Source organism: Vidua macroura, chromosome 11 (assembly GCF_024509145.1).
Source record: "Vidua macroura isolate BioBank_ID:100142 chromosome 11, ASM2450914v1, whole genome shotgun sequence".
Taxonomy (NCBI): Eukaryota; Metazoa; Chordata; class Aves; order Passeriformes; family Viduidae; genus Vidua; species Vidua macroura.
The window spans coordinates 3,945,831-4,089,489 of record NC_071581.1 but is presented as its reverse complement, the minus strand read 5'-3'; the positions used below and the strand labels follow the sequence as shown (position 1 = coordinate 4,089,489).

The following is a 143,659-nucleotide window of genomic DNA, read 5'->3' as shown; positions in this document are numbered from 1 at the left end:
CACATCCTGGCCCTGATGCCGTGTGGAGTAAGTGATGGCTCTGATCACACAGCAGCCTTGAACAGGAAACCCCAATTGCCCAGGGATCTTGAAGGTTACCAGGAACTGGCCTGAGGGTGAAAATTTCAGGTTAGCATCATAAGAGGAGGAGAAGGTGACGTGCTGAGGAGGCCCCACCATGTACTCAGCTGCCAGAAAAGGAACGGCGATGCGCTCCCTTCACTGCTGTGCCACAGAGATAACTGAGAATGGAAAGCTGCTGCATGCAGTCCTACACCATGAGCCACAAAAGCTCTTGAGGGACGAGGTGGATCCAGTCAGGCTGCAGAGCTCCAGATGGCCTTGGATATCACTGAAAGAGAGGAGTGGCCAACACTACCTCTAGACTGGCTCGTGGGTGGTGGGAAATGGCCCGTGGGGGTGGCTGGACTGGTGGGAAAAGAGCAGTTGGCAGCAGAGAGGGGAAGCCCATGAGGGCTGCTGAACTGTGGCAAAACATCAGCGCTGGGTAGAGAACGTGGCTGCCAAAGCCCTTCCTGTAGGGCTGCTGGAGGACATCACAGCAGCAGACAGGTGGATTGGGCTGCCAGGTGAAAGGGTCTCAGGTGGATCTGGACTGGTAAGGCTGAGTTATTTCTGGCTTGGTGGGCCCATGACACCTCAGGTCATCAGGGAAAAGATGCAACATCCAGATGGGTTTGTGATCGAGGGGTGGCTTTAACCACAGACTCCATCTCCCAGGTTATCCATGACTGAAAGGTGCACTGCAGCCAAGCAGGGCCAAAGGGGTAAAGCCTCTGTGGTGAGAGGGACAGTGGTGGGAATATAAATAAGGGGAGGCCTGGCAAATTGATGGCATCATGCTCCTGCCAGAGCCACCAAGGCAAGCTCTGCGTGCTGATAAGGGTGGAAACACCACTGGATGGCTGGAGATGAATCCTGTGCCTCACACCACTGCCTGAGGCAGAGTCCTTGAAAAACAAGTCCTGTGGTGACATGGCACCCCAGAAAGAGCTGAGTCAGGCAGTGGGACTCATTTCTGAAATGTGGCCAGAGAGCCCAGGACTGGGTGGGTGTTTCATATTCCCTGTCACAGACCTGCCTCTGGCAAAGTGGAACGCTGCAATGGACTGTTCCAAACCACACTGAAGGCAGTGGGTGTGGGACCTTTGCACACTGGGACCCACATGTAGCAGAGGCTGCCTGGTTAGTTTTCACTAGAGGCTCTGCCAGTGGAGCTGGCCCTGCTCAGTCCTTAGCTCCACGTACCTTAGCAGGGGATAAAGTCCCTGTGATGCTTATGAGAAATGTGTCAGGGAAGGCAGCGTGGATTTGTCCTGCCTCAGGCAGAGGCAAACCCATGTGTGGGACTGCTTTTGCTCAAGGACCTGGGTGCACTTGGTGGGTGATGAGGAGGGATGGGGAAACATGATGTTCACCTTGAGGGGATTTGATTTTTGGGTGAGAACAGTTTGTAATGTTGAATTGTATAATATTGATTGCTGAATGACACTGTCACTGTGTGCCATTACTAACAAGGACAGTGAGCATGGATTGCTCCCAGTTGTGAGCTCCTGGTGCAACTTGCAACCACCGTCTCTCTCTCTCTCTCCCTCCCTCTCTCTTTCCCCCCCACATATATATGCATGTAAGTATTTAACTGCGCACACACACACACACACACACACACAGAGTTGGAAGGTGTAGCATCTGAGCATGATGTACATGCTGAAGAAAATGTCCTGGTTCCAGCCAGGATGGCTTAACTTTTGCAGCAGCCAGGAGGGGCATGGCCAGGACCCTGGGGTTATCCAATACCACCTCACACCATCTGCAGTGGTGTTGTGTCTCTCTGGTTTTCTGGAGTGTGTGGTTGGGTGGCACAAGGTCCTGCATGGTAAGTGACTGTGTGTGAATAGTTCATCTGTTTTGTCTGTGCTCTTATTGGTGTTCTTGTTACTGTTCATTTTCCCATTTCATTGCTCTTTCTAGTAAATAATTCTTATCCCAACGCATGCTTCTTCTGTGCCTGCAGTTCTCCTCTCTGTCCCACTGCATGGGGACGGAGAAGTGAGGGAATGGCACATGGTCTGGGGTGTTTCATTGGGAACACTAAATCATTCCTAAACCATGACACAGGGCCTCCTACATGTAGCATTCCTGTTTGACCAAAGAACCTTTCAATCCACAAATGAGTTTAAATTTAGTATATTTTGAAGGCATTTATTAATGGCTGTGGTCTCTCTGCAGTCTCTGTACAACTCTTTCATTATGATAAAGGTCGAGAGGTGCAGACGGACTTGTGGAACCTGCAGCACAACTCTTGCAGGTTCAGGGCTTTTTTCTAATCCTGGAGGTGTGACATTGCACAGATTGCAGGGGCATACATGTGTGAGGGGTTGTGGGAAGTTCTGTTTCACATACTGGAAAGCATGCATGCATGTTTCCATGCATTCTGCAACTATCGGAAAGCCAGCAGCTTCTCTCTTCTACATCATTTGAAAGATGACACCTGGGGGAGGCATCTGTCTTTTGTGGTTTTGCAACAGGAATTTTCTTTCTTTCAGAAAACTGCAGTTAAGCTATGATTAAGGTTTAAATATACAAAGTTATTTTTAATATTATTTGGAGAGGTAGTCAAGCAGTGACTTGACGTCGATGGCAAAACTCCCACTGACTGTGCCATAGTGAGGTTTTCATTCAATGAAAAGGCAATAAAGAATCTGATTCATAATGAAGGGAGGAAAAAATGAATCCATTCAAGCTGTGTGGGTAGAGCCTTTCCTGTGCTGTTAACTGTGCAATGCCATCAAAACAACAAGGTCTGTCCTTATCTCCTGTAGTATTTATGGTTATTCTTTACTTACAAATGACTAAACATAATTAGCCCCTACAATTAGCTGTTTGTTGTCTATGGAAACTGTTGAGTGATGGCTTTTTCTGAAAAAACTCTTGTTAATATTTTAACATGAGAAATACTTTGAAATTGTCTGAATTATGGCATTTAAAAAATGATGTAAGGGTTGGCCAGGTATTATTTGTAGACCTTTTTTTAAATAAATGTGGTTTTTAATATGTATACTATATACATCAGAAATATTTCTCTCTTTTTGTCGAGTGATAAAATAATAGTTAAAAATATCATAAGAGTTATAACTACCATAAGAGCAAATAATATGACCATTTATACATATTATTTCATTTGACATATCTTGCTGAATGAAGATGCTAGAGTGTTATAGCTCAGAAGTAATTTATTATAGTATCCCTAATTACTATGAGTATGGCTTAATATTTGAAACAATTACTGATATAAACTATTCAATTAGCTCTGCATGTTTATTTCTGATTAATTATACTACATATAGTGCTTCTCTATTAAAATAAATACTGTCAGTACCAAAAATTGTCAAATAACATGCTAACTCAGGTCTGTTTAGCCAGCCCTGAGTGGCTATTTTTTTCAGTACTAGACTTAATTTTTTTTAATTAACATTTTAATTTGCATGTCATTTTCAGGCAGAACAGAATCACTCTTTTTTTTTTTTCCTTCTTATGGGTTATGCTCTTTTATTATGTGCTTCTCAAGGTAGTTTGAGTTATCTTTATGTAATAAATATATATTGATGCACTATCTTAATTGATCAGGGTACCAATATCCTGTTATTTCCCTACCCTTAAAGCAAACCAAACTCAATCCTTATTCCATATTATCTATACTGGCTGAGTTTAAAGTTTGTATATTGAATGAAAAAACCCTCAAGACTTTTACTTCTCGACTCTAACCAGCTGAAAAGATATGCAGGTCTCTCGTCTGCAGTTCTTTGACTTCTTTGAAAACTAAAGCATTGCGTAAACAGCTGACTTGGGACACCAAGTCTGGTTAAAATGAATAAACTTGGTTGCCATGGCCAGAACCTGCTGCCCTTCTAAGAGCAGGGTGAACTTCATGTGCTCCTTAATATTGTTTCCCATAATGCCAATTGTGATTTCTTCTGGCATTCTCTCTGGCTGTGGTCTGTGGAAACAAAACCAGAAGATTAATGGAGAATTAATGAATTAGTAGTTGCAAACACAAATTTGGAATTATTAGAGCCCAAGGCTGTTATGAGGTGGCACATCTCTCAAAAAAGGTGCTAAAACCTAAGGCATCATTTATCTCCATAACACTGTTGTTTAGATCTTGTGGTCCAAAGTCAGTGTCACATGACTGTAAGTAAGAGAAGGATTTAGTCACTTCTTTTGATATTGTTGTGTTGAATCTCTGACTCAATAGTTTCCAAATGTTTTCACATGAACTGATTATGCAACTGCTGCTGGTTTCTGTATTTCAGCAGCTCTAAATGTGGGGCCCTTAGGAGAGCATAAAAATAGATTTGGGGCTGCGTTGGCACTATTGGTTTTAGGCCTGCCTGGCAGTGATCACAGCTAAAATGTGGCTGCAGAGCTCTTGGTTGGTACTGTACAATCTGAAATTGATCCACATATTTGCTCTGCATCTGCTCTTCCCTGTGAAGAACTTCTGGAATAGTATTAGTAATGACCACGGGAGTGAAAATTGCCCATAAGGAAGAGGAGCGTATATTACACAGTAAATACAAATATTTCCGAAACAAAGTTACATTGTGGGAATATTAAGATGGTAAATGCTTGCACATCAAGATTTACATATCACTGATGGGTTTTGTGTTAACTTTTTGTGCCCTTGAGAGGCTTTGCAGAAATCTGAGCCCTTCTGTGCTGGGATGCATCAAGTAAATTACCAGCATAAACAGTGAGATTGGTGCCAAGCTAAATGTGGGCACTGCAACGGATATTTGTGTTTCCAGCTGGGATTAATGTACTTTTAGTAGATGTATAGACACAGGATGAAATATTTAAAATTGCTTGACATTAATTGACAGTTAAATATTTGCTAGTGTGGCTTGCTTTTGAGAAGTAGGAAGCCCTTGTGATTTTCCCTTCTGTGCCACTGTAATCAATGGACACTGCTTTGCCATTAAGTTCAGCAAATGTAGGACTGAGAACAAATTAACTCATCACTATACACCAGTTCTTTACAGTAGGGGAGGCAGGAAGAGTTGGATTTGTGATTGCTGCACCTGTGGCCGTGGAAAAGGATCAATGCCATGTTGGCTAATGAAATAATGGCATTAAATATTATCTCTTTGAATCACTGTCTTTGCTCAAGCTAGTACAATGTCATTTTTCTGGACATAACTACTCCTATTTTTTCATAGTTAGATGAGAAGAGCATGGAATAAGTAAGATTAAAAAACAACAATTGTTGTAATTACTGTCATTTCTGAAAGCAAATTACTATAGTAAAGGAATAGTTTAAAAGGAGTATGCTTTCCTAAATTACATGACAATTATATGTGGGCTGCCATATTTTTTGTAGTCAACAAAACAAATGCATACACATAGTTTTGTTCATTTGTTCCAAGAGGGTCTGTGAATAATGATAGATTCATAAAAGCTAATTACAGTTAACTCCCAAAACAACTGGTTGTGTGAGACAGTAACTGAAAAATTTATAAACATCTCAAAAGTCTGTGAGTCTGACAATGTGAATACAAATTTAAGTATAAATGTATACTTGGGTATTTTATTCAAATAAGTTTTAAAACTGGTTTAATCTTTACAGCACCTCCCCTGACATGGACAGAACAATCACTATGCTGCCATGGGAAGAAGTGCCCTAAAGAAGGGTATTTAACGCTGACTGCTGTAGATGTATACACCAATCTGGGGATCATGGGATTTTCTGTGCTATGTATACTGTGTTACCCTGGAGTCCTCTCAAATCTGTACAAGATCAAAGAACTTTTCTGTTAGCTACTTTTAATTTAGGATTTGTGACCCCAGTGGTTCTATCAGCTTGATTGCTTCCTGTTTAAAAGAATTCATAAATGTGTAATATACAAATATAGAGCAACATGTGCAGCAACGTATGTATAAATTGATTTTATTATTGTTGCCTGCTGTAGGATTCTCCCCTATGCCCTCTGAAATATGATTGGGTCTGAGATTTCCCAGAGTGAGAACTCTGTACAGAAATTATTTATTGAGAAAAGTTGTAGTTACCTTCATGTAATTCTGATTTTAAGTAGGTACCTTTTTGCAACAGTCCTGTTCATCTCCCACTACAGGCACCTGTGGATACTATCCTATGTGGGTTTACTGCAGTTTTCTTTGATTTTACTTCCTAATTTTTATTAAAATAATATTTTTCATTAATTTAGCTGGCTGCTCTATCTGGCACCTTTATCTTCAACCGAGGAAGTAGCTGGAATGTTTGACAGCCACATGGATATCCTGGGAGGGGATGCCCTCCTGGGGAGTTCTGGTGCAGCCGTGCCACTGCTGCCCTCAGGGGTAAATGAATGAATGTCAGCTCAGGGGAGTCCACTGATCCCGTGTGAGAGCTTGATGAGTATGAAAGGGGATCTCAGATGACTCAACCGTCACAAACATGGAAGAGCACAGGCAGAAATTTTCTCAACATTGTCTTTCAGTTTTTGACAAATATCTCACTGCCTCAGGCATCAGGTTTGCAGATGATGTTGTAGCCTAAGAATATGTATGGTTAAAGCTTTGTCAAAATAAGTACCAATGTGCTCTTAAAACAGTTTTGATCATCTAAATCACTGATTATCCTCATACTCATTGTCTTTTTTTTTTTCTTTCCTTCTCTCTAGGCATACTTACAGCCTATGTGTGTATGAATCCACAGGGCTGACAGTCTTGTTCACTCATTGTTCAGTTGTTGAAATGATTTTCCCTTCTCATTCTTCAACCCATTTATCACAGGCTCTCCTTTTATTTTCATGCTTTGGTTGCAACACACAACTAGGATCCACAGCTCTGCTGCACAGACTGTGTCATAGTTAAAGGATATATTGGATTACAGGGTTTTCTTCATGCACAAGAAAATCTGACTTTTCATGGTTTTAAACTCCTTTGAATGTTGAAGTAGCTTTGATTATTCTACAAATCTCTGACAGTAGTTTTGTTCTATGGTTTATGATTATCCTTTTTTTTTCCTCCTCTCTGTAATGTGGTCTGAATTAGCATGCTGATTTGTGAAAACATTACTGGGTTTTATATTAATCAGATTTCACTTGTACGCTTCAGATAGATATTACTTTTAGAAATTTTACACAGTGTGCAATAATAAGAACAGCCTAGGCAGCATGGTACAGATATGAAAACAGTACACCTTCAGGGCAGGTGTAATTTCCTATCTCCAGCTGCAAGCCCACCATCCTTGATGACATGCTACCAGTTTTTTACCACTCTAGCTGTTACTGTCAGTAGCTGGCAGGATCACAGAGGATCCAGAAAGACAGTGCTCGTTGATCCAGTGGACAAACCAAAGAGAGCAGAGCATTTTGTGTCATGGAAATCCATCTCATGACTTAGTAGAGATGGACTTGACGTGTTCTGTGTCCTCTTCCTGGTAGGTGTTGGCTCAGCCTGTGTAAAGATCAGACATCCACACTTTAGCACGGGTTGGCATTTCTTCTTTCCTAGTGCTTTAAACTTATTTTATCTTTTAGTGAACTTAGCTAAACAGATTATTTTCCTTAAATACTAATACATTGTCTTTCCTTTTATTTACTTTTATTTCCTATTTATTTCCTTATATTTCCATTTATATCCTTTTTCACTCTCTCTGTGGAATAGTTTCACTGAGGCACAGTTCCAAATTCTTGCTATGTTCTCAGTCTACTCATGTTAAGAAGACCTTTAGGAAATAAGATGTAATTTGCCCTTTTATGAACACAAAAACCACTGTGCTATGAATATGTATTTAGAACATCGAGAAGAAAATTTAACATTGTCAGTAATAATTATTCTAGTTGATTCCAAGGATACTTTCATACTTTAAAATCGTTAGGACTTTTAAAACTATGTGGGGTATTGCAGTGAATAAGAAGTGCACATTTCATGCAGAATGGGTGTAAGAGAAAAACACACCATTGGAACTTTAAAAATATAACTATAGTAGAAAAATAAAGGCAACAAAGCCATACATCAATCTTAGTGACAATCCCTGAGACAGGTGAAACACAAATTGCATTTTCTAGGACCAAATAAAACCTTTAAGGAAGTATCTGGGCCAAATTTTCATGAAGACCAGCCAGAGACGCTAAATTTTAGTTATTGGTAACACAAGTAGTAGGAAATAAAAAAATTAAAATATATTTGTCAATGAAACAGGAGAAACCTGGTTATCCTTACCCTCTACTGTGCTTTTCCTGTTCAACTGGTAATTGGGTGCAAGTAAAATGGCAGTCTATAATAAGTATACTGTGTAGTATAGACTGCAACTATTATTCAGTTTACAGCAGAATTGCTGCAGTGCTTGTAGTCTGGTTCAGAACTGTTCTGTCAGTATTGCTGTGATTTTTAACCCCGTGCTTCTTGGTGAAATGGCAGAGCAGCAGCTCTGAGTTACTTGCTGCACCATTCCTCAGATGGCAGCTTGCTGAACAGCATGCTCTGGCTAACTTGTAAGTTTTTGCACAAGTTTCCCAGTTGTAAGAATGGATGGAAGACAGGTCTAAAAATTATTAGTGTTCCCAGCTAATGGGTAACATTACACCAGAAAGCATTTTCTGGGCTGGTAGGGGGAATGCTACAGGGTGGTGTGACAGGGGAGCTGCTCTGCAGCCTCTGCATCTGCACTGCAGTGGTTTACAACCCTTCTCCACAGTACAAAAACCAGTCACTGAACTGATCTGAAGTGTCTGTTCAGTCCTAATTATATGTTTTGCTTTTCTGTGCATGCTCCATTTTAGATAAGCCTGATTGTATGTAACACTTTAATTAATTTCTATTTTTTTTTTCTTTCTTTTTAACAGAATTGGAGGCTGGGAGCACATTGCTGAGCAACCTCAGGTGGCTATTTTCATCTGCTCTGGTAACAATATTTATTCTGAGCAAAGATATTTGTTCTCTCCCTAGGAGATAGCTTTAATGTGCATTCATTGTGTGAGTTAGAGGAGCTTTCATGCTTCTAATTCCAATCTGTTTGATCTCCTACTTAAATTCTAAAATAAGTCTAGTAACTCATGCAGCTAGTATATGTTGACTAAGAATGTATTGATAGTTTGTTCCATTTCCTTCTATAGAAAAGAAGTAAAGTAATAAAGACAACCTCAGGCCCTGCTGAGCCTGTTATTTCTGTGAATTTTTGCAGGTAAAGGGGAATCTGAAAACACATTAATTCACCTCAAATGTGATTCAGCCTTATTTTGGTACTACTCTTCTATCATTTACAAGCAGAAAGGACTTACTTCTTGAGTTATTAAGCCCTCATTTACCAAACATTTTGTATGTCAAGGAAAATAGTAAATCCTTTAAGACTTCAGCTACCAGAGAGAGTAAGCCCCTAATATAACCAAAGCACAAAAGGAATTATCATAAACTAAACTAAATCATCCAAACTCATGTCATCATATGAAGGAACTGGCAGAAGAGAGAAAACAGTTTAGCATCTTAGTAGATATGGGGTCTCACTATTGTCTTGCAGTGCTTTTCTACTGAGTAGATAATAAAACCCAGCATCACCGCAGTTTACATCAATCCAGATCCAGTTATTAAAAGATAAAGTCACCAGGGAGGTAGGAGTTACGGTGTGATGTTGAAATAGCCTTTCACAAGTGAAATCAAGGTGTAGGAACTCACTGTCCTCGTGAAAATGCAGAATGGCTGTGCTGTGCAGCAGCACTGGGCAAGTGCTCAGAAGATTCCAGGGCACAGATGTGAGTGTGCTGCAGGGAATGAGCGTGTGTGTGTGTTGGCCTCTGATGGATGGCAGCCTCCTGAAACAGCTGACATAATTGCTGACATAAAGCAGCAACTTGAGATTATACTTTAAAAACCGAATCACAGTGAACATATTTAAAGCCACAAAGAAGAGAGAAATAAAACAGTGCTGGTTGTGGCCTGGCTTTTCCTTTCAGGTGTCTGGAATGACTTGTAGTCCAGTGAAGCTTATTGATAAAGTGCAGCTTAAAAAACTTGTCAAGGAACCCTGATAAACTCCCTCCAATTATTTCTGTAAGTATTTGAAACGCAGACAATTCTAATCCTCCTCTGTAATTATGCTGCATGTTTCAAAAATCTGATCTTAGTAACACAATTAAACACAAATAAGACATAATTTACTTAATGGAGAGGTTGTGTGGACTTCCAGTTTTGTTAAGAGAGCTAAGTTACAAGTATAAAAAAACCCTAATATGCAATTAAAGCTGCCTTGATAGTAGTTACAAAGACAACTGAACCCTTTCAAGAGAGAATAATTTTATTTTGTTTTTCAAGCAATTACCCTAATGTAATTGCTGCTCATAATCTGGTCTGCTTGATACAAACTCAGGATTTCATAGAATGTTCAGAGTGTCATAGAGGAATATCACAGCTTTGCACTCTCTATGGAAAAATCCCTATATATTGGTGATGTTCTTACAGTATTTCTTCATCAAACACTATTTATTTGCCTTCCTGTGATACCAAATTGCTCATATTTATTTCCATCACATTTTATAAAATGAATGTGAATTATAACAGGGTTTTTTCAGCTCTACACAGAATTCATGAATAACAAATTCCTAAAGAAGAGGAAGGAAGATAGATCACTGTGAGGTTTAGTAATGATCTATAATGGATCAAGGCAGAAATAGTGTTAAAGTTGGTACAGCAAAGTACCCTTGAGAATTTTCTTCTCTTTCAGGGAGAGTGTAGTTGTCACTAAATGTAAACCTTATTAAATGCAGTTAGATAGTGCTGTGTAGTGATACAATAAAACCAGAGATGAACAGTGTGGGGCTGAGACAAATAATGTCTTACCACACCTAATGTTTTCTACCCAACTTTTCTTTAATGCCAGCTGTCAAAAGAGAACAGTGGTGATTATATGGGATCACAGTTTTGCTGATCTGCACAAATCTGTACATGCATTGAAACTGATACATGCTGAAAATGAGATAAATGCATATAAATTACTTGTGGAACTGGTAAAATTATAGTCTTAGTTTAAAGAAATCTCAACCAAATTAATCCATAGATAGAAATGCCTGTAAAAGAAGGCTAAGCTTTTATTAATTACAAAAACTAGATACAGGGGAAACTGATGTGAATAAAGTAATAAAATGACATGTAATCAGAAAAAGACAAGTATTACACACATGGACAGGCTAAGGTTCCAAGCTATTTTAATGTTTTTAGTATGGATATTGACAGAATCCATAATCTTTGTTCTATGTCTTTATTTTTTCTACTGCATATTTTAAAAAATTGTAGTATCAGTAAAACTTTATCAAAACTTTATTTTGGTGGTATTACGTGACTTTTTTGTGATCCAGTTCTGTCAAAAGCATTAAAATGAATGACTGTACCTATAGATCCAGCATACATAATGTATAACATCTACTCCTAGAGCCATCTCTGTATCATGTTTTGGAATGGGATATGAAGACTTGACACTTGGCTTGAGCAGTGATTCAGTTTGGTGTGACTCTTTTAAAGTGATTTTAGAATAGTCTGCAAATCACCCTGAAGTAGAGCACCTAGGATGGGTTCTGCTGGTTGTGTTTTCAAGGTGGACGTTGTGATGTGATAACTAATTCCCCTAGGCCAGCAGATGCTGGAGCATACACATATGTACCTTCATATATAATTTTCTAAAATATATTTATGTGAACACAAAAGTGTGTGACTGAAAATCAGGCGTCAAAATTTTAAATTAGTCCTGTGTGAACATCAAAGTATAACTCTAAACTGAGTGGATTTTATCTTAACAAGTTAGTGGCATGGACACAATCTGTTAAAAGAGTCTGTATCCATAATTTTGCTTTCAATCCTATACAGTCCACTGTTTTGGTGAGAGGCAAGGGTGTTATTTAATGGAAATGAGAGATGCAATTTACTCATAATTATCATAAAAAGGGTTAAATCATAATGCAGAGGTGGCTATATATGTTTTTTATATTACAGTAATAGACTCACCAAGGAAAAATTCTTTTATGAAACATTCCATTATTGCTTTTACAGACCCATAATTTGAGAATTACTGCTCAAAACCCCAGATGAAATGATTTTACAATCATAGGTCCATTAGAGGTTTAAGAATTATCTAGTTAGATTACAAAGAATTTAGTTGTGAATAATTGTTGTGTGATTTATTATGCTATTTAGAATTGAACAGACACATGTGAAGTAGGCTGTATCTGCAGAATAGGCAGCTCACCGCTGTGCTGAATGTGGGGCCTTCTCATCTACACGTAAACTTTTACTGATCCACTTACTATTTCTGCATCTTTAGCACAGTAGATTTATTATGACATCCATTTCTCTCATTTCAGGTACACCTGACATGATACTATTGATCCTCAGGCCCATCATCCATTAGGCATTCATTAATGACAGAGTGATGGGCAAATGGGAATTACAGTTATAATAATTCCAACAAAGGAGTTGATAAGGATAAAGGTAAGGCACAGATCTGTAGCTCAGCGAGGGTAAGGATCTCAACCCAACACAGTACTATAGTCACTCTTTATATTGTTGAAATAAAAAGGCCTAAAGCACTGGTACGGGTTCTCAGCAGCAGTATGTGAGCATCTGCAAACGGGAAAACAAGGAAAAGTTCAGCACACATGAGGTAGAGCTGCTTCACTGTAGCTGTTAGGGCAACCTGAGCAGGGGTACCTGTCCACTTGCACTGTTTTGCAATTCTCTTCATGAAGTTTCCAGTTAACTTCTGCCGTCTTGCTGCTTGCTAACACATTAAGCTTTATCCATTTTCCGTGGGAGAGGAGGGGTTTAAGTCGTTTATAGTAATCCAAATTGGCTGCCTTGCTGTGGATACGCTACCTGTTTGATGACCAGATGACTTGTTTCACGGTCAGCAGGGCCCGGGAGGATTCGGGCCTGGCTCCCAGCACTTGGTAGGGGTGAAGCGACTGTGCGAGCTCTAAGGACAGCCGGGCTCCTGGGGAGGCTTTTCTGCACTCGCCCATCACCGATCACAGCGTTCACTCGCGGGAGCTGCAGCGGAGCCAACTCAGCGTAGCTCCGGAGGAAACTGCCGGGAAAAGGCATCCGGGTGACCCGCTGGGCCGAGGCAGCTCCCGGCTGGGGGGCCGGCGGCGGCGCTGGGCGCGGCCTCCCGGCATGGGCCCGCGGCTCCGCGCACCCGCCCGGCACAGGGGCGGCCCCCGCGGGGCGCCGCGCCGGGCCCGGCCCGGCCCGCGGGCTGGCTGCGCCATGGCCGCGGGCGCGGGGGCGCGGCGAGAGCGGGGAGACCCGTGCCTGACAGGAAGCGCGGCGGCCGGCGCTGCGCGGGCGGGCTCGGCCCTCGCCGTCCCTTCCGCCCCCGGCCGCGCGCCGCCCGGCTGTTGGCAGCGGCCCCCCAGGTGTGCGCGGAGCGGAGCGGGGCGGCGCTGCGCTCCCCTCGCTGTCTGGCCCGGCCGCCGCAGCTGCTCGGCGGGCCTGTCACGTGGGGCAGCGGCGGCGGCGCTGCGGTCTGTTCTCTGCCACCTGCCCCGGAGCGGGAGCGCGGGCCGGCCATGGGGCCGCCGCCGCGGCCGGCGCCCGCTCCACTCCCGGCTCCCCGGCGGGCGGGGGCACCGCGGGCCGGCGGCGCCGCCGCCGACTCCTGCAGCTCGGCGTAGCGGCTCGGCGGGTGCGGAGCCGCCGCGGTTCCCCCGCGCTGAAGGGCAGGCGACAGCGACCCGCCATGGAGAAGGCAGCGGCCGCGGAGCTCCGTCAGGGCGCGCTGGCGCCGCTCACTGCCATCTGCCTGGGTGAGTGCGGCCCGGCCGCTCCCTGGCGGCGGGGCACGTCCGGGCACGGCATCGGCTCTGGGGACTGCTGGGCCCCCTCCTCCCTTACGGGAAGCGACCGCGGGCGGGGGGGCGCGGGATGGGACGAGGCTGCATCACACCGAACCGTGCCGGCGGAGCCCCCTCCCGTCACTCCGCTTCTGAACGAAGGGGGGCGAGGGCCGGCGCGGCCACGGCTCGCTCGGGCTCCCGCTCGGGCTGCCATGCCCGGCCGCTGCCCGGCGGTGTTGGGGTCGCGCGGAGCGCTGCCAGATCCAGCGGCACAGATCCATCGCCTTGCCCTTGGCTCTGGAAGCGCTGCCATAACCTCGCACAGCACTGAAAAAAAAAAAAGTTTGGGAGGCATCGCAGGTTCTTCCGTTGGCCGTGAGCTTGTGCGGAGTGCGGTGCGGGCAGCGGCGCCGGGGCTCGGCTGGGGACTGCCCGGCGCTTGGCCCCGCTGCGCGCCTGCCCGGCCCTTCTCCTGAGTGGCAGCGGGAAGAAACCTTTTCTCTCCCTCCGTGTCTCTGCCATATTCTGCTCCCTTCCCTCCCTTCTGCTTGAAGCCGTTGCTTTCCGCTCTGCTTCTCAGCAGGTGTTAATTTATGGCAACGTGATGAAGCGTATTACTGGTTTCCAGTCTGTCAGCCCGTTCAGTCAGGGGAGATGGTTTTTGTTAGAAGCGTTGGCGCCTAGCTGTGACTGGAAGGAGCGAACGACAGGCCCCGCGTCTGTTACAGGGGCACGTGAAGTTAGGAGCTGCTGGAGCTGACTGCTCCGTTCCTGCGCCCTGCCAGAGGATTCTGGTGGGGCAGCGTAGTCAGGAGCAGCTGAGCACTGCTGGGGCTGCACTGAGCCCTCCAGACACTCACTTGGTAAACTGTCACAGCTCCTTGATCCAGAATGCTTTAACCCACATCTCATTGCTAATGAAGTGGATTAGAGTTAATTTTTAATAATCCCGAGTGACAGTTACTATTCGTTATGCAAACGATCAGAAAAGGATATCTTGTGGCCAGACTGGTGGTTCTGTAAAACAGACTGCTTGTTTTTGTAAAAGTGCTTCCTTTAACATCAGTGCTTACCTAGAAAAATCTAGGAAGTTGAACTTTAAAGGTTGCTGTGGTTATTTCAAATGTATCTATTTTAATTAACGTAAGTACAATGTAAAAAGCTAGCTAAACTACAAAACAGTTTGAACATCCAGGTCGTACAACTCTTCTTTTTTAGAGAGTCTTAACGGGATTTCAGAGATGTGCACAGCATGAGGGTAATATCTGCTACACTGCTTATTTAAAGTTAGAGAAAGATACATATTTTCCCTGTATCTTTGAATTTCTTATTGTTTTTTGGGGGGTGTTTTGGGTTTTTAAAATTTTGTTTAGGCTTTTTTTTTTGTGGCCCAGTCAGACCTTTGTTAAACCTTTTATTAGTTGACATAAATAGCATGGTTATTGTTAAAATGACTAATGAGGTAATAAAAGGTTATGTAAACTCCAGAGCTGAAGTGAGAACACTTCTTGTGTTTAGGTGTGGGTGATGTCAAGCTGAAAGTTTAGTAGATTTCTGCTTTCTATGACTTCTAGAATTTCACTGTCTGGCTCTTCTTTTCAGCTGGAATGTTTTATTCCTATTCCTTGCACAACTGACAGTAGTGGAAGTTGAGAAACATGAGAGGTGGGAAGCTTGTAAGGTATTTTGCTTCAGTGAACCCATAAGAATATAATGCTGCTACTTAACTATTTTTGTATTTTACTTCCTGCTTGTCTGTACCTTCCTTTCATCCTTGTTTTTGGTTCTTGCTTCTTGCCATTCTTTCCTTGTTTTCCCATGGCCTGTGTGTGGGTGTTTGGTGTCTGTATCAATGCACTGCCACTGACCATTGCTGTGTGACCTCATCTGTAAACTGCTGCTCCAAAGACTGGAATTGGGTTTGTTTCAACTGTTCTTTTGTGAAGCCATTTTGTTTATCATTCCTGAGAAATTCTGGAGGACATAGAAAGTTATCAAATAAGAAGGACTCAGTAAAGTTGGTGTCTCTCCTTCTGGCTGTGGGGGAAGCCTGGTAGCTGTCATTTGGTTTGGAGGTGCCAAACCAAATTTCCCTTTTGATCCAAATAGCCACTTTCTAAGCTGAAAACCTCTCCCTGAGAATTATTTAGCAATCCAGATGAATGGCACAGTAAGTTTCCTACATGGAGTTCAAGCCAACTGAACCGCTTCAGGGATTTTTTTCTGGCTTTCCCATAACTGCTCAACAGTTAAGAAAAAGGGCATCTAGGAAACTTCCAAATACTCTTGTCTCTCACCTGTTTTTATTTTGACAAGAGACAAGAAAATCAGCAGGGAATGGCTGTTCTTTCTTATGGGCCTCTGACAGTTTTGAGAGCTAGGTGCTGGTTTAACAGTGCTCTTGTGGTTTGATTTGATGGTCTTGAGTGAGCAAAATGGGTATTGGAAACTGTAAGCTTATTCAGTTGCTTGGGAAAATATCTGCTGTGAGACTTAGATTTTATTTTAAAGAACTATTTTTGCTGACTTCTTGGTATAAAAGGGTTTGAAAATGAGAGTGAAGAACTTGCAGCTGCAGCCAGTAAAAGTTTTTTTCAGAAATAAATTAGTATTTTTGGGGGTTCTTTTTTGTAGGTATCTGCCAGGTGTGGTGTGCAAGGCTGCCTATAACTGCATTTGTGGTAGTAAACTAGGGCTCTCTGTTTAAGAGTCCTCAGTAATGTGGCTCTGAGTTGGCTAATTCCACTCTATTATGCCCCTTGTCTTTATCCTACTTATTTCCATTTAAAGGGAATAGGGGCCTCTTACAAGCTGTGTGAGGGAACCTCAGCTTCAGAGCTTGTTTCTCTTAGGGCAGTTGGGAGTGTTCGGGTAGGAAACATAAAGATTACAATGGTAGTACAGACCCAGACTCATCCATACAGTGTATCCTCAAACAGTGCTTTCAGTTGTGCTGATACTAGTCATGCAGAGTATATTCATGTACTTTCTTCGGAGCAAAACCTAGTATTTTACTTCTCATGAATATATATTTGTGACATAATCATGGATTAATTTCATCTCAGTCTTTAGGACTATATTACTATGGTTACAGATAGTGGCACTTTAATATTGGATGAGGAAATGTTGTGTTGCTGTTACTGCTGTGACCCAGAGTTTGTCACAAACGGATGTGCTGCTTTGCCAGAGTTAACAGGGCTGTGTTGTTTCCTGGTACAGGATAGTATTTTTGCTCCTAGGTACTCTTACTCACCTAACAGAGCAAACTAGCACTGTGAAAGGACAAATAATTACGTGGCACATTGTTATTATCATATAACAAATGTTACTAATGGTAGCTAGTGCTGTTAGGGTCCTTTGAACATCATAATAATGCTTATTAATACCAATCTACGGCTCAGGTGTGTTTCTCCTCAACCTGTAGCATTACATACAGTGCCATTTAGTTGCCCTCCTGGTTTTGTGTATTCGTAAGAAGTCAGTCCCAAGACTGCCTAGAAGGAGGGGGAAGTCACTGCCCTGAGGTAGAGCCCTGAAGTCTGTGAGGAGTGACCCCAGGAGCAGTTTTCTCTCTGTTTTGCAGGGCCTGGCCTCAGCCTGAGGCCTGTAGCAGTCCTCCCAAAAGGAGAATATTCAAACTGTGGATAGCCAGATACAAGTCATGGAGGGACAGCTGTAGGCACCTGGGCTGCTGCAGTGTGGTGACTGAAAACCATGACTGGGCCTGAGCTGGAAAGCTAAGGGTCTGTTTTTTATTTCCACCCCTTTAGTACTTTTTGTACCTCTTGTGCTGGTTTAAGTTATAACAGAAGGTAGTCAGGGCAAGGGTCATTGTTTTGGGATGTGTTTAGACAGTGTAGAAGACAATGGGGGCCCACACTCTGAGCCATAAATAGTGTTAATTGTCAGCTGCTTCCTAGTGACTGTTGGGAACAGGGACGGTTTCTCTTCCTCTCTTCTCCTATTGTTGATTTTTAAATGATGTTTTTAACTAAATTCGTGCCAAGAGATTACCTATTAAAAGATTTAGGATTTAACATATGCAAAATAAAGCCAAAGTAAGTGCTTGGGCTCAGATGTTGTAAATTAAGTTTTTTGTAACATTTTAAACCTTTTAAATTTTTTAAAGCATTTGTCATTCTATTAATAGGCCATCTTTGTAGATTACAGATTACTGTTGAAATGAGAGCAGTCAGTGGGACACTGTAATTTTGAAAGAATATGTGGGGAAACTAATAGGGAACTATGAGTTGATGCTGACTTCTGGAGCAACAATGACACAGGACAAATTTTCTTTGGCAATAACTACTCTTTCCAGATCACTTTAATGGTATACACTGTGAGAGAAGACTTTTGAGAAAGTGAAGAGTCTTTTGGAACTTAATTTGCAAGTCAGATATGTATTGCAAGTACTGCCTCATCCTGTTTTGATTGTATTAGTGGACCTTGTTGAAAACTTCATTGCTTTTGCTTAGTCAAGGCAATCATGTTAGCTTTAGCAGCTGATTTTCAAGGTGACATTTACCTGGGAGGAACAAACTTTGCTTTATTCAGAAAAGTATTTAAGGATAATAATCGCCTTTTAGTGTGATTGTTCTTCTGTGTTCCACAGTTAAAATTAATTCTATGGAAGATAATTTAAAATAGATTGGCAGTTGTTTCTTTTGGTAGCATGTTTCAGAGATACTAAACTTACATTGTGTATTGACTTGTTTTAGCTACAGTGAAGGATAATAGTTGATTACATGACTTGCCTGTGCAGATAAGCAAAGTTCTTGTTGGGAAGCTGCAATGCATTTTTGCTAACACCCCAGCAAACACCTAGGAATGGTTAACTATTGACTGCCACCCTGTACCACTAGAATTTGTTTGAACATTGTTTTTCTGTCTTTACACAGTGAATCTCTTCCTGACTGGGAAAATAGAAAGTGCTGTTACCTCATTAGGTAAGACATACTTTTCTAACCTGTATTTACTGTTCATTTGAGCTGTTACTGTTTCTTCCCCATACAGAGAGATGTTCTAATGAAAGAGTGACTTTTTAAATGACGTTTGTTTAAGACAGACTAACAATGACATCTTAGGAAGTTCAGGACTTTTAAGTCTTCCTGGGCTTTGTCGTGGTGCCAGCCAAGGCCAGGGATCTCTGCCCTACTGTCCCCATGCCAGCCAAGGCCAGGGATCTCTGCCTTACTGTCCCCGTGCCAGCCAAGGCCAGGGTGGCTGTCCCCAAGGCCAGGGATCACTGTCCTGCTGTCCCCAAGGCCAGGGATCACTGTCCTGCTGTCCCCAAGGCCAGGGTGGCTGTCCCCAAGGCCAGGGTGGCTGTCCCCAAGGCCAGGGTGGCTGTCCCCAAGGCCAGGGTGGCTGTCCCTGTGCCTGGGCTGTCCCCATGTGGGCCCGGCGGTGGGGACAAGGCCAAGGTGGGAGTGGAGGCCGCGCCGCTGTTCTTTTTCTTTGCTTGTTTGGTTTTTGTTGTTGATGTTGTGGTTTTTTGTTGTTGTTGTTGTTTTGCTGTTGTTCGGTCACTCCTGGCCCTGTGCCGGGCTCCGAGCGCGCTGGGGCATCGCCCTCTGCCACAGCCGCTGTCACTGGTGGTGCTGCTGTCACTGGTTGTTTTCTTATCTGGTTGCTGTTAAATTGTAAATTGTTCCAGTAACAGTAAATTGTTATCTCAACCCCTAATCTGCATTTCATCTCTCTCACCTGAGGGGGTTGGGGGGTGGGAGTGGCTGTGTGGGGCTTATTTTCATTTGCGCTTAAACCACAACAGGATTATAGAGTGCATCGTTGTCATTGTGATAGATAAAATCGTAAGCTTGAGGCTAAGATCGTAGTGCTGGGTATGTTTAGGAGAAAACTCTGTTTAGGAAGTGTGCCTGGGAGCACCAAGTCAGGGAGACTGGCTCATTCCTGAAGAAGCTAAAACAAGAGTATGAAAAATGTCTCATGAATGTCAGTGTGGAAACCCAAGCAGAATCACAGCACTTAGTGTAATTTCCTTCTCTCTAGCAGTGCTGTGACTTACTGACATGGGAATATTGCAGTCAGGGTCCTCTTAGTGATAAGGACCCTCTTGTGACTGTCAGTCTACCGTCATATGTGTAGATGTACTTTATTCCCAGAGAGTCTGCAACTTATATTAAAACTGAAAATGGCAAATAAGAGAGATGGGAGGAAAGGATATTGGAAAACAGAAAAATAGTTCTAGGACAGTAGATCGAATAATGTTGGAACTTGAGTGTTCAAGTTAAAATTGGGGGTTCAGAGAAGGTTTAAATCAGGAGAAAGTAGTAATTTTATGATTAGGTAACCTGCTTAAATTAAGCTTAGAGAAAGTGTGGATAAACCATGCAGGAGATGTGTTGTTTGCAGCACAGTATATTCCATTCTTCCATTGGAAAAAGTACAGAGTGTCACTTATGTCTTAGTATGTTCTGCCTGGATGGTTCTTTAGCTTTTGATGGAGTTTGGCATCTGTTTTGTGTATGATGCATGCATTTACAGAGTGCAAATTAAGTAATTACACAATTACTTAGACTGGTGATACTGCCCCAGCCTAAAATATGTAGAAGTGCTTCCAGTTGGCTCTGCTGCTTTTTAACACTTATTTTTTTCACTAGAAATAGGAAACCTCAGAGTATTGTAGCCTTCATGTTTTCTTGTCTTCATACAGTTTTGAGTTACCTTGTCTCCTGGTGGTGTAACTGGAGCTTGGGATAAAAATGATCAACAAAGGTCATTGCTCACAGAAAGCTAGGTTGGCCTGTTGATCAAGCAGCGTGAGCTCAGATTTTGTCACATCTGTAGGTGGAACCCTTGGACTCTGCCTTCACTGGCTCTGATCAGGGGCAGAAAAAGCCAGCTGGAGACTGAGCAAAGCAAAGGGGAGCCTTGAGTCTTCTTTTTCCACAGGCATAAGGGATCTGCATTAAACCATGTGTGTAAGCCCTCCTTGAGGGAGCATTGTGAGAACTTGGGGAGAGTTTCCTGCCGACTCTGAGAGAGCTACTTGAGGAAATGTGTATTCAAGCACTTGGTTTTGAGAGGAAGTTCCTTGTGGCAAGTGCAAAACATCTTTTATCCTGGAGCAGATGGTGGGGATGTGTTCCTTGTGACTGGGACAGGCCCTGGTGCAGAAGAATGTGAATCTGCAGGATTTATTTTTGTCTGGGATTGTCTGAAAATTTATTCCACCACAGCATAGTACCCTCAGTGCCATCCTTTTGTGAAGCTTAATGTCTGTTTTATTACAGTTGCTCTTGCAAAAATAAGAGTAATATTATTAATGTAAAGTTTTTGGAAACGTCATTGCACGTATTTGTGGCATACTTATCTGGCAGAGGGAATCTCCTGCTGTTTACAGTAGAAGAAATCCATTTGATTCTTACAGAAAGCCTCATTAAGATTTATGTGCTCTCGACAGAAAGTCTCTGAACTCAAATCTCTTCTGGCATTTGTTTAAAGTTTGGGGTTTTCTTTTTCTTTGCTTGTTTAGTTTTTTTGTTGTTGTTTAGGGTGGTTTTTTTTAAACTATGGAAGAAATTTATTATTGTCTGTCTTTATAATTTATCTTTTCTTAAAAGCACCATCTCAGATTTTTGGTGGGTTGGTTGGCCAATCCAGAAATTGGTATTTTTGTTTCTTCAGTAATGCTAAATGTGGGAAATTTAAGCATTTTTAGTTTTTAGTGAATTCAGATTTCACTTTTGTCTAGGTTTGTGCAGAAAGGCTGTGGAATTGTTGAAAAAGTGTTATCACTGCTATTCTTTTGTGTTGTCACTGATGGTCTTCAGAATCCAGGACTGTACCTTTCTATTTAGGAACTTCCCTTTCCTTTAGATGTTTTGGCAGTTTGAACAGGCTTTTGTTTATTTTCCTTAAGTAATCACAGTGTCACACTGAAGCTGTAAGTACTTACTAACACAGTACCTAGGCATGTGTGTGATTTTGCATACTTCATGGCCAGGAGCTGAGGAGGGAATTGGGACCCTTTTATTAATATTGAAGCCCCAACAGCATAAAATTCTGCCCTTGTGTGGTTTTACCATTTTGTTTTCAACTCTGAAGGCGGTGCTTAGTAAAGGTATTTCTTTCAAAATTTGTGTGTGTGAAAAAAGAGCTGCTGAAACCTGTGCTGGGGTACTTCACCTTTTCTTCCTTGCAGCAGTCAGTGCCCAAGGAGGGGAGGGGCAGGCGACTGCTTTAAGGAGGAGGTCGATTGATGTTTGCAAGGCGTGTAGTGATGAGCGTTGGTGGGGAAAAAGGCATCAAAAACATGTGGCAATTAAGTGAGGTTCGGGTAAACACTACAGTAGTTTTGGGAGGTGTGTATGTGTGTGTCCCCATGTTGCTCCGACAGGTTTAGGGGACCGTGGGCATATAGTTAAAACACTGTAATTAAGTTTTGGCAATACTGTCTTGGTGTTATTTGTAATGATGGTGTACCCCATAATCATCTGTGCCCAAAAATCATTCCTGTATCTCTGAGGTTCCATGGCTGGGAGTGGTGTGTGTGTCTGTGAGTGGTGTGTTGTGTGTCTCAGTGCTGTGTGTGTGTGTTTGTGGGTGCTGTGTGTGCCACTCTCTGTGTCTGTGGGTGCTGTGTGCCAGTCTGTGTGTCTGTGGGTGCTGTGTGTGTGTCTGTGGGTGCTGTGTGCCACTCTGTGTGTCTGTGGGTGCTGTGTGTGTGTCTGTGGGTGCTGTGTGTGTGTCTGTGGGTGCTGTGTGCCACTCTGTGTGTCTGTGGGTGCTGTGTGTGTGTCTGTGGGTGCTGTGTGTGCCACTCTGTGTGTCTGTGGGTGCTGTGTGTGTGTCTGTGGGTGCTGTGTGTGCCACTCTCTGTGTCTGTGGGTGCTGTCTGTGTGTCTGTGGGTGCTGTGTGCCACTCTGTGTGTCTGTGGGTGCTGTGTGTGCCACTCTGTGTGTCTGTGGGTGCTGTGTGTGTGTCTGTGGGTGCTGTGTGTGCCACTCTCTGTGTCTGTGTGTGTCTCTGTGTGTCTGTGGGTGCTGTGTGTGCCACTCTGTGTGTCTGTGGGTGCTGTGTGTCTGTGGGTGCTGTGTGTGCCACTCTGTGTGTCTGTGGGTGCTGTGTGTGTGTCTGTGGGTGCTGTGTGCCACTCTGTGTGTCTGTGGGTGCTGTCTGTGCCACTCTGTGTGTCTGTGCCACTCTGTGTGTCTGTGGGTGCTGTGTGTGTGTCTGTGGGTGCTGTGTGCCCTCTGTGTGTCTGTGGGTGCTGTGTGTGCCACTCTGTGTGTCTGTGGGTGCTGTGTGCCCTCTGTGTGTCTGTGGGTGCTGTGTGTGTGTCTGTGGGTGCTGTGTGCCCTCTGTGTGTCTGTGGGTGCTGTGTGCCACTCTGTGTGTCTGTGGGTGCTGTGTGCCCTCTGTGTGTCTGTGGGTGCTGTGTGCCACTCTGTGTGTCTGTGGGTGCTGTGTGTGTGTCTGTGGGTGCTGTGTGTGCCACTCTGTGTGTCTGTGGGTGCTGTGTGCCCACTGTGTGTCTGTGGGTGCTGTGTGCCCTCTGTGTGACTGTGGGTGCTGTGTGTGTGTCTGTGGGTGCTGTGTGTGCCACTCTGTGTGTCTGTGGGTGCTGTGTGTGTGTCTGTGGGTGCTGTGTGTGTGTCTGTGGGTGCTGTGTGCCCTCTGTGTGACTGTGGGTGCTGTGTGTGCCACTCTGTGTGTCTGTGGGTGCTGTGTGTGCCACTCTGTGTGTCTGTGGGTGCTGTGTGTGTGTCTGTGGGTGCTGTGTGCCACTCTGTGTGTCTGTGGGTGCTGTGTGTGCCACTCTGTGTGTCTGTGGGTGCTGTGTGTGTGTCTGTGGGTGCTGTGTGTGCCACTCTCTGTGTCTGTGTGTGTCTCTGTGTGTCTGTGGGTGCTGTGTGTGCCACTCTGTGTGTCTGTGGGTGCTGTGTGTCTGTGGGTGCTGTGTGTGCCACTCTGTGTGTCTGTGGGTGCTGTGTGTGTGTCTGTGGGTGCTGTGTGTGCCACTCTCTGTGTCTGTGTGTGTCTCTGTGTGTCTGTGGGTGCTGTGTGTGCCACTCTGTGTGTCTGTGGGTGCTGTGTGTCTGTGGGTGCTGTGTGTGCCACTCTGTGTGTCTGTGGGTGCTGTGTGTGTGTCTGTGGGTGCTGTGTGTGCCACTCTCTGTGTCTGTGGGTGCTGTCTGTGTGTCTGTGGGTGCTGTGTGCCACTCTGTGTGTCTGTGGGTGCTGTGTGTGCCACTCTGTGTGTCTGTGGGTGCTGTGTGTGTGTCTGTGGGTGCTGTGTGTGCCACTCTCTGTGTCTGTGTGTGTCTCTGTGTGTCTGTGGGTGCTGTGTGTGCCACTCTGTGTGTCTGTGGGTGCTGTGTGTCTGTGGGTGCTGTGTGTGCCACTCTGTGTGTCTGTGGGTGCTGTGTGCCCTCTGTGTGTCTGTGGGTGCTGTGTGTGTGTCTGTGGGTGCTGTGTGCCCTCTGTGTGTCTGTGGGTGCTGTGTGCCACTCTGTGTGACTGTGGGTGCTGTGTGTGCCACTCTGTGTGTCTGTGGGTGCTGTGTGCCACTCTGTGTGTCTGTGGGTGCTGTGTGTGTGTCTGTGGGTGCTGTGTGCCCTCTGTGTGTCTGTGGGTGCTGTGTGCCCTCTGTGTGACTGTGGGTGCTGTGTGTGCCACTCTGTGTGTCTGTGGGTGCTGTGTGTGTGTCTGTGGGTGCTGTGTGTGTGTCTGTGGGTGCTGTGTGCCCTCTGTGTGACTGTGGGTGCTGTGTGTGCCACTCTGTGTGTCTGTGGGTGCTGTGTGTGCCACTCTGTGTGTCTGTGGGTGCTGTGTGTGCCACTCTGTGTGTCTGTGGGTGCTGTGTGTGTGTCTGTGGGTGCTGTGTGCCACTCTGTGTGTCTGTGGGTGCTGTGTGCCACTCTGTGTGTCTGTGGGTGCTGTGTGTGTGTCTGTGGGTGCTGTGTGCCCACTGTGTGTCTGTGGGTGCTGTGTGCCCTCTGTGTGACTGTGGGTGCTGTGTGTGTGTCTGTGGGTGCTGTGTGTGCCACTCTGTGTGTCTGTGGGTGCTGTGTGTGTGTCTGTGGGTGCTGTGTGTGTGTCTGTGGGTGCTGTGTGCCCTCTGTGTGACTGTGGGTGCTGTGTGTGCCACTCTGTGTGTCTGTGGGTGCTGTGTGTGCCACTCTGTGTGTCTGTGGGTGCTGTGTGTGTGTCTGTGGGTGCTGTGTGTGTGTCTGTGGGTGCTGTGTGCCACTCTGTGTGTCTGTGGGTGCTGTGTGTGCCACTCTGTGTGACTGTGGGTGCTGTGTGTGCCACTCTGTGTGTCTGTGGGTGCTGTGTGCCACTCTGTGTGTCTGTGGGTGCTGTGTGTGCCACTCTGTGTGTCTGTGGGTGCTGTGTGTGTGTCTGTGGGTGCTGTGTGTGCCACTCTCTGTGTCTGTGTGTGTCTCTGTGTGTCTGTGGGTGCTGTGTGTGCCACTCTGTGTGTCTGTGGGTGCTGTGTGTCTGTGGGTGCTGTGTGTGCCACTCTGTGTGTCTGTGGGTGCTGTGTGTGTGTCTGTGGGTGCTGTGTGTGCCACTCTCTGTGTCTGTGGGTGCTGTCTGTGTGTCTGTGGGTGCTGTGTGCCACTCTGTGTGTCTGTGGGTGCTGTGTGTGCCACTCTGTGTGTCTGTGGGTGCTGTGTGTGTGTCTGTGGGTGCTGTGTGTGCCACTCTCTGTGTCTGTGTGTGTCTCTGTGTGTCTGTGGGTGCTGTGTGTGCCACTCTGTGTGTCTGTGGGTGCTGTGTGTCTGTGGGTGCTGTGTGTGCCACTCTGTGTGTCTGTGGGTGCTGTGTGCCCTCTGTGTGTCTGTGGGTGCTGTGTGTGTGTCTGTGGGTGCTGTGTGCCCTCTGTGTGTCTGTGGGTGCTGTGTGCCCTCTGTGTGTCTGTGGGTGCTGTGTGTGCCACTCTGTGTGTCTGTGGGTGCTGTGTGTGTGTCTGTGGGTGCTGTGTGTGTGTCTGTGGGTGCTGTGTGCCCTCTGTGTGACTGTGGGTGCTGTGTGTGCCACTCTGTGTGTCTGTGGGTGCTGTGTGTGTGTCTGTGGGTGCTGTGTGTGTGTCTGTGGGTGCTGTGTGCCCTCTGTGTGACTGTGGGTGCTGTGTGTGCCACTCTGTGTGTCTGTGGGTGCTGTGTGTGCCACTCTGTGTGTCTGTGGGTGCTGTGTGTGCCACTCTGTGTGTCTGTGGGTGCTGTGTGTGTGTCTGTGGGTGCTGTGTGCCCTCTGTGTGACTGTGGGTGCTGTGTGTGCCACTCTGTGTGTCTGTGGGTGCTGTGTGCCACTCTCTGTGTCTGTGGGTGCTGTCTGTGTGTCTGTGGGTGCTGTGTGCCAGTCTGTGTGTCTGTGGGTGCTGTCTGTGTGTCTGTGGGTGCTGTGTGCCAGTCTGTGTGTCTGTGGGTGCTGTGTGTGTGTCTGTGTGTGCCTGTCTGTGTGTCTGTGGGTGCTGTGTGTGCCTGTCTGTGGGTGCTGTGTGTGAGTTTGCTTTGGCACACGTGTAGTTCGAAAGCTGCCCGAGCAGCCTCTCTGCCCCTCGCGGTGGCGGGCTCGGAGATAACGGAGATAAGGGAAGCTCCAGCGAGGCCGTTTATAGCCCCAGGCTCGGTGTTTCCTCCTCTGGTGTTGGGGAATTCGGAGGTCCCGTGCCGAGAGGGAACAGCAGCGAGCAGCCCTAGGCTCGGCCTGGCCCCGGTTTCGGGAGCTGCGGACGCCGCGCCGGGAGAGCAGGGTAGCGTGCTCCGGTGCCAGCCGCCGTCTGGCCGCACCCAGCCGCCTCTAGCAAGATAAGTTCCCTCCGTGAGCTTGCAGCCCCCTGAATGCAAAGAACTTCAGTCAGGGCTCCAGCCGACAGGAGATAAGCCAAGTGAGAGATAGGAGAACGGAGTGGAGGCGGGCGAGAGAAGACTGACACCATTTCCCCCTTTGTCCTTTGACCACCATGCTTGAAATACAAGACACCACCTTGGGGGTTGTGCCTGGCAACTTTTGTTTGGGGTCTCTTTTTGTTTTGGGGAGTCCAGAGGGTTGAGCAGTTTTGTATTTAGTTGTTTTTTACTGTTGTTTTTTTGTCGTCGTTGGATTAGGAACAGTGAGAAGCAACGACATTGACTGTAAGACTCAGGAGGCATGAAGTGAAACTTTACTAGGAGCCTCAGATATTTATAGGCAGGATTGTTCACCCAGAACCTGATTGGTTCTCAAACAACACCCCTCACACAATTGGTTTAATTAGGAACAGCACCTTCTTGTCCATAAACATGATGTACAACATTCCACATGTTCACAAACACAAAGTGTACAGGCTTGACATAAGAATTGTTTTAATTCTTTTCCCTGAGATTCCCATAACTTCCCCAGACAATGCCTGGGAAAGTTATCTGTTTCTCTCTCTCCGACTAAACTGTCACATCCACAGTCTCTGATTGTTGCTGTTATGCTTGTTAGTAAAGGGTTATTTTTCCACTTAATCTACTTACATTCATTACTTACTTGGACCGCTGAGGGAGATAGCTAGATCCAGAGGCTTCTCCTTTAAATTGTCTGATACCAAAACAGATATTAATTCAGATTTGTGGTCCATTCAAATCAGGACCCTTTGCAAGAGCTAAGCAATTGTCCTTTTGATTTTGAGTAGGACAAGTCTGAAAAGCTTGATATGTGTCAGAGGGGATAAGGCCATGGTAAAGTACTGGCAATAATAGCCATTGTCAGATGAACTACCAAAAATGACAATATAGTATCAGTGCAGCCCATTCCTCGCTATGTCCTTAGATTTGCAGAGCTACAATTCTTCTGTTGAAAGGAAGAATCTTTTCATTTGCTTGGTTTTTTCTTGCCTCACATTTATATCAGATGTTCAGTGTTTGTAAGAAAAAGCATTTCTCACTGAAGACCTGAAATGTGATGTTACAGCAGATCCTCTACATTAGGAAACTACGTTATTCCAAAAGAAAAATATGTAGTGATATTACTTCAAAAAAGCTGGGATACTTAAGTAGCTATTTCTCAGAGTCTTTGTAATTACTTCCTAAAACTGAGAAGTAAGTATTTGGAAGAATAATAGCTCCCCTAACTACACTGATGGATGTGTGAATGGAAGTGCTCAGGTGAAGCCATCAGCCTGTCAGTGGGACTTCCTCAGGATGGAAACTAAATAAGTTTTGTGTAACTTTAACTCTGTTTGATTGCAAGTACTACGAATAAGGAATATTAATCTAGAACATAATATGGTACAAGGGCAGCAGAAATATTTGCACAGGTGTTACTGGAGGCCTCTGGATAGTGCTGTCTTCTGTATTTGTTCTTTCACCTTGTGAATTCTGTTTCCTTCCCATTTTGAAGTGCTATTAACCTGGCAGTTAGGAAACGCAGCCTTTCCAGCTCCTTTATGTGTTTGCTAGCACTTGGTCCTCTTTTACTACTGTGATATGTTGGTGCAGTAACAAGTATGTGGAGGAGCACAATTCTAGACCTAAAGAAACTGAGAACTGGAGTTGAAAAGTCCTGTGGATCTTATATTTGCTTTTATAATTCTATAATTGCAACTGCATCTCAGTGTTTTCCAGCATCTGGCATGGCGCCGCTCTGGTTTTAGAACTGTGATAACAAAAATGTTCTTGTTGTTGTAACTTCATTACTGCAAAATGCTTGTTTGGAAAAAGATGTTTTCATGTATTTATGTATTCGGTATGTTTTTGTGGCCTTTGAAACTAGTAGGAATTATATACATGTATTTCAGCGGAGTGCTCTACCTGGAGAGTAAAAATAATAGCATTTTTATATTTTGCCTCAGGTAAGTTACTCACCTCATGCTTTTTGTATTCCTGTGGCTCTCACTTTAAAAGTGCTTCCTGTGAACAAACAGAATAGTGCCAGGCCTAGGTTTCCAGGAGGGGATGTGCTGCAGCCCAGTCCCAACCAGGAGCTCTGCAGGCAGCCCTGCCCTCCTGACTTGACTGCAGCCAAGTAGCTGTGCTGGTACACCTTCCTTCCATCCCTCCAGTGCAGCTAAATCTGATCCCAACTGGGAGTTGAAAACGGTGTACTTGTGTGGCTGGATTTCAAGCAATACTGTACATCTCTCATTTATAATGCAGTGTGTTTGAATGCGTACGTGTATGAGGTGACAAGGTAAAGGCAACCTTTTTTTTTCCCTTGCTGTATTTTTCACCTACAAGAATGTAAGCTTCTGTCAAAAACTGAAATGTTCAGCTGCAGTCCACAAGTCATGCTCTAGATAGTAATTTGTTATAAAAATAGTTTAAATAATATTTTTGGAGAATATTCAGAATAGCTGTTGCATTACAGAGAATTTTCCCTCTTGTAGTCTGCTTGGAGTACGTTTTCCTATCAGAACAGCTTTTCAACTTGTCCTTGGAACATTTAATTTTCATTTTTGAATTGCTTAATTACAAATTATAAGTATTTGATGTAGTCTGCTGTTTTCCATAGGAAGAACTAAATGTGCTTTGAAAATGCTGAGCTTTATTTGGCCTTGTTTGCTCCTTTCCCTGTCTTGAAAATTTTTCCCATCTGTGAGGGTTCAGAAGGAATTTAGAGTACTTCAGTAATGTTCAGTGAAAACTGAACTGCAGTTTACTTTTTTTGTGGGAGAGGTGGGGGTGTGGTGTGTGGTGGTATTTTTTTAACCCTTACAAACTCTTCATGTGGTTAAGAGAATAAACAACATGTCTAGGAACATGTTCCAACAAAATGAGCTGCTAGTTACTTTACAGTTAATAGGGATCTTCTTCACTTGCTGGGCACCTACCTAGGCTTTGGGAGGCTGGTAGGAAGGATTTCTGTATTACATCCTCTTGGCAGATCCATGCAGTAATATTGATTGTAGGCTGTGGTAGATTCATACAAGGTTATCGATTGGTCCTGCATTGAAATGCAGGTTATGCTTACCTACACTTGGTGTGGGTGTCTTAATTAAAAAACAGGGCAGGGAAGAAAGGAGTAAGAGGATAAAACTGTTGACTCTGATATGTCTGCAGCCTCCAGAAACTGATGAAAGCTCTTGAAGCTAATATGAATTGTTGATTAGGCAAAGCATTAACAGTATTATTTTTCTCCCCTTATTAACAGCTGCTTGCAGTGGAGAACTGGAACAGCACACAGAGAGACGTGGAGTCATCTATAGTCCTTCTTGGCCATCCAACTATCCTCCAGCCATAAACTGCAGCTGGTACATCCAAGGAGATCATGGAGATATGATAACAATTAGGTATGGTTTGATATTTGTGGAGGTAAAGGATTGCTTTGCTGAAACAAAACAAAATGTGCATTTACCCGATAACCAATGTGAGGCTGTCTTCAGAGCCACTGGATGATCAAGGAAAGCTGAAATTGGTTAAACTGGAACATGGTTCCAGCCTGGGCACCTCTCTCTATTTAAAAATGCTTCACTGTGTCTTGTTTCTCTAGGCTACTTCTGACATCTGTGATTACAGAAGTCACTTGTGGTCTTTTAAAGTATTTATCTTCACAATGCCTGTGTGAGATTTCATATACCCCTGACATTTGAGGGAGTGGGAAACAGCAATATATTTACTCCCATTATATAGTCCCCCTTTCCTTCTTTATATTGCTTATAAATAGGAGTAGGTGAAGGCTATAAAACCTGGAACGGCTTCAGTGGGCATGTAAAATTCTTGGAGAAGAAATGGCATTTTCACTACTGTCTTGAAATTGTGCTATGTTTAATAGAGAGTTGAAGATAATTATTGCTTATTGTTACTTGTTTACCAAAAGACACATGCTTTTCTATTTAGTATTTATTTCCAACAAATCAAATAATAGTTAGCATTTGTGGCACAATTTCAGCTCTATTCTAGAAAAATGCTATTCAATAAAGACTAAAATGTACTGCAAATGGCTTGTTAAGAATGTTTAGGGTATAATATGAGCATACTGTGAATGTGCCTAATTTCTCTGGGCTAGTGGTAGGATCCTTCATGAACCAAGAATTTCTTACTTAAAAAATAAAACCTAGGAAAAGTTTTTTTGGGGGGGTTTTAGTACTGTTACATTTGACACCATCTGCTCATTCTTTGCTCAGCTGCTTAAAAGGACTGCAAAACCTCTTCAACTGCAGATGCTCAGAAATTGAAAACAAATCTGCCACAGATGGAATAATAGGAAGGCTCCACCATCCATAGTTCAAAATAGGAACTCTCACCAAAAGTAATGAAGTAAATACCTGCCAGCATTTGAAATTCATAGATAGAAACACGCTTTTAAACCCCATTACATTACATTGGACGTGGGGAATTTGTTTCAAAGCAGAGATTGTTGGAAACTGAGAAAGCATACAAATGAGACACAGGACTTGACTCTGGAGAATAATGCTACAGTTTATGCTATGAAAATGTCTCAGAGCTCCAGTTGGAATTGGGACTCTCTTCTGCAAGTGTGAGTGTAACAGAGGCTAGAGAAACAAAGGAACATGAAGTGTGGCAACTGGTAATAATGTGTGTACAATTTAGATGTATGCACAGCAATATGACTTGAAAGATTTCTTAATGGGTTTGTTTTCTGTCACTGAATGCACAGCCATATCCTGCCCTCCTCTGCACGTGCAAACAATAGAAACTACGTGTTTACATCCCAGGGACTCCTGTCGTGGTGTTATGTTTGTGACTATAAATGTACTTGGAATGACTCACTCCAGTGTATGAAATGCAAAATGTTACAGCATCTGAGGATTTCTTTACAAGGCTGTTGCCCTTGCAGTGCCAAGGATGTGAAAGAAAGAGCTGACTTGTCTAGGCTAGGAGGTTTCAAATGCAAACATGTTTTCTGCTTTCCAGTTGGATATACTTCTTATTCTAGCAATGTGCTGGCAAGGGCATAAGAGTAGCTTTTTAAATTTTCCTAGGAAAATCAAACACAGTTCTTGTGCTAACATCTGCATTTTGAAAGGTTTCAAAAAAGCCCATCTCCTTTGTGTTGTGTTATAAAGTATGTACTTCCTTTGATCTTGAATTCTTGTCGACAACAAGACAGCAGTGTTATGTAAGAGATATATATAATGAGATACAGCAGGAGTCATTAAGGGATAAAATTGCAATTGAAAATATTTTTTATTTCTAAACTGTTTGCACTTGGTAGTTATTTTTTATAAACCTTTTTTTCAGCAGCTTTCAGTAGAGCAGTGGCCAGATCTACCTGTGTATATAAGATGCTGGCTTCTGTGGCTTTATGTCTGTCTTTCATGTATATATTAATTTTCTTCATATCCTCACATTTCCATGCCCTTTGTTTTGCTTTATAGTTTACTTTCTGTAAATCCTTGAGGGAGCTTTCCCATGAACAGGAAGTATATGTTCCTTGTGCTTATACCACTCTATATATGCATATTTCAGTACTTTCTTTCAGGTTCATGTGTCTGATGGAATGGTTCCATTGAGACCTGTGAAACAAGTCTGTAGCCACTGTTTTTCAGGACTATGTTATGTCTCTAAATTCAGGTGTTCAGTTGCTAGTTATTGTTTTGGAAACTACTTGACTTTTCCACCCATTTTTTCTATTTTTATGCTTCTTTTCACAGAGGATTACAAAAAAACATTTAAGATCATATAAAGATGTCATATGCAGTATTTGCCTTTGTACAGGCTTGATAGATTTATGCTTCCTCATATCTAAGAAAAAGATGAAAGAAATTTTTGTTTAGCAGTTGCTGTTACTTGATGGTTGTAATTAACCCTGGTGTGGATGGAGTGTAAATTTATTATTTTATTACTGGAATTTAGGGGACTGCAAGTAAAATGTTCTCCATATTCAGAATTCAAGATGAGAGTTGAAAAGCTATCTACTTAGTGACCCACTCAAGCTGTCTCTTACTAATTGAGGTGAGGGGATCACCTGCATTGGCTTTCACTTCAGTGATTCATAACACTGGCTTTGAAAAAAGAAATTGTCAGATTTCATTTGAGTTTCAATTTCTGCATTAAATTGAGGTCTGTTCATATACTCGTACTGATCTGTAATTGTGTGAAGAGTTAATGGGACTGCTTTGCAGCCTATTTACCAAACTCAGAGTGTTTCAAAACTTGACAGTAATTGTAAAAAAACTTATAATAGCCATTTACTTGCTTAGCTTCTGAAGAAATAGCCCCTACTAGGCAATGTCTCTTGTCTAAGGTTATGCAGTTAGCTGGTGCTTGGGAGCTGGGAGTAGAATAGAGCTTTCCTGACTTCAGGTCCTTGTGCTTCAGTGGTTAAGCAGAAGTTTTTAATGAGCCAATTAAGTCATCAGTTGTTCACAGTCTACGCTTTCTGTGAGAAGTTGGCAAATAGAAATAACTTTTCTTGCTTAATTGGTCGGTTGGTTTTATTTTGGGACTGTGCTTTACTGACCTATCCATAATATTTTTTCTCCAGTTTTTAAAATGAGTTTAGAGGGCCAAATTGGACATTTACTTTTTTTTATTTATTTACTAATTGCTTTCATTCAGATTTTGCATCCCATGTTTGTCCTTTCCCAGTTACTGAGAAAGCTTTCTTTCTCTTTAATCTGTAGTCCCTCGTGCCTAAATTACTGAAAGGGTTGTAGAGAATTCCCTACATTATTTATAGAAGTACTTTTTTTTTTCCTAGCTGCTACTGTTCCTTTCAGTGCAGATGGCAAAAAAACCAAGCTCTGCTAAGCATTAGTTTTGCAGGAAGCACATTTTTCTCATATATATAGATTATTAATGTGTGTTTGTGGTAGTCTGGTTTAACGAAGTACTTTCCAGCAATGTAAAAATAGATAATAGGAAGATACCATTGTAGGCTGTTACTTCGTGGGAGCACCTAGGCAAAAACTGATATATATGACTAATACTGTAATTTCCTGTAAACTCCTGGAGGTCTGCTCACTGTTGGAGGTAACCTCTATTTCAGTATGATGCACTGGAAAAAGAATCTGATGAGTTTACTGATTTCTGCAGAATTCAGTAAAAACAAGACTTAGTGCTGCATTTCTCAGTTCACATTGAGTTGGTCTGATCCTCAAATTCTGAATACTTTCAGTGTTTAATTGGCTATTGTTGTACTTCTGTATAAAAATGTGGAAGAGACATTCCAAGAGCGAGACAATAGCATCTTTCAGGAGAAACAAAACCTGCAAATTTTTGTCCAGTGATTTTGATCTTGTACACCAGTCTCCTTCTACATTCCTGTATTGTTTTGGAGGTCCACAGGTAGCAGTGAGAACAGCCTGAGGGCCAGGCCATTTTAAAGGATGTTCTGTGATGGGTGTTGTATTTTTGTTTACATTGTAGTCCTAGTGCTGGAAATACCAATGTTTTACTCCTTTTCCTCTCCCTGCCCTGTTGTGAACTAGGGCTGTGTACTCTGGTTGTGGAGAGGAAAAAAAACCTGGAGGAAAGCCAGGTTCTCCTTCCCTTTATCACCACGTGCCAAGATGCCAGAGCAGGGGAGCATTGCTTGGAAGTGAAGCTCTTGGGTGGAGGGGGTGTCTGGAGCAGGGGTTGCAGGGGGGGTAAGGCTGTAGTTGAGGAGTGCAAGGGCTGGAGTTTAACACCCTGTGCCCTGCAGCTTGCATGGTAGGATGGACCCCTGGGCCCCTGCTCCAGTCCTGTAGAACTGTCAGAGGGCTTTGCTAGAGAGGATTAGTGACTGAGCAGAACTGCCTTTTGCTTTTCTTCTCAAATCCTGTGCTTCACTGCCCAAGATACTTAAAAATACTGTGGTACTGGCTGGTGCTGCATGAGATATGGATGACTTACATATTTAACACATGAGTTATATATGAGTACTCTCTGTTTCACTATGGCTCCTGTTTCTTGCTTTAATCACACAAAATGATGTAGTTTTTTGATACAAAAGGTCTGAGACTTCCCTCAAGATCAGTAACTACAGACTTCAGTACTTTTCCAAAGATTGTACAGTGTCTGTGTAGTCCTACAAGCAGTACAAGCACAAGTCTTTGTCCTGTATTTCCACTGTGTACCAATACTCGTTCAACCCTTTTGATAGAAAAATTTGCATTCCAGTTTGAGAAAGCTCAGCTGAATAAATAAATGTTTTGTGGTTAGCAGCTCTAGATCTAATTAGAGATGATGAAAGAAGTAAAGCAGTAGAGGCTTTGTGCAGCATTCGGGAGTCTTGGCTAAAATAAATCAGTTGGCTACTTCATGTCAGAGTAGAATGGCAGAAACCTCTAACACAAAACCTTGTCACAAATGCATTATGAAGTGAAGCCAGTTTTTATATACTTACAAGTGCAAACATATGAATCCGTATTGTTTCCATATTTATTTAGAAGGTAGTGTTTTCTGTGGTGAGGGCTTGTTCAAGTGTATCATGCTTTTAGTCTTGTGTAAAATCACCATCAACATACATGAGGAAAAATTTGCTTCTAGTAGGGGCGATATAACTTAAAAGGGTGCTGAAATAGAGTGACAATGTCTTAATCAAAGGAAAGTTTGTTGAAAATACATCTGTTGATTAATTTGCATAAGGGGAACAAAATCACTTTGACTTTGTGTCTTAGCAGAAGAAATTTTATAACTTCTGTTTTATCTATTACACATAAAATTTCACATTAGAACTAGAACATACACAGAGAAATTGTGTTTGAAACTTCTAGGCACTTGGGATTAAATGTTTGTTTTTATAACAGAGTTTATTCTTGTGAATATTTTGTATTGCCCTTTTTGAATTCCAAGGCATTTTTTTTCAGTAGCTTGTGTATCTCTGAGAGGTTTGGTGTTCTTAAGGAATCTGTTAAACACAGTGTTTCTTTGCAAGTCTATTTTGCCTTGTCACCCTTGTACTCGGTGGCTGAAGTTTGGATTTGCTAGTGAAGAAGTGTGGGATTCTGCTCTGAATCTGTCTGAGATCCAGGAGTGACACTGAGGAAAATCAGTTATCCTCTGTATGCCTGGGCTTCTGCATTGGAAGCTGGATCTAAAAGTTATTCCTTTTCCACAAACAAAAAAAGCTGTTTATTAGCAATGTACAATACTAGACTTCCAAGATACAAGTAAAAGATATTAATTGTACATGAATGCAGGCTCTTGAGAGGTATTGATGTCATCTGCAAAGGAGTTTGTAAACAAGTTATATGCATGTAGCTGACTTTTCTGTACTCCTCCTTTGTATAAATCTTGAAAGTATTAAATATTTTTCTTTTTTTTTTTTTCTAGAAAGAAGTGCTTTTTAAAGTAAGTTGTAGACAGCTTATTGTATAGGCAAATTCTCCCCTTGGGTTGTGCAGTGTGTGTTGAGTAACCATGCTATGGCTGAGTTATTTACTTGATAGACAAAAGTAGCTCTTTTCAGCAGAGCGAGGAAAGTGAGTGGCTGTGGGACCCAGTTGGAGTGCTGGGAACTGGGTAAGATAGGAGAACAATTTGTTTGCCTCTTTAAGGTTCATCATGGTGCATCTAAAATAACTACAACAGTGAAGCATCAAAAGATGTAGTAAATGAACTGTTTCTAACATACAAACAGAAATTTTTTAGTCATTCCCACCCCCCCTTCCCAGTTTTGAGTTTCTGTTTTGAGCCTGTTCCCTTTTCTTAAAAACTTCTGTTGTTGAGCAGATGGGTATTTCTAACACTTAGTCAAAAAGTTTTCATTAAAAAATTCCTATGAACAATCCTCCAAGTAGATGATAGAAACCCTACATGATGTGTGGTGCCAAAATGAGTTACAGGGATGCTGATGCGGTGATACTAGTGCTGATGCTGATACTGATGCGGTGGCTCAGTAATGCTGTCTCACATCTCATGTAACAAACAAATTTTGAGTACCTATAGCTTCCCTGATGCTTTGGATAATTCCTTTTCATGATGCAGTGGCTGTTTACTTCTTGGTCATTAAGAACATTTTATGTAGAACACCTGTAACAGAAATACTCTGGTTTATCTTTGAATGGCTGAGTACTTAAATCTTTTTATTTTGGCTGCACAGTCATCTAAAACTTCCTTGCTTGATGAGATTGCTTATAGCAAAGAACTAAGTGCTGTGGGAATATTTCTTCACAGCTGGGAAGACACACAGAGGTTGGTGGGAGAAGAAGAGTTAGAAGGGGAAGGACATTTCTGGATGGATTGTCCTTGCACATATGTTTTTTGTCATCTCTTAATTTTCATTTTAACTTATCGCTTTCAGTGTTCTCTTACTTCTCATGCTCTTGCTGATAACATTTTTTTGAGAGTTATTAAGGCAGTGTGTTTGGCAGAACCTAGAGGTGTGGGTAGGCTGAGTCTCCTGCCTAAATTAATTAGCTGGTTTACATGGTTGCTGTTCTTTCCCTTTCAGCTTCAAAGGTCAAGATCTGGCAGGCATTGACAGCCTTTTGTAAATACACATTGATATCAGAAAATTATCTTCCCATGTATCTTTTTCAAAGAATTTGTCATTGATATTTGTGAAAAATCCTTTAGGGAAGGAGATCTGTATTTTGCAGCAGCTTTTCTGCCTTTCTGAAAATTCTGTCTAGATATTTGCATGGAGTACGCACAAACTTCTACCAAGTTAATTTGGTGTAGCTGAGTTACATAGAAAAGGACCAAAATTCGTTTCTAAGTGTTCTGAACAGTGTGCCCTTTCCTAATGAGTATGCTTTTCTGTGCAGTCTGCAATCTGCTATTGTCACTGCAGATTGCTGAATAGAAATGCAATCTGTTTCATCAGAGAACAAACACCACATATGGTTCTTGAGCCACAGGTTAGGGCATATTATCCAGCTGTGTTCAGTGTTCTGCAAACAGTTAGGGCTCCTCTTTGCACCTGATAAGCTGCTATTGGATAATCACTTGGCTTGTGTCAGCAGAAGGGCTAGAAATTTGACTGTGTTATAGTCTTGTTTGCTCTGCATTTGCACTCCCAGAAAGGGAATATTTTAATCTTTGAATTAAAAGATAATGGTGTTAGATTTTAGGTTCCATTTCCACCCCTGTTCTCTCCTTGCCCATCCATGGCTCAGATAGTGGATTTGTCTCTCATACTTAGCCCTTTAGGGTCCTTTGTACTGCTTCCTATTGTTCTTTTTCCAAGACAGTAGTCAACCCTGTCATCCCTAGTTTCATAGCTTTTACAGTTGGAAATGACTGCTGAAATTAATCTGCTTTCTGTATAATGTGTTCTGGAATTTTGCTTTTCCTCATCTCTGTATTTTAGGAAGCAGTTTTATTTAAGGACTGAGTAAAAGAGGACTCATTCTTTCAGCTTTTGGAGCTGCTTTGGTATGATGTTTATGCTGGTGAGATGGGTGCTTTTCCAAATTAGAGGATGTGCTTTGTTTCTATATACTCAGGGTGGTATATAGAAGGTAGATGTTTCATTATCTTTGAATGTGGTACCTTTATGTCAGCACTGCTTGATGCAGAAAGTCAGCCACTAGAATTTGTTTTCTCTGATAGGTTTTGTTCCAGATACATGTCTTCTTTGTAACTTGTGCTTTCTTCTGTTCTTAACAGTTTTAAGAATTTTGATTTGGAAGACTCTCAGAAGTGTGCAGTAGACTGGTTGATGATTGGCCCATCTTCCAAGAGGGAGGAGTACAAAGTGTGTGGATCTTCCATACCTCCATCTTTCATCTCTGCAAGGGACCATGTGTGGATATTTTTTCACTCAGATGCATCAAGCTCAGGCCAGGCTCAGGGATTTCGCCTTTCTTATATTAGAGGTAAAATCTTACGGGTTTGTTGGCTTCACTTCATACTCCTCTGGCAAAACTTGAAAGACAGTAGTACTTTTTTTTTGACAAGCATCTTGGGCTGTTGATGACTGCAAAGTATTGGTGGTAACACTGATACTATTTGCATGTGGCTTTTTAACTGTATTGCTGAAGTGTACTGGCCTGACTAATTAGCTTGTAACATGCATGGTGAAAAGATGTTGAAAAGCGATATCAGAGAGTTCCAAAAGTTTTGATACTGATTTTGTTTTCTCCTTATCCTCTTTCACAGGAAAGATAGGTCAGTCTGTGTGCCAGTCAGATGAATTCCACTGTGCAAATGGGAAGTGTATTCCCAGTACCTGGAAGTGTAATTCCATGGATGAGTGTGGTGATAACTCAGATGAGAAGAATTGCACTGTCCCTCCAACAGACCCTCCATCCAGCATCTGTCCCTCAGGAATGTTTCAGTGCAGCGCAGCGCACTCCACCAAATGCTTGATGAACGAGCTGAGATGCAATTCAGTCAAAGACTGTGGTGATGGTTCGGACGAAGATAATTGTCCTGATCTTTCCTGTGGCAAAAGGCTGGGTAATTTTTATGGATCTTTTGCTTCCCCAGACTTATTCCGTGCTGACCACAGCAGGTCAGACCTTCGTTGCACGTGGTATGTGGACACACAGGATAGTCGGCATGTTCTGTTGCAGCTCGATTTGCAGTTAGGCTACAATGACTACGTGAAGGTGTATGATGGCATCGGAGAGAGAGGTGATAAATTAATGCAGACGTTTTCACACCACAACAACAGGCATTCCGTGAGCGTGGAGTCGTCCAAGGGCCAGCTCACTGTCTCATACCATGCCCGCTCCAAGAGCACTGGCCATGGATTCAATGCAACGTATCAGGTGAAAGGCTATTGCCTTCCTTGGGAGCACCCTTGTGGAAGTGATGAGGAGTGTTTCACAGATAAGCAGCATTGTGATGGCTGGTGGCATTGTCCAAATGGCAAGGATGAGGAGAACTGTCCTGCTTGCCAGAAGAATGAATACCCATGTGAAGGAAACAGTGGGCTTTGCTACTCAATACTTGACCGCTGTAATAACCAGAAGAACTGTCCAGATGGCTCAGATGAAAAAAACTGCTTTACTTGCCAGCCAGGAAATTTCCATTGTGGGACAAATCTGTGCATCTTTGAGACTTGGCGCTGTGATGGCCAAGAAGACTGCCAGGATGGAAGTGATGAACGTAACTGCCTGGTGATTGTTCCCAGGAAGGTCATCACAGCTGCTCTGATTGGGAGTCTCGTGTGTGGCTTGCTGCTAGTGATAGCACTGGGTTGTGCATTAAAATTATATTCTCTGAGGACCGGGGAGTACAGGTAAGTGTCTTGCTTCGTTGATGTTTTCATAGCTGTGGTGGTTTTTTCCATTTTGTTAAAAGGAAAAGAAAGTTGATTCTTAACCAGAGAATTTGCAAAATACTGTGAAATCAAATCCAAGGACCTGATGACAGCTAAATAGTAGTCACTGCATTAGGCTTAGAGAAGATTCCTGGGAGTAGTGAGTGGAAATATCAGCTCTTCTGTGGTCTGTGAGAAGTACATGTTTATTGAGCAGTATGGCAGAATCCGTTTCTAACCTAATATGCCTTTTCCTTCTCATATCCTTGCAACAAACCTCTTGCCCCTGCCAAAAACTGAATGCTGAACTGCTACAGTGAAGGCTTCACTGAATCTGAATTGAGTAACCCTTCACCCTTCCCCAAATACTCCAGTTCTCAGTTCTGCTTAAAGTGATGTCCTGCTATGGTGGGGCCTGTTCTCAGTGGGAGTTGTCCATGGTATGAGCTGTGCCCCTTTCCTGTGGTTCTGTATGCCTCATTTTAGGTGTAGTGTGTGTGTGCCTTTCTTTGCCTATGAGAAGTGGGGTTCTGCCCTGTGGGAGTAATAAGGGACTTTCTGGTTCCCATCTCATCGTGTGCACCGGCTCTGTGCTATGCTGCTGGCACTGTGTTTTAAACATTGTGCTTTACATTCTCTCCTGGTAAAATCTGCGTGATTAAGGACATGCAAAAGAGCTGCTGTGCTAAGGTGGGAACTTCAGTGCCTCTGTTCCAGCAGGACTGGCAAGCCTCTCTGCAACTGCAAGCTGCCCCTGTTGTGTGATTGTTTCCAGTTCTTAATGCCTTTTCCAAAAATAACCTTTGGGCCCTTGCTGAACAAGTTACTGCTTTTACTGGCACAGCAATTACTGGCCAGTTGTAAAAACTTCAGTTGCCACAGCGTCCAACCTGAGTCTGCACTAGAGAGTTTGCTGGTTTGATAGATTTGTGTTTTTACCCTGTACTCGTAGTCCTTTTGTTTGTTTTTGCATCCTGATAAGATTTTCATGGAGCTTAGTGGAAGGCTTGTGGTTTTACTCCTAGCATGAGCCCCTTGGCAGTGCTTTTATACATTAGTGTCAGGGGGCAGGACAAACTGTTACTTCTGTTTTCTCTCTGGTTCTGTTCCCAGAGCATTTGAGACTCAGATGACGCGACTGGAGGCAGAGTTTGTGCGGCGGGAAGCTCCACCTTCCTACGGACAGCTGATTGCACAAGGACTTATTCCCCCCGTCGAGGACTTCCCTGTGTACAATGCATCACAAGTATGCAGACACGTGCCAATAAATACTTCAGCAGCCAAACTACTAGAAATTAGATACAGGCAATCTGGAACTGTATTTCAGTGGCTGTGCTAATTATACGGAAGTAATATAATAACGTGTATGTGTTACATGGAGCTAAAGAGCCACAGTTCTGCTGTGGTAATTTTGAACACATTTAATGTATTTGTTGGGGAAAAAACAGCAGTGAGATAAGCACTTTTGCTGTACATCAAGACAGAATGAACAGAGACAAAGGTCACAAAGTAAATAGAAGAAAAGGGCTTTTCAAGCTGAAACTGTAAATGCACCTGAAACGATAAGAAAATAAAGTCTCTAGCAGGATTTTTGGAAAATTCTTAATTTCACAAAATGATTGTTTTTCATTTACAGATAAATTATGTTGGCAAGCCATTAAGTCATTCTGTTTCATTGCTGAGTACTTAGAAAACTCCTGTACTCTGTCAGAAGTATCCATCTGAGATACAGTTCCTAATGTGATAAAGCACTTGCAGTTTGTTACTCCAGTGAAAAATTAACTTCCTGGGCAGACAAGCAGAGCTGAAACTCATCAAGGAAACAGAACACAACAGAAGTTGTGGCTGCCCTTCCCTGGCAATGTTCAAGGCCAGGTTGGATGGGGCATTGACTGGCCTGGCCTAGTGGGAGGCGTTCACAGCAGGGAATTTGGAATGAGATGATCTTTAAGGTCCCTTGCAAGCCAAACCATTCTATGAATCTATGAGAGTCTTCTGGTACAGGCAGAGCTGTCTTTGATGTTCTCAAATAGTTTGTTAGAAAATACACATTTAAGAAGAAAGCACAGGGATCAAGTCTGAGTATTGTGGCAAAGTGGAGATATTCGTGGGGAGAAGAGGGTTTAGAAATCTCTAGAGTATGTGTGAAATGCTGTTTTGCTCCCTGTGTGTTGCAGGCTTCTGTGCTGCAGAACATCCGCACAGCCATGAGGAGGCAGATGAGACGCCACTCGTCCCGGCGCGGCTCCTCGCGGCGCCGCTTGGGCAGGCTCTGGAGCAGACTCTTCCACAGGCCTCGGGTGAGAGGACAGATCCCCCTGCTGACACCTGCCCGCACCTCACAGACTACCCTGGGTGATGGAATCATCAGCAGCGCTGATGGGACCGTTGGGAGTCCCCCCCCTTCCCCAGAAGGACCTAGCTTAGAGGCAAATGGCCAAGCCAGGGGCCCACAAGAAGCTGGATGTAGCAGCTTGCAGCCAGAGACTGAAATGACAGAGCCATCGCCTTCCAGCATCTTCCAGCAGAACACTTGCACAGCAGCACCTGCAGAGCCTGAGGCTGGACACACCAATAAATCTTTAAGTGCTGACTCTGACAGGGAGCATAAGCAGCCCAGTAAAGCAGATACAGGAAAGGCTTTCAGAGATCCTTTATCTGAAAGTGTTACAGAAACGATCCATGGAGGGTCAGTATCCAGGAGGACTGTCCCAGAGGACAGTGGTTTAAGTGGAAGTCATCCACTGAGTGAAGATCCATGTAGATTACCCTTAAAAAAGTGGGAGTCTGGTTATCCAGACAGCCCTATGAATGTTCATATCCAAGTGAATGGACAAAACCAATGTTGCCCTAACTCATACCAGGAGGAGCCTTTGGGTGTTCATGCAGCTTGTTGCCATTCTGTGGAAGTGCCAATGTTACAGTCATCTACTTCCCTCTCTGAAAACAATACCAGTGATGATGAATCTTTACTTGTTTGCTAATAAAATTTTTTGTTTTGTCCATGTAAACTTTGTAGCTTCATTGTTTTTGTGGCAGTGTGCTTCGATGATAGGTGGTATGTCTGTGCTCCCAACTTTCTCTCTAAAGATGAGTGTGCTTTAATGCCACAGTGAGTGCAGTACAAGGCTAAATGGGACAAGTTTATGTCACTGTTGCTATTCCTGAAACTGCAGTGGGGCAGAAGTAGGCCAGTATGTGATGTGAGGGGCTAGGAGAACAGGAATGTGTCAGTGCAGTTTGGAGGCATCTCCATCCTCTGGTATTTCTTTTGTACTTCTACTCTGCATTCAGTGTTTCTTTGCCTTTCAGTGGTCTTACTGAACTAGAGAACTCTGTTAGAACCTGGGGCAGACACCAGTCATTGTAACTCTGAGTACTAAGCTACAAATAACATTGTCTTTTTAGGCATAATAATTTAAGTAAAATGTAATAATTTTAATTAAACATGCTTAGGAAGAATTAAAATCCCTTATAGCTTCCTCTTTTATAGAAACTGCTCACTTCAGAAATGTTTTGATGGCCATAGGTACCTTAAAGCATCCACTAAATCCAAAGTTTCTGTATAGAATACCCAGAATGAAACCAGGTGTGTCTTAGCTACTAAAGCTCTGTAATGAGAGTGTAGCAGTGTTCAGTATAAGTGGAGTGCATTGAATCTTAGTTGCAGCAATATTTCTTTTTTGCACTGTCATATGTTGCATTTTCTTCATGGTGATGTTGGGAGTGTTGCGGAATTGTTTCCTCCTTTTCTACCCTGTGTCTGCTCCTCCCTTGTGTTTCCAGGGACTCTCTGAGTATGCTGGTACCACTTTGAGTGTGCCTGAAGGACACTGAGGCTTTACAGCTCCTTGGGGCTGCACTGGGAAGCACTGAACACTTGGTCAGGATCAGATTTCTGGTTTATTTTGAAATAAAATCTGTCTTACATGTTTGCTTGTAAATCTGCTACCTAAGTGCAGATGTATAAGCCAGTGGTTTTATTTATCTTTTATTTTTAGAGAGTGTTAGTTTGCTTTTTTATTTTTGTTTTTTTTCTATGAAGAACTGATCAGTGCCATTTTTAAATCTGACCCTGTGTAGATTGTACACACTTAAATGTAAAGTGGTGCCTTTTTGTTTTTTAGAGTGTAATTAAAAGTAAGCAAGTTATTTACCTGTAAGAAGGTGGCATTGCTTAACGAGGAGTCCCTGCAGAATGACAGAACTCTGCTGTGTGATGGCTTGGTCCTGTTGTGATGGCTGGGCTGGTGGCCAGACTCTCCTGACTCCAACAAGAGCTCTGCTTCACTTCCCCTGTGACCAGTGACACACAAAAATGCTTTATAAAGGAGATAACCAGGAAGTTGATGCTGCTACTCTGTAAACATCCAAGTGCTCCAAAACCCGTTTGTTCTTGTAGGAATTCAAGTTGTCCAGAGTTATTAACTGAACTTCTGAAATTTGGCATCTGTGGGCCTGAGTTCTGCTGCTCACAGGAGTTTCCTGGCTGTACAGGCAAACAGACTTTTGCAGTGAACGGTTTACATCAAAGTGTCAAAGATTTTTTTTCCTTTAAATGGGCTATATTTTGCCCTGGATCTTTGATTAGGACTCTCTTTGGGGGAGTGCCTTGGAAAAAACAAGGAATAGGACTTTGGCTTACTAAAATGTAATACAGAAAGACTAAATAGAAGTGATTTCTTTTTTCCTCTTCTATTGCAAAATGGTTTCATACTGTGCATTCCAGAGTTAGAAGATTCAAATTCTTAAGGGCATTAATAGCAGGAAGGGCTTGTGGCAAAATGCATAACAAGAGTTGTAGTTGCATTAAATAAATACTGCTCAGTAATTTTTTCCAGGTTCTTCTGTGATCAGAACTCATTTCATCAAAGAAAATGTAGTTTTGAAAGAGATCTTGCTTTCCTAGCATTTGTAAACATTTTGGGTACATTCCAGTTTTGCAAGGCCATATACTGTAGTCATTGCACTGCCAGTTGTTTCCATCAAAGGCTACAGGTTGGTTTTTTTTTTTTTTTGTCTGAAGATAATTTTAAATCCATTGCCTTTTATGTGTAAGGTAGTTTAGTATAGTTAGGAGAAAAATTAAAGGTTTATATTGTGTAGATATGAAGGACCTTAGAAATGTGTATTTATTTCTGTTACAGAAAAATATTTCTATAATGAAATAATGCTCATCATGCCATGCCTTAAACCATCACCATCATAAGGCTCATAAAATTGAAATATGTACTTCAGAGCACTGCTATATTTTGGGAGCAACCCTGAACAGCTAAGATGTCTAACTTCACATTATTTCTTACGTGCATCTTACATATTTTGTGTATTGATTCATTTGGTAACTCTGTGAAAATTTTACTGAGAAGGTTTAACTTCTAAAAACTTAAAAAAAAGAGTCCAAGTTAATGAAAGTTTGACGTTGAACCATGCAGAAGAATTCACATCCCTCATTACTGGACTATACAGTTTTGCATTGATGAGAAATACAAGCCTGGTGCTCTTTGTAAGCACTGATTTCTCTATGCTGCAGGGCAGTTTTCTCTCCTAGCTCACCCCCTGGAAGGCAAGAGCCACAAATTCACTGTGAATTTTACAGAAGAAATCTCTGTGTTTGCACTGTGAGCACAAAGAGGTGCACTGCAGTGCCCTGCAGTGTCAATACCTGCATAAATCACAGAGCCTGCCTTGGTGTGTGTCTGCCCTTCTGCCATCTCTCGTGAGTGCTAAACAGGGAATCAACCATCCTCGAAGGCACCTCAGTTCTGGTTCATAGAAACTGCCTTCTTGTCTTCAGAACTTCTTAAAATTAGAAAAAAAGTGGAAATACAACACTTTAAAGACTATACAACCTTAAGTTAATCAGCTAGTAAACTTGTTAAAATTTTTGTTAAATGTTTTTCTGCACTCTTTAAAGATTTTTGTAGACAGGAAACAAAGTGTTTTAAGTTGTTTGGTTGATGCAAGATAAAAAATTCCCCTGTCCAAGCAAGCCAAAAAAAAAAAAAAAACAACCCCAAACAAACCTTCTAAAAAAACCCCTTCCAAAAAAACCCTCTGAATAGAGAATACCTGCTGTTTTAAAAAGAATTCATAAAGGGGAATAAAGGGGAAGAGTGATTCCCTTAATATTTTCTCTACTGCTGCTAAAGCAGGGAATATTTCTGTTAGAAATTCTGGTACCTTTCAGCTTGTGTATTACCCTGCAACATCCCTTAAGGATACTTGTTCTCTATTTCTGTTCTCTCCTTTTTGGCTTTTTTGTTTGTTTTTAATTTGGGTTGTAGATATTAATTTAGTTACAACATTTTACCATAGTGTGTGTGCAGGCATATGATTCAGGTGTGGCATCGTGTTTGTCAGTGCCTACTGCTGCTTCCTGGACTGAGCAAGATACTGAGCAAGAAAGATGCTGGGCATCATTGTGCTTTGCCTTGCTTTGGATCTCTTAATTTTTAATAAAATTTGGTGTGCCCAGAGCCTGTGGGTTTCTGAGTGTCACTCTTAACACCTAAGCATAAGGATTCCTAAACTCTACTCCCACAATCTTAGTTTGACTCAGATTCTTAGGTGTCAACCCATGACTCCATGTGTGGACATGAATGTGCTGGGGGAGGGTATAGTTTGGCTTGGTTTGGTTTTGTATTTCTGGTTTTTTATCATCTGCTTTTTCTGGTAGCTGGAGCTGGTCGAAGGGATATCACTTTTTAAATAATACATGTGAAATCTTGGTTCTAGGAAATTCACTGTTGTATACAGCTGCCTTTGGTATGTATGTATGCATATATCCCAACTAAAAAAAAAGAAGCCCTGAAGTGTATGACTGTTAGGGTGGTTAAAAGAAACGATTTCTGAAATATGGCCTCTCCCTTTTCTGAGGCCAGTGCTTGTTTTGCTGATGCTTCTCCTTATCTTTGAGCTACTGCTGGCTCTGTCCTGCTTTTTTTCAGAAGGTGAAGGCTGAGTTATTTTGTGTTGACTGTGTTTCGCAGACTTGGAAATCTTTATCTGTATTGAAGGGAATTGGACAGACTTCATGATGATCCCAGGTTTAGCTGTAGCCATGAAGGATGGAAGGACCCAGCTTGATGCAGAGGGATCCTACTTTCTAGCCTAGCAGAAAGACTTTGCTTTGGTTTTGTTTTGTTTTGCCATGAAATGCTCTTTCAGCTGCAGTGGCAGAAGCATTAATGTTTCAAACCACACCATCATACCCTGATGTGAGGCTGAAATAAGAATAACCCATGAGATGGAAATAGAGTCACAAATGGTACCTGAGTGTTAGCAGGTATTTTGACAGCCTATGCAGTACAGTAGATAGCTCTTAAAAAAACCCAAGGGGCACACTTGAGAAGCCTGAAGGGAATTTGGTACTTTTCAATCAGACCTTTCTCTGAGAGGAAAAACTGCTTTTGCTTATTAAAGATTTTTGGACTTGGCCAGAAGTTGAGTTTTACTCTCCCAGGCAAGTGCTAGGATTTAAATCCAGTACAAATAGCTGTCTGAACCTGAGCCTTGCAGGCTGCACACCTCATGTGCTCTCCTTTGTCAGTCTGTCACCCCAGCAAACAGCTCAGTGAGCTCTTCTTCCCTCTTCAGGTGCTGGCTCTTGTGTTCTTGGCTGCAGGGGTTAAATGGTCACTGAGGCTGAGGTGAAGCTGAGGTTTTCATTTTATTCCCTTTCATTCTACGTCCTCCCTGCTTTATGATGCCCTCTGGATCTCCCTCCCTTCTATCCCTGTGTCTTACTGTAGGACTTTAAGACAAATTTGGTTTTGGCCTCTCAGCATCTTCTTACTCACTTTCTAATCTTCTTGGATTTTCTTTTTCCATTTTCCAAGTGCAGAAGTTTCTCACTGAAGATAGAGCACTGGTGAGAGGTGTCAAGGACCAAGGACAGGAGCTTTAAAAACCAGGGTTTGGTTTGCCTGTGCTCACAGCTGGAAGTGGAGACAGCACACAACTCTCTGAACTCTCAAGCTTTAGGAAAAGACAAATTCTAAGCAAAGTTTACCCTTCACTTTTCTTTCTCATAAAACTCCTCAGCAGGTGAATTAACTGTAGCAATTTTGGATTTGGTTCTTGGTACAAAGGGGCTGGAAACCAAATGAAACCAAATGATTTTTTCCCAAGGTTTAACAGTAAGTGAAACGTAAGAAATACCTTGACAAAGGCCTCCAAATGTGAAGTGTGGGACAGCATGTCTATTGGGGGCTGGTTGGTTGTTCATTTGCTGCCTTTCCTTTGAAGATGAGTTATTTTGTTTAGCTTGAGCTCTTCAGCACGTTTCTCTCACGGCATTAACTTGTTTGGAGCTGGGCTGTGGCAGTGGCTCCGTCCTGGGCTCCCCAGCCCACCACAGCAGCTCACCAGGCAAAGGTGGCCTCCCCTGGGGCCACCAGCCCCTGTCCTGGGGCTGACAGCTGCATCAGGGCTTGTGCTTTCAGAGCTGATGGAGTGTGGCTAATGAACCTTGTCTGCATGGTTTTGGATACGTGTTTTGTAAAGGCGCTCCCAGGTCAGGTGTAGTGTTAAATATGCAGGGACTCATCTGTCCTCCAGCTGGAGGAAGGCTCTGAACTGAAACAGCACGGTGCTGAACCCAAGGTACAATCCCCATGTGGGCCTGGGTCCCTTCCAACTCAGAATATTCTGTGATTCTGTGAGTCTCATCCCTTGATCCTTCTGAGATCAAACTCTTCTGGTTTATGTACTAATGTGAATGGAAGACAATCAATTCCTTTATCAAGTTTTTGAAAACGCTTGACAGTGGCCAAGCCAGCAGAAGTAGCTCTGCCTCATTCTCCCAGTGCTTCCCAGCAGTGCCCACTCAGCTCCTGGAATTTTATCTTCTCCACTTCTGTCTTGCAGAGCACGTAGCACAGTGATGACATATCTGTTGCCACTGTTTTCAATCCTGTGATAAATCAGGTAAGAATAATCCAATCCATTTTTTACTGACTTTGCCTTAGGCTGACTTACAGGTGATACTCCCCAGAGTATTTCCTGCATTACAGCCCCGAGTATTTTATGCTACATAAATATAATAGCACGCAATATATAGGCTTATGTAGTATTGCATTGCTATTCAAGCTTTATTTAAACTCCTTTCTGTTGGAAACAGCTTGCCTTTCTGTATCAAGTATCACAGTGCTCTCAACATGCTGATAGTGTCAGCTGTTCAAGGCTTTTTGTTCAGTGGGCTTTAAAATACTAGTAATTATGTCTCCTTTGGGGCTAGCTGCTTTGTCTTTAGGAAATATCTCTCTTATATGGACTGAGTGTGCTGCTAAATTTCATTTAGCATATGAATTTCTAATTTTGTACATTGATTTCTACGGTTAGAAATCCTACACATTAGGCACTAACCTTTGCAAAGCCTTTAATGTATGTGATGCTGGGAGCAGAGATGAAGCTGTTCCTAAAAATGAAACATCGTGGAACACTTTTTGGGGATTGGCATGTAATTCAAAGATGATGTCTAGTAAATCATCCTGTTCTAAATTAAGCCTTCTGATTTAAGGCCAAATGTTGTTACTTTTAAAGCATGTCAGTATAACCAGGGAAAACTTGAGCCAAACTCAATTAACAGTTATGAGGAATTTGCTCTTTAATTTTGCTTTTGATTTCCTTATATAACAGCCAAGGAAAGCCTTGGTACTTGTTGCAGCATTACTATTACTATTATTATTACTTTTCTTGTTACCATACAGACTTCTCTCAAGAGCTGCAAAGTTTCCTTGCTGGATGATTTCTATACCTTAATTGTTTAAACAAACAAAAATAAAGCCATGCCCAAACTTAGCAATTCTGAAAGCAATCAGTATTTCTGATGCTGTAATACATTTAGTTTTCTTTCTAGGTAGTAAAGGTATTGAAAGAATTAATCTGTTGGAAATTATACCCCAGAAAGTGGATTTTGAGCTATGGAAAAGGAGACTTAATCATGAGAGCCTCTGACATTAGTCAAAGATTCAGGTGCTGCTTAGCCACAGGGAAGTCTGCTCTGAATTTTTTTTTTTTTAAAGCAAGCTGAATATTTATAATTTCCATTATCAAATTATATACTCATACTATTATTTAAAATGTGGAATCTTTCTTTATGTGTGTGCATATATACACACGAAACCACACATTTTTTTCTAGCTAAATATGTATTTTAATCTCTTACAGTTTACAGCTTTATACAAAGAGAAGACTGTAAGCTGTGTTTCTTTTTAGTGTCTACCATCTGAAAGATGGAGATTAATAGAATTTTAATATATAGATATTATTATTATACTACAAAAGTATTTCTGAATAATTAACTGAGATAACGAATCCATAATTTTTGTGCCAGGGCCATGGAAAGATACTTTTAAAATGACATTCAGATGGCTGTTACCAAGGCTACTGAATGTGATAGGTTTTGTTTTCAAATTCTGTGAAAGAAGAGTAGCTCAGAGCTGTTCTCACATTTTGCATTTTTAGAAGATTCCCTGGTGTGAAAGTGGCCATATTGCTACAGCAGCAAATCTCTATATATTAATTATGTGCATGGACGAGATTTTTTTTCCTAGTGTATGGCACAAATAAAATATGCAAAACACTTTCTAAGGAGCATCTGATGTGTGAGTGAATCAGGCTTGTTACTTGGTTGAGCACAGCTGAAAAGGGGAATGGGTCTCTGGAGCAAGGTGACACCACCTGGCAGCTCAAGAGACAGGAGGAGCATCAGGGTCCTTTCCTGAGCTGCACTCTGAGCCTGCTGCAAACCTCTCCGTGTCTCCATCCTCCCCAGCCAGCACCTGCGTCAGGCTGAGCTTCATGCAGGAGTTCCTGGGTGGTGCAGGAACCCCTCCACCTCTGCAACACTGCTTCAAAACTGAGAGGCTTGAGATTTAGATCACTGCAAAGCTGAGATACTTGAAATTTAGATAACTGCAAAATGGAGATACTTGTGATTTAGATCACTGCAAAGCTGAGATTAGCATCACTACAAAGCTGAGATTTAGATCACTACTTGTGTATCCTTTTCTCTGTGTCACAAATGGGGCTGGAGTGGTTCAGGTGGTTGCTGCTGCTGTGGCTTTCACTCTGCAGCCCGTGCTCGGCGCAGCCCCGGCTGCTCTGTGGAGCTGGGCTGGGGATGCTGTGCTGCTCCAGGTATGGGGAGGGATGATCCTTTGGGTTGTGCCTTCGTGGGCATTCCCCCCACCCAGGGGCAGCAAGAGGTCTCCTTGCTTTCTCTTGATTTCTGTACTTTGATTTTGTGTTGGGAGCTGCCCTAGTTTTGAAATGCCTAAATCTGTGTGTCTCTGGTGGACCCTCATGGTGACTAAAATCAGTATTCCAGAGCTGTGTCTGTGCTGCTTTCCCCTGCTGAGCAAGGATGCTGCCAGAAAAAAAAAACCCAACCAGCTCCTTATTTTACATTTTATTTATTTTCTTCTTTTTTTCCTTTTTTTTTTTTTTTCTTAAGGAATAACTAAAAACTACAGAGACCACAAAGGATGTAGCTCATTTGATGAACTTCACTATTGGTGCTCTAAACCAAATTTTTTTTTTTTTTCCCAGAAAAACTTTTTTCAAAAATCAGCATGTAAACAAGAAGCCACTTCAGCCTCAAAGGCCACGCTGTTGTTATTTCCTCAGTGCTGTCTCGCTCACCATTCGCCAGGAGTGGGCTGAGGAGGCCTCCTCCTCAGCACTTCCACACTGAGGGTACACCACAAAAAACAGCTTCTGCCCCCAGCACGTCAGGGACTCTGCAAGGAGCAAATCACCAGGGGTTAGTGGGTGCTTCATGGGGGGCCTGAGCTCTTCTAACAAATGTGTGATGCTGGAGCAGTGCCACGGGGGAGGGAGGCTGCACAGCCCTGCTGCCCCTCTGACTGCCCCCTGCAACCCTTCTCCCTCCAGCTCGCTCAGCAGAGTGCTCCTGAAGCAGGGGCAAATGAAGGTGGGACAGCTTTAGGGACAGCTTTAGGGACAGCTAAAGATGGGACAGCTTTAGGGACACCTTTCCCCAGCCCCTCACAGAGCTGCCAGTGCTGCCCATGGCAGGCAGATGGGATTGGGATGGGATGGGATGGGATGGGATGGGATGGGATGGGATGGGATGGGATGGGATGGGATGGGATGGGATGGGATGGCTGCCAGCCCTCCTGGCACTGTGTCAGCCCGGCTGCAGTGACCACTGGCCATGGGGAGCTGCTGGCAGCAGAGCCAAGGGCAGCTGACAGAAACCCTCCAGTGAGAGCAGAGGGCTGCAGAGTGCTTGTTTGGAAGTCCTCACCTTGGAGCAAAGGGATTAAAAATCAAGCACAACCAAAACAAAGAAGACTATTTGCAGTTTCAATTTTTTGTGAGGGGTAATGTAAGTCTTTATAAGAAACATCTGAGTATGAGATAGTTCATCGTGTCACACAGGGCTTGGTGCTCAGTGCTGGTGGGACAGTGGAAGAAGGCAGGGCAAAGGTCACACAAACTCCTCAGTCCATTTGTGATTGCTCATTTAGTCTCCATGTGTGTAAAGTGACACCCCTGTGTATTTGTTGGGAGAGGCTGCTGTCAGCAAGCCAAGTGGATGGGCACAGGGGCGTGAGAGGAGGCAAATGTACCCAGGAGTGTGCAAAACATGTGCCCAAAGCAAAGCAGTGCCTGGCCACTCTGTGCCCAGGGGCTGCCCGTGGCTGAGAGTGGTGGCCAGCCTCCCACAGGCAGTTTCCTGGCTGTTTTGGTGCCAGTGTGTCAGAGTTTAAGCAGGGAGGGCAGGGAGGCACATAGTGCTGGCTTACCTATTAGCCTATTTACACACTTTGGTTTATTTCTCCAGTAGACTCCAAGGAAAAACACTGGCACTCCGGTTAAAATGATACTTAGTCCAACCCCACAGACGACTGGCTCAGAGTACAAGCTGAAGATCAGCAGAAATGCCCAAAACGCCAGGTAAGTGATGGGGATGAGGAGGTTCACCTACCAGGAGAGAGCAGAGGGGATGAGGAGGTTCACCTACCAGGAGAGAGCAGAGCAGAGCACGACTGTGCAGAGCAGCAGCAGTGGTGAGTGGCTGTGGTGGGCTCCAGGCCCCCCAGTGTCCCCCTTCACTCCACCACTGTCCTCTCTGCCCATTCACAAGAGATCTGCCTGTGTATCCTTTTTCACTAATGCCACTCTGGGACATGGTCTGGGAGGTGCTCCCACCCCACCCTATTGCAGCCAAGAAATTTAGCTTTAACAGTGTCACCTTGATAGGTCTGAAGATTTGGGGTTTCTTCCAGCGTAAAACAATCAGGCCTATAATGGTCACTCCATAGCAGAGGTAGTTAATGAAGGACACGTAGTTGATTAGTGTGTATGTGTCTCCAACGAGTATGATGATGAGGGTGGTCAAACACTGCAAAAAGAGGAGCACAGCCTTCTTTACCATTACTAGAAAAGGCAGCTTAAAAACAACAAAACCAAGCAAAAATCCCATTAACGTATTAGAAATCCCCTTGTTTATGGCACCTGCTGGGCGTGTGCTGCTTCCTGTGGCTCTGTTCCTTATCCCAGAGCTGTGCCACCAGGGCTGGGGCTAAATGGCTATGCAGGGTGATTTGGGGCATGCTGAAGCCAGAGACCAGAGGGTCTGTTTAAAAATACCCTGGGGTGCTGGCAAAGGTGTCTCTGCTGCCCATGACTAGGCAGGCAGGGCTGGGAAGGCTGGCAAAGCTCCCACTCCACCTTTTTCTGTGAAGTACTTTAAAAGCTATTGAACCTTGTGGTGAGGACTCCAGGTGAAGGGGTTTCTTAGACTCAACATGTTGTGCTTCAGGCACTATGTTGTTGCAGGTGCTCTGTATATTATAAAGAATTAGAGGTTTGCCCTTCCTCCTGCTGGCTCCTGTCACAGCTGATCAGCATCATGAATCTTATTACTAATGTTTGGAAACTGGCAGATGGATGGTGGACATTTCCATGCTTTGTTTGCTTTTTTGAACTCCATGTCTGCCTAATACTGACAGGGAATTGATTTTCACCTTTTTTGCTTTTATATTTTCTATATATTCTGTACACATACATTTGTAGTGCTGTAGCCTATTAAAGGATTCATAGCTAGCTTTTTACCAACTCTAATAGACAGAAAGACAAAATAAACTCCCCCATGGCTCCAAGCTGGGGGTCCAAGTTTAGATTATCTGGGAAGGCAAGGTTGAAACTAGCTCTCCAAGACTCATTTTCATTAACAAAGTTTAGTTCCTATCTAATTGTGGAGTGGAGGGATTCAGAAAGGGTTGAAGTGAGGGGGAATTACCTCATCATTTATGCCTCTAACTGGGGATTCTTGTCAGTTATGCTAATTTGCTGAACATAGAGAAGTTGCATGCACTTCATGTTTCGTGTGCATCTTCCATCACTTTCCACCGAGCGAGTTGTGCACCTCAGGATCCTTATAAAGGTAACTCCATCTTAGCACCTGTGTCTGGCTTGTGATTTTAGGACCAGCATAAAGACATCAATGCTGCAGACCCAGGAGAGCTGACTTGGGGCCAGGGCACTGCTCCTCAAGCCCCTCACCCACTCTTTGGTACCACAGGGACTGAGCACTCACCTGCACGAAATACCAGTCCAGTGAACACTGTCTGCTGGAGCCCAGAGCCTGAGGGAAACTAAATATCCAAATCCCTCCAGAGATTGCTCAAGATTTTTGTTTGTGTTGATCCAGGCTCCCTTTGTGCTTCTGTCCCTTTTTTCTTAATTAGCTGTTTTGACAGTAAATTCCTTGCAGGAGGGAAGGTTTCTGCACCTCCAGCACCAGGAATTAAGCACCACCACAGCCAAACACCCCGTTGGTCCCTCTGTTCCCTTATTCAAAGCCTTGCAGGCTTGGCAGGGGGATTTCAACTCTTTGAACTGTCTCACCACAAAATGGATTTAAAATTGGGCACCATCTCGCCATATAACATATCCATATCCACTCACAGTGCAGGGGCCACCCCCAGTGCCTGGTGGCAGAGGAGGGGGTGCTGCCCTCCAGATGGCCTGGCCACAGCCCCACGGCTGCCAGGGGGGCCAGCCACTCCCCACCATCTTGCAAAGAAACTGCAGTCCAAATTTTACATTTAGCTTGGTCCCTTGATTTTTAGGAGTAAAAATCAGTAAAAATAAAGGTCTCACTGGTAGTGTTGCAATAGCCATTCTTGATGTACAACCAAACTCCTCTCCTTGCAGAGAGCTAGGTGTGATTCAATGGAAGAGACAAGGAACCTGATGTATTAATTAGGTTTGCCTGAAGTGTGGCCCTGTTTGCTGTTGTAGCTGCCTACACTATACTGTTGGTATCTTTCTATTTGTTAAGAAACAGCTATTTCCTAGCAGCATTTGATGTGCACTGAGCTGCATTAAAACACCTTCAAATGATGATTTAATGTGCCATGCTGGTTCTGTGATTTGCACTGTGATTCAAGGGGGATGGCATGGCATGGATCAGCCAGCTCGACAGGCAGGCTGCTCTTGTTGGGGCTGCTCCACAGAGAAGCAGACTCTGACAATCTCTTGTTTCAGCTGATGGATCTTTAAGGACCAAGGAGTTCTGCCCCTGTAGAATGCAGGATCCCATCCCATGATGGCTGCCCAGGGCAGTTTACCCCAAACCTTCAATGGGCAACACACGAGATGTTTGTGATGGGGCACTAAGCCTCAGGAATGCCATAAAACCTCAACAAAATGCATCTTTTGTCATAAAAGCAGAATGAGCTTTCACGGTGAAAAAAAACTTATTCGGTGAAATTTTGTATGGGTGTATGGTGCCAGAATTGCACCAGAATTAGAGCCAGGAGACATGTAAACATGCATCTGGGGTCAAACCCTCGAGTTTTGGTATCAGTGGCAAATCTGCAGTTGGCAGCCATTGATGCAGCCAAGATCTCAAGCAAATGCCCTTTGGGGAATTCCTTTCCTTGGGCCCTGCGGCCATGGACAGCAGCAGCACGAATCATTTTCCTCCTTGTCATTTTCCACTGTAAAACCCTTCACACGTTCCAGGTGCACTGTCAATGAAGTCATACAAAGCTCTTTGTTTCAAATAATAACTCCCCTAAGTCATTAGTACTGTGGAAATTTGTGCTGTCTAAAACGTGAGGGGCATCTTTTCCCATGGGAGCACACCAGGAACTGGATCCCCAGCACTCCTAACAGCTGGCCCATCGCAGGTGACCTGCCTGATGTGTCTCAGGGCCACTGTGTAATCATTGTCCCTACTTAAGTTTTTGGCCTGTGGAAAGAAATACCTGTGGCCCTCAGAGAACTGCCTGGCTAATCCTCACAAGGTGTCTTGGTTGTTGAAAGTAATTTTAGGAGCACTTTGTCCTTTCCCTGGGACCCACCATATCTCTGGCTTTGGGGCAGGACCTAAAGCAGCCTTGCTTCAATGGGATTAGTGACCATGGAGGTTTCCAATTGCTCGTGGGAAGCAGGCAGCATTGGTCTAAGGAACTTGTATTTTCTTAAATGAAGTATCTCTGTTTCAAAAGCTAGTCCCTGTCCCTTGCTGCAGGACAAGAGTTAAATGACTTACACTGCAACTCAGGTTATGAGGGAAACCCTTCAGGTGCTGAGGGGACTGGGAGGAGGAGGAGGAGTTATTTCCAAGGCTGAAGGCTGCTTCTCTCTGGGGCAGATTGAACTGCTCAGCTGGCACCTACCAGCTGCCATTCAGGGTGACCCACTGCTCCTCTTCTGGGGTAAAACCACCTCTCAAGGGCTTTTCCAGCTCACCTCTCCGTGGCTTAGTGTTTCTAAAAGCAGGTTACACAGTGACAGAGCAGGGGTAGTGACTTACACAGAGGAGAAGGGCAGGGATGGGCGTGCAGTTCTTGACGTGGATCATGGCCAGCAAACTTGGCAAGTGGCCTTCCCGAGCACCAGAGAAACACAACCTGGAAACAAGAAGGGTAATGATGAATCCACTGGGTGTGCAAGAGCCTCCCAGTCCCCAGTCATATAAACACCTCTTATCTCAACCACCTGCTCTGGTCTTCTCACGGAAAGGAGCTGTGGCTGCAGCTGCAGAGACAGCTAGAGACTGTGTCCCCTGGGGAAAGGCATTTAAACTAAACCCTGCAGTGTACAAGGCCTTTAACAGCTAATGTCACCTGGGAACAGACCTGCTCTGAGATGCCAAAATACCTCCAAGGGCTATCTGCTGGCCAGCATTGTCTCTTTACCCAGTGAGGGATGAATACTCTGAAGGTTGGGTGGGTATTTACAGTGGCAAAAGGGGTTTGGATAAGGTTTAACATGCCCTAGCTTTTCACTTTTAAGTGTAAGCCTGCTACATATGCACTCTGTTTTGTTACATTTCATCATACCCATGAAAGGGTTGGGATAAATAATTTTCCCAAGGTACTTCAGCTGTTTCCTCAAAAAACTTTGTAGTTTCTTAATTAAATTCAGACAGGTCAGTTATTATAAGCAGACTTTATTGATTACAATCTTACAGACTCTACAGATTCTGGCCCAACTATCAGCAGTAGGCATGCAAAGCATCTTGCTTGAAAGGTGATTTTTCCAGCATCAAAATGCCTGTAACTGAGTTCAGCACCAGGCCCTGAAACTCCTCCTTGAGCAAAGCACAGTTTAGCTGTGAGCTACTGGAACTTTATCGATACAAATTATTTTGGTTCCATGCTAAAGCTGTGTTTGGCTCTTACTGTGAATTATTCCACATCTGCAAACACTTTCAATAACTCATGAGGATTAATTTGCAATAAATTTGATGATTCAATATTACATTTGCTGATTTGAAACAGAATAATTCATAACTGATTGTATCCAACACACCCAACAAAAACTCATGCTTTACAACATCCAAAATGTCTAGCCAGCATTTCTCTAGCAAATGCAATTAAAACAGCCCCTCCCCAAATTAGATAATGTTCATAAAATTGTACTCCATCTAACCTTGATGAGGTAAAAAGGTATCCATTTATTCCTCCAAATGTAGATAGGGCCACTGAGACTGGCATAACCCAGGAAAAATAGCTCAGTAACTTTTCACCAAATGTCTAAAGCAACAGAAGGCAGAGAAACTGAAATACACTGCAAAGCACAGCACTGCAATCAAAGTGTGTTTGGTACATGCAGGGAATGCTTTACTTACTACAGCCACAGCGTTGGAGGACAAGAGCTCTTGGGGAGACATGGCAGTGAAATATGCAATGTTGGTGAACGTATACACAAATGTCACCAATGGGATGGATATGAATATGGCACGAGGTAGGTTCCTAATAAAAGAATTAGGAGGGCAGATAAGAAATCACAATCATGCACAGCAAGACCACGACAACTGTGTAGGGCCCGGGGGTGGTCACGCAGCTGGGTGGGTTCCTTGGCTGCTTCTCTGCAGGGAAGCAGAGCTTCCACCAGCTCTCTGACCCACTGCAGGTTAGAGAAGGCTAAAATGAAATGTTGTGTCTGCAGGGAGCTCCAGGGGACAAAGATACCACGAGCTCCCTTTGGGCTCTTGATTGGGACTGGGACAGGCTGTTACTGAAAAATGAAACATCCATTTCCCAAAAGCCCAGGGTACAGGCAATGGTGGTGGAATAAAATGTCTTGCTCTGCTTTACCTTCACCTGCTCTGAAAAGGAAGGGGATCCTGTTGTTCAGCTGCTGCCCTGGCCCACTGTGTACCCTAAACCTGGTCTGGTCATACAGTTTACAGTAGTAGAGATGAACCTGATCTCCAACCCAGAGACCTTCCTAGAGGTGGACACCTGAACTGTTCTGTATCTAACATAATGCATTTTTCTCTGTGTGTCAGACTTGGAAAAAAAGGTTTTAGAAAACATGTTTAACCTTGTGAATTTGAATAGATTTAGTAAAAGTAGGAAGTGGTTTTGGTTATCCAATTTTTTTTAATACTTTAATTTCTCCATTAAGGCTGCAACAATAATTTAAAAAAAAATAGAAAAAGGCCATTTGCTCCCTTCTCTCTTTATTTCTCAACTAAGGCCATATTTACCTTATTTAAGTAATAAATCTTTTATTATTGAGGTTTGAAGTCATAGTGGTCCATTAAAATATTGTTATTTAATAAGGAAACACATGACCACATTTTCTTCATTCCTGCCAAGATCTCTGGACACACACTTTGCCACTCACTGCGTGGGTGTGCAGAGATGCTCATAAGGCTGTAGCTTTAATTCATTCCCATCCAAGCTGTAATGGCTTACATTTCTTCGTTTCATTGCTGTGTGCACTGGATGCCCAGAAGTAACCAGTGCTCCAAGAGCTGCTCTTGACATTTGCCATTCCACTTTATTAGCTCAGAAATGTTGAAACATTTGAGCTTTGCTGAACTAGAATTCCCTTTCCCTCCAGCCTTCTCAGCCTGCTTGTGATAAATCCTTTCCAAGCTGTTCCCACAGCCAGGATCAGCAGTGGCCCAGGGAAAGTTGCCTTGGCAGGCTGGTGCCCACAGCTCTGCAGGGGCAGAGTTCCACTTTCACTGCACAACTGATCATCCCCTTCAGGTGTCTGTGGGAGAGCTTTGGGTGAAAAAGCAAAGCAACTTCCAGGATAATTCTACTATTTGATGACAAAGAAGATTCTTCCTGTAGATACTTGTGTGGTATCTCATCCATGGTTAATTTTCTGCTGTGGAAGGTTGAATAGGATTGAATAGTGGCATAAAGATACTGCCTTGTCTATAGGCCGCTGTGATTCAGCTAATACCTAATTTCTGTGTTTCTGTAATGTGGCAGGCACATTCTTCTCTCTCTTAGGATTTTTTCATAGAAGAGCACAGAGAGAAGAAAGAGAAAACAATTTCTATTTCCACTCTTTGTTTTTCCTATATGGAATGTGTTTAGAAAATTGTTTACCTAGAGTGATTACTTAATTAGATTCTAGTAAGGATTGTTTGAGCCTGATGGCCAATCAGCTCCACCTGTGTCTGGACTCTCACAGAGGGTCACCGGTTGTGAGTTAGTTAAATATAGTAGTTTAAAAAAAGTATGTAATTTTAGTATCTCATTTAAATAGTATATTAATGTATTATAGTATAGTTATAATAAAAAAATCATTCAGCCTCCTAAACTAGAGTCAGACATCATCATTTCTTCCCACCGAGTTCACCTGCATTTACAATACTGTAACTTGCCTGCTATCTGTTCTAAACAAAACTCTCCTTTAGGAAAACCAGCCCCACAGACATGGAATGACACGGCAGCCTCTCATGACATGAGTCACTACCAGACAGCTCCAAGGTCTCAGCACTTCAAGGGGAGCATGGTGGAAGTGGATACTTGCCTGCAGGGATCAACCAGCTCCTCTGTTACATAGTTCAAGAAGTTCCAGCCACTGAATGCAAAGGACCCTTGAAGGAAAGCTAATGCTAAATGCCCCACGGATGGAGTCATCCAAAATCTGAATGCATTGCTTGGTGTCAACTCTTTGTAGTTTCCTGCATAGAGAGTGCAAGCCAGATGTTAGGCCATGCCTACCTACCTCACACACTTTAAAATAGATAAGCTTTTGCTTTTTATTCTTTATTAGAACTGAGACTTCATGCTGTTCATGTCACCACGGGCTGACATAGCATCTGCAGTGCTTTGTGCAGGACAGTGTCCTGGTGAGGGCTCCTGCTCTCCTGGCACCCTTCACCAGAACTCATGAGACCCTGTGTCAACCTGCACTGGCTGAGGGGGGATCCTTGGCAGTGCAAACTCCTACCTGCTCTTAATGCCATTCTCTTTTACAAGCGTTTGGTGTTGTTTAGTAGATATCCTTGAAAATAAAATATCTATGGGCCTGAAAGTTTTGTCAAGACTGTAGGACTAGCACTGTAAAAACAAGTGAGAAAACTGAGAGAACAAGTTTTCTGCTCTCTCTAAATGTTGTATTTCTTCATCCTTTATATGACTCATCATATACATGATAAAATTATTATAAGTCTTTTGTACTTTTGGCCTTCCAATAACTTGGTGAACCAGTGAGACATTTTTCACCTATGTTTAATCTTATAAGTGACTTTTTGTAGGAAACTGGACGAGTGCCTGAAATGAAGCACACATCTTCCTGCCCTAGGCAAAGCATTATTTATTCATTTTACATCCAGAGCACTTCAAATTCAAGGAATGCACAACAGATTAAAAATTTTAACTAACTATTCTGAAACACTGTGACCTGCTCTCCTTTATTCTATCAAATCCTACCAGGTGGACTGGAAATGGACTTTTTTTAAGGGGATACAGCTGATTTCTCCCTTGTGTCATATTTCCACAGCTGTGTCAGTATGCAATCCCACAGCTTGGCAAAACCCAGCACACCTTCAGGTCAGATTGTAAGGAGGAAACTTTGCAGTAAGTGGGAAAAATCAAGCCTATTAACAGTACCATACCAATGTTAGAGCTGTCTCACAGAGTACCTTTAAAGATCTGTATGAGGCCCACAATAATGATAAGGGTCAGGGCTAAGAGTTTTCCTGCTGTAAATATGTCCTGAATGCGCGTTGCCCATCGCACTCTGGAGCTGTTCACCCACGTCAGGAGGACTGGAGAGCAAAAGACTGAATTCAGTGAAATGAAATTATGTTTCTTTAAGAACATACAGTCAAAATATTGCAAACCACACTCATGTTCCTGCAGGGAGCTCTAGCACGGCCAGTAATGAGGAGCACTGCCTTTCCCAAGGAGACTCCCAGCTGCAGGGGCATCCCTGGCAGCCATCAGCCCCCTGGTGCTGCCAGCTGGGGCTCTCCCCAGCTCAAGAACTGTGCCTGAGAAGTGCCCAGTGTGCAGGGATCATTGCCTCCTCACAGAAACAGTGAAAGCCTTCAGTCCTGCAGCTCAGGTTTGTTTCTGCCAGCTCCAGAAGTAGCTAATGCAGAGCTGGCTGCACGCTGCCTTCTGCACGCTCGCGTTTGTGAACGTGAGAGAAGATAGGAAGGGGAAGGGCTCAAATTGTGGTGGTCACCTGTGCCAGGTGCCCATGGTTCTGCAGCACTGCCCCATCCCACATGCTCGCCTGCCACCACTTTCCCTGGACCCACAGGGATACAGGTGCCTTTGTGCCTCCCTCCAGGCCACTCCACTTGCTGCAGGCAAGTGGAAAGGGACAGAATATCCCACACCAGTCACAGTGCCTCTCCTGGGACCTCCCCACTGGCCTCTGGAGTTGGGGCCCTGACCCCAGCCTGGCTGGAGTGGCCCCTCAAGTGGTCCCTTGTAAAACCAGGGCAATCTCTGTGTGTGTGCAAGAAGCAAATACTTACGTAAACATGCCATGGAGAGGATCCTGGAGGCATTATAGGGGGGAATACAGGTAGGGAAGACAGGCTGCAGGACATAGTTTGAGAAGGTCAGTGCAATGACAGCCAGACTAGTTGGGTACATGATAAGCACTGCGCTCCACAGCAGCAGAAACCTGGAAAGACAAGGAAAAGCACAAGAGAGCAGTGCTGGTGCTGTGCTGGAGGAGGGAACACAGGCTCAGCTGTGCACAACGTCAGGGCTGAGCACCTTCATCCTGGTCACACACGCCAGTGTGACTCTCCTCAGCCCTTCTCCCATGTTCTCAGCACAATCTGTATTTTAATGACACATTGTAAAGCAAAGCATGGTTCAGGAATGTGTGGAAGAGTGAGGACTATGGCCAGCAGGCATGGTTTGATTTAACTCTGTGTCTACATGAAGGGAGCTCTGTTGCTCCTGCACTGACATGTCACCACAGCAGATAGCAGTCCCTACACTGAAGGCACCTCTAAGGGTTTTGGCTGCAATAGGCAGCAGCTGTACTTTTGGGACTGCTACCAGCTCCCTGCTGGTCACTGGGGGCATTTCTTGTCCCCGCTGGTGCTGGCTCTCTGACCCAGGCCAGGGCAGATGAGTGCTGCAGTGTTTTGTGGTGGATCACACAGCTGGGCTGGCTGCCTGCCTCCAGCTGTGCCTTAAGGTGATTGCACCCCACGAGGTATTGTGCAAATATAAAGTGTGAGATATTTTGGGTTTTCATTGTGTGCAAAGGAAAAAAAAAAATTTAAAAGGCAGCAGTGGATCAGGTTAGTCTTTAAAATATTTGAAGTATTATTATTTCTATAGTGAGAAGTAGTCATTGCAAGAAAGTGAAGGCTTCTTGCCATGTATATGCACACACAGACACACACAGTCATTCATTCACAGACAAGCACAAATATAATGTGCAGGGATGTGTGACACAAATGAGGATTTGAAATGATATTTCCAAATAAGACAGTATAATTTCTATATTACACAGGTTGCTCTTTAAGGGGCCGAACCCACCCAGTGTGCTCCCTGCTTCCAGCCCTGTAAATCTGGCACAGCTGAGGGAGCTCCTCTCTTGTGCCATTAACCTGGAGGGAGAGCTGCTTGCTGGGTGCTCCTCAGCTGAGGTGGAAAATGTCTCTCAGTCCCATCCTTCACTTTGCCTTCCTGTTCCTGAAAAGTATGGGGCAATTAATTAGCTACCACAGTTAATTTGGTGAACCAGACCAATGTAAGAGCTGGGCACCTTCCCAACTGCCACTGTAGTTTTTACAATAAACTCAGCAGTTTTTTTCTTTCTCTTTATTTTGTTGTGTGAATCTGTTTTGGGGGTGGTTCCCCCCCCCCCCCCCCCCCCAATTTCTAATGTTTTTCATTGTAGTTCAGAGCAGTTTTTTCCAGTGATTGCTTTGTGCTATTTGGTGGTGTTGATGATGGACCCAGCTTGGGACAGCTCTGCAGATCCTGCTTGTTGAGTTAACTCAGCTGGTCCACACTGAAGAATAAATAGAACCTAAGGACTACAATAACAATTTGCTGAATATGGTTAGGATACTGATGGTGCTGCCTGAGGTCAAGCTGTTTTGTGTGGCTGTTGACTGGCAGGGCCTTTGCAGAAGCCACCAGCAGTTTTTCCCTGTCAAGTTTATCTTCACCCACACAAATTACACAGGCTGAGAATTGGGGGGAGAATTCAGCGGGGAGAAGACTGAAAAGACTATTTCAGGCAAAATTGGCCCTTGTTTCTGTGCTGTAATATGGAGTGTGGTGTAGCTGGTATTTGGCAGAACATGGTTTAATGGGAATGGGTTAATGACAGTCATGGAACTGAAATGCAGGATTGGTAACACAAGTTAAAGCAAATGCATAATTTCAGCGGGGGCGGGGGGACAAAGTTGCACTTTCAAATGTGAAGATCAAAAGAGAGATGGCAGCAAAACAAGAAGGAAGTTTGCCTAAGGTGTAGGCCTATTTTTATGGTGTTTCTCCAGGTAAATTTTAATCAAAACCTATTTCTGAGAAAAAGATCTCCACGCTGGTCACTGAGATCACATTCCCATCCCTAAACAACCAGCTGTGAGGGGCAGGATGAGGACATGGAGGCCCAGCTGGCTGGGAATGGCTGTTCCTGGGGAAAATGGCTTGTGGAGAGATGATGTGGGAGACGACACAGCATGGCACACCTGGAGTTACTTTCTTCTTCAGATGGAAAGTGGCAGAATTATTGCCCTGAGGGCTGAGCTACAGCACATGAGATGGAACTGCACCCTACAGCCTTTCACAGTCACTCAGTAGCTGTGATCACAAAAATAAGAGAAGTTAAATCTTCTCTTGTTGCTGGCTGAGAAGTGATCAGATCCTTATAACAGATTTGAGACAGCTGAATGTAAAGAAAAAGGAAGATGTAACTGGTAACCAACTGATGTTGGTTGGTTTTGGTTGCGTTTGGTTGGTTTTGGGTTTTTGGTTGGTATTTTTTTTTCCCTGAACATCGGAGTTTGCAAGAGAAATCTGATCTCCTGCACGTGCTGGTGGTGAAGGAGCTGGTGAAATAACCTCTCTGCCTGTATTCTAGCTACTGGCTGGATGGCCTCTGCTGTGTTTGGTTGTTGAGCCTGATCCAAAGCTCACTGAAGTTAATGGCACACAGTCCCATCAGTGTGTATATGAATGAGATAATGTCTACTCAGAGCCCACCCCTCTGTCTTAGAAACAGCCTGGAGTGAGTGGAGCCATCTGCTACTCCTGGAAGGTGTGGCATTCATGTGAAGTGCCAGTCATCCCTGGACTAAAACTGAATTGTTTTGCATACTAATTTCCTCACATGTGGAAAGAAATAAACAACATGGTTTCATCTGGGTCCTAAATAGTCCTAAACAGTCGAGTGGACTTGGTGAAATTGATTCTCAAATATCTGTTTGGGATGTGCCTATACTTCCTTGAGGATCTTGAATTAGATATGTTATGGACTCAAAGCAGCCTGTGAAAATGTAAAATTCCAGTGTACCCTACTTGTGCACCATTAGCAAAAGAAAACAGTTCGAAACAGGTGCTATAGTACAAATCACCTTGGAAGAGTTCAGGAAAAACTGAACTGGTTTAAGCTGGAGCCAGTTTGAATACTATTAATGCCATCCTACATTGCTGAAAGACTTGCTGCCTTTGGAAAATTCAAAACTTCACAATAACAAAAAAGAAACCTAGAAGTATATTTGAAGCATGTTATGCTTGCAGTTTAGAGTGACACTTCTCAAAGCTTTGGCTGAAAACTCTCCCCTGACTGATTTTGATAAGGGTGTATGTCCAGTCAGCAGGCTCTGCTGGTGAAGCAGCTGTGCTAGCTGCAGCATTCCTGCTGAGCATTCAGAAGGAGCTGTATTGATCAGAAACTCACTGGAGGGCTCTCCATGAAGCTGAATTTATTCATTGTCTTCTGCAAGAATATCTATTAAGGCCTTTATTTATCCTTTGGGGTAATGTTCTTTTTATGACTCAGACTTGCAGGCCCACATGTGAGAAGAGCTGTGCTCAGAGGGCTCCTGCAGCATGGCTGTGACACATTCCCTACAGTTTGTGTGTGTGCTCACACACAAATGCTGTTTGAAACCAAGATGATTCCTAAATAGAGAGGAAAGCAGGAGTCTCTGTCTGGTACCAGACCAGAGCCTGGTAATGAGGAACCCTTCCTCACCTCTTCCTTCTCCCTTGGCCAGAGGAGCTGGGGAGTGTCTCTGCTCAGGCTTGTCTCCAGCCAAGGTTTGCCATCACCACCACTTTTCAGTGTTTCATGCTGAGACAGGGCTGCTGCTCTGCAGCCACAGCTCCTACCAGCTCAGGAGATGGCCCTGCCTCTGTTGTTCCATTCACCTCCTTACAGCACACCTAGCAATGTGGCTTTTGTAGTAAAAAGTTATGCATCCAGCTGTCAGTACTGCCAGACACAGGGGCTGGGGCATGTAGTACTCCAATGGCTGTCACAACCAATTAGTATTTCTTTGTGCCTTTCTATGCAGGAAAACATAATAAATGGGAGGATTTTGGGAGACAGGGACAAGACAACAGAAGTGGAGTTGCTTTCAAATTAGTTTATAGAGATAGGGTACTTACCCAGCTAACCCACCAAAAATCTCAGTGACATAGGAATAATCCCCTCCTGACTTGGGGATGGTGACTCCCAGTTCAGCGTAGCACAGCGAGCCCAGGGCAGCCACACCGCCACCAAGCACCCAAATAATGAGAGCCAGTCCCACCGAGCCGGCGTGCTCCAAAACTCCTTTCGGGGAAATAAAGATCCCAGAGCCAATGATATTACCTGCAAAGGACAACACATTAGCAGTCAGGCAAAAGAAAGTGAATAGTTGGCTTTTATTTATTCAAAACAAGGTAACATTGCTCTCACTCAAACAAAAAACTCAGCAGTGCCACCACTGTGCCACTCTTTCAGGTTTTGCATGACTGCACTATGTCTGATTATGCCCTGGCAGAAGTGTTCCCATTTATCAGCAATCAAAGATGGTAAATGTGTGCTCAGCTCTGCTGAAGTCTCAGCTGAGGATCCATGAGTTTTCTGGCATGAACTTCCTCAGCTTGCAAAAGTGTCTGCTCTCACCTGCCATGCCCAAGCATATTATTGAAAGGAGTTAGAAGTGACTTTGTCATAAAGATTTTTCATCCACTCCTAAGAGGAATTTGAACAAATTAAGGCAAATTTTCAGGGAGTTTGAGAGGTCAAAAAAGAAAAGAGTAGCATTGTCTATAACGATGGGCCCAAAAGGTGTGCTTGCCACTAAGGATGGATTTAAGATTGTGCTTGAAAAAGTAATCTCAAAGTCTGAAATACTGAAAATCCATAAGCATTTTGTATTTGCAATACCTGTGCTGCTTAGTGATCAGCCATAAAATTTAAAGTTATAATGTGGCATGGCTAAAATATTGGACAGTAGGAGACAATTGAGAAGATGTGAGTTGAAGCAGTGCTGAGTATAGAAAAGGAGTGCTGGAAACCACCAGGTGCTTTTTTCATGTGGGGCCAGCTTGTGTTACATGATGGGTGAGCAGCTGGCTCACGGCTCGGGCACAGAGGGTGACAGTGGCTGGGTGACATCAGACTGGGGGCCTGTCACCACTGGGGTTCTGCAGGGCTCCATCCTCAGCCCTGTGCTCAACATCTCCATTCAGGAATTGGACCCAGGACTCAAAGGAACCCTCAGGATTTGCTGATGACGCTGAATTAGGAGGAGCTGTTGCCTCCTTTGAGGGCAGAGAGGCCCTGCAGAGAGACCCAGACAAACGGGAGAGAAGGGCAATGCCCAGGCAGGTGAAGTTTGGCTCAGGCAAGGGCTGGGCTCTGCCCCTGGGACGGGGCAGCCCTGGCTCTGTGCTGCACTGGGCAGTGAGAGGCTGGAGAGCAGCTGCAGGAAGGGACCTGGGGCTGCTGCTCCGTGGCCAGCTGGAGCTGAGCCAGCAGTGCCCTGGCAGCCAGGAGGGACATCCCTGTCCTGGGCCATCAGGCCCAGCACTGCCAGGCCAGGGAGGGGATTGCTCTGCTCTGCTCTGGGCTGGGGCGGCCTCGCCCTCAGTGCTGGGGGCACTTTGGGCCATCACAGCATGAGAAGGACATGAAGCCATTGGAGAGGGCCCAAAGGAGGCCGTGAGGATGGGGAAGGGGCTGGAGGGGAAGCCTTATGAGCCTTTGGTACTACTGTGTGCTGCAGTTTTAACAGTTGTACTCATGCAGATGGAGAAAGACCTTAAGTGATAAAAGCCCCATAAAATTATCTGCTACCTGCCAGCATACCTCCCTGTGTACCTGCACTTTCACAGATCAACGTACCTGAAAACACTGCACTGTTGGGAGGAGCTGGTGGTAGTCTGGGGAGCATGCTGAAGTTCAGACATACTGCTTTTTACCAAGATAGACCTGTAGGTTTCCATTGCCTCTTTGGGATGGAATCATATTCCTTTCTGGCCACTCTAGTACTGAACAAATGGCCAAAGACAGAATAACCCCTAAATGGGTCCGCTGGCTCCTTTCATGCCATCTCCTCCTGCTCACTACCCTTGCTCACTTTAGCTGAGGTTTGCTGCTATTTTTGGCAGCAAAGAGCAGATGCAAATGCTCACCCTTCAGCAGGCCCTCAGTTTCCACCCCTACCCCTTGGGTCACCTTTCCATGTTGTCTGTACATGAAGAAATCGAAACACAGCCTGGCATCCCTCAAACTGGTAATGGACAAGAAACCCAACGTTCCAGCACCTCTGCAGAGCTGTGCTCGGGGTGCTGGCAGGGTGCTTCCCTGAGCCTTTGTGCTAGCCAGGGGCTGAGCTGGGCTTTCTGTGCCCACTCAGCTGCTGTGGGGGATGGACAGACCTGCAGCAGGGTGGGAAGGGTGGGGAATGGAGAGGCAAGCATCAGCAGCACCACGGGAAGCAGTGTGATCTGGCCATGCTGTGATGAGCCCAGGGAAGAGAGCTGGGTCCTGCTGAGGTGTAACTGCAGGGAGAAGGTGGTGGCAAGTGATGTGGCACAGTGCAGGCTAAATCAACAGTCACTGATGTGGTTTTTGAATGCTTGCACTTGGCATTGTCAGAGCTGTCTGTGTTTCATGTTTCTGCCCCCAGGAAGGGGCAAGCTCGCCCCTGGCAGCCTGGCTGGTGGGCAGTGAGGGGCACTGGCAGCAGGGCTCCTTCTCAAATCCAAATGGCTGCAGGGAGGAGATGTCTGTGGTTTAGAATGAAGGCCTCCTGTTTTGGTAAGACTGCCAAAGCAGTCCTCCTCGTCTGCAACTCTGTCTGAGCTGGAAACAGCCAGAACTTTCTTTGTTTAAGGAGAATACGTTCTGGGTGCAGCTATCTGAAGGAGCAGGACAAAGACCAGACAGATTTCTGGATGGTTCTTTCATACACACATTCTACTAATTTTTTTTATGAATAAACAAAATAAGGCAAAATTATCTTCCAAAGCCATGATGTATTTCATATTACTTTGCACTCACAACAGGTGCAAAAGCCGTATCAGTAGAAGTGCTACACCCCTTCTGATAACAAAATGTTCTTATGAAAATCTGCCATGAATGTGGTAAATGTGCCCAAAAAGTACCTTCACTTCGCTTGGTGTAGGACGTTTAAAAATAGGTATGGTGGAGATACTGAAATGCTCCAGAAATTAAGATGTCTAAACTGCCTGATAAGAAGCAGTTTTCAGGAAGTCTTGGTCAGCAGGAACTGGAGGAAATTTGGTGAGCAGCTTTAGGGGTAAGAAAATACAATATGCACTCTTTCCCATAGATGATATTTTGTCATCTCTTGTTTCTTAGTGTTTGTTGTCTTTTTTCCTCCTTTTCACAATAATATGGAATAGTTGGTGTAAAAATACCATGACAACCTCAGCTTTTGTTTAAAAATCATGTTACCAACCCTCATGAGTCAGAAGGCAAGCAAAATATCCTGAAATATATATTTCACTTCTGAGATCTTATCCAGCATCATGATTATTTTTTTGGGGGGGACAATGTTGAGAGCAGTTTCCATATCCTAGAAAAATAGGAATTGGGGGAGGGGAATACAGAAGAAAAAAAAAAAAGGAAAAAACGTCTCTGTCTTTTTATCTCTCCAGTCAAGTTACACATCCAGCAGTGCTGGTAGTAAAATTAGCAGAATGTTTGCATGGAAGAACGGTACAGAAGGCAGGTCCTTGTCCTGCTCCTGCAGATAGTTGCAGCCAGAAAGTATTCTCCTCAAGCAAAGGAAGTTCTGGCTGTTTCCAGCTCAGACAGAGTTGCAGATGAGGAGCCCAGCCTGCCCTCTGTGAGCTGCATGCTCAGCCCAAGAGGCCAAACCTGTGGGTCCTGGGTCAGGTGAACCCAAACCAGCTGCTAGAACATGGGTGTGAAGTGGGTCCAGCCTCTCCTGTCAGCCATGCTCCATCAGTGGAAGTGGGTCCCAAACCTGGTTTTCTGTGAAGAGAATGCCAAACCCCCCATCCTTTCAAATCTCAGGTTGTTTATCTAAATATGTTTAGGATCTTTTGTGACCTGGCCGTGGAATGGCTTTCCCAGACCAGTCACACACATGCAGCATGTAGTTTTGCTCTGAGGTCAGCAGCTCATGTAGAGCTAAACCATTTGGGAACTGTGGTAATGATGTGAAAATTAGGACATTGGGCTTATTGAAAAATCCAGTGTTTTCATTTTGCCTTTGGCTTTTGAACTATGGGGAGGGAATGTGGGGTCAGGTATGGGGTTTTGATATCTTTTAATATATCTATGAGAGCTGAAACTAATTTCTTAAACAGAAGCTGAATTCTCACCAAAACGCTTCAAGAACTGCACTTTGAAGGAAAACAGTATCCCTGTGCTTGTGAGAAAATAAAGAAGCTTGGTAATACTTGGCATACTCACTTAGTATGCAAAATCCTTAGGGCATTTTTATTTATCTGCAGCACCCAATACACACAGACTATAAAAACAGTGGATCTTGCAGCCTGTTGAAAGTATCCATCAGTTCTGTAAGAATGGATTTATTATATGTAGAGACCATATTTGGTCTTGCTTGGATAAAACCAAACAATTTCCTGTATAGCTAGCAAAGAAAAGTATCACTCATGCCTTTTTATTGCATGCACATTTCTTTAAAGATCTGTTGTACATCTGAAATTCTGAATGGATCAGTAATTTGTCTAAGCTCTTTCCCCTACAAAGTGAAGTATTAACAACAAAGAAATTCTGTGCCTTTTTATTTCTTTCTGGCCACAGTCAGGTAAATCAGTTTGTGAGTAGTTGTTCAGTGAGGGATTATAGCAGGCTAAAGAACTGTGCATGGTTCGTGAGTGTGCATCCTGCCAGACCCCTGCTTTCATGGAGCCTGCTGGCTGTCCTCAGGAGATGGCACTCCACACCCAGTGCAGGTGCTGAGGTGGGGAGGAGTGATGCCCAAAGGCAGGCAGGGGCAATGCCTGTGTTAGCTGGGTGTCCTGCTGCCCTCGGCGCTGCTGTGGAGGTGCATCCCATGGTTATTGACCCACAAGAGGAACCAGTAAGACAGCTCAACCACAGTAGTGAGCATCAGCAGAGATGATATCCCCAGCTGCAGAGTGGGTGTTTTATTGCTGCAGTTGTGACAGGTGGTCTGAGTATGTGTCTGGGGTTATTTACTATGAAGGGCAAGTCTGGCACCCGTTATTCGATGTCAATGTGTGCAAGCTGTAGAAAATGGGATTTTTTCTTTCTCTTAATGTTTGAGACCAACCTGATTTTGGGTACAGCTCTCTCTTGATATATTGGTATATTGTAGCCTCAACAGCAGATACAGACAGTTTTCACTGAGAATATAATAGTAATCAAAAAGTTCTCCCATCCTCTCAGGACTCCCACATCTAAGTAGACATTGCCCAGGCCAACAGGATGACAGTCTGTGTCACTGCTTAAAAAAGTTATTTTATAAATAAATGCTGAAGCTTTTCATCCTGCCTAGGAATTATAAATAAATATATCTTTTTTTTCAGTAGAAAATACTGTAAAGAATTGAGAATCCTGTTTGGCAACAGCAACAAAGAAGTTTAATCAAAAGGAACTGTGCTTCGCAAACTTTAAATCCAAATTAAATATGAGGTGGATTATGTCAATAATGGTGAGGAGGTAACTCATCATGGATATTTACTTATGTATGTATGTAGCAGAAATCTGCTACATGAAGCAGCTTCTGGTGCAGCTAATTGCCAGTTAATTGGCTGCCAGGAGTTAAACACTCCCAGCTGAGGATGTCAGTGACCTCTTTTGACTGCCACTGCCCGTTTGTGAACTGGGGGCATGACACAGCTACAAAGCCAGTCAAGAAGTTACAGCTCATAATTTTGGTGCAAACTGGAAATTTTGTGGCAGCACAGACAGTCCCAATGACTCTGTTTATTCACAGTAAATGAACTTGCTGCTCTCTGCCCTGGCTGAGCTGGAGCTCTGGCTTAGCCACGTGCCAGCAGTGCCGGGAGAGGAGCTGCCTGCACCACACAAGTGCAGTGTCCAATGCAAGGACTGTAAGTGTCCCTCCTCCCCTACTGAAATACAAAGACTAAATGAAATTCTGAATCAAGACAACAGGGCTAAAAAATTGCTAGGCTGTAGGGACTCAATGGAATTAAAACTGTCAAACACTTCAAGTGTGTTTCCTTAACCTCTAGTCAAACGTGAATTTAGGCTATGTGGCAGTTAAGGTATTTGATGCAATTTCCTGGAGTTTTTTGCTTTTAAATAGCATTCACAAAACTCTTAATGAAAAACAGATAAAGACTAAAAGGATCTATAAAGCCTGGCATTAAAATAATAACCATTTAACTTCATATGCAAGCAGAAAAATGGAACTTCTGTATCAGTGGAAAATGAATTATGGCTGCTCTGCTAATATGCTTGCAAAAAACCTCCCTCAAAAATGGCTGTAAAAATAACAGTGATAATTTAATGTCTACAGGGATTAGCATTTAACAAAATTAAACAAACTTAAAACCTGACTTCAAATATTTATGTTAAAATTCCTAGCAAGCAAGAACATGACCGGCCATTATAAACTGCTGTTCTAGCATTCCAACTGGATTTTACTGTGTTAAGAATTTATAATCTGATTATACTACACACAACTTTAAAGATTTAAAAAATCAGGCTGCTTCAAATACTGACAGAAGTGTTTCCCTTAACTTCTGATGTATAAAGAAAATAATTTACCTTCTGAGCACTAATACGCAAGTGTAGTCCATGAGGGCCTGAAGAACCAAAATTTGCTAACAATGAAGGTGTGGACAGAACAGAAAACTGAGTTAAGGAAAGTAAATATTTCAGGCATAACTTCACTAATGATACCTGTTGCAGCCTTACAAGGTGTGCAACAGTCTGTTCCAGTGATTAGGGTTAGATTTTGCTGTTGCATGAGGTACTGTGGAAAGCTGTAAATAATTTAAATTTCCATATAAAAATCATTATCTGCTCAGCAAGGCACAGCTGTGCCCCGCCCAGCTCCATGAATGACAGGGAAAAAGCAGACTTGCCCACCTGGTGGGAAATTGGCTGGAAATATCTGTTATCTGGAGAACCTGAAGAGCTGTGGCAAGGATTGAATATCATTCTTATCCTGAATTTTAGTGACTGTTACTGTGGGTGCCATATTTTTGGGTTGCTGTTTTCCCTAGTAATCAAGCAGTCTGTAGGATGATGGCATGTATTCTTCCCCAGAGAGAGAACAACCTCTGCCTTCTCATCTGTTATTTTAAGAAAATATAAGACTTATTAAATTGCAAAGACCACTGATAAACAGAACTAGCACTACAACCTGTGCATGCCAGCTGCATTGTTGTGATTTTGGGAGTGTGTTAGGCAGCTGTGTTGCAATTAGATGAAAAAATCACAATCTAGAGAAGAGCAATCAAGGTAAATTTGTGCTATCCTCAGTCTTCGCAGGACCTTTAATATATCTGGAGCCATTTGAATAGTTCTTTAAAAGTAGTAAGCCGTACATTTGGCTCTGGCTTAAGGTATATAAACTGCTTAATGATGATGGTTTGTTTGGATTCCCTTTCCACTGGTAGTGGAAGGCAGCCTTAAAGGAATGCAGTACTCTAATCCTGCAAGATGCATTTATGGCACTGCAGTGCTTTGCTATTCAGCTGAAGCCTGCTGCTTGCCACAGGAGACTGACCATGCTCAGGCCATCAGCAATCCAACCTCTGCCAAATACCCAACAGCTTAAACCCACAAAAATGTGGTGGTTTAAAATTTCTAGCTTTTTGTAAAATTAGTGATAATTCGTCAATTACTTTTCTTCAACATGGGCAGTTAAACAAGAGAAACTTAATCAAGCAAACTTTTCAGCCTCTCTTTTGGTAACATGGTATTCACAAAATACAAAAGCATTCAAAGGAGGTTCCTCTGGCATGTGTTCACTACTTGTAGGAAGGGCACATCTGTACCATAAAGACCTCACTAAAAGAGATATGATGTGGGGATATTCTCATTATAGTACTTGAGTCAAATGTGGATGTTCCAAAAACCAAAACCAGCACTGGAACCTCTGATCCAGTTCTCTGGCTTGCAAGCATCATGCTCTCCTGAGTATGTATGTGGGCATACACTATGTTTGATAGAAGAATTTACAAATCCTTTTGTCCTTTGGTCCAAAATTGCAGGGCCTACAGCTGAGAAGGAAACCTGGTTGTCCCTATCAGTCAGTGCCAGTCCTGACCCACTGGAGACCAAACATTCAGGAGATGTGTGCAGAGCACAGATCTGCACTAAGGCAGATAAATGGCCAGGAGGTGCTGGGGATCAGGCCTCTTAGGAGCACGTGAAATAATAAAGATGGCAGATGTCTGCTAGTACATGGTTTTATTCTGTTTTATTTGAGTAACACTGTTACAGTGTGTTTATTTCAAAGAAGAAGTTAAAGCCTGTATGATAGGATTTTGTTGTTGTTCTAAACTGAAACTCCTTTTATTCTGCTAATCCTTTCACAGGCTGCAGGCTCTGTCTCCTCTTTTCAGGCACACAGTCCACTGCTTTATTTCCTGCTCCTCTGTTCTGACTCTTGTACTTGGTCTGACTTCTCTACTTCCTTAACTTCTGACTTGCTCTCCTCTCCTCTTGCCAGCGTTGGGGTATGTGGGCTGCATTTCATTACCATGAGGAGGAAACCTCAGCCTCCCTTGCCCTTCTCTGTACGCTGCAACGGTAACGCAGAAACATCAGGAAAAGCCTCCTCCTGGGGACTGGGTGACTTTTTCAGTGGGATATTCCCACTGTGAGCTCCCACATGCTGCTGCACCCAGAGCAGCCCGTGCAGCAGTACAGCTGTGCCAGAGGGGATTACAACCTGCCACTTTTGCTGAGCTCCATATTGCACCTTCCTCTTTTGCCTTATTCCTTGACATCAGGGACCTTAGCAGGGTTCACTGCAGGGCAGTGCTGCCAGGTAAGGATGAGGGAAGCCCACAGACAGCTGCAGAGCAGTCCTTTCTGGTGGTTCCCACTGCATCCCCACTGGCAGTGGTACCTGGGTCTATGGGGAACAGAGGCTCAAATTTCCTCCCTGACTGTGGGACTTCAGCACATAAAGGAGATACTGTGACCCTTGAAGCAAAGGAGAGAAGGCTTCAACCGTCCTACTAATTGCCAAAGAGAAACTGAATGCCAAACCTACCTTGGTGTTGTGAGAGGGATATGGAGGATCCCTGTGATAATGCCTGGATTGCCCTGGTATGAAAGCACAGCACTGCACACTGACTGCTCTCTATAAACACTGCAGCTTTATGTTCTTTTGGCCCTTGTTACCTGTCCAACATCTGGTTTCTGTGCTCTCTGGATCTCAATATACTAACTTGCAATTTTACCTGCAAATGGCAGAAATGTGATGTTAAATCCCCTGATGTAGAAATGGGCAGTGTGTAAAGCTCTGCCCTGCAAGCATGCTGGAGGACATGGGGTCTTCTCTAAGACACTGTCTGACTGATAAATTCTGATTTTAAGGAAAGCAACTGATAGTGGAGATCAGTCCTTCTGTGGTGGCTTAAGGGGCAGATGCCAGCTCATTCAGCTGATTTAATGTTTGTCCCTCAGCTGAGAAATCCCACAAGTGACAGCTACATCTCTGGGAGCGCTCTGACAGGGCCCTCTACACCTGCAATCATTTTTGGTATTTACCAAGAAGAAAAGCAGTTCCAAAATGCTGCTGTAAAGCTCACCAAGTCAGCTGTAAAAACAGCTAAAGAGTTCATCTGTGTCAGGGGGTGCTGTGTCTCAGACAAGGACAATACGACAGACACAGCTTTTTAGAAGGTTGCTCTTCAGCCCTACTCATGCCAATGGTAAAGACCCTGCACCATCTTTGAAGCATAATTTGTTTTATGGAAAATGCTGGATTTTTTTCCTTTTTTCTCCCCCTAACTCTATTCTTTTTGCTCATTGTGATTGATCATGGTGAACAGATTATTCAGTCTGGAAAATTCATCAGCAGCTTTCCAGTGGGAAAGCCTCTTGCTGTCCATTCCTGAAAGATGTCAGTCCTCATGGATGTGTCATTGCCCAAATCAGAAAGATTAAATAAAACATGAGTATACAATTTGGAGAGTTACACAGCACACAGAAGGACTTTTTGTTAGACAAGTCTAGGCTCTAGAGGAAGAAACCAGCCTGGAAGTTGGCATATCTCTCTGACCCCCATATTGCTCCACACTCCCTGCTCACCTCTGCAGCTTTCTGCTGTGAAAAATGCTCCTCCTTGCAAATGAAAAACTTTGTTTGCATGTATTGGTGTCCTTGGAACCCTCAGCTACGGCTGCCAAAAACCCATGTGTGCTCTGCACCACCAAGGGACAGTGTGGGGATTTATGGGGCAGCATTACAGGAATGAGCAGGTCTGGAGAAAAAAACACAGCTTGAACTTGATTCTCAACTGCAAATAAAGCAAAACTCCCGCCTCTGATTTTCTCTCAGATTACTGGGTTTTATGCCTTGTGCTCTGATCCCACAAAGGTGAGCCCTGCAAAAGTGACCTCAGACTCAGGCTAGTTGGTGGATTTTTGACTGTGCTTACACAGCTTCTGCAAACTTGGGATCCATTAAGAGCATCTCTAAACCAGGCATGATTTCTGAAGGGGTATAATGGGAACTTCAGAATGCTAAACTTTTAAGGTAAAGCTTATTCTTCAATATTACCCAGAATAGTAAAAGGCTAACATGTTCACAGTGCCTTCCTGAATTGAAATTCCAGGCAACAGATATTTAAAACAAGTCTATATGAAAATGGCATTAACAAATCATCCAAATACATCAACTGTTGTGTTGTAGCTCATGTTATGTTATTGAGAAGAAAGGCTGATTTAGAACTGGCACTGCCTAGGATCTTACACAACCTTATTTTGGATGCAGATGTAAACAAGACATGAACTTCTGAGCAAAGCTTGGGGTTGTTGCAGATTTCACACCTCCTTAAACAGAAATCATTCAAGCTCTCAAGTTTACATTCTTCTGGCTGTAAGTCTGTGCTAGCATATTCTGTGTAGTTAGTTTTACCTCTTAGCATGGTAATCTCAGCATTTACATCTCTAAGTGGCTTTATCTCTGTTCTATCAAGGAATGCGAAGATAGGCTATGGTCAATAATGAACTGAGGTGGAATTTAAAAGCAAAAAAAAAAAAAAGGTATTTATGCTTCCTGAAGTGTGCACAGCTATTGCACAATGATACCTGACTTAAAGCTTGCACTTAACTCAAAATGCACTTTGGTAAACAGTTCAACCTGAGTTTAAATGAGATTTACAAACATGTATCAGCCCAGGATACACTTTGACAGACGCCACTTATGATGCTGTGTTGCTGTCCTCATGTATAGAACCAGTGCTGACTTGTATCTTGACTTTATTTTTAAATATATAATTTATTTTAAAGAACATGTTTAGACAATTTTACAGCAGGGAACTAAAAACTCCTGGATTTCCAAGAGAAATGGCAGCTTTTCTTGCAGTTCTTAAATATTTTTGATCTGGGAATTTAAGGACCTGTTTTAATATGATCAGGAGTTAGCAACATTGCTATATAATATTCTTGTGCATGTATGAATCTTGTATTTGCAAATATCACAACTATCTTTTGAAATAAAGTATCTTCAGAATTATGAGGTTACATGTTGCTCACTGATGTTTTTATGTAACAGGTTTATCTAAGCAGTTGACCACCTGTATAAAAAATTCATCCAAAGAATGGCACTCCTGCCCATTGAACAGAAAAACTTGTTCACATAATAGTTTGAGTACACAGAAACATAGAATTAAATTAGCTAATGCTGCAAAATAGATGTTAACACAGACTTGAACACCCTTGCCATCCCAGTGTAAGGGACCCAGGTTACAATCCACACCTTCTGTTCTAGTTTGGCAAGACATTGGAGATCTGCCTTGTTTTCTCCTTCCCTAGTTTCCTAAAGTATCAGACTTATGGCTGAAGCATGTTCTTTATAAATGTCACTTCACAGAAGTTTTCTCCTTGGTTTTTGGTTTTTCAGTTCTAGTGCTTCAGAGCAGCTAAATCTCAGCCAAGAGCTCCTCAGACTATTTTGGAAGGCCTCAAAGGGAAACAAAGGGATTTCAATAGATGCTATATTCACAGACCTCTCTTCAGGGAGGGTCTGTGAGTTGGTGGCTAGAAGTGAATTTGCTCCTTTTGCCCTTTGTGTGCCCCTTTCCCTGTCTGAAATACAGAGGATGACCCCCACCTGCTGTGAAGGGCAGCCAGGATGCTGCTCCTGTCCCCTGGTCAATGACAAGTGTGTTCATTTCTGGATTTGTGGTAAAATGAGTGGATGGGACTGGCCCTGTAAATTCAATTAATGAGAACAGATGACACTTGTTGGCATTGCTCTCTGCTGTGCAAGCTGAACACAGTAAGGTTCATTCTCAACTGACTGCCAACCTCACTCAGGTATGTGGGCAATAAAGGATTAATGTGTTCTGCATCTAGCTGCTTTAATTTAATTTAAAGCCTATGAGGCAATGAAGTCCTCCACTCCTGTTGCCTTCAGTAGGATTTGAGGGACTTGGGAACCAGTTAAGAAAAGGGTCTTTAATTTTCTGTCAGGAGCACAAACATGTGAAGGAGAGCTATTCCTTCTGTATGCACTTGTAATATGTACAGGATTGGGCACCTTTTGTAAAGTCTCCTTAAATCTTGCTGTGTTGCTAGGGAACTGGCCCTGTCCACAACCAAAAAACATGGAGACATTGTGTCCTACTGGTTTCTGGCAGAGTTTACCATAAGAAATGGCTTAATTGCAACAAGATCTACTAGCAGGAGTACAAAAAATGTGATTTGTCAGCTTTTTTGTCAGCTTTTTTTTTTTTAATTACAAATATTTTAATTCTATCACACACATGGAAATCCCTTTCAAGCTGAAGGCTAGGAATGTGAGCCAGAGAATCAGCACCAGAATCAAACACTTCTTTCCTTTATTCTTTAAAATACTGATTCAGCTATTTTTAAATTTACTTGAGTCAAAGTACAGTGTTTGCAAGCTTAACAAGCTTGGATACTCTCTGCTCTTTTGTACTAAGGCTATTACTATTTAAAAAACTCTTATAAAAAGACTTGATTATGTATGTTTCCAAAATGTATGGTTTTTCAAGTTTTCAGACTGCATTTAGAAGTATCAGAAAAAAGAAACCTGTATTTATGGAGACCTAGAATGACATTTCTGATACAGTTTCTTATCCCTTTCAGGACATCAGAACTATCTGAGTTGTTTTAAATTAGTGATAAAACAAGGTTTGAAACCCCAGATACCAAAGAATAAGTCTGCTATCAAAACAGGACAAAATCTGGGCAGAGAAAAAAATAAGCCATGGGGAAATCTAAATGAAATATAGTCAGAGGTGACTCCCTTAAAACAAAGTAAATCCTGTCCTATTAAGCTCTCAGGAGAGCTGCTAAAGAATTTTGAAATAATCCAGACAAGGAACTCAACCCCCCATTTTCATTCTTGTCAATTCTTTTCTTGTAACTCCCTAAGAAAAAATGATCCCCTGTGTGTTTTGTACATAAGGATGAATTTTTATGATATAAAAGCACACACTTGAAAGCTGTAAGTCCTCATTCCTTGGCAGTCATTATCTTCAGGTTTATGGAGAAACACATATTGATCCTTTCCAAGGCATAGGTGGGCAGGGAGGCAAGAAACACTCTTCTAAATTCATCAGCCTTCTACATGGGGCCTGACCAGGAGCAATCTCACAGCCCAATACCATTAAAAACCTGTAATATATGGCACCTGTTAATTGCTTTTTCTCCTTCTCCCAGGATAGTTACAAAATTTAACAGCAAAAACAAGGAAGACACTGAGGAACTGGGAGACTAGCCAAGCAAGGATGCTTTTTCTTGTCACACCTGTAGCTTATAATGTCATATATGTGTACACAAGTGCAATGGCCTTTCACAAAACTCCTGTGTTACAGAGAAGGCATTTCAATATTCAGACCTCAGCTTTTGTCTTCCACTGTCTGGATGCATCTCTGTAAAAGAGCAACTTTTTATACTGACTGCTCATCCCTGTGTGGTTTTCTAACTCAAAGTTAATGTACAATAATTAATGTGCCAGTGCTACATGTGAATTAGAAATTTTGTGATGGGCAGCCTTGTGGCATTCATTGCCACAGATCACATTAATATTGTGGATTTTAGCTCTCTGACCCAGTGTATTCAACAGAATGAGATTCTTCCTTAACTTGATTTCTCCTGGTATTTGTGGATGTAAATAAGGCCCTTACATTGTTCAAACATAAATTTTTGTGGTATACTATTTTAAGATGTTTGGCCTGATCCAGATTAAGCAGCTTCATATAACTGATGAAGGAGCTATTGTTTTTCACAGCAGAAAAACTGCCACTCATCCAGATCACTGACCAATTTCTTGGAGTTAGAAGTAACCTTTCTAAAGTTTTACTGATTTTAAATTGTATGTTTTCACTATTGATATTTTGATCCCACATCTGAAGTGTGATTATGCCATTATTTAAGGATCAGATAAAAAAGAATTCAACTCGATTTTCAGATGCAAGAAGATTTTAGTTTTCTGTAAGTTTTGGTACTATTCTAAAGAAAGTGTTAAATGAATCAGAGCAATTCAGCTTCAGGGATTATTCCATTACTCAATTATATAGAAATTCCTCAGATTTAAATATCACCAGTATAGCCCTCACCACTTTCCTTGCTCTGAGATCCAGTGGAATTTGCCTCTATTGCCTGCAAGAGATGATGAACCATGTCTAGAAGCAGGAATTTAAACAGCTCACCCTAACACTACACTGGTTTATCCATTACCCTGCAATCAGAAAAACAGCATCTGCAAGTTCCTGAAGATGGGAACAGTTTGTAGACAATCACTCTTCAAATCTTGCTTTTCACTCCTGACTTGCAAAGGCCAGAAGAAAACATTAGCAGAATAAACTAATACTGCATAAAGAGATTTTGTGGAGGCTGATGTGAATAAATGTGAATCCTAGATTTCTTTCCTCTGCAGGACAACAGGGCTTGCATATTCTCTATGCTTTCTCACTATACAGAGAAGGATACAAGCGTTTTTAAAGGAATTAGGGTGTTGAGATGCTCAGTCAATGTTGGATTGCTGGCTCCCTGCTCTTTGCCATGGAACATCTGCTAAAGAACTCTTTGGGAGAGTTCTGGGTTTTTAAGGACCAGCAGAATACAACACTGTTAGGATGTTTTATATTTGGGGCACTTCAGTACTGACAAATGCCTTCTCATTTTATCATGCTGCAATCGAGATGACAAAAAAGTGTGGCAGCTAGTAGAGACTCCCCCCATGGTACAACAAAAAACAGGGTCTCAAAAGGAAAAGTTTGGCACATGAAAAGCTGCAAACAAAAAAAAAGCTAAACCTCCACCAAACCATTTCTACTTGTTGTGAGCCTGCCAAAACAGAGCAGACTTTCTCAACAGAAAAGGCTACATTATGCTAGAAGGAAATGAGCTGCAAGGCACAGGAAAAGGGAACACGAGTGGAGATTTATGGCACTGCTGAAAGCAGGCACTGTACTGCCAGATCAGGAGTGAGACACTTACCAAAGGATGCTACCTTTGTTAGTTCATCTGTCAAGGAAGGAGTTTCTGTTGTAGGGTATCTGAACTCCTGGCACTCACTGCACAGAACTCATTGCTTCAGCCTTGTGATCAGTCACTGTGTCTCAATCAGAATTTTCTACTTTTTTTAGAAGGCAGGAAGGTAAAAACCCCCAAAAACTAGTAAAACTCATCCAAACTAAACCCACTCAAACCAAAACCATCAGTCAGTGAATACTTGATAGCTCATGACTTGGAAACAGAATTGTGTGGCAATTGTTGCAGAAAAGTACAAATTTAGCTTTTTTTTTTCTCTTCATATTGTACATGTGGAACTTCACATGCTGCAGCAGAAAGGCACATCTGTGGACAAATAAAACCCTTTTCTTTCTCCAGAAATATTCAGTAAAGAAAAATATAAAGTTAAGGCTTTTAGGGCTCTTTTTCCCCCTCCTCCTCTGCCAGGAATTTCTAATTACAGCTCCTTTTTAGACTTCCTCCATTAAGTCAGTTTAGTCTCAGAGGTAAGCTGCTAGCCCAGAGAAGCTGCAGAATCTCTGAATTTTTACCAACCTTAATTTTAACTTTGCCATGATTTTTACTTTCAAGTGAAACTGCAGCTCGTTTTCAGCTCCCTACACTCAAGTGAAAGGCTATCCCAAACAATTCTGATGGAGAACTGTATGTTGGAACAGTCTTGAAGAACGTGGGAATATGGTATCACCCTTAAAATATCATGCTATAAATGTAACTTGCATTTTGGATGGGCAACTGCTGGGCCAAGGGAAATACAGGTTGGATATTAGGACAAAGTTTTTCACAGAAAAGGTGATAAAGTTCTGGAATGGCTGCCCGGGGAGGTGGTGGAGTCATCATCCCTGGATGTGTTTAACAAAGCCTGGATGTGGCACTGGGTGCCAGGGTTTAGTTGAGGTGGGTTGGGTTGGACTTGATCTGGAAGGTCTCTTCCAACCTGGTGATTCTGTGAATTCTGTGATCTCCAGCTTTCTTTTTTTCCAAATGCAGGATTGGATCTTTCTCAGTAGTATGAACCGTTTTTTCCTATTGGGTACCATACTAAATTATGGATATTTATCAGCTTAAATGTACATATGGAACGTGGACATGTAATTTTCAGTAGTTTTGAATCTGAGCCTAAGCCTCTGGGCTACATGGAAAAAAACATTCTTGAGTCCCTCAGAAGTGTCTTTGTGGTTTCTCACTAATAAGCAATATGTGCTGTTTATCTCAAAGATCGACTGCTGACTTTACTAAACTATAATTTGTATTTAAGAGAGGACAAGGTACTGAATTACAGTTCTCTACAATCCAGACCTCGATCCTGAACTATTGCCCTAAAAAAAAAAACAGTTGTGCATTTGTAAATACTTGTGTATTACATCAGAAAGTGCCACGTGGAACTAAATGCTCAAAATATTAGTTAGCAAGGTGTGCAACAGATATGGAAGGCTGACTCCATTCTAAGGTGTTTAAAAACAATTTTTTTTTTTTTTTGAGAGAAGCACTGAAGTGTAATCTGTATTAGTCTCACAAGTCACCAAACAAAAGTGTGTCCTGAAACTTCAGTTAGCTATAAAAGTGAAATGCTCTTGCACGGATTCAGAGAGGGAGAAAATTCTTGCTGCAACAACACTGTTTTCTGTGACTCCAGGCAGGATCACAGAAATCAGGAAAAATCATCCAGTAATGTAGGTGGTGGTTCTCTGCTTTTTTTGCATACATCTTTCTTTCTGCTGCAGTCCTGTAACTTGGGTACTACTCCAGTGAAATCCGTTGGGTCTGATTAGTAATGATCTCCTCATGATTTGAAATGTTACTTGATTAACAGATGGAACTGATTCAATGACCAAAACCCAGTCCACTTAAGCAATGGTGGCACATGAAACATGACCAGAGAGGATACAGCGAGCACCGTGTATTAACACCTATCCATTTCCACTTGAAACAAGAGGAATATAAAGGCTATTCCCAGTTCCACATGTTCTCTCTCCCCAGTGTTAAGCTAGCAGCTTGCTGAATCCTAGCTTTCTGCCAACAAAGACTATCTGTGGGATTTTAAGGGGTGTCAGGATGGCAGGAGGAACAGCAGTGAGGAGACAGCTAATTGACACACAGGAAAGCTGGCAAATTGTTTTTTGTTACTGACAAGGAGGAAAAATCACATTGGAGTGCTGCACTTGGAAGTGATATTTATGCAAATAAAAGCTTCCATGTACATGCATATGCAATTATTTGTATGTAAGTATGATGACAGGCAGATATAATGACAACCAAGGCAACTCAGTTGTTCTCTTGATGGATTACCATGGTGTGGGCAGGAAATTGCACTCCACACTAGGACAACTCTGACTAAGGAAGCATCTCTGATGGAAGGAGGCTTTTCAGCTTGTAGGCATTCTGCTGAGACCATCCACTGGGTGGCTGACTGACGTCAGCTAGGATGGAAGTAAGCCTGTGCTGTTCTCTGGGCACTGTGGACAGATAAATTCCAGAAAGTTACTTTCAGAACCAGCAAAAACTGAACATACTGCTCACTGGTCAGCTGAATGTAGTTTTGTTACTGAATCAGGAACCAGTTTATAAGGGATCTTACATCAAATTTGTGTGTGAGTGGAGTAAGTACCACAAGTATATTTTAAGCAATGCCAAGTCAGCTGATGCAGATAACTTGACTGCCTGTGCTCAGCAAAATAAGGAGATGTATTTAGTTTTAGCTGACATATTTCATTGTGGTTGAATTTGTAAGTCTTCTAGTAGGTCTCATATAACCTGATATTAAATCATTCATGAGTGTACAACAGATTTCATCATTATGCTAGTATGACCCTATGGCTACTTTCATGCAGTTTTACAGCAACACAAATAAAGGTTTTAAGAGATGTTTAACTGTTTGTTTTGTAAAATGTTACTTGATCTGTATTAAACAGTCAAACAACCCTTTTAACATGTGTTATATATACAATTTGTGTATATATTAAATATACATTTCTAATGTAAAAATGGTGAATTTTGTTGTTCAGACCCCAAGAACCAGGCTGGTATAAGACATTCATCACCCTGCACTTTCTAGTTCTTGTATTTTCTAAAGAACAGTGGAATGTGGTAGAAATGTGTGTACATCAAGTCATGGAACTTGTTACGTAGCTTTTTATCCACACAGGCAAGACTTCAAGGGAGGCACTGTATAGCTAAGAAGCCTGTGCTCTAAGAAAATACATGTGGGAGGGGTTCCTGCTCTTCCTTGGGAAGCAGCAACAGTCTAGAAAAGGTTGCCAATCAACTGCTGCCCTCCGCCCCAGAAGAGCTGTCCATCAATGCTTGGTACTCTCCCCAGTTCCAGAAGGTTCAGTTATTCCGTTACCCCCATTGGCTCCTGTTAGAATACCACTCCTCCTCTGTACCCCGATTGTTTCTCTGTATGTCACCCCACTCTGTCTCCCCTTTACCCGTTGCCCATTGGTTGTTTTGTACCCTAACCACTCCCACTCCCTTGCCCTTAATACCCAGCCCCGCCTGCCCTCGGGGCTCTCGGGGTTCGCTCCGTTCGGGAGAGTTCGTGTCCCTCGTTTCACCCTCCTGTTCCTGCGACGCTCCTGAAATAAAGCCTCTAGGAATACAGCAGCTCCGGGGTCCTCTCGTCCTTACGGTGGAGCTATCCGGGTCCCGCCACCTCCTCCCCGTGGACCGGCCGGCCGAGGGTTTTCCCCCGGACTGGCTGGGCACCCGGGTGAAGCCCGGAGGACTTGTAATTCAATACAAATACATGTGCAATAATCTTAATTACATACACAGTTCTACAAATGTAAAGCCAGCTATGTGCATGTGCATGAAATAACTGTTCAATTAAATACAGCATTGATGTCTGTGTCTGCTAAATAAAATCTAGTGTGGATTTCAAACAATGATATACAATCTTTAAGTCATTACCTAGGAGATAGTAACACATGTATGTCACTGCTTTTTAAGCTGTATCACTTCATCTAAGTATTGGCAAACTTGATTTGCAGTGCATGTGAGTGCATTAGATTATTAATGTCTGGAGCCCATGAGAGATTTGTTTTCACTGTACGTAACCACGTCTGAGACAGAGCAGTTTGGGTGCTTCTACAGCATTCTCAGGCACTTTCCAAAAGTGCTTTCTGTGACAGAGATGAATTGCTAGAAAGATTTGCTACTACTACTAAACACTCTTCAGTTTTACAGTCATTAGCTACCAGTCTCTATTTAAAGGGTTTTGTATTGTATTTTGAATACAGTACCCGTATTCACATCAGGATACTCAGAAGAGCTGTCTTCTGCCTCAGTGTGAAATAAACTTTGGAAACAGCCTTCTTCTCTAGTCAGGCTTGTTTGTAAACAAGTTAAAAATATAAATGAAGTAGTGAAAGGTAGACTTCTGTTGTACAAAAGCTAGGCTGCTGGAAGAAATCGGGAGACTGTTCTGTGGGGTGGTTATAGGAAAGACATATTCCTAATTTGTTGTCGTTTGTTATGGGTTTTTTTTCTGCATAGTTTTTTGTTAGATGAATGGTATTTCTTATGGCAAAACCTTTCAAACCTCTATAAGAGGAGGATAAAAATTTGAAAGGATGAGTTTTGTGAGTGTATTAAGACAGCATAGCAATTTATTGTTTTGATGAATACCTCTGTTGCAGAAGTAGTAAGAAAATGGCCCTACAATTCAAAACACATCAAGAAGATTGAAAAGGAAGACCTGTTTTCCAGGGAATTAGCACAGGGTATGGGAGGTTCAGGACAACTGGCAGGATACAGGCTGTCTGTGCCCTCCCTGCTCCCTGAACCAGGATGTGCCCCATATCCACAGGGCAGGCTGAGCCCCTCCTTAGCTCTGACAGCCATGGCACGTTTAGCCTGGATGATGTGATGTACCCAGAGAGGTTGTTTTTATTCTCTTGGTTGCAACTCCGATGGAGTACTAAGAGACTGCAAATTCTACAGACTACATCCTGCCATCAGTGGAACACTCTCAAATACAGTGCAAGGGTGACAAAGGTGCTCCCAGCCCCAAGCCTTCTCTTTCACTCCTTGTCATTGCTTTCTGAGTGCTCCCCAGCACAATCTGACTCCCCAGCTCTGCAACTCATATAATACCTTATTTTAAAGAAGCAGAGTTAGTGTATAGAAGGCAACCACAAACTTATTAATCACGCATTTATAAACTCATATTTTACAGTATTTTTCAAATACTGCCTCATATTTCCTCTTCTTAATTACTAGAAGATTATAATTCTCTATATCCATCCTGCAGCTGATTAGAATTGTAGAACAGTCAGCTAAACCAGAACACTTTGTGTAATGCTGGCAGATCACAGCATCAAATATGCTCATACATTTTCTGTACCTGCAAGAACATTTAAAGAAAAATAAGAAAGTGTAATCCTTATGTCCACACAGAGCAAGAAGAGGTTTTTTCAAACATGATTTCTGGTTTTCCTGGTGTTCTCAAGTATGTTCTCAGTATGACTGCGCCGTGGGATGCATCAGAAACTGATGTCTAAACCCTTGAAATGGGTTTCCCTCCTCCACTCAAAACCAGGAAATCCAATATAATGGCTGACATAAAAGTCCTGGTCTGTCCTTTGGTCTGTTCCACAGGCTCTGACACACTGACTGCATCTACTTTTTCCATGCTACTGAATCACTTGGAAATAAATCTTTCGCCTATGTTAAAATCTATCAAACAGAAAATTTGTGAGTTAACTGGTTGCCTAATATCAACTTGGATCAACTACTTTATTTTTTTTAATAAAGGAATCTTAAATAAGATTTCATTTAGTTAACTCCAGCAATGGCTTGCAAGCCAGTCTGATGTAATTTCCGGTGTCCTCTGATTTGAGGCTGTCGTGTTTTATGCAGTGACACCTACAAAGCTAGACTATATTCCTACTTTTTCCTATTTTTCCTATTTTCCTACCACTTTGTTACAGAAGACTTCGATATGTGACGTAATTTCATGCATCTGCACACAAACGAATCAAACTAAAAATAGGATCCTATGGTTGTGTTTCAAATGTCTTCTATGAAAATATGGGGAAATTTGCAGAAGAAATTGTAGGCTTTATGTGGCAAAGCAGATAACCTTCTCTAACACTTAGACCACTTGAGAGTACTACACTTTATCATAAATGTCAGTGCTTTTCCCTGCTCAAATGTCCCTGATTAGATGAGAGGCTATTTCACAAGATTTATTTTGGACAGGCATGACATATATGAATTCTGCTTGCAGGATATTGCAAATAAGGTTGATGAAAGGTTGACTGGGAGAGAAAGGTATCAGTCTCAAGGTACCATTCTGTAATACCTAACAAATGATAGAGATGCCATAAATCTTCCCTATGGCCAACAGCAACTCAGGGAATACCTAACCCTGGAAGTGCCTTTCCTACAGCAATGTGCAGCACTCAATTCTTCACTCTAACACGAGGTCATCTGTGCTCCACTGAGATCCAGAACCGAGATTTTCCCTTAAATATGCTGAGGGATTCAAAATAAAGGTACCTTTGGATATGAAGAACACATCTCCCCAAAAACTGCAGGTACAGGTTTTAGTGTTTCACTATGGGAACGGACTGAAATGTTTTCCTTTCATCTAACAGCCTTGCTCACAATGATCCTGTCCAATGGCATTGAATTCTTTAATTTTTTTTGCAAGACCACACTGGACATAAAGGCATACATAACGAAGAGCATAAAATTGCAGTAGGGCATTATGGTCACCTATAGGAAGCACGCAGTTTACTCCTCTTCCTCAAGCTTGGTGACATCAATCACAGAGACACATCGGGGTGTCCCAGCCAATTCTGCTACTGAACAGTGTATTCCCATGGATGTGGCAGATCCTGCTGTGCTGCCACGGACCTTGACACTACTGTCACTACGAGTCTTGTCCCCAGGTCTTGGTGACAGGAACGGCTGGGTCTTCCTACGGGGTTTTGAGGCTGACTGGGTTAGTACAGGCTGCTTTTATTCACCGGGGCAAATCTCCCTTCCCCACGCTTGCCCCCACATCTCCAGCGCCAAGGCCGCCGTGACGGAGCACACCGAGGGACAGTGCTGAGCACACCGTGCCCCAGTTTCCCAGTTTGACTCTGAGGGGAGCAGCAGGCTCGGCCCCGCTGGTGACCGCTGTGCCAGCCATGGCTGCTGCGGGACAGCACCGCTGCCAGCTGGCGCTGCAGCCACTGCGGCCCCCGGGACACCCCGCGAGTGCCCTCCGAAAGCCACGCTGCCACCCGCACTCCGGAGAGCCCCGATCCCAGACAAACGAATCAATCTGCTCTAGCCTGATAAGTGAGCGCCGCAGGAGCCTCAGCACCTCACCGGGCATCGGGAAAAGACTTTAGGAAACCTCACGATCTGGCGTTCAGCTGAACGACTGGGCAGAGGGGGCTTACTCCAGCTGGCACCTCAGCCCAGACCGCGTGTCACAGCCCCTCGCCGCCCAGCTCGCCGCGGGCCGAGCCGCACCGCGCAGCAGCGCGCTGTCCTCGCGCCGGTGCCGCACACCTGCCCGCGGAGCCGCGCATCGCCAGACCGCCGCCTGTGCCCTCGCCGGCCGGTCCCGAGCCCCCGCCCCGAGCGTCAGGGCTGCCAGCGGCGCGCTTACCGATGATGATGGCACAGGCGCTCACCAGCCCGATCTCCTTCTTCAGCGCCACCCGCTCGGGGCCGCCGGGTGCGCGCTGCTCCCGGCCGGCCATCGCTGCCCGCGCGCTGCTCTGCCCCGCGCGCATGCGCCGCCCCGCGGGACCCCTGAGGGGCGGCGGTGCTCGAGGGCCGCGCGTCACGCGGGGCGCGGCCGCACTCGGCACCTGCGGGCGGGTCCCCAGGGAGCCGCGGGGACGGCGGAGCCCAGCGCCGGGCGCTGGGCTCGGACATGCGGCGTGTCGGGCACCGGGACCTGCCCGGCGCCACGAGCCAGCCTGGCGCCGTGCCCGGGCCCCCTGACAGAGCCGGACCCGCGCGGGCTCCGAGGCGACCGCCTCCCCTTGGGCTCTGATAGCTGACGTGGTGCGATAACGTAAAGAACAAGCATTTTATTGCTTGTCATCCGTAGTGCCAGAGTTAAAACCAAGATGCCCAAGATTGGCTGTTTTTCCGTACTTTTCACGTTAGTTTCTCCGCTCTCTCTTCCCACGTTGTTTGACACTTGTGAAGGGATCCTGCACCGGCTCCTTCGCACCCGCGGGGATGAGGGGCTGTGTGCCCCATCGCCCGCGGGGCTGAGGGCTGAGGGGCTGTGTGCCCCACCGCCCGCGGGGCTGGGGGATGAGGGCTGAGGGCTGGGGGCCTGTGTGCCCCACCGCCCGCGGGGCTGAGGGCTGAGGGGCTGTGTGCCCCACCGCCCGCGGGGCTGAGGGACTGAGGGGCTCTGTGCCCCACCGCCCGCGGGGCTGGGGGCTGAGGGGCTGTGTGCCCCATCGCCCGCGGGGCTGAGGGCTGAGGGGCTGTGTGCCCCACCGCCCGCGGGGCTGGGGGATGAGGGCTGAGGGCTGGGGGCCTGTGTGCCCCACCGCCCGCGGGGCTGAGGGCTGAGGGGCTGTGTGCCCCACCGCCCGCGGGGCTGAGGGACTGAGGGGCTCTGTGCCCCACCGCCCGCGGGGCTGGGGGCTGAGGGGCTGTGTGCCCCACCGCCCGCGGGGCTGAGGGACTGAGGGGCTCTGTGCCCCACCGCCCGCGGGGCTGAGGGACTGAGGGGCTCTGTGCCCCACCGCCCGCGGGGCTGGGGGCTGAGGGGCTGTGTGCCCCACCGCCCGCGGGGCTGAGGGGCTGAGGGGCTCTGTGCCCCACCGCCCGCGGGGCTGGGGGCTGAGGGCTGAGGGGCTGTGTGCCCCACCGCCCGCGGGGCTGAGGGGCTGAGGGGCTGTGTGCCCCACCGCCCGCGGGGCTGAGGGGCTGAGGGGCTGTGTGCCCCACCGCCCGCGGGGCTGAGGGGCTGAGGGGCTGTGTGCCCCACCGCCCGCGGGGCTGGGGGCTGAGGGGCTGTGTGCCCCACCGCCCGCGGGGCTGAGGGGCTGAGGGGCTGTGTGCCCCACCGCCCGCGGGGCTGAGGGGCTGAGGGGCTGTGTGCCCCACCGCCCGCGGGGCTGGGGGCTGAGGGGCTGTGTGCCCCACCGCCCGCGGGGCTGAGGGGCTGAGGGGCTGTGTGCCCCACCGCCCGCGGGGCTGAGGGGCTGAGGGGCTGTGTGCCCCACCGCCCGCGGGGCTGAGGCCTGAGGGGCTGAGGGCTGAGGGGCTGTGTGCCCCACCGCCCGCGGGGCTCGCCCGGCCGGCAGCGGCTGCTGACGAGCTACAGCTGGGGGTATCTGCCGGGGAGCTCAAGGAAATAAATGTTTTCTTTCCTCACACGGGGGATGGAGCTTAAACATTGGGATGTGCGTTCGGCAAGTCTTTTGCTCTGTGAACAAACAAACTGCCTTCACAAGAATGTCAATGAATGAAGTCTGCTCTCATATGATATCAAAAAGCTAAATCAGAGCTTGGGATCCGGGGCTCCTCTCTCAAGTTGTTACAGCCAAGGGTTTATTGATGGAAATGCCTAGTTCGTCACTTGTTTGTAAGATGAACACCTTCCTGAGACCATTTCTATGTTCAGAGAAGACCCCCGTGCAGGTGACCTATTCTGAAAGTGCACAGGTTAGAAAAAGTTCCTAAGAAGATGATGTGGTAACTGACAATGTACATCAGTGGTGCAGACAGCGAGGCGGTGGAAATTGGCTGTGGCGGGGTGGAACAGGGAATGTCTGGTTTTTCACCTCAGCGAAGGAAGTTGGGAGGTTTCTGTGGTGACATCAATCTGATTTTCTTTGTCTTTACAATGAAAAGTATGACCTGACAACTGGTAAGCCTTTTGAGAAAATCCGTGGATTATTCAGAGAAAGCTGATAATTGTAAGTGATTTTACTTTATACTGCTGCTTTATTATGCTGCTTTTATGGAAAGGCTTACTGATTTTCAGAGGCTGAGGCTTCTTTCCTAAGTTGATCTACTGCTCTGTTTCTGAACTAACTGCCTCACTAACCACTTCTAAGTTGTCCTTTTGTTGAATGACTGTGATTTTTATAAGAAAGATTACAAGAAGAGCTACTTTTTGGACTATCTAAACAGTACTACTGTTCTCCTTTTAAAGACTACGAAATATATGCAAAGACAGGAAACAAAGTTTCAGGTATTCAAAAGTAACCTGATGTATTAGGTGTTTCTTCTAGGTGCCCTAATTGATTGCCTCAGAGCTTTGTTTCTTAGCAATTCATGTATATTCTACTAGGTACCTCTGAAACTCTCTACATGTTAGCCTTATACAGACATTAGAATATATTTTGGGAAAGTTTTCTATGATAGTCTATTTCTTTTGTAAAAGCTAAGAAAATTAGTTTGAACGTCATTAAAAAAGTACAAAAGTCAAGAAATATGTGAATGAATGGTGTTTCTAACTCTACTGAGTTTCAAGAACCTAATGAAATTTAGGCTTAATTAACCTTTACAGAAAAACCACACAATCTGTTAAATGAATGACACTTAGAAGGATAACACTATCTTGTTTTCTTTGGCTGTGGTAAAAATGTTGGTTTGCTCTGAAATATGTGTATTATCTTTGTGGTATTGTAAGGAAGATAGAAATCCCAGTCAGCCCTCTTCTACTGATGAGTGAGCAACAGAGCATGCTGGCCATGGATGATGAAAATAAATGCTAGAATTCCATTAACTCCAATAATCTTCAAATCAACTGATCAGTAGCTGCAAGATTTATTAAAAAAAAATATTCTGGCCAGTTTAGAGGGCTTTGCCAGGGAAAATGCTAGATATTTGTACCTGTGTGTACTCTGCCTGCTGATAGGAATATTTTGTTCTTCCTTACTGAAAGCCAAGAGGAAAAACTAAGTGACTATATAGATTTAACAGGTAATAAGAAGGAAAAACCTAACAGAAAGGCACCAGACATCTCTCCTTAGGAGAGGTAGTCAAGAAACAATTAAAGTTGTGAAAAGCAGAGGAACCTTAAAGCATTTTGTCTTGCTATCCAGTTTCACCTTGTGTGCATTTTGAACAAGACTAAAAGAGCTGGCACTGGAGAACCATGGGGTGAAATCTCAGCTTCAACCCAGTGAAACCTTTTGCAGCAAAAACTTTAATGAACTGCCACATCTCACTGTGGCTTAGAATGGCAGGATATTGTCTATTACACCTTCCAGTTTCAGCACCAGCTCCTGGTTTGTGAGTTTGATCCTTGAGGGCAGCATTGTGCCCTTGCCTTTGTGTGGGGCTGCTCCCAGGAGGAATAGGCAGCCTTTGTGGCTGGGCAGGGTGTGCTGCCTGGGCAGCAGTGCTTCCAGGGGCTTCTGACACAGCAGACCCCAACGCTCAGCTGCCTGCCCAAGCAGGGACCTTAAAAATGTCCATTGGAGGGGACCTTGCCCTGAGAGCTGAAATTAAAGCTATACACTTGCCTTTTTCTCAAGATGCTTAGCATTAATTTCATAGGTGCTTCTTTGTGGCATCTCTGCCAGAATGTACTTCCTAATGCAGGTCAGAGCCCTGTGGGCAGTTTAGCCTGGTTACTTGGTGGGCACGTGGGGTTTTGGGTGCAGCTGTGTTGGTGAGGAAGGAGGATGGTGGCTGTGCAGCAGCAGCACAGTCCCTTCCTGCCACACGAGACTGACTTCATGCCCTATGGATTAAAGGTTTAGGGCAAGGGGGTGAAGCCAAGAAATCTGTGCTAGTAACTTAATTTAGAATTGTAGTCCTGGACCACTGTACAGAACTTAATTTTCCTCACTTGTCCCAGGACAAATTCTTTCCCTAAATCCATATGAAGAACACTGATTTACCGATTCTTTTCCCAGGGTGTGCATAATAATTTACTTTCCTTTTCAAAGTTTTAAGTGTTTTACTACTGGTGAAGGATTAAGCAGGTGTCTGTTTACGACACAAGTTTTCAATATGCCCACATCCATAGCAGAACACTGGAGTGTAAAGCAGCAGTGAGCCAGAAACCTGTTGGAAAAGACAGCAGTGACAAAGGTTGCCCACATTAAGTGCCAAAAAACGCTCTTTTCTTATTTTCTTCCTATTTTTTTTCAGGCTGAGTGCCTGCCTGCTACACTGTTTTTTTTTTTGCATGACAGTGAAGAGAGGACTTTTCTCTATTTGTGGTAGTGTTGGCTTATTTAGGTTGTGTATTTTGTCCTATTGTTAATATAGTTTCAAAATGAGCAAGTCAGAGGCCATGTAGGTTCTAATTAGTAGTTATCTGAGGCAACTCTTGGAGCAGAAAACTCATTTAAATTGTTTTGGATTTGAACATACTGTATCTACTTGAGTGACAAAACATTAGAAAGCAAAAAAGCCAAAGTTCTTTGTCAGAAGGCAATTGCTGCATAGCAACTGCATAGAGAGGATGCAGTGAAGCCTGCATGTATTCTCTTTTGTTTCTATTTTTGTCCTTATTTTCTTCATGTTCTGAAATGTACAGAAATTCTTGAAGTTGTTGGAATGAGTTATTTCATTCATTGCTACTTATGCTCTGAAAAAAAAAGAAGAAGCAAACAATGGCAATTTGAGTTTTGTGTTTTGGGAAGAAAAAATGAAATTTAATATGCTATTTGTGAAGGGATGCTGTGACTGAATTTTCAAATGAATGTGATCTTTGATATATGGAAAGGAAGCAAGGTTAAAGAAATATAAAGATTCTCCTTCATAGCAGATACTTTTCCTAGTCTCCCTCCGTTTTTGTATCCATCTACACAAATTTCTGTTTTCCTAAAATATAACCAACCTTACAAAACCAAAACTTACAATAGTTATTAAAACATAATTCAACTTTGAACTTAATGTGGTCCATGAACAGCAGCTGGGAAATAGTTACTTGGCAGAATAACCTGTTTGTTGTATATTGTTAAATAAACAGTGGGCTGGCTGGTTTAGCAAAAGGAAATTTGGAGAGTAATGGGATTGTAAAGCATTTCTTAATTGCTGATAAACTTGTGAATAAGGTTTTCCATGTTGTGTCTGTGGAAAGCTCATACAAAATGTAGGAGACTGATCGTAACTGTCCTTTGGGTGTGCCCTGCACAAGTGCACCTTAGAGGGGTTTGGCCACCCCTGCAGCTGACGGCTGATTCGGGCCGTCGGGGTCCCACTGCAGTGGGATCGCTGCTACTCTGTGTTTCATCACACTTCTGTAGCAGCTCAGAAATTTGTAGAGAATTAAGATTAAGCAAGAACACAAACAGGAGAAGGCCATCCATTAGTGGGAAGTGACATCCATGGGGGGGACTCATAGGAAGCCTTTCCGCTTTAATGTGGATGAGTCCCAACGGGTAACTCTAAATCAAGCCCAGATGCAGGTGGATGAGTTACTTGTTGAAAGCATCCTACTCTCCATCGCCTTTCTCTATTGTGTTCAGTCTCTAAGACAAAGGTGGGAAATGATGTCCTTTGTATTTCTAATGCTATTTTCTATTGTACATCTGTTTTCAGGAAGCTGTAGTAGAAGAAGACGCATGAGTGTGTGACTCCCCAGTACCTACACAAGAAAATGGGGGACGTACGTTTGAAAAGGAAAGGCAGAATCTTTTTCTCTAATTCAGTCAAGAAGGAAAATTTTATTGTTGGTAGTTACTCTTCTCTGTAATAAGGGCAACAGAAGAGAGGTTCCCTCAACTGTGGAACTGTTCTGGCATTAAGTTAAAGAGGCTCATGGAATCATAGACTGTGCTGAGTTGGAGGGGACTCCAAAGGATCATTGAAATCCAACTCCTGGCCTTGCACAGAACACCTCCAAGAATCACACCATGTGCCTGAGAGCATTGTCCAAATGCTTGGACGCTGGCAGGGAATGGTGTATACCTTCTGAATTCTACTATGTACTGCATTTGTTGGGAATTGGGAAGGGGCACAGGTAATGTTGACTGTGCTGACTGGTGCAGTGGTTCCATGACTCTCTGCAGGGTCTGGGAACATGAATTCTGTAATTTAGGAATCTCAGGAGATTCTATAGGCAGTGTCACTGTGCTTTGTGCTCCTCTAGAAGGAGTGTTGATCTTATACACATCAGGGCCTTGCCTAGTGTTGATAACTCCGTAGCTTCTATAAAGGACAGTATTTTGACAATGTACAGAAAATTCAGGGCCAGCTGCTTCACATCCTTTGAACAGCACGCTCTTATCTTTAGATTCTGGTGACTGGAGTGTTTGCTGTCTTTTAGGTAGATAATTCATCAGGTATGAACTGCTGGATACTTAGATACCATTAGACACATAGATATCTGTGCGAAAGCTCTATTTCTAAATTTCCATCTACACGAAATGGATCATTTAGTGTTCAAATTCTATCCTCCCTTCAAAGACATTTTATGCAAACTCATAAGTAGATGAGTGTAAGTAAATTATGTGTAGAGTTATTTGTGGGTTGTTGATGAATGAGGTTTCTGGAGGCAGAGTTATTGAAAGAACTTAGTTTGAATTAAGCATTGGTTCATTTGGTGTGTTAGGAGAGTACCTTGAAATGCAGGGTGAAAGGGAATGAAAGGATGATCAATTTTAAAATAAGCACTTATTTTATGCATATTTTTAAAGCTCTCTGACAACACTGTAGTATTTCAACATTTCACCACTATAAAAAGGAAAAAGATTGTCTTAAATCACCAATCTAAATCGTGCCTATTGACTCAGGCATTTACCTTGAGGTTCACTGGAACTTTTCATATCTTTTACAGAAGGAAGAGAACCACCAGGTCCTTTTCCTCTTCATTACTACCTACCCTGTCCTTCCCTGTTCTGCATATGTATGCTAGATCCTTTCTTTCTTCTTGCACCCCTTTTTCAGCTAAACATCAGCATCCTAACTTTAGACCATTTCACCACTTAGCTGAGATTGTCCTGAATTTTATCCCTCACTTCTGCATTTGGTGAACCCATGAATTTTTAGTCTCTGTTTTGTCACTCAAAGTGAATTATATTGGTCCCTGGATAGATTCCAGGTGAATCCCTCAGAAATTTCTTTCTGGCTTGCCAGTGCATTTTGAATAATTAAATCAAAAGGGGAAGGGGTTTTTATTATTACTTTTTAAAAAGTAATTACACAAGTAACATAACAATTAAAACTTGGCTCTTATTTTGTATCTTCTTGCTTATGAACATAACACATTTGGCAGAGTTAAAAGCTCTAGTTTAAAGGAAGCTAGTTCATCTCTACCACTTCCTGTATATCTGCTGAAAGAAGTTCCCTATCAGACATGAAAACCATGACTCACATAATGCCCTCTGTGCGAACTCTTGTCACAGAAGCGCACTAGATGGCACTCTGGATCTGTATTTTACACTAAATGTGATCTCAACTGCCTCCTCTGATAATTATTGTAAGTACTTACTTTTTGAAGTTTGGCATCTAAGTTTAAGATTAGAATTACTGTAGCAGTAAAAGTCTTGTGCAAGTGGGTTTGGGTTCATGTTGTCATTAACTTCTCCCCCAAGTAATCCTTCAGCATATATTTCTAAAGCATAATTTTATGTATCCCACTGAGGGAGTAATCCAGCTCTGTGAGGGCAGCTGGGACATGTTCCAGTGTTGGCTATGCACTTGTGTATCCATGTTTGATGCATGAAGAAGCAAAATAGGAGGAGCAGAGGATGGGGATCATTCTGCCATGTGTCCTCCCAGTCTGAGTATGGCTCAGATATAATTTGAATGATGAGACCAGCCATTATTACCATGATCCATAGGTCTATAGAAAAGGTAGAGTCTGTGTTTAAGACTTTAAGTAGCACTAGTTTTGCTAATGGCATTAGCTCTGGAATTGTGTTTCTGATTGTATTTAAGTTGCCTGAAACCATACCTACTGCTTCATTTTGATAGCACCACGTGACCACAGCTTGGATTGATTGACTCTGCTCACGCTGGGTGCTCTGTAGGCTCCTGCAATGGTTTGGGAAGTGGAGTCTGGACCCTGCTTTCTCTGGGGCCCAAAGCACGGCTCTGCTGTGGGCCTGTAATCAAGATGCTGGGCCAGGGCAGCTTTCTGCATGTAGGGGGCAACTCAGCTGCCAGAGGAAATCTCCAGACTGCTGCTTCAATGATTTACCACTGAGACATGATGGGGTACAGTGCTGTCTCCTGCCTTTTTGAATACTGTCTCCTGATAGTTGATTTTGTTAAGGCAAAGTCAGTGGTGCTTAACTTACCCTGTCTTGGCTTTGCCTTCAAAGGGCAATGCTTAGGATGCCAAGTTAACTTCATTCATCTAGGATTTTAGAGCTCCCTCTCAACTCTTCCTGACCTGTGAACACTCCTGAGTCTTCCAGGACAAAATAAAACAAGTTAGCTGAGCCACCTGGCAGTGGTTTGAATGAACTTGTTTAATTTTGCCCTAGAACTGACTAGAAGTGCTTACACAGCCAGTTACTGGGGCTCAGCTGTAAGATGTTAACAGCAGGGAAACAGAAAGGAACAGCTTTTTTTAAAAGGCCTGTGAACTGTGTGCTCTGGGTGAGAAACTTTATATTAGCCTGTTCATTTTCCCTGGGAGAGATAAGGTGTGCTTCTATGGCCTGCTCCACCAGAGGAGTTCAATAAAAAACTGTCATGTCTCAGCTGTACCTTTCCTGCAAAGGTGTGTTCCTTACCTGTGCAGCACAGATGACATTCCTGTACCCAAGGTGTCCAGTGGAGCCACACAATGTGCTTTAACAGGGCTGCTTGTGGTGGAGGCTCCACTGTAGAGCCTTATTTTGCTGTGTACTTCAGAGAATGGGGAAGGCAGTTTGGCACACTAGGTTTTCTAACAGTCTCTGAAATACAAAAATGCTTTTTGTTCCCACTTCTGTTAATATGCTGGTGCATCTATTGGATCATGGAATGGTAAGGAAATTATAACACTTTTTATCTGTACAACATTGTAATTTTTGAGAAGAGTAACAATGTTAGAACATGCATCATGCTCTTCATTTAATATGAATATTGGTGAATATGTGCACAGAGGACCAAAAATAAAGTAGATTTCCCTGTTGTCCAGGAGCAGATCAGTCTGCAAAATGAAGAGCCTTACTGACAGAAATCTATATTTGGTTTAAGTGATGTAAGAGCCTAATAATAAGAGAAAGGCTCCAAAAAGTGCTTCATCATTTTGACTGCTCAACACCTAAAATGCTTCCAAAAATTCTTGGTCATTATGTCTGCTTATCATAACCACTTTTGAACACCTGAAAACTGTATGTAGTATGGACTGTAGCCTTGAGGCCCATGAAAAGGAAGGTGAAACTGGTGCAAAATGTGGAAAGGAAAGCGAGGGGCAGAACCCCTGACCTTTGCCTTCCCACCGCTCCCCATCGCCTGCTGCGAGACACCCTGAGGCCTCCGGGAGCCGAGGCCGCCCGCCTGAGGAGACACCCCCGGTCCTGCAGCCCTGGGCCGAAGTCACGAGTGAGCTGTGGAACCCTGACCCTGCTCCTGTGTCCTGCGGGGAGAGCGCCCCGAGGCTGGGCTGCAGCGATCGGGCACCGCTCCTGCATCTCGGAGGACGGGCCGCCGCATTCCGGCCAAACGGCTCCAGAGATCGGAGACAGCAGATAAGACGCTTCAAACCGCAGGAAAAAAAAAAAAAAAAAAAAAAAAAAAAAAAAAAAAAAAAAGAAAGAGAAAAACTGCTCCGCTCCCCCACCCCGTCTCAGCAGCACCGAAGGTAGTACAGTGTGGTGGTGACCTAATCTGTGCTTTTTAAAGTAACCTTAGCTTTTTCTAAACTTTTCTCTACTTTTTGTTTCTTTTTGCTTCCCTTACTATTAGATAAAAACATATTAATTTGTTGGCATCAACGTTTAATCTCGTTTGGTTTTAATCTAGTTTTTTGGGAATATTTTGAACCTTCAAAGTTCTTTTTAGTTTATACATAGAGACTTAGGTTTCTTTGTTCCTCTGGGTTTAAATCAGATCATAACAAGTGCATTGTACTTAGAGTTCACACATGTCCCCTCCAGTACTTACTTATTAAATGAGTTCACAGAAACTACACTGTAAACCTGCTGGAATAATTTTTATGAAATAATTTTCTCTGGTAAGAGGGAAAACAGAGCTGCAAGGAAGTTAAAACCTGGGCTTGGCTTCCCCACTAATGACAATCTTAGGCCCCAAAATTTGCTGAGACAGAGATGACAGGCTCTCGCAAGTACATTGGGTCATCCACCTCCCCCTCCTTTCTGGTTGCTGCAGGGTATGGGTGCACTCAGACAAAAAGGACTGGGGCTGCTTTTGAGCTTTTTTGTTGCTTTTTTTTTTTGCTAGCACACAAAGCAGAGCAGGAGCGAGATGTAGATAATGCGATACACCTGTCCCGTTCAAGTGCACTAGACCAGCAGCACCAGACCTTTTCTCCCTCACAGTGCTTGAAGAATATGGACTGCAAGAGTGCTGCAGCACTATTGGTTTTCTGTCAGTTCTGGGTGGCCATTTTTAAATGTCAGTCCTGAGTGTGAGTGCTTCCCAGTAAGAACGATTTGGGTTTAAGGAAAAGCTGCATGGGAGCAGGGATGCTGTGGGTAGGTAGGATTGCCTGTGAGCCCACTCACTCACATCTGCTATGTGCATCAGCCCAGAAAACAGTGAACAAAGCTCAGATACAGGTGCATAATGCGATGTACTTTCTTACCTCTCTGGACTTGGTTGCCTACCTCTAAACCAGATGTTTCCTTCCTGTTGTGCTGCCTGAAGAGTTGTATGTATTACATTGTCCTTTGGTATTATCAGTGGTGGGCCTTTTCAAGACCAGGAGGCACAGGACGCCTTTTCTTTGTGTTAGCCTTTGACAACATCATTGCAGGGATAGGGGATTTGCTGTGGAGTGCATCATCACAAACATTTTTGATGATAGTGTCAGATTTTTCTCCTTCTTGCTCTTTTCCTTTGGAAGAGGTTAGGCTCTTTGGGTGTTGCCTGATGAAATTCAGGAGGTGGGTGGGTACAATGAGATTTTTTTGGCTGCACCTCTCTCTAGAGTTACTGAGAGTGCAGAGGGCCCTCAGTCCAAATAGGGAGCAGCCTGAACAAATGCAAGTAGAATCAGAAGATTCTCCAAGGCTCTCCATTTGAGAGAGCCTCTCTCTCAATGAAGAATCTCCAAGATTCTCCATTTCTTCTTTCTGGAGCAACTTGGCAATAGAGAAGAAGATTATGTTGGAAACAGCTGGGCTATTCTGTGTGTGTATGCGCGCACTTGGCTAGTGATCCTTCATGTGATCACATCAGCCTCATGGAAATATGCAGTTTCAGCTGCGTGTTGGTATTCACATGGTGTTGGTACATCAGAGTAAGGAAATAGAAGGGGAGGTTTTAAACTATGAAAGGTTGTGTCCCTAATAGAGAGGAGGACCAGAATCTAGAGATCTTCCTTTACTGGTAATCTCACTGATCTGTCTTCCAGTATTCTGTATGGTAACAGAGCAAAGACTGCTGCTTTTTCACCATAATTTCAGTGTCTTCTTTCTGCCTTTCTTCAGTATTCTGCCTTTAGTACTCCTTTCTTGATACCCTGCATATGTGCTTACATGCCTCCTGACCATCTTAATACTCCTTTCAAACTTGAAAGATGTAGACAGACAGGCATACACATAGCATGGCTGCAAATTCTCCTTCTCTTGGGAAATCTTGCTCAAAAGTATTCAAGACCAGCTAGTCCTAAAGTACTGAGGTGCAGGAATCTGGCACTACATGATGCATAGTGTTGAAAATATTGATAATTTAGTCCTTGTATTACCTGTGGAACTATAGGATAACAGACTGTTCAGCAAGTGCTGTTAATTAAATGTGCCTAAGTGCTTTGTTGAACTGGAACCATGGTCCATACTGTGGCACATGGAACCTTTTGAGCTGGAAAGTCTCAAATTGTTGAGTCAAGTCCTGTAGTGTTTTAGGAATAGCTCAGGAAGCTGCTGACAACTCAGACAAAATGGGTGTTTTTCTACCTGAGCTGTTGGCCATTCAAACTGAGCTCACACCAGATCTTTGGGGCTTTGGGGAAGTCAGTGACAAGTCAAAGAATCTTGTTTAAATTGGTTGTAGCTGAATGCTGCTGCACTTGCTTCTGAGTCTTGATATATTCCTTTAATTCACAAACAACATCTGCTTCTTTCCACAGACAATTCCTAAGATGACATCTTGAAGGAAAGGGAGCAAGCATAATTTTCTGCTGTGCTGGTGATTCTCAATGGAGCAGTCTCAGGTGTGTGCAGAAGGCCGGAGCCAAGATGAACACCTGCATGCTTTACCTACTTCTCTTTGGTTACCCAGCAGTGATAGCTGATGGCACCACGTGGTGCAGGATTGCAGGCTGCTCAGCTCCTAAAATCTAATGGGCATGGTTAAACACTTTGCCAGGTCTAAGAACCAAGGTGCATCTAGGTGTTCTTTCTGGTATCTGGTGTTATGTGCTACCAGTACTTTACAACATCTAAAGGCTAGTGCTTTTATTTTTTCTAGTTTCTAGTCACACTATTTTCTGTCTTCATATACATATCTCCTGTCTGTTCCTCCCAGTATACCCACCATGCCTTCTGTGCATTTTATCTTACATGGACAAAGTATAAGTGGACCTGGGTAGTAGTTTTGTTTGACTAGAGGCTTCTTGTAAATGGCAACCAGAGGGCCTAGCCCACCCCTGTGGCACAAGCTTTTAAAGTCCCATTATTGCTCTGAATCACACCTTCATCTCCACACCCTGAGTCATATATTAAAATAAAACTGTGGGAAATAATAAAACCCAGTTATATGAATGCATTTTTTATTATAAGAGTTCTTTTTTTTTTTTTTATTACTGCTTTGAGGCTAACTCATCATCTTTTGTTATGTTCATTACAAAAGGGTTTGCTCTAGTCCCTATTAACTTGAAGGGAAAGGAACAGAGTGCACAGACAGAACAGTTCCTTGCTGGCATCCATTCCCTTGTCCTCAGTATTCCTCAGTCTTTACCACAGCTGCTGTACAGGAGCCTTCTGGGGCAGGCTGGGTTACAGGGAGGATTGACAAGGCAAGTTTGCAGAAGACAACTCAGAAGAGGGGGGCAGATCAAGTTCTCTTTGAGACCCATATCTAGCTTCTGGTCTGTTTTTCCAGGTACTCCTGATAAAGCTACTGTCCCTTTTCAAGCAAATAAACAGTTTTCAGCTTTGTCCCAGCAAAGTGAGAAGTTTTACTCAGTCACAAAGAGGTAGATGATGAAACTGGAGGAGGGGAAAGACAAAGACAGTAAAAGGCAGAAGACTTGTTTATATTTACTAATTAGAAAAGTAGGTTGTTTCAATTTAAAAAGGAATATTCTACAAGACCATATTTTTGTTAAGTATTTGGGCTCTGTAGATTGGGGAAATGGGTGGAGCTCTTTTCTTTCTTGGGCTTTCTAAATTAAAGTGTTTGTATATTGACTGAAGCTTGAGAAATTCCTTTTTGTCTTCAATTTTAGATCGTACTTGTTGATCACACCAGTACCAGGACTCCTTGCTCAAAATACAGCACATAATCTGTGCCATTTTCTCTCAGCCTAAGATGGAGCTGAATGTACAGAAACTGAGTCCTGACCCAATACTCCACTGGAGCCTGGCATCATACTAAAAGAATTCCATTGTGCACCTCTGGCTACAGTTTCCAACTCCCCCTCTGCCCTCCCAACCCCTGCCTCCTTTTCTTTTCATGTGTCTCTGCTTTCTCTGATAATAGCACAAGCCTTAGCCTGTGCCCTAGGAATAGTTTGATATTCAAGCTCTGCCTCTGTTGCAGGACTTTCTGCCATTCCTGTCACACATTTATCCAGGTCATCTTAATTTCTTTTGGCCTTTCAAAGAACAGGTGCTTCAGAGACTACAGCCTGAAGGTCTGATGCAGCAGGTGAGTCAGAAGGTGGCTTCCTTCCTATTTGCTCTATGGGGAGAGGATGCTAAAATCTTCATTACAGATTTGCTGTAGCTTTTTTCCTGAATTTTCTCATAGAGGCACTACTCAAAAAGATATTTTTATGACGTGGGCTTCTGTTACTCCAAAATTCTGCTGCCACCAAACTTTCCATTCATAGAACACCCAAGAATTTTATGGTGGTGAGGACTTGTGGTGGTGGATGACTTCCCAGCAGATTTTTTATATACCTACTTTTGTCTGTTTTTGAACATGGATTAAATAATGCTCCATCATCAGAAATGCATTAAATGTTCCCTGACGGACCATCAACAAATCATTTAAATAACATTTTCTGTTTTACTGGATGTCTTTCTAGACATATATTATTCTCTGCTTAATAAACCACACAGGATCATAAGTGGCAAGTCTACTTGATCTCCAAGGATTGCATGTATTTTTAAATTATTTTACCCATAGACTCATTAAATCATAAGATATCTTCTGCTTCACAGCTAAGAAATAAATAGAAGTTCTTGTCAGGTAATTAAAAAACTGAACAGACCAAGGAACTGGCTCTTGAAAGACACATTGGATCAACAGGATACCCCCATGTGGACCAAATGCGTGAAACTGAGAGTCATCTGAAAATAATGTACATGATGGTTTAAATCTCTGGACACAGTTGTGAAATCGCTGCAGGTATTTTATTCCCTGTTTCTCAGTAATTCGGGTGACTTTTCTATGGCTGATGTCTGGAGAGCTCCCACAGAAACAAAACCTAATGATAGAAATAGAGCTGAGGGAAACAAGTTACAAAGACTTCATAAAAACTCCTAATCCATGAGATCTAGCATATTCTATGGAGGATATTGAATAATGGATTTGCTCACTGTAAACATAAGGCTTCTTACAGGCCCCTTTCACTTACTGGCCTTCTGAAACTGTTCATCCAAGTTCCAATGCCCACCTCTTTTGGTACTGAGTTATTGTAGGATATATTATGAAATTAAATACTGGCTGCTTCATTCTTTCTGTTTCTGTGGTTTGTAGAGCTTCTGCCTTTCTAAGAAGAAGTGAATTAAGGGAAGTATATGATAGCTTTGAATGTGGGTGTTTGTCCACAGGGAAACTGTTCGTGGTCCTTTTCTTCTTGTGAGTAATTGGTCTGGTCCTGGGCACTCATTATCTGACATTTTGCATACAGTGAATAGGTGAATGACTTATATCCACAACAGTGGGGCCTGTGGGAAGATAGAATAACTGGGAAATTCAGTTCTTATAAATCTATAAAAATAGCTAAGAGGTGTAATGTACTGTGATACTGCCACATTAACACACACCGAGCTGTCTTTTTATTGTTTTGATATGCAGCAACAGCTTTATAGCTGTTGCAAAAGGTGTTATAAAGCTTTGTTTCAATGTGGAGGATGTTCCAAATCCAAATTTTGTTTCATTTTTTATGTGGTTTCAGAAAACTAATATTAACTAGAGTACATTTGCATTTACCCTGCTTGTCACAATTACAAGGCAGGTGCAGAAATAATGGAAGTTAGTTTCATTTAATAGCAAAGATTCAGCAGTGTTTGTGCTATCCAACTGTCTATTTTTTCCCTCGTAAGTGAATTGAGAACCAGAGCTTGTGATGCACAGTCACTGTCTTCAGTTGCCTGCTCTTTCTTTGCCTCTCTTTCCCCATGTCTCCACAAAGTATCTCAGGAGATCCCTGGTGTGTAGGGCAACTAACACTGAGAATCAAACATGCAAAGAGTGTCAGGGCCCAAAGCAGATGGAAGCAAGGTAGCCAAACGTGTGCTGTAAGGTGGCAAACACCAGTGCTGCTTTATTCCTGAGACAGCACCTGCAAGAGGCATTTGATGGTCAGTGGAAGCTGTGCTCTGACTCTCCCCATTTAGTTCACCCTTCTTCCCCTGCAAACAAGCTCTGGACTGCTCCTTACACCCCCAGGCTGTTCTTCCTCCTCCTCCATCCCTTTCAGTGGAAAAGGCTCTCTTGCTGTCTTTGTGACTTACATTCGTCATTCTCTTCATAATTTCTGTCCTCTTCCTGCCAAGGAAAGGAAGGAGGAGGTGGTGAAACCCAGAGGCAACTAACACCATGATAAATCAGGTTGCATGTGAAGAAATACATAGTGTTTTCCCTCCTGAAGTCCACAGTAGGACAACTGTCAGGGTCTTCCTTTTGTTACTCCACTATCCTGTCGCAGAGCAACAAGCATTTTTTTGCAACAGTTCCCAGGGAAGAGGTAGCACAGAGCACAGCAGAGAAGCTCTGTGGTGTGAATGACTCTTATTGGTACCTGTTGCTCATCTGCAGGATGCCTAGACTAGGGGGAAAAGCAGTCCTAAAAGGAGGCCAAGAGCAGAACAATTTTCACCCTAATAATGACTTATTTTACTGTTTGCTCTCTGAAAAGTGAAACAGCTTGGAGTGGTAAAACTTCCCTCACTGTGTTCCCCTGAGAAAACACCCTGACCTCTCCTCCTGTGGATTTTTTTTTTTTTTTTTTTTTTTTTTTTTTTTTTTTTTTTTTTTTTGTAGCCTATGTATTCTGCTGTGTTCATAACTATGAATTTCTGTTCTTTGACCCAGGGAGTCTGACCAGAGCAGTGTCCCATGCCTACCTGGAAGTTTTGGTGCTTTTTTGCTACCTACATGTGAAGTGGCTCGGCTTAAGCTGACTTTTTGCCTACCTCCATGCTAGCACCTTCTGCCATCCTCAGTGTATCACAAGTGATATCAGTTAAAGGGCTGGGACTTCAATCCTTTCCTGAATTTTCACTTGCTTGGTTCACATCAACAAAGAGGGGATTTGGTTTATTTTAGTCTAGTGTAACTGTAACTTATTTTAGTGTAACTGATGATGGTCATGCTTATGCTCTTTATGAAGCTGTCAAGGGAGGACAGCTAGAACAAATGTTTCCACTTGGAATTATTGCTATACATTCTGGAAATACCATATACATATCATTCCTTAGTGGTTTAGGCCTGTGTGTGTCCAGCTGATTCTGGCTAATCCTGTCCTGGGGCTCAGACTGCAGAGCAGTGGACAGTCATGTTATTGTGGAGAACTTGAACTCCCTAACACAGAAAATAAAGATTTCAGCAGACAGTTGACTTAATATTATGCATGTATTTCCTTCTTCAAGTACTCTGTTTAGTGTCAAATAGACTTCTGGTGTTTAAAATAATGGTTATTTCAGGTAAGAAATGCATTCTGAGGGTAAAGTTTTCTTATGGCTGGTGTTGTATGAGAACCAAATAAATTCAGTGTCCAAAGCAAATCATGCTTAATGTTTTAGTTCCAAAAAGGGCAAACATTTAGCCTGTACTTCACATTGTTGGAGAAATAGAGCTGAGGAGGTTTGGATCTACGTTTGGTCATTAAAAGGAATTGTTTTAATGGTAGTAATGTAGTCCAGGAACTTTGCCCAATTTTTGTTTATTCTCTTTCTGGTCACTGGAAATATCAGGTCTCTTTCTCAGCATTAAAATGGGGATCATATGTCATTATTTTTTGTGTAAAATTTGATATCCATATCAAGGTGATTCTAGAAAGATTGCTAAAAAATAAGCAAACCACCTTAGAAAGGATGGCCTGCAGGTGATGCAGGCTGCTATGATGTCCATAAGGGCTATTTTGTGCAACTTTTCTGTAGAGCTTGTTACATTAGAAATATCAAGATACTTCTGAGATTGACTGAGAAAACAATATAATCTCGGATCTTTTAACTGACTCTGCTTTATGTTGGTACAGTGTATATATGGCTGATCATTTTTCTTTTACATTATACCAACAGACAGTAACTCTAGCTGAAAAGTATCATCAAAACAGTATTGATGAGGAGAAGAAGGATGAGTACTGAACACAGATTTTAAGTGTTGAGTGTTAGAAATGAGTCTTAAATCCTTTTACAGTATAGGAAGTCCTAGTTAATATCTACATTTCAATTTTAGTGGTAATAACAATTAGATCACCCTGATTATCTTGTGTGATAATGCACAAATAGGCATATTTTGCCAGAACTCTGGAACTGTTATGACAGGAACCATAAAAGATGGGGTGAATTTAGGTCTGTATGCTGGGTTCTGATCCTTGGGATGTGTCTCTGCATCTCTTCCTGTGCTGGTAAGAGAAGGGCTGGCCTGTTCCTCTCTTCTGACATGAGAGACATTGCCCACATTCTTTTCCCTCTGCTCAGAAGTGAGCTAGGGTCAGTACTTTGCTATGTGAGACAGCTTGCATTCTTTTCCTGCACTCTTCCATGGTTGTCTTGCAAACAAACAAAAAACCCAACCAACCTGAAACAAAAACCCAACCCTTCCCCCTACAAAACCCCACATTTGCCTAAAGCAGGCCGATTTCTGGTTTTGTGGTGTATGAAACAGTGATTTCACTGTTGATAAGGCAGCTGAATAAAGTCTACCTGCTTTCCATTAAGGTAATACAGTATTTGTTTCTTCATGGTAAACCCAGAACTGTAGTGGGATTTCATCAGCTTTTGCACCACTCATTACCAGAATCAGCCTTTCTCCTGTATTTTCCATGGAGAGGGGATAATAGGGGGAAAGCCCATTTGAGGTTAGTAATTTCTATCCCTTTTTTTTTTTCTTCAATCATTGTGTTTACTCTGATTCCCATACAGGAGCCCACAGTAATCAGAAAATCTGTTTTACTTTACTGCAAATGCAGATAAATCTTGCTTATAGGGGAGCTATTTTAAATTTTTAGTACTGGCTCTATTGTAGGATTTGCAGAGGAGAATATAGACCTCTAGTGCCTTAATTTTTCAAAGTTCTGGAGTTAGAAGAGTTGCAAAAGTTCTTGTCACAGCTTGCTTGGATTCACTTTCACTTTTGGGATTCCTCAGTTATTATGGATCACATGTACTAAATGAAGGGGCTTGGGTTTGTTCTTTCCTTGTCAACAACCCCTCTGAGGGAAAGTTCAGCACTTAAAATGTTTTAAATTTCAAGGAAGAGGTGAAAGATGAATGTAAACATGAATGTGAGTAATCTGAAGTATAACACCCCTGATGTGATTTCTGATATGAAACTGTTTTGAGACTAATGAATGCCACTGAAGGATCTGGTTGGGTAAATGGAGAGTAATGCCATGAGATGCTGGCAAACCAGCTGTTAAACTCAGTAAGATGTGTTTGGAGGATTGGGGCCCCAAATGTGATTCTCTGGTTTCGTCTTGAGCTGTGGGTGAGTAGGTGTGTGCTGTATGACAGCAAGGTTGCTGTAGTAATTATTCATTAGCTTTAAATAACAGGGTAATTATGAAGTTAAAATTCATATACCCCAACACACCCATTTTTCCTAGCCTTTCAATTTCTGAAGAATGCCTACAGCCGTCTCCTTTGTGTTGTAAAACAGGGCACTAGCCCTAGCTGTACATGGCTGTTTCTTTGATTTTTGCATGCTCCTTGCAACAAGAATGTTAACTGGGGTGAAAAGGTAACATGAATCAGGGAGGCCAGCACCAGAAAAAAATAAAAACTCATTTTCTCCTATGCCTCCGAGGATAAAGAAGATCCCTCTGGCACTCATAAACGCATGTATACTCCACATAGGACTGGTTTCTCCGTGAAATTCTCAAATTATCTGGTTTTGTTTAAATTTCTGTTCATTTCTATTCTAGGGCAAAAAAGAACCAGCAGAACAGAGATGAAAAAGACAAGTAACAATATTTTGGAATGACAAGATCCATTCTGGTATTCTGTATGCTAGATATTTAACCATCAGCTGCTTTTTGGTGACAAGGCATGACCAGTGAACTTAGATTACATAGGCAGAACAGACAGAGTTGGAATGCTTCTGAATAAAAGTTCAGATCTGGGAGCTGGTTTATCTCACATAGACTGAACCTAATTCAGTGTTTTCAGAATCTGGGAATGAAGTCTGCAAAACTGACTCTGTTTTTATATGTGTAACTGGGGACCGTTGGCTGTGTTACGCTGTGGCTGTGCTCCACAGGCTCTGCATGGCAGCTCTGATTCCCTGCACTCAGCAAACCAGGGCTGCTGCAGCACGTGGGGCAGGGTGCCTGGCCTGTGATGTGGTGTGATGTGATGTGCAACCTGGACTGACAGCAGGGGAAAGGCCCTCTGCACACCTGTGGTCCTGTGCATAAGCATAAAGAGAGCCCCTCCTGCAGTGCCTGTGCTGCAACCCCCAAACCTGCCTTACACATCGGGGCCCCTGCCCTGGGAAAGGGGTGGGTGATTCGGGAAGGGCAGTGTGCTCAGCAGTGCTCTCCTGGCTTGCCAAGGACACATCGTCACTGTCACTGCTGGTTTCTTTCAATGAAGTCATTCAGTTTGCTGCTATTGACAATTTAATGCAGCAACCACTGGCTAAGGGTTCATTCTGTTTCTTGTACACCATGTTGTGAGCGTGATATTGTGACTGTCCAGTGGAATGTAACGGAGCTTATGCCCTTAAAGGTCAGATCTAGCTCAGGCCCTCACACAGGCTGGGGTACATGTGACATGTCTTACTGCAGATAGATTTTCAGTGCACTGGATTGATGGGATAGGAGTCAGCAACAGTACCATATTTGTTTGTTTTCAGATGTGTCTTCTTCAAGGTCCAGTTTGATAAGTCTGCTCAAGGATCTGACAATGAGCCTTCTGAATGGGATCAACAAGATGGTTCTCAGTTTGTAATCCCAGGCATATCTTAAATGTGAAACTAAGCTGAATGCCTAGTCCTGTTGCAATTTTTTTCTTGCCACCTGATAATATTTGCAACTTGGTATCAGTAAAGTGCTAATAAATGAGTCATCTGATGAGTTAGGCAGGAACTTAGGATCTTGTGTGGAAATTGCATTCAGCATTTGTTATGTTCTAGTGGAGAGGATGTGAGCAAAGATGGGATTCTAAAAAGAGCTGTGTGGACCATGGTGTGCTCTGAACTCCAGAGCTGAAATAGTTCTAGTCTGGTGCATTTTCTAAGGTGAAACACTGACAAGAGTGGAGACTTGTGATAAGGGAAGAAATAAATTGAAACTTGAATTTTCTGAAGAAAACGATGTTTTTATGCTGGGAAGTATGGAGAGCAGACCTGTGAGACTCACCATTTGAAAACAAAATAGTAATATTAGTTAGCTAGTTCTTGGAATCTAGTGGAGGCTTTTCAACAGTGAGTGCTTTGTTGCTGCAGTGTCTGAGTGCTCTAGCCCTGCACTAGGGTTTGTGCAATTTATTCAAAGATATCCTATTAAGTTGCAAAATCTGGTTTTAAGAAAAGCTGAAAAAGAAACAAGCTGTTGAATATCTTAATGGGCAACAAATGGTTTTCATGTTAAAAAACCTCCAAACCAAATCTACTTCTGCTAATTCAACTCCGGCAAAAAGTCTTTTTGCGTTGTCACTGAATTAAAAAAAATGACTGTAAGAGTCTAGGCCTGTAAAGAATGGGATGCCTCCCATCCAAGCAGCCTGGACAGGGCAATTCTTTTTTCAAATCCTGAGCATTTTGTTAGTGGAGCTTTATCTTTGCCTGCTTCTGTTCATCCTCTTGCTTTTTGTCCTCAAAGCAGGACTATTATTTTTAAACACCTTGGTGGCTTGGAAAAAGAAGTCTTGTTAGGCTTTCAGTAGCTATCTCTATCTACCTGCTCCACAGTGCCCTCCAGCAGAAATGAGACACTCTTGGCCACGCAGCTTGTAGGTGTGAGGAGGGCTGAGCAATAACTCTGTGTTTGATACTACAAGAGTGTTTGAGACCTCATTGAACTGAGGTTAGTGTAGCTGTAAGAAATACACTAAATAAACAGTGTTTTACACAATAGGAAAGTGGAAACTGGTACAGAAGCAATTGGTAACAGATGATCTGTGGTTGTCTGCAAAATGCTAAGAGTTAAAATAGAAGGTGGTTGTTGTGGTTTAACCCCAGCCAGCAACCAAGCCCCATGCAGCCACTCGCTCACTCTCCTACCAGTGGGATCTGAGAGAGTATTGGAACTGTACAAGGTGGAAAACTTGTGGGTTGAGGTAAAGACAGTGTAATAGGGTAGCAAGAACTGCACACAAAAGCAAAGCAAAACAAGGAATTAATTGACTTCTTCCCATGGGCAGGCAGATGTTCAGCCATCTCCAGGTGAGCAGGGCCACATCCTGCATAATGGTGACTTGGGAAGACAAATTCCATCACTCCAAACATCCTCCTTTCCTCCTTCTTCCCCCCACTTTACACACTGGGCATGATGTCAGATGGTCTGGAATATCCCTTTGGTCAGTTTGGGTCATCTGTCCCAGCTGTGTCTCCTCCCAGCCTCCCATGCACCCCCAATGTCCTTCCCAGTGTGGCAGTACAAAAATCAGAAAAGGCTTTGGCTCTGTGTAAGCCCTGCTCAGCAATAACAAAAACGTCTCTATATTGTCAACACTGTGTTCAGCACACACCTAAAACATAGCCCCATACCATTGTGGGGAAAATTAACTCTACCCCAGCCCAAACCAGCATGAAGATCAAAACCTCCTAGATGTTTTCTTGCACAATATTATAATTTGCACACATGTGATTATATAAATATATACCTTGCTCTCTTATGTGTATTCCTTGGGCCTCATGCTGTATTGTTTCATAAATAGAATCTGTAAATGCCTATTGTAGTGAGCCTTTGGCTATTTTTATTTCATAACATGATCTATTTTTTGTTTTGTTTTTGTTTGTTTGTTTGTTTTTCATTTGAAAGCATCTGAGAGCCAAGCAGGTGTTTCTAGGAAGCATGTTTACTGTATTGCTGGATTACTTAGCCAGTGGCCCCTGATCCTATCACGCATTTTGCACCCTGGCATCACAGTGACAGTAAATCAACCCGAGAGTCACGTAAATATTTCAAGCACACATTTTGAGTCCTAAAGACTGAGGCCTTTATATTTGCAAAGTAAATCTTGAAAATTTGAATGTCTGGCTTTGGATGGTGATGACCATGATGGACAATCAGGAACACAGTCTTCTTCACAGGAGCTATTGGTGCTTAGTAGCTCTGAGGGTTTAGATGCCTTGGGCAGGATGCCATGAAGGAACACTTCTGTGGATCTTATCCTCACCCTGACGAAATATACCCAGGATTCTTACAGGCTGTTGATGTACCAGACATGAACAGGAACTTTTCTCTTTGCCTTTCAGTGCTCTGTGCTAACCATAGAGTCATTCTTCTTGTGTTGCTTCAATTAAATGATTGACATGCCAATCCATTACTTCAGAGGTTAATGGCTACTTGGAAAGTAATAAAGTAGGCCCTTGTGGCAAAACAGAAGCTTATCACACAATTTCCTTTCTGATCCCCTGAGTTTTGACACTAAAAAGAAAAAAAAACAAACTTTTGTATCTTGATTTCTCTCAGAAACATTGGTGAGTGAAACTAGGATTTTTCAAATGGAATTAATTCCATTTTTGTGCTTCCTTTTCCTTGTCTCTCCATGAAAAAACTCAAACTAAACCAAACCAAAAGCCAGAGTGTGGAAGTTTCAATTATTTTGTATATGGAAGTGAATAAAAATTGGATTACAGACTCTGAGAAACTGAGGATTGTAAAAGCAGAACTCTCATAAAATGAGTGTCTGCTTATTAAATAGGATTAGCTCTGTCATGCAAGTTTTCAGGTACAGCAAGCACAAGCAGCAAACAAGCAATTTTCTCACCTTATGGTGTCCTGTACCATCATAACACTAGGATTTCAGTTAAAAACTCTACACTTAAAAAAATAAATACATCCTCACCCCCCTCCCTCTTGATGTAAAGACTCGGCAAAATTGCAAAATGTATTTTAAACAGGAAATGTTGCTGGTAGAGTAAAAGAAAGAGGAAGGTTTTATTGCTAAATTAGGAAGTAGAAGTTCATCTGAGAGATGTTTTCCTCAGGAAAAGATTGGTAGATGTGAGGCAAGGTGATCTGCTACTGCAATGTAGCAGCTTTCATCTCTCACCTCCCCATCCCAGCACAGAGCTCTCCCAGGATCACAGCTGTGCTGTGTACCTTACGCACCTGGAACCCAAACAGTAGCAGCAAAGAATGAAGTCCTGTATGATCGTCTGGGTAGCAACTGAGGGTTCTGTAGCAGCAAGGTATTTGATATTAGTGACCACTTCTTGGTGCAGTACTTAGATTTTTGTGTATTAGTTTACCTGTTCATTCCAGAATGCATGCTAAGGTTTTTCTGTTGGTGATTCCAACTATTCAGTGTAATTGATTACAGTTTGCTCATAAGCCATGTGAAATACCCAGACTTCAACTCAAAAAAAAAAAAACCAAAAAAAAAAAACCAAAACAAACCACACACAAAAAAACCCAAAAAAAAACCCCAAAAAAACCAAAACCAAACCAAACCAAACCAAACCAAAAAAAAACCCAAAACAAACCAAAAACCCCACAAATATCCTTACTCTTGTGGGTTATAGGACAAGATGCAGGAGTTCAGATACCAAACACTAGTCATGTCATTGTGAAAAAGGAGACTCAGTAAGGAATTGTTAAATATCTCTTTCTACTCAGGGGGGTACAACAAAGCACAAGGTCAATGGTCACATATTATAACAACAGATGTTTCAACCAGATATGAGAATTTTTTTTCACTAGGGTGGTGGTCCAGCACTAGAACAGGCTACCCAAAGAGATGGTAGTCACTGCTCTTGTGCTGTTCAAAAGCTGAGCCTTGACCAACCTGCTGTAGCTAGATTTGTGCTGAGCAAGGGCGTTGGACCAGGGGCCTCCAAAAGTGCCTCCTATCATCTGTTCTGTGATCTGTGTCTCATTCTGTATATCTTAGTTCCAGAAATGACTTATTATAGACCAGATTTTTAAATACTGAGACACAAAAATAATTGATGGTTTTCAACTCGTCAGAAGATGTCATTTTTCTATGAAAAGAAGGCAAATTCAGCAGACATACTTTTAAATAGATTTAAGACTGTTATGTATTTTAGTAATTTTAAGCATAATGATTTGTCCTGTCTATTGTCATTTCCTTGATCTTGTCCTTTTATGGGTGGTTCCAATCAGATTTGTAATATTCTGTCCTGCTTTCCTTCATGTAGAAAGGACCAGTAGTGTTAAACTGCATGTAAATTCTGTCAGCTTCAATTGTTTAGCCAGTGGGAATTATGTAGGATATAGGACCGTGAAAATTGAATTTTCTTTGGAGGTTAGTAATAGTTTTCTCCCTATTTCCCAAATGTCCATATTATGTATGATATTCTTAATGAAAATCAATGACATTTTGAATTACATTGGTGAAACTAAGCATCTAGAATAGTTGGTTCTTGCAGATGAAATATCTTCCTTGATGACCTTCAAATAATTGCTGTAATTATTAAGTTTGCTGATATTTTTCAAATAGATTTGAGGGATATTTAATAAGATTCACTAGTTGAAAAAAGCACTTTCTTCTACCTTATAGTTTAAATAACTATAAGCTAAGGAAAAAAAGACCAAAAAATCTTCTCTTCCACAGATGTTACATCTCTGGTACCGTGAAAAGTTATTCTTATGCTTTAGAAAGTGTTTATCTTCAGTCTAAGCAATTATCTCATTGGCACCTTGTTTCTTTTTCATCTCTCACTATCTTTTCTCTTGTCTGGATTCTTCAGTTTCTCTCTTTCTTTCCTGAGACCTGAATAATTATTAAAATAAAAAATCTGATTAAAATATAGTTAGTTAAATATGTATGTTTTAACAAGTGTTTCTAATGGAAAGCACTACTTGTGATGGCTGCTGCTATTATGTGTATTTTGAAATTTTTCTAGATTTGGAAAATGCATCTTGTGTGGACAGACAAAACCTCTTTCCCTTCCAGAGGTAATTTCTGTCCTTATAGTGCTTGATTCAACATGCTTAGACTATGTATGAGATTAAAACCCAGGGAATGGAGAAGCATATATAGAGCCTGAAGAAAATAGTCAGTTATTAAAACAATTTAGCTCGTCATTAAATCTCAAATTTTGGAATATAAATAGGTTGCTCTTCCCTTTGCCTCATCTGTCATTTTACTCTAGCAGAAAATCTGGTGCTGGACAGAAGAGGAAAGGTAGCTTAGCAGTTAAAATAGAACTTGAAGATCAAGGATCTTTATTTTTGTTCTGACTCCACCAATGACAAAGTGTATCATCCTGTGCAACTTACCAAACCTCTGAGTCTCACCTACCACTCTGTAAATGTCATACAGACTACACAGGATGCTGCGAGGTTTAATTAGAATTAATTTTAGTCTTTCAAGTACCTTGTGTTTCTCAGATGAAACGTGCTATTCAAGTGTGAAGGATAATTATTATGTTGCGTCTGTGTTTTTCTGATACATTATTACTATTTTATTAACCATGTTTTGGAAAAGAAAAACCCCAAAACCACTGTACTTACTGCTTTTCAGTTTGGTTTGTATGGTATACAGTTAGTCCCTGTGAGCACAGTAAATAATTAAACTAATATTGGCATTGAGATATGAGGTTGTTTTATTTGAGAATGTTAATGACTATTAGCATATTGTCATAAAATGTTTGGCTGGATACTTTGAGCACCTTAAGTCATTCTCTTAGATGTAAGGTGGTCATATTGCTTCTAAATGTAGTGAATTAGCCCAGCAGTGGCAGCCTGGAAGGTCTCAGCTGATGGCTTCCTTGCAGCTGGTCAGCCTTGACCCAGACAGCATTGTGGAGCAATCGTTCAGAAAATTGGTCTGGCAACCGGTGCCTGCTGCCGCCTTAACGTTTGCCAGTCTTGTGGGGAGCTGAGCACACCTTATGCAACAGGCCACTCCTGTTTTGTTTCTCTTTTTTTTTTTTTTTTTTTTCCTCAATTGTAGCGCTGAAGTCCAGGGAAAGCTGAGATACCAGAGGATGATAGGAAGCATGTGGAAGCTCGCTGTCTTGGTGACTATAACTGTGTTGTTTCCTGATGGAATCACGGCTACACGAGAAATAAAAATACTGATTGAAGCAGCAACTCCACATCCCAAGGACATAATAATTCAGAAAGTGTTGAGTTATTAACTGTTCTTGTAGTTTAACATGGATTTGGGCATGTGATTGGGCTTTTCTTGTAGCTGGGAGTTCAGGAGCCTGAAGTAGAAAGGCAGCATTAACAAACAAGGTCAGATCGTTTGGGGATAATGAACTTCTTTCAATAAGGTTATTGTTTTATTGGCAGGTCACGTTCTTTTTGTCCTCACTTGCCATGTTCTATAAAGTATGACTTTAACACACAGGACTTCTGTGCTAATTGCAATTAGATAAATGTGTGTGGAGAGACAGTCTCTGGCAGTCAAGGTCACTGATGTAACCAACTTACCTTGCCCATAGACACACTTACTGGAAAACTGCTTGAGCTGCTTTGGTGCCATCCTATTCCAAAGTAGGTTAGAGCAAAAAACCAAAAGGAAATGAATGGGTTTATGCTATTCTTACACTTTCTAAATCTAGCAGGCAGATGCATACCACAATACTACCTAAGCAAAATGCAGATCTAACTCATCCACTGAGGCTGCATTTTTATTCTGCTTTAATAAAGCCACTATGAAGCAAAGCCCTTCAGAGTGGCAGTCTTACTGGTGTCATTGTCTCCACTGTCCAAAGTATAAAGTAGCATTTGATAATCCTGACAGACGTAGAGACAAATGTGAGCTTTGTCAACTTTATGCAAGAGTTCTTTGCCAGCATAGACCAGATAGTAACTTCAAGATTCCAAACTTACACAAAATGTGTATCTTGAATGCTAATCCAACCCTGATTAAGGTACATTAAATTGGGAACTCCAGGCTGACAGCTAAAAGCCACATCTAGTTGGATTTTCTTTCGCAAGTAGGCATCTTGTCTTTGGTTTATCTGGCAACCTGTGTAGATGGAGGATAGGATGCTAAATGAAAAGCACATGTGTTTTGTAGGGCTTTTTAGATAAAAAAACAAAAAAGTCATTTGACATACTTTGCTATTATCAGGAGTGTTGTGGTGCTGGAACATTCTCAGAGTGGGGATTAGGCACAGGTACATTTGAGGACTCCAGCACTTCCTTGTTTTTCCCTTCCTGTGTGTGTCAGCCTGTGATGCCCACGTTAACACATGGGGTTGGAGACCTGAAGTCACGTAGCAAACGAATTGCTGATTGTGCTCTAGTGCCTGATGACCACTTGGATAGCTGGGATCTGATGGGTCTGGCATCACACTGGGCAGTCAGCAGTTCGCTGTCTGGCACATCTCTGTTGCCCTTTGAGGAATAACTGATCAGGGACATGAACCTAGCTGAGCCCTAAACAAAGAGACTACCAGGTCTGTGAGGACACTGACAGACTGAAAGGAAATGCAGATGGGTAATATGTGTTTCCAAATGTTTATTATTTAAAGTCAGTTACTGGGAAATATATAGAATGAAAGGTCAGAGTAAGATGTTGTGCCTTGTTGGCTTTGTCTTTTAGATTTTACGAGATCAAAAAGAGAAAAGGAGGAATATGTCATATTGCAGGTAATTAAGGATTCATCAGGAAATAAGGAACACTTGGTCCTTCTCATAGCTTTGAGGACAAAAGGTGAAGGGTAGCTGGTATAATATCTTCCATATGTAGCATGCTAATTGGAAGAATAGAAATGAGGTATTTGGAAAGCTGAATCTAAGCTCTTATAAATGGAAATTGCTTTTGCTTAATGAGTTTGCTGGTAGGCTCAGTGCTTTACACTTGGAAAATAAGAAAATATTTTTGATTATATGTTTGTAAATTAGGATTAGCCTACTTGTTGAGTTAGTCCTAAGGATTTAATAACTCATAAGTGAAAAATTATGTTTTTTCTTCCCTATAAGTACTTGAGATTTAATGATGATTCCCAAGCACTGCAGTATCTTCTTACCAATGCCTTAGTCTAGACTTTGGGTATTTTAGTCTAAGTCTTTCCAGAGTTTTGAAAACCTCACAATGGGAATGGCATACAGGAAGAGCTTGTTTCTCAGACCTCAGAAAATTGTGAGGCTTATTTGGATTAGGTATAGCTTTGTCTTTGAGGACAAAAGGGCATCACCACTGCTTTGTTTTGATAGACACCCCCTGGCCCAGAAAAAATAGGTCTCTGTCCGGGTGTGTCGAGCCAGTGGAAACACCTTCTGGGGAGTTATGTCCTGCCAATACACAAGTTCTTCTGGGATGGGGAGGGCAGGACCTCTCTGTGAAAGGCTGTAACGTGAGGAAAGTCGAGAGCCGGAGTTGCACATCATTCCCGCTAGATGGCAATTGAACCCCATTGCATAGAACGGGAGGTAACGCCAACGCTCTCGAGTCTTGCAGCTCACTTCAAAGTGCTGAAAGCTGGACTTCGGAGCAAGGTTTTGGGATATCTGTATTTTCCTTGGACTAGAACATGCAATAATTTCCATATGGCAAAGGAAATACTGTTACAGACGAACAGCATTTTGGATTGCACATTTGGATTCATGCATGCTTTTGTTTAGTAAAGGCTGTATTTGGTTTCTGTGTTGTAGAACCCCCCACCTCCTTGGGGGGTAGAGTCGTAGAGTCAGCAGCAAGTAGGAGAGCTCTTGGCAGGGTGGCCAATTGGAAATTCTCTGCCAGGAAGCCAGAAGAGCCCTAATTAGGCGGGCAAGTAGAGCCTGATCCAAAGCCTGCTGAAGTTAATGGGAGTATCTTGGGTTAGTGCATTTTTTCCTATTTCCAGGTAAACCACCCAAATGAGTCTCTCCTCTTAGCAGTCTGCTTTATATACATTACATCATCTACTGCAATTGTTAGTATACTAGGAATAAATGCATGTCTGTACTATTTGTAATGAAGATACAGCATTCATGTGCTCTGTATGAGTAACTTACAGGAATACTTGTGCGGTAATTGAATTGTTTTTCTATTTTTTTTCCTAATTAGAATTTGCAACAATATAACTTTCTCCTTAACAGCTGTGTTGGATAGTATAATTTCTTTTGAATGAAGGAGAAGGAGACCTTTTATCCTGACTATTGTCTCAATGTATTTCAGCTACAGTTCTAATTAAATGTAGAATATCAAAAGTTGTGCTGCCCTAACATGTACCCAGGGACCTTAATAACAGCTGGTTCTGGACTTCAAAAATGTCATAGTTAGCAAAATTCAGGCAAAAGCTACTATAGTCTTGCTTCTCTGTTTAAAGTTGCTCCAGTACTGGCAGTACTCATCTCAGAGATAACTAATATAAAACACTGGAAATTACTCTGTACTCTATAATCAGGAAAAAAATCCCTATAGATTCAGTGGGAATACTGCCTGGGTAAACCCACAGGTATTGTGTGCATTGTGAGATTGCGTGCAAAGAAAGGTCATCCCTATAAACTAACTTTATGGCCTATTTAAAAAAAAATCTAAATAAAGATTAATGGAAATAGCTTCTCTGATTACACCACTGCTTTATGCTTATTTGAGCAACTTTAAATAGATAAGAAAATAGGAGTTTCAATCTGTGCCTGGTGCCCCAGAGTAAGTGAAACTCCCCTTTGTTGCAGAAGTGCTGGCTACAACTACTGTAAAACTGGAAAATGTCTGCCAGTTATTCTTGCAGAATTCTGGCTTTCTCTGTCTAAAGTTTTTTCACCCTATTCACACAATTTCAGTGTAAATTTTATGTTTATTTTAAAATAATAATCTTTCCATTACAGAAGCATAGCATACAAAAAGTAAAAGATAGCAGTGTCAGGTTTTCAGATGGTCACTCAGAGTTGGATTCAGGTAGCTTTGTGCTAGGTTTTGTACAGAGTTCATTTGTGATTTCAAAAGGACGCTGGTTTCCTAACAGCTGACAATGACTGCTACACATCACACACACAGGAAGGTTTTCATGTTCTTTAGTCTCGTTGAGCAGATGTTGCATCCCGGAAATGCTCAGGTTTCTTCTAAAAGATGCTGCACTCCAGCTCTGAAAAGTAATGAAGTTCCCTGTTTGTATGGATGGGTGATGAAGCTGTCTTTGACCTTAAAGACAGATGACTTTGTCTGTCCCCATGTCCTCTCAGCCAGTATCTAGATACTCTTCAGGTAGACACTTTCTTTTTCTAGGCTTGATCCTTTCAGTTTTTCCATGTGCTCATTGAAATTCAGCCATGCCATCTTTTTCAGCATAGTGGACAGAATGGAGGAATTGATCAGTTTGCAAAGGATCATGGCTAGATCAATTTGGAAGGGAAATGCAGGGTTTGGTGTTCATGTGGCTGCTTAGTGAGATTGGTGTCCTTTGTCTAGAGCTTTTAGACTTGGAGGGTAGATGCAGGTAGGAGTGTGGTTCCTAGGCAGTGATAGCTCAATGCCATGTGTGGAGCAGTGCAGGGCTGTACCGTGGTACCAAGGCTGCACAAACTGGTTTGGACATGGAAAACAGTGTAATAACCTTCAGGAAGAGTGCAGGGCACTGAATCTTTAGCTGGGGATATGTAGGCAAGTGGTTCTCTGGGCCTATATAAGGCAGGAGTTGTGGATTCATTGTTTAAACAACCTTCCCAAGGATACATGCTTTCTGTCTAAAGATGCAATTCTTTCTAAAGGTGCAACCCTTTCTGAAAATTAAGTTGAAATAATATGGTTTTAAGAGTGATTTTAGCCACTTTTGTATATAATAATCCAGCATTTTAATGAGGAAGCCAATATTCAGGGCCTCCTCAGGCAGGAGAGTCTTCAGCCATCATTCTCCTGGGAGAGCTGTGTCAACTGCCTCTAAGGAGTACAACTTAATGTGAGAGAGTGAGTGCAAGGAAGGGAATGAATAGTCAGTTAGTGACTAAAGAATTCACCAGAAGTCAGAGTTTCGTCCCAGTTCCAAACAGTTCCCAGGTGATCTCTTTGGCCACCTGGCTAGGGAGGTAGGCTCCTGGGGGCTTCTCTTTCTTTTCTGCTCCAGTGAATTCTGAATTCCCTCTTGCACATGAGCACTTCAACAGAGGATGCTCTCTAACTGCATTTTGAAAGAATGGCATCTTCTGGTTGCTGTCATGCATGAGAACATCTGCCAAGTCAAGAGACTTTGATGGGCAGGCACAGAATTCTTGTATCCTGATTCATGTTAGCAGTTGTGTACATGCTGAGCAGAACTCAAGGAACAAGACAATATTGTAAAAAGTAAGGGTTCCTCTGGAATGAGGACATATCACAGAATTACAGAATATGCTGAGTTGTAAGGGGCCTACAAGGATCACCAAGTGCAATTCCTGTCCCTGCAGAGGACCATCCCCATCAGTCACACCAGGTGCCCAAGAGTATTGTCTAAATGCTCCTTGAGCTCTGTCAGGCTTGGTGCTGTGACCACTGACCTGTTCCAGAGCCCAGCCAGCTACTGGGGGAAGAATGTTTATCTAATATCCAGCCTGACACTCCCCTGACTCAACTCCAGGCTCTTCCCTTGGGTCCTGTCACTGGTCACCAGAGAGAAGAGATCCGTGTCTACACCTCCTCTTCCCCTCAGGAGCAAGCTGTAGGTTGCAATGAGGTCTCCCCTCAGTCTCCTCCTCTCCAGGCTGAACACACCAAGTGCTGCCAGCCGCTCCTCGTACAGCTTCCCCTCAAGGCCCTTCTGCATCTTTTGATGCTCTCTAATAGTTTGACCTTTTTTTATATTGCAGTGGCCAAAACTACACACAATGTTCAAGGTGAGACTGCCCAAGCCTCATGCAAGTTAATCCTTAGATCCCTACATATTTTTGCAAACTGAAGTGGCGTCTTATTTGGAATGATAGTGTCTACTGCTTTAATTTACTTCAGCTCCTTTAGAATATACACAGGTCACAAAATACCTTATACTTAGTTATTGCAAAGCCTTGAGTGACAGGTTTTTGGTAGAGTTGCACCATGACAAAAAGGATGTATGAAAAAATACAAGATGGTATGACAGCATGGTCCCTGAACATTGACTGTCAGAAATTGAGAGAAGCGTGTGTTCAATTACTGTACCTGCCAGCATATTAATATTGTTCCACTGGTGCTTAAGGATAAGTTTTATAGGGTTTCTTGTAGTGTCTGAACTAATTTGAGCCTGTACAGGACTGAAATATGCAGTATAAGTTAGTGCGAGACTTCTTTGCCCTGAATGAGGTGCTATGACAGATCCTACAAATAAAACATGGAAGCTTTCATTTTGCTGGCAAAGGAAAATATGAGCAGAGCAAAGGCCCTACAGAATAGTGTGATAACCACTGGAGGATCCTTGGTCAGAGAGACCGATGTGCTGATTCATGCTCTGACACTCGGCATGATTGTGCTCCTTGTTGGGAATCACTTCATTGTATCAGTAGAACTGAGGTGGAAAAAGGCTAGGAATTCATTCTGGCTCTTCATTAGACTTCATGACTCCTGGCTGTATTCTGCATTTCAGTATCTTCCTGCTGCCAGAGAAGATTTGAAACAACCCTGTGGCAATGCTCCCTGCCAGCAGCGAGCCTGATCCCAGATTGCTCGTGGGCCTCTAGCCCATCTCCTCAAAGCTACAGGTGACCTTCAGCTTCCCTTTCTTTAGTAATTCCAGGCAAATTAATAGTTGCTACTGGAGGTTATTGAAAAGGTGCAGAGATGCCCAGAGAAGGGAAGGAATATATTCACAGTGGGTAAGTCATGGAACAGGAAATGTGTGAAGACTTGGGTTTCAGTACAAGCACTTCTGCAGAGTTGGTACTCATTTGCTGTCTTTTCCCTTGTCTGTGAAATAAAGCTAGAAGTTTTGCCCCTGCTTTGAGGCAAAACATTTGTGGATGAAAAGCTAAGCACATCTTATAGATTGCTGTTCATACTGTGGGACCATCTCACTTCAGATATAAGTTTTGAACATACATCCAAAAAAATCTTCACTGTTTAGGTGAATTCATTTCAAATGCAGTGAAGTTCTAACAATATTATAGTGCTGTAGTGTTTCAGTTTCTTCATCATTGTATGAAGAGAGGCCTTAATTTTGAAAATTGCCAGAGGTTGCCAGACAGCAGAAGCAAATGAAAACATTATTACAAATAATGAAGGTAACATTATTAAAAGTAATGGGCAATATGATTGTACAACTAGTACTTATGCATTTATCCTAAGCTGTGTTGCTTTTTTGCTGAGGGATGGTAAGGGAAGGTGTAATGGCTCAGCAGGCAGTTCGAATGGTGCTTTCCTGAGAATTTTGTCTGATAGTGGAAGCAAAGGCCACATGTAACAGTGTGTGAGAGGATGAGTTCCAAGCTGATCTTCTGTACTGCTGTGTTCCAGCAGCAGTTTCAATGGCTATCTGCTATGGTTCTGCTAGGAAAGGCTTCCAGGTGTTCAAATTATATATATAGCATGAAGATATGTTTTAGTAAGTACATCTTCTGTATATTATCCTCAATGATATGCATTACTTGTGCTTGACAGTCAGCTGTTAGCCCTCTTTGCTGACATGGGTTATCCCATTTGAGATGTTTGGGTTTTTTCATGGTATAGTTTGTTAGATTTAAAGTCTTTTATTCTCAAGCTACCTTAAGGAAAACCTTAAGGCAGCAAGTAAATACATCCCACATTATATGAATTCTGTGATGTATGCTCCAAATCCCCACTGGGAATACGTCAGGAGGAAAGAGATCAGCTGTGTTTGTATACGAGCATTCAAACTTAGAAACTCGTGTCTCCTTCCTGTCAACTTTGTTGTCTTGCAGTTACAAGTTTTCTGGTTGGTATCCTGGAGCAGAAAAGGGGCTAAGTATGACAAAGAGAGCAGGTAAGTATGACAAAGAGAGCAGTTCTTTCTCAGCAGCTTGTGTCACATCAGTCCTGTGACTGCCAAGGAGGTTCCATCTGAGTGCTTTTTGTCTTCCTCTGTCCATGCTGATTTTCCATAACTTCCAACAGGGCATGGAGCTATTGAAGTTCCAGTTGAGGACCAGTGTGAGACAAAGGTCCTTTGAGAACCACACTACTGTAGATCTCAATCTGTACTGCTGATTTTCCTTTGATGCAGTGAAAGGAATCCACACCAACTCAGTCTGACTTGTCTTCAACTAAGTTTCCTAGGGCAGCTGCAATTGAGTATCACTTTTTGGCATTCCACCTTCAACTTGAAAAGAGTGTCAGTGTTTAGATTTTTTTTCTTTATTTTTAAGCTTTTAATTCTTGCCTAGATTGAAAGGTGATAATAACTAAGTGTCATGAAGGCAATTTCCACAGTTTTAAATAGTCATTTTCCTTTCATGGCAAAACTCTAGAAGTTCAGTTTAACAATAGAGTGAAGAAACACATTAAAAATTCAGAAGTTTAGTAGTAGCTGCATAAAGCAGACATACCTCTGAATTTCTTGTGCAAACATTGTGTGATAGAATTGGGTACAGAATATGTGTTTGTATACTTGTCTATGCAAGTACCTTTATGGTACCCGTCCCTGCAGGTAATCTTATCCATATGTGGTATTTGCATATGCCAATTTGTTCTTTGCACAGAAAACATTCTTCACTGTCTGGAAGATTTGTACATTATGCTCTTATTTTTAATGTTTTCATTGGAGATTGTAGAAGAGGAAAAGGTAAAGAATTGCTCCAGGAATTAATATTCAGAAAATGCATTAAGGTACAGACAAAACTTGAATTTCTGTGATGTGTTAGGAGAAAAGAAAATCTCAGCAGAGAAATCCTAAAGTCAAGAAGTACGTGTATTCAGGAGGATAATGCTGGTCTGCCGTGGAAGACACATGTAGCCAGCTGGAGAATGAAACTGCAGCCAGTGCCAGCAGTGTGAGGACAGGGGACAAATCTCAGCTAGCTGAGCTGTTCTGTTCCAACATGTTCAGCATGTCTGCACCTCCTGCAGTAACACAGCACTTGCCTTTGCTGGCTTCCTTCTCAGTTTGTACGATACCCTCCAGGCCAGTCCCTGACAGACGTACAGCCAGACTGAGCAGGACTGTCAGCTGCAGAAAGAGTCAATCAGAAGGGTTTGATCCTGCAGAGCAGACAACAGCAGTTGTTCTGTTGCAGAAGATGGCCCAAATCTGTTTCATGACTTCTGTGCTCATGAGATTTATCTTCTGTAGTGCTAAAATCCCAAAAGGGAGTGTGACAAAAATGGAATGACTAGTGTGCTTGCAGAGGTGATGTGTAGATCTGCTCGTTTAGCACATGTATTGATTATGCCAGCATGAAGACTGATTTCAGTGAGATGTGTAATGGTTAATGTCACCCTTTGGCAATGGTGTGATTCTGAACTCCCACATGAGGTCCATTTAGAGAGTTTCAGTGAGACTTTAGCAGTGTGTGAGATCTGCCAAGAGTTTTTGTGCTGGAGGAGTTCGGGTTGACAGGATCAGCCCTAACACGTTAAGTGCTGTTTATGGTATTATTATTGCTTTGTGAATTCATTTCCCATAGAGACAGACTGGAGATGAAATGTTCAGATTGAAACTTCCTCTCTGCTCTGGGGTGTCAGCTCCATGGCTTAGATTTGCACCCATGTCATTCTAGTTATTAACAGCAATAGTCAGTATTATGATTATGGACTATAAACTGTATGAGGAATGCAAACAATTTTCATGAAAAGGCTAGGAAGATAGTATTTTCAAGAATAAAAGGAACATAATCACCCTTCATAGGTAAGATATGTTATTTACACTATGGGGATTCATGTCAGTACATTTTAAGTAAGTTGCTTGGCTGAACTTGTTATCTAGCTGCCAAGAACGGAAGTGAGAGAGAAGAGCCAGATAGAATTATTGGACTCTTCACTCCAAACTTACATCATGTAAACATTTATTACAAGACTTTTATTTTCAGCATTGACCATTCTGGTGGGGGTCTCTTTGTTGCTTTATTGCTTGCAGGCTGCTTTTGAAGGCACCTTTTGGCTTATTTGTGATGATGCAGCTAGTCAACAGACCTGGACCTACATGGTATTTGCAACATGTACAATGAACACTTCTAGTCATCCTTTTCTCTCTCCAGATTCCCAGCCACAGCCAGCTGCCTGGGTTTAAGCACTTCCTTATGCCCCTGCTGTTAATGCTCACTTCCAGTGATCAATGGTCCCACCCTGCTTTCTCAGCATATTGTGGTGAAATCAATAATCATGCACGAGAGAGAGAGAGAAAGAGGCTGACGTTTCCATTTCTCCTTATTCCCACAGTTACAAAAAAGAAAAGATACAAATTTGAAATATGTTATTTTCCATTGAAGAATAGTAACTGATAACAGTTTGCAGTATACCTGGCAACATTTACCTTGGCACAGGAAAAAAATCTTCTATTGCAGTCCAGCCTTCCTGCTGGTACTGTAGTGCTTTTCTTTTTCATAGTATCAAATTATGTACTTCCCAAATCACTACAGTTCATGTTAAGAATGAAATGCATAATTCAACAAATTACCTGTTTCTTTGAGCTGACTCTTTTCTGTAAAACAGCACAGAGCAGAGCAGTGGGGAAGAGGAGAATAATTCAGGTTTTTTTCCTTTGGCAGATTTCAGATTTCTGATGATGCTACAAGTATCTGACCCAGTGCAATTATGTGGGTAAACTCCATAAGTTTTTCTTAGCATTTTATTGCAGTTCATCAGTTTGTACTATTTAGGCTGTAACCACAGCTCAGTTTATACAGGAGTTTTGTTTGTTGTTGTTGTTTTCAGAGCCCCTTAATGCTCCTCGCTGACCCTTTTATAAGCTATAACTTTTGCTCACACTCCATAAGTCAGGGAGTCTTTAGTAAAAGAGCCTATCAAGAAAAGAAATCTGGGATGCTTTCCAGGGAAACGTATGTATAATAGAGAATTCTGGCAGTTTTTCATCTGGTGCTAATTTATTACTTCAAGCTGGCTTGCTCTTTAGACTATAATAAACATTATTTTACATCTAACAAATCACTTTTAATATCCCTGACCTTGACAATGGGTATCTAGTATGGGTTTAAAAGAAAAAATTGTTACCAGAAAAGCAGTGTGTCACAAACTGATGTAATCATGGTTCTTTGTTAAGTTTCAGGGTTTCTGGTGAAATGAAAGATGTATGGAAGAATAGGTGGTTTTAATAGAAACATCTACTATCTCCAGCTATGCCACATATGCTAAATTTTGGAGAGTAGAGTCTTTATGTTTAGTCTAAAAGAATCTGAATTATGTAGTCATGGAAAAAAACATGGAATTCAATGAAGTAAGGCAGCATTCTGCTGAAGTCAGGAGGCTGCTGTTTGTGTACCCTTAAGAATTCAAAGAAATACTGTACCAACACACTCAAATGTGTTTAGATGGAAGTTGCATTCATTAATAATTTTCTTAATATCTCAAAGCTAAAAGTATTACTCTTACTTTTATTAAAATTCATGTGTGAACTCCCAAAAGAGAATGGTGTCAAAAGGTCTCCTCTACCCCTGGGACCTGCCATCCTTCTCTTTTAAGACAAGTCATAGCTAGGGAATTGCTTCTCAGGTCCCTGGATGTGAGAAATAATGAGAAGTTTAAATATATCTCAATTAAAGTGCAGCAGAAGCATGCTTGCTTCATGATCCCAGCAACAGTTTGATTCTTCAACTCTTTTCTCTTTCTTTGTAGTAAGTGTACCCCTTGAATGCCTCAGATGTATTGAAACATGATACTGGTCATTAGGCAAAGGGTCTTCATCTTTTTCCAGTTTACATCATCTTCCTTTTCTAGTTCTAGACCAATTAGGGAAACACAGGTAGATGCTTTGCATAATTCAAAAGCATTTGCTACACATGTATAGACACACATACAGTCATACACAAAGTGTGTCAGTTTACGTTGCTGTTGGGATTGTCTTAATCACTTAATTGATAAAATAAAGCTGTAAGCCCTAGCTTATTATGACCATTCAAAATGTAAAGAAATTACTTCTTATTTGTGTAATACTATTAGTAAACCTGCTCCCAGAAATGCTAACCCACTGTTTTTCTTAATAGCTTGCAACTGGCTTCAAGGCTCACTGAAATTAACTTTATTAGTTCTACTCATGTTGTTATTCTGCAGACACCTGTTCAATGATAGCTCTTGTACTTTTCTCTCTCACACCCTTTTTTGCCCCCCTTTTCTTTCTTCCTTCCCTTCTTCACCCTTAAAGGTGAAACTTGGCTCTGCTGTGCACACTTTTCATTTCAAAAGTAAGGACTGCTGGTTGTCTTTCTGTCCTGCACTGCTAGTATTTTTCCAGGGCATGAAGATGGACAGTGGTTCCCAAGATAAGTGGTAAATGTTTAAAGGCAGAACAGTAGGGAGCCCTTTCTGTGACGTTAATGTGTTAGTGATTAGATTAGTTTGGTATTGCTTCTCCTTAGCATGTCCTTCCACCAAGCTAAATATGTGCATGTGTATTTAAAATATCTTTGCAAAGATGTTTTTGATTCAAAACCTGAATGACATAAAGTGTCCTTCTTTTATTATTTTAGAGGTTAAATAGAGCTTTCCAGTGTAAATTTAAGGTTTTCTGGATATGCCATTGTGAAATTTTAGGACCAGAAAAAAGAAGTTGTGACAGTTGGTAAAAGCTTTCCAGCTATTAATTGTTTTCTGCTTAACCTGTGTAACAGAGGGAAACTAGCTGGCTTTTTCAAACTCTTATCAGAGGGGCCCAAAAGTTCTGGAGCCCAAATTCAGCACCCCTGTGATCAGGATGTGTGCAACAGTATGAGCACACTCAAAGAATTTAAAGAGCAATCTATTATGATTTTTAAAAGGGGATGTTGGATAAATCCTGTGTATCTCATTCAAGCACACATCCCTCTGAAGCCAGAAGATTGATTGTATGAGCATAAAATGGTTGCACGTATACAAAATGTCATGTAAAGTTACAATGCTAAATAGAGGAATTAGAATAACTCCAAAATATGCAGACCTCCAGTCATTTTGAGCAGCCCAAGTCTAGACATTGCAGCAAAGAAATTAGCTTTCATCTCAGCTGTTGAGGTAAAGTTAGTCAAATGCTTGTAGTAAGTGAATGCACTGAAAAAAAACCCAAAAAAACTACAGCTTTTTAAAGAAACACTTTAGCTAAAAATGTGCCAGATGTTCAGACTAAAATACCAGTTATCCAATTTTCTTGTGAAAAGTTAATCTCCTCTTACATTTAAACCATGCTGTGTTATGTGAGGTTATACTGGAGTAAAACATGAAGGAGTGGAGAATGCCATATTGTCAGCAATACAATGGAATAGCTTAGATTTGAATGGAGAAACACATCTTCAGATGGGTGCCAGGAAGATTTGCACATTTTATGTTTCATTGGGAAAGTCGACCAGATTTCACAAGCTGTGCTATTTGAAGAACGAATTAACATTGACTGGGGCCAGTGCCATAATATTATTCCTCAAAGTACAGCTTATGTATTAATTAACATTTGTAAGGCACTTTGAGGTGCTGGATGAAAGGCACATAGAGTACAAAGTTGTTGCTATGATTAATTAGTTATCACACTGGACATGTGAAGGGCTACGTTAAAGTGTTGCAAACCATTATTTATTAATTGTTGCATTTGCCAGTGGCCACCTTTGTTCTGTCCTTTCAGAACTGTGCTACTGCCCTTATTATGCACATTCTTTGGGCTGAGAGGGAATGCTCTGACCTGTATGGCAAAGGCCAAGACTTTCATCAAGCAATACCTGCAGGAAAGCAGTATCCTCTAGTTACCTGCTAAGATATCTGACCTTGATGTTAAGACTTTAATACCACATCCTTAATGACTTGGTTAATCACTAAGCACTATAAAAAATGCATGGCATGGATTTTACCTCTCTAAAACATAAGCTGTCTTAGCATCCTATTACTTGTTTGCCTGTAGTGTTTGCCGTAATATCCAGTGCAAATACAGGAACCAAATTTCCAATTTTTCAAGTGGATCCTCTGGATCCCCACCAGTGTGAATGCAACTGGGTCATCAAGAACATAATAATCTACTTTGTGCACAGAGTCTGGATCTCATTGTTACCAGGGTGCATCTTCAATAAGGTACAGCCCATTCCTATGACCTTTGATTTCCACACTAGAAAACATCTCAGTAACTCAGTTCAGCACATTTTCTTAGTTTTTCAGGAAACTAGATTACAGAAGGAAAAGCCCAGCCCATGGTCCCACTAGGCTGATACGTTTTATATTTATGCAAAGAACTTTGGGAGAAACCAAATCCAGACTGTGGCTTGGTGTTTTCAGGACTATGAAGCAAATATTGCTACTTGTTTTATCCAGCATTGTTGGAAACTGAGAGTGAGCCTTTGCTTTTCTTTCTCTCTTTTTCTGCACTTTGAATAATGAGAGTAGAAAACCTGTGTGCAGTAAGATCATTACTACATGGGGGAAAAAGCAAAGGAAAGGCAAGGACCTTTTGTTTCTATTTCTTCTCCTTTCGGACAGAGAGGTCTGTAAATTGTCCCAGAGGAGCTCCAGTGCCTGCAGGTCACTCCATTCCACTCCTACTCAGCGCTGGAGATCATTTTCTAATAGTGAGCTGCAAAATTTGCTTGATACTTTTCCAAGCAGGAATCTTTTATGTACCTCAAAATTCCTTACCTTGTACTTGATTTTCTGTTATTTGGAGACAGCTTTAGTTTTTTCATTTTATCTGCACAAATCACAGTTTCTAGGCCCGCGAGTGTTGTGGTTGTTGAATTCCCACCTTGCTCCACATCTGAGCAGAGAGCTGCAGCACAGAGTACCAGTAGCCCTGGCGGGGGTGGGTGGAGGGGGAAGTCACTTTCTTTTCTTTGCATAATGTTCCTTCTGGCTTCTCAAGCTGATGATTGCTCACTTTACAACAGCAGACCACTGTTCAGATTCCCTTCAGCCTGTCACTTGCCAGGCTTTCTCATCTATGTCTGTCATTGTTACATATCAACCATCTTGTCCTTCTGGAGTTCGTGACAATAGCAAAATAAAGATGCTGTGTAACAGTAAGTCTCTCCTTTGAATAGCATCTTAATTTTCTCATGTTTTCATCCAACAGAAACCCAGATAGAAAAAAATTTTCTCGTGGTATTGAGTACCTTGCAGACTGTAGTAGCAACAGGTGAAAAAAAAAAATTACATAGCATTGTTTTTGTTTTAAGCAACTTATTATTAATGTATTGTGTCATTTGACTTCTACATTTATTTAGACTTAAAGCAACTTTAACAATATTATTTTTATTAAAAGGGGATCCACAAACTAAATTTCTGTAAGAATGGCCATCTCATTGCCTTTGACTGCACCAGTTGATGATGGTTAACAGAAAAGGTAGGGTTTTCATTTTCTTCCATTGATAAATTAGACTGGAGCTTTTTACATGGCATTAATATTTCCTAACAGCTGAAAGAACCTTTTCTGATCAATTTTGGCTGTACAGTTGTCTCTTTAATTTTAGCATTGTGTTATTGCTCCATAATAATTCCATGGGCTGGGTCCTAATCTTTGTTGTTGCAAACTCCTAATTTATTGCAGTTCTTTGGTTATTAACCTGGTACCACATGGCTGGGCCTCTTATGGGTTCCAGACACATGATTTTTGGAGTACCTATTCTGTGACTTAAGAAAGAAAAATGAAAAAATATACCAGTTCTCAAAGAAGAGTTATCTGAGACATGAATACTATGTCACTTATTATGCTCCCTGTTTCTAGAAGTGACCAGAATACATTTTGTTGTCTCACATGCGCCAGGCAATAAATACATTACACTGAATTAAAAAAAAAAATGTTTATTTAAAAGTAATTTGTCTTGTTGTTTGCAATTTCCTGTGACCTCTTTTGAACAGATTGATCTTCATAGCTAAAAGCTACTTACCTAACCCATAAACCTTGGACAAGCTTTGTGCCTTGTGTGTATAGATCAGTATGGAAGAAGCACATAGAATACAGAATAATGATAGGGAGTATCATTAGGGAGACCATGAGAGAGAGAGAGAGGGGAGTCCTACAAAGATTTTTACTGGCATCTATTTGAGTCATGATCCCATAGTATCTGGTAATTACCATGTGTACACCAGATATTATAGAGAAGAGAAGAGAAGAGAAGAGAAGAGAAGAGAAGAGAAGAGAAGAGAAGAGAAGAGAAGAGAAGAGAAGAGAAGAGAAGAGAAGAGCAATGTTAAAAGATTAAATAGTGGTATAACTCATTAATTGCATTTGATGAATTTGATCATGCCTACAAACACCTTTAATTACAAACACCTTTAAACACCTCTATCTTAAAAGTTGTTACACAGACAGATGGAAAAGCTCAACCTGTGGAAATGGAGAAAATTCTTGGATTGCCTCACCCTTGCATATATCTTCAAAAGCTATTTCTAATCTTGCACAGGCTGTTAATGTGGAGATAGTAGTAGTTATGAAACCTGGGCTGGATTCCAGATATGTAGTATCCAAGTGTAGAATGAAAAGGAAATCAATAGTCACTCTTCAAGGAAAGTTATGCCAGAGTTGTCTGGTATGGTCTATATTAATCAAAGCCATAACAGCTTTTTTTCATTAGTAGAGCATTAACAAGTAAACAACACTCCTGTTTTGTTATTTAGTTACACTAACCTTTTTCAACAGCTAGGCCTAGTGATAAGTTTGGATTTTCTCTGTTTATAGAAAATTGGTACATCAGCAGATTGAGTACAACTCAATATTTATGGAGTGCTGGCTTTCTGGAAATGGAGGAAACTGTTATTACTAGAAGAGTTCATTAAAATGTAAACAAGAGTGAGGAAACAGCAATGACAATAATTATTTATATATTTATGTATACATATATTTTTTGCTATTGTCTGATTATACTACAATGTCATGGCTATGACATGAAAGTGGGAAAGTTGTTTTGGGCAGTTTTCTGCTGACTGCCTCACAGGAGGTGAATGCCAGCAGAGTGTAACATCTCAGATTCACTGATACATCAGTATACAGATGTGCTTGAGCAGGACCTGTCTTCTGATTATGATATGTCCCTGTATTAAAATTAGAACCATTCTACTATTGTGGTGTCTATTGTGATATTTTAAAGAAGTTATTACAATGGAGAGGCTGAAGAATATATTTTGTAAATGACTGGGTGAGTTCCTAGCAAGTTGAGCACTTTAAAGTTGCTTTGATTTAATTGACTAATAGCTGATGTTTTCTGAATACCAAATAGATATGTATATTTTAGCTGTTACACAAGCCTAAAAATACATTTATTAGAAGATGACAAACTACTTGACCCATTACAGAAATAAAAAGAAAAAAGGAACAAAACTTGTTTTACAATTTGTCATCTGGGGAAGTGGGAGAGAACTTATTCATAAGTAAATAGTGAGCCACATACATTTTACTTATTGTTTTTAGTGTTGCTTAAGCCTTTGTGAGGAAGGATTTGAATGAGCAAAAGAAGGCAGAACAGTAAGAGAGACCAGGAAAATAAAACTGTTCTTAGCATAAAGGGGGCAATGTGGAAGTGACATGGCAAAGACTGGGAAAGGTGTGCAACTAATTTAGTTAAAAGTTTCTGTGTTCTTAAACCAAACTGAGGCATGAAATGAGATTTCTGTCATTCTGTATGAAAAATATTTGTAGGATATCTCAATATTGCATTCTTCCAAGACAAGTGCAGAAGTTTCAGCTTTCTCAGTGTTAAAGTAGAGCTCCTGTCTGCTTCTCTAAGAATTCCAGTTGTCCTGTGGTTCTTTCCCGCTGTGGCAGGGTTTGTCTTGGTGCAAGAGGCCATGGGCTTTTATCCTGATCTGCAGAATGATTCCTGTGACAGGGAGCTCTTGCCTCAGGATTCTAGAGCTTTCACTGAATTTCTTTGTATACAGCTTTCAAGGTGCTTATGGATGAAAAGCACCATGCAAGTGCAAAAGATTAATAATTAAGATTGTGTTATTGTGTAGTGATTGTGCATAATGCTGTGTACCACAGGAATCCCTCCCTCTTTTCAGCTGACTCATCTATCTATCTATCTATCTATCTATCTATCTATCTATCTGTCATCTATCTAATCTATCATCTATCTAATCTATCATCTATCTAATCTATCTCTATCTATCTAATCTATCTATCTATCTATCTATCTATCTATCTACCTACCTACCTTTTCAAGTTACACAGGTTAGTTATGCAATTCATAAGCAAAACTGTGCAATTATCACAGCAATCCTATTAACATGCACAATTAACTGAATTTTGTTTTAATTTAAATTTAAGGAATCATAATGACTTTTGGCTTATTTAAGCTATCCTGAAAACTCAACACAAATGTCATGTTTCCTAAGTGGTCACCATGAAAGGAATATGAATATAGGGGTACTGCAAAGGGCTCAAAGCAATCCTCAGCTGTGTGCTTGTTACTGATCACACCAACAATGTGCTGTTAAACCACTCTGGGACATGTTTCAAGAGAGGACATTAGAATATATTAAGGATAAATAACTAGAAAAATACCCATTTTCTGCTGGTGGTGTAAAAGAAGCAAGCGATTATTTAAAGCAATAGGTAATATTGTCTGTGTTTGTTATATTCAGAAATAGAGCTGGTTTTAAGTCCTGAAGATATTTTACATTGCACACAGAAGCTTCACAGTATTAAAGATGTAAAGATCCACACTCCCACACAACTGGACCTCTTGAACTACCTGGGCTGCTCATGTGCACAGGGCTGAATGGGGCTGGTTCCTCAGAATGTTCATCTGTCCCTTAGCTGAAGTGTTCTTGATTATTAGATAGAGAACCTTACTTTGACACTGAGAGTCATGACTGGCTCAAAGGAATTTGAGTACATTTCAGGTAAACTAAAGTGTATTAAAAAGTTACTCAGCAGAGCTCCTGTAAGTCAGTGCAGCTCAAGACTGAACTGTGTTTAGGAATATTGATGGTGTCTTAACCACATTAGAAACTGAAAAATGTAAAGATCCTAAAGTTAAAAACTGAAGTATTTTCTGAGTGATATTTCACTGCAAAGCCTCTGAATGGTTGTACTATTAGAGTTTCTTAGACTGAATGATTTTGAATCATGGATGAAGACTGAGATGAATGAATGAAATCATGATTGCATCTGCCTAGTTAGTTTGGTTTTATTTTGTAAGAGAAATTGAGGAAATAACTGAGCAGTGCTGAAGAACCTGCTTAACCTAAGGGCATGCTCACAGCTTGAACAGTCCTTGTCCTGATATCTTCAGGTCTGGTTAGGGATCAAAGCAAACCCTGGTAACCCCAGCACATTCAGAGTGAAATGAGGGAAGGACAAGAGAATGTTGCCAAAAGAGAAAATCTGAATTCTGGCAATTCTGAATCTTAAATGTAGGTGGAAGATGGTAGATAAGAAACAGGTGTGGTAGAAATCAAGTGAATCCTCCTACTCCCACAACAGAGTGGAGGAAATCACATGCCATGGGCTCTGTATGCCTGTGGTGCCAGAAAGAAGAGGGTGGGGTTAGTTCTTCCTCTTTGTATCTAGTTTTTCCTTTTTTTTTTTTTCATCTTTCTTGCCTTTGATTTTGGCTGCTCTTTGCTGATAACCAAATTCTCCAGAAACTTCCAGTATCTCACAGCTGACCTGAAAGACCATGTTTCTGTTCCTGTCTTGTTTTTGGATCTGTACAATAAATCAATTTTTGGTTTGTTCACCAAGCTAGACAATAAAAATTATAATGATGGTAATAATAACAAAAATTCCTGGACATCATTAAGTTACAGGTTTTTCTTTACCAATATGAATTGTTGCCACCTGTCAGGTGATATTCTCTTTTTGTTCCAAACATTTCAAACCATTTTTCTGTAAGCATTTTTAATCCAGTGATCCCGTAGTTAAGTTGCTCTGGATTAGAGAAGTTTCTTTCCCATTCTGCCTAAAGGGAAACAACATCTTCTAAGAGAGCGTGCAGCTGCCCTCCCTGGGATGGAGTCTGGGCTCCTTTGATTGTCCTTAGTCTATCCTTTTGTTGCTCTGTCACTTTGCAGAAATTCTTAAGTACCTACTGTTCAGCAACTTCAACATCCCTCTTGTCAGCGACCAGGTAATGGAGCAATTTTCTCTTTACTCCCTCATCTTTCACACATGCTGAATGAATGTATTTCTCACAGAGTGAAATAGCACTATGTGAGAGACTCCCTCCCTCCCTGCTTGGTACACCCCCGAATGCTCTAGGGCAAGGCACTTCCAGAAATGTTGGTTCAGATATCATCAGCCAGAAAAGGCATCTGATCCCACACAACCAGAGCGAATACGCTGACAGCCAAACTTTTGGTGATAGGGAATTGACACTACCACTTCCTCAGGCAGTTTTGTGAATCTGCTCCCCCTGTACCTCTGCTAATTCTCTCCAGATGAAACCAGTTGACCACTTAGCAGTTTCAGAATGACTGAAGCAGCATTTCTCATCCACCCTCCTCCACACTGCTGTTGAGCTCGCTCCTTGGTGCATCTTGTTTCTTTATCATGTCTCTCAGTTTTTTCTTCCTCCTCTGTGTATTCCCTTTCCCTGCCTACATTCTTCCCCATTTATGTGGTCTTTTGAGTTGCCTTACACCCCTTCTTTCCAATGTGCCTCTACCCTTTTCTTTGAAGTTCCCATTTTCATGGCCCAAGTGACTAAGGCACACAGCTCTTTGTGGTTGTGGCATTATACCTGAGACATCACCAAATGAATTACTTTAGTGATAGGAAACATGGATTTAACTAGGCCACTTAGTTAAATCCAGCTGGGAAGAGCATTTTCCTGTCAGGACTGCACTGTTCTGCATTTGGCTAAGATCATGTCTGCCTGGGTCTGTAATGATAGTGTAGTAATTGTGCACTCAGTGGCTTTTTGGTGTTCTACTTAGACATGGAATCTGTGGGGAAGACACAGTTTGACATATAATTCCTTCCCTTGTCTTCTCTAGAGTGGTTCTTGGGGAATGCAGTCACACAATTTCAGTGTACTGGTAAGAACAAGTCAGAGGTACCACAGGGTTATCCCATTAAACTCCAGGTGTTCAGAATGCCCAGATATCTCTGCTTCAGGTGTTTTACAGTATTGTTTGAACTCAAGCTGTCTCAAGCTGCGTCAAGGGAAATACAGGTTGGATATAAGGAAAAAGTTTTTTTACAGAAAGAGTGAGAAAGTTCTGGAATGGCTGCCCGGGGAGGTGGTGGAGTCACCATCCCTGGAGGTGTTTAACAAAGCCTGGATGTGGCACTGGGTGCCAGGGTTTAGTTGAGGGGTTGGGGCTGGGTTGGACTTGATGATCTTGAAGGTTCTTCCAACCCAGCGATTCTGTGAATTCTGTGAACTTACACAGTGTGTGCAGGGCATCTTATGACATTGCAGTGGGTGGAAGATGTGCATGTGGGACCTAAGTAGCTTTAAAAGAAACATTCTCTCTTCTGCCTGCTTGTTCCCTACACACACACTGAGAAACACACAACTCAGCAGTGCTCAGGTGCTGCACTCCTGAACCAGCTGGCAATACAAAGTTGGCATCAAAATGATACGAGACTTTCCAATAATTCTCTGAATTGTCTTTAAAATGTCGCTTTAAAATTGGTTCTAAATTTGGGCTTAGGAGATCAAGGGTAAAACATCTATTTAGAGCTCACAGTTACTATGTGGTTTTGGAAAACAAAACAAAGGATCTATTTGAAAATATTCTCCTTTAATCTGTGTCAGCAGTAAGGGACGAATACCAAGTTGTACAAAGCAAGAAGAACCATTATCTTGCTCTAGATGTATAAACTACAGTGATACCTTCCCATCTACAGCTCATATGGAGGATGTTAAAGGTGAGCAAGCAGAGCTCAAGTCTGCTTTCATTAATTAGCTCCTGTAGGCTGAGATTATTTTTCTTTTGTATTTGAACAGAACCAAAACTATAGGGTATATGTTATAATATGTGCTATCATAATGAATGAATCAAATTAAAAATTTGTTTCACTTTCTTTCCTTTCTAGGTACCCTAACCACCAATCTATTTTAAATGAGATTACCAAGCTTGAGGTGAGAATTTTACTGAATAATACAGACTTCCTTTATTCCCTTGGTGGTAAGTGTCCAAGGCTACTCAGTCTTACATATTTGAAAGTTTTAGTTTTACTGGCTAGCAGAATACAATTTGATTTCACAGGTTTTACACAGCCTCACTTCTATATGGCAATGAATCTTAAAACAAATTCATAAATGAGCACCATTTCTATGTGAAGCAGATTTGGGATGCACTTTTTTTTTCTGGCAAAAGTGTGCCTGTCCACTTTTCACATACCTCATGTATAAACTGTGGATTTGCCTTAAATGGGTTTTAAAAAAGATAGATTTTTAAATACAAGAACAAAACTCTCAGAAGGAACTTTAGACTTCATTTGGTATTTCCCTTATTTGTTGCACAACTAAAATAATGACATGAAATTATTTAGCAGTCTATGATTACTGCAAACAATGGAAGGAGATTGTTTATCTGCTTTGTTTCCCAATGAAATGTGAATTCTATGCAGTTGACTACTCCGATGTTAATAGCCATGAAATCACTTCTCCCTTAGTTTATTCAAGAGAAAATTTTCTGCTTTAAAATTTCAGCTTTTCCCCCCCAGTTTAAAGATAATATATATATTTGATATGTTTATAGTCAGTTAACAGTTTTTAATTCAACAGGAACAAAGTCAACAGAAGTAATTTGCATGATAGTGATTGCTGCTGTGTCTGAAGATTCTGCCTCGGTTTCTTTCCTCATCTCCCTCTTCCCTGTGCCCTGTCTCTGTCAAAGGCCAGAAGCAGATGCTGGGGGAAGAGAGAAAATGCAGATGAGCACAGGTGCTACCCCACAGATCCCCTCCTGCCCCCACTCTTTGCTGTTTCCACCATTCTCCCCTTTGGGACCTCCCCTGCAGAATTAATGCTGCACACTGCAATCTCTATCCTTCTCCTTCCTATGAATTCTCTTCTATAACTGGACAATTTTAGTGACCCCAAATGAGACAACTGTAATTTTATGAGCTTGATCTGGTTAGCACTCATGACTTTACTGCTGGGCCATTTCTAGTATCCTGGTACAATCTGATGACCATTAGGAGGAGCATTTGTTGCTTGGGCTGGCTTGCCAGGCATAGTAGAGACACAAATCCTAGCTAGATGATCTGAATGCTCATATCTCTTTTGTTTAAAGTATTTAGCCAACTCAATTCTACTACTGAAGAAAGTTGAAAATGCACCAATTCCCTGTCATCAAATGAAGATGAATGCATTTGCTTGTCATAAGGCAAAAAAACTTCAAGCAGGGTGTTCCTGTAAGCTGGTGCTGGTAGCAGACCACATGAGAGACTTCTTCCTCTATAATTTTTATCCCTTTCTCTATGTTAGTTCCACTTATCAGTGAAAGAAAATGGAGGGAGTGCTGGTGGTGGTGGGCATTTCAATAGGTGCACCACAGGCCTTGCTGCTGTAACCAATATTGTGATCCTTCAGGGTGGGAGTTGCATCAGGGTGAGCAGAGCTCCTTGTGAGAGTCTCTGTTACATTCAGGCTTAGAGCTCCTGCTCTGTGTCTGACTGTCAGTGTATATAGATCTGAGGCACACCTGAGGCCCAGAATCTGCACAGAGACCTGTACCTTGCAGATATGATCTCCAGTTCACTGCAATGGAATTTGCAAGGCGAGTAGCAAAGGGTGGCGTAGTCTCATCTTGTACTAAGGATGTACTGCCAAGGGAGGAATGGAGGACAAGCCTTGCTCTTTAAGCCAAGAGATTATGTCCTGGCTAACTGCATTTAATCAAAGTTCAGCATTGCTTAAAATGGAAAAAGCCCCTTTGTGCCAGGGAGATGGTATCGTATCTCCTGGTACATACCTAATCCTACTGCTAGGTCCCTTGGTTTTTGTTTCAAATTGCTAATGAAATCAAAGCATATGCTGGGCCTATCCAGGGAGTGGCTTATTTTGTGTAGCTGAAGAACAATCACAAGACAATTTTCTAAAAACAATAGGAGATGAAAGAGGAAGTTTAAACCACTTGCCAGTTGAGAAAACACAATTGTGCTGATTCACATTTGTACAGAATGATAGGGTTTTTTTTTTTTTCCAGTTGTTTTCAGATTGCCAAGATTGTATTAATATGAGAGTGCAATAGGACACTCCCAGATGTAAGCCCAGTAATAAAACACAAATTCTTTAACTATAATTATCTCTTCAAATTTCATCTTAGGTTTCAGTTTTTTACTTCCCTTCCTGCCATTCCACAAATACTCTGGTGTTATTCAATGATGCTTGGGCAGAAATACCACATTTGCTGGCACACCACAAATTCTGAAAGGATATATCAACAATAGTGTAGATACCATTCATAGTTCAGAAATTCACCCTGTGCAGGATGTGAATGTTCTACTGAAACCACCTGTTAGCTAGGTAAATCAAAAACTGCAGCTGGGAACAAAGAGGGGGACGTTTTGGCCTAAGTTAGCTCTTGAGTCCTTTGCAAAAGCAACTGCTGGCCAACCCTTGCCCTTTTAACCTAAGGAAATATGTCACAAAAAGAGAGTTCAAAATGTAATAAAAGCAGCACTTTCTGTATGAGATATACCCTCCATAAAAGAGGAACTTCAGACATTTTTCCCATCCAGTTTCATAATACTGAATTAAGAGGAAAAAAGATTTCAAATACGTGACTTATATAAAGTAACTGAGACAATGTATAAGCTTTTAAGAAACAATAATTGGCTGCTTAGGATTCAATGTGTTTGGAAGGGAAAGCAGTCACCTACATTGTGATTTGCCTTTGTTGAAATAAAAAGTGAAACTTCTGTTCACTCTACTCTTTAGTTTGATTGGAGCACTTGCTCAGCTTCTGCTATTACTGAGAATTCTCAGTTCAGCACTGAGAAATAATAAAGAACAAGAATGCAAAGTGTGTCCTGTTTACCAGAAGTGGCAAGGCTGACAGCAGTCCTGAGGAGCAGCTGAGTTACTTCAGCAATGGTGATTGTCTCCATGCAGGACATGGAGCATCCTCTGAGTCAGTAAGGGAGTCTCTGCTTGTACAGACACTCCCTTGGTCAGCTCCCGCGTCTTGCACATTCATTTCACCCCCTTCCCTAGGGACAGAACAGAACCTTATAATAATGGCTGTTACTTTGCACAGCTCTCAGAGTCAGGGTTGAGACCATAGTGCAGTTTACTGAGTCACTGGATAGTTCTTTGGCTTTTCACCAACCATTTTGGGATGTAAGAATGGGCACAGACCTCTAATCCCGTCCCTAAGCGAGTTCTTTCTGGCTGTTCTCTCTGCACCTTTCACAGTGGGACAGGTGCATTTGGCTTTCTCTCTTTCTGGGAATGTGGGAGGAAGAGTGACAGAACATACTGTAGTGTGCAGGACAACATTAAGGGAATCTGCTCCCAGTCAAAGAGTCCAGAAAAAATAGGTTCACATCCAAACAGGGACAATGTGTAAAGCTTCAAAGTGATTACTGGCTGTCATTGATAGTCTAACTTTAGCTTGGTGGTTCCTTATTTTTCACTGAACTTTCAGGACTATTTTCACAGACAGATCATGGCAGTAATCATTTGTAAAAAAACAAACAAACAAACCAGCTCTTAGACTTCTCATTCCTTACTGGGAACTCAAGTTCTTAAAACACATAATTTGGGGGGGAGTGGGGAGGGGGGTGTGTGTGTGTTCTGATTTTATTCAAATTATCGAGAAAATTAGAACAAATCTGAAGTATTTGTTAATCACTTTCTGAAAAATCAGGTTTTATAGCTTACTACTCCACTCTTTCTATGGCTGTGAGTTTTTAAGTAGCCTTACATGCTGTGTGCTTGACTTGCACCTCATTGCATGTGCTAGCAATCTGCTTGGATGCTACTTAAAAGAAATACAGACTGTGACCTATCAATTTAGATCTTTGTTTGCATTTGTGTATATATGCCTCTAATGTGGTTTTTTTTTAAGATAGATGTTAATTATTTTTAATTGGTTAAAAATTAAAATGTCTTCATTTGAAAATCAGGCTTTAAAAATATGAACTTTCTCATCTCTCATTGTTTTCTTTTTGTGTTATACCATGAGTGCAGAGATGTGGAAGCAAAAGGGGGTAGGAGAGCTCAAAAATGAAACAACAAAGGTCAATAATACCAAAATAATTGACTTTAAATATTTAAATTATAAATAATTCTATTGTAACTTTATGTAAAATATTCAATTTAAATTTCAAATTAAATAATAATTTCTTGACATTTTTGACATGTTCTTAATAATGTGTATATAGTATTTAAAATTTCAATTGTATCACTGAACATCAGAACATCTCAGAAACTAGTGAAAATCTACAGAGACTGGAAGATGGGACTGAAATAGTCCTTTCTAAGCCATTGTGTTGGTTTCCATGGGGACTAGCAACAAAAATACTGGCAGTGAAGCTACTGGGGAGTTTACTGTTTACTGGGCAAGCAACTTTTAAAATGTTTTTTAAAAATTTATTTTAGCATAATTTCAAAAGCCAAGCATAAAAACACACATTTCATCAGTGCACAAATAAAAGAAACACTCTGCATTTATTTTAAGCTCCCTAAAAAGGGTTTAACAGTCACTGCAGGAAATTGAATTTGTAAAGCTGCTACTTTTTTTTTGTAGACATTTGAGGGTAAACATGAATCAGATTATACAGCACAGAATAAAAGTCTTCAGTAACTTGCAATATTTCAATCAGAAAATATTTCTTTGTTCATATCAGTAGGAATTACAGAAAATCTACAAGGTGTGTAAAATTATAACCCTGCAGTATTATACAGGCTTGTATATTATTACACTAAATACTCAGAATGAAAGAGCAGTTGTATTGTTAGTTACTCCTGTTCACTCAGCACACACTCTTTGTGTTTAAATGCTGCCAGTTTGTACAATCTTGTGGCATTAATAGGGCCAAATTTAAGATACAGCTTTAGCAAAATGAAGATTTGGGAATATTTCATTTTTTCCAGGACTTCTGTACAATTTGGAGGATCCAGAATATCTTCTGGCAACTTAGATTCATCCTGATATAGAAATGATGTCATTGGCTGGAGTCCTCAGAGAGGTTCAGTACTCCCAGCTCTGCTACTCCTGAGATTCCTTTACAGATCCCAGCTGTGCAGAGAGCTGGGAAAACAGTCTAGGACAACTTGA

The 143,659-nt window shown here is 42.5% G+C and overlaps 2 protein-coding genes across 6 annotated transcripts; one reads left to right on the top strand and one right to left on the bottom strand.

Moving 5' to 3' along the window:
- The first annotated feature begins 13,687 nt into the window (after window positions 1-13,687).
- Window positions 13,688-42,896, top strand: LRP3 (LDL receptor related protein 3). 3 transcript variants are annotated; one of them, XM_053987217.1, is made up of 7 exons: window positions 13,688-13,814; window positions 18,743-18,790; window positions 29,935-30,073; window positions 38,286-38,494; window positions 38,778-39,864; window positions 40,999-41,131; window positions 42,063-42,896. In XM_053987217.1, the coding sequence occupies exons 1-7, from the start codon at window positions 13,748-13,750 to the stop codon at window positions 42,867-42,869; spliced, it is 2,490 nt and encodes an 829-aa protein (XP_053843192.1). In that variant the 5' UTR covers window positions 13,688-13,747; the 3' UTR covers window positions 42,870-42,896. The 3 variants fall into 3 exon arrangements, with proteins under 3 accessions (XP_053843192.1, XP_053843193.1, XP_053843194.1); XM_053987219.1 differs by lacking the exon at window positions 13,688-13,814 and adding an exon at window positions 15,447-15,509; XM_053987218.1 differs by lacking the exon at window positions 18,743-18,790.
- An 8,435-nt stretch (window positions 42,897-51,331) lies between these two features.
- On the bottom strand, window positions 51,332-89,493 carry SLC7A10 (solute carrier family 7 member 10). Of its 3 annotated transcripts, none has more exons than XM_053987220.1 (11): window positions 89,380-89,493; window positions 66,240-66,444; window positions 62,123-62,274; window positions 61,277-61,402; window positions 60,160-60,313; window positions 58,007-58,130; window positions 57,808-57,911; window positions 56,687-56,783; window positions 53,111-53,260; window positions 52,662-52,839; window positions 51,332-51,629 (listed from the first exon to the last, which is right to left on the bottom strand). In XM_053987220.1, exons 1-11 carry the CDS (start codon window positions 89,471-89,473, stop codon window positions 51,505-51,507), a joined length of 1,509 nt encoding a protein of 502 aa, XP_053843195.1. In that variant the 5' UTR covers window positions 89,474-89,493; the 3' UTR covers window positions 51,332-51,504. The 3 variants fall into 3 exon arrangements, with proteins under 3 accessions (XP_053843195.1, XP_053843197.1, XP_053843196.1); XM_053987222.1 differs by lacking the exon at window positions 89,380-89,493 and adding an exon at window positions 75,308-75,421; XM_053987221.1 differs by lacking the exons at window positions 57,808-57,911; window positions 58,007-58,130.
- Between the last annotated feature and the right edge of the window lie 54,166 nt (window positions 89,494-143,659).

What these genes read in the sequence shown, in the direction of transcription:
- LRP3 (XM_053987217.1), top strand. Translation starts at nt 13,748, where the DNA reads ATGGAGAAGGCAGCGGCCGCGGAGCTCCGTCAGGGCGCGCTGGCGCCG. An exon ending in GCTCACTGCCATCTGCCTGG is followed by an intron (nt 13,815 to 18,742) that starts GTGAGTGCGGCC and finishes GTCTTTACACAG; the next exon opens with TGAATCTCTTCCTGACTGGG. An exon ending in GGAGATATGATAACAATTAG is followed by an intron (nt 30,074 to 38,285) that starts GTATGGTTTGAT and finishes TGTTCTTAACAG; the next exon opens with TTTTAAGAATTTTGATTTGG.
- SLC7A10 (XM_053987220.1), bottom strand. Translation starts at nt 89,473, where the DNA reads ATGGCCGGCCGGGAGCAGCGCGCACCCGGCGGCCCCGAGCGGGTGGCG. An exon ending in ATTTTTGGTGGGTTAGCTGG is followed by an intron (nt 62,275 to 66,239) that starts GTAAGTACCCTA and finishes TTGTCTTTCCAG; the next exon opens with GTTTCTGCTGCTGTGGAGCG. An exon ending in CCTCCAACGCTGTGGCTGTA is followed by an intron (nt 57,912 to 58,006) that starts GTAAGTAAAGCA and finishes CTGTTGCTTTAG; the next exon opens with ACATTTGGTGAAAAGTTACT.